At 39.5% G+C, this 121896-nt stretch overlaps 2 protein-coding genes and 1 long non-coding RNA gene across 5 annotated transcripts; 2 read left to right on the top strand and 1 right to left on the bottom strand.

Moving 5' to 3' along the window:
• Positions 1–421: 421 nt before the first annotated feature.
• LOC140476344 (uncharacterized) lies at positions 422–4234 on the top strand. The gene is made up of 3 exons (XR_011960450.1): positions 422–605; positions 3444–3565; positions 4026–4234. It is a non-coding gene; the product is annotated as an uncharacterized lncRNA (long non-coding RNA).
• Positions 2946–20453, bottom strand: ap5m1 (adaptor related protein complex 5 subunit mu 1). 2 transcript variants are annotated; one of them, XM_072568798.1, is made up of 8 exons: positions 20278–20453; positions 17021–17684; positions 15438–15665; positions 13600–13739; positions 10320–10405; positions 8763–8890; positions 5948–6044; positions 2946–3228 (listed from the first exon to the last, which is right to left on the bottom strand). In XM_072568798.1, the coding sequence occupies exons 1-8, from the start codon at positions 20340–20342 to the stop codon at positions 3131–3133; spliced, it is 1506 nt and encodes a 501-aa protein (XP_072424899.1). In that variant the 5' UTR covers positions 20343–20453; the 3' UTR covers positions 2946–3130. The 2 variants fall into 2 exon arrangements, with proteins under 2 accessions (XP_072424899.1, XP_072424900.1); XM_072568799.1 differs by having other exon boundaries at positions 17021–17706; positions 20278–20331.
• An 81-nt stretch (positions 20454–20534) lies between these two features.
• exoc5 (exocyst complex component 5) lies at positions 20535–107075 on the top strand. Of its 2 annotated transcripts, none has more exons than XM_072568796.1 (18): positions 20535–20760; positions 36999–37093; positions 41510–41657; positions 55553–55747; positions 58914–58978; positions 59450–59478; positions 60443–60552; positions 70082–70126; positions 70297–70437; positions 73861–73943; positions 81946–82155; positions 87090–87237; positions 87456–87564; positions 98335–98455; positions 98790–98876; positions 101862–101970; positions 103666–103881; positions 105693–107075. In XM_072568796.1, the coding sequence occupies exons 1-18, from the start codon at positions 20734–20736 to the stop codon at positions 105879–105881; spliced, it is 2127 nt and encodes a 708-aa protein (XP_072424897.1). In that variant the 5' UTR covers positions 20535–20733; the 3' UTR covers positions 105882–107075. The 2 variants fall into 2 exon arrangements, with proteins under 2 accessions (XP_072424897.1, XP_072424898.1); XM_072568797.1 differs by having other exon boundaries at positions 20541–20656.
• The last annotated feature ends 14821 nt before the right edge of the window (positions 107076–121896 follow it).

Below are 121896 nucleotides of genomic sequence, written 5' to 3'. Positions count from 1 at the left end.
GACAGAAGACCGTCTGCAGGATTTGCACAATGTTTTATAACCGTGTTGTGAAGCTAAATGGATTTTAGCTTCCTCCCCATCAACAATATAGGTCTGGCACCAATCTTGGGATGAATGCAATTCATATATACTGCAAATACTAAGCATCTTTCAACTTTGTAAAATTGTATAGCAGAATAGTTATAAAAGGAATAGAATGAAATCCAAATGAGAATTTTTGAAAATGATTGAAGTTTCAGCAGAAGAAAGGACTCCCAGAGTTTTCTTATTGCCTAGAATAAGAAGGCCTTGTCAATCACGATTAAGCTTCTAGAATCGGAATCCCTTTGAAATGCAGCTGTTTCTTCTTTAATTGTGGCAACGGATACTGAAAAAGAGAGAAGACCAGCCTTAAAGATGGGTAAGGAATACAAAACAGCTCAGGATTAGCTTCAGAGTTCAAAGGTCACTAATTACACTAAGGAGTTCCCAGACACACTGAAAACACAAAACAGGTCACCTACCAAACTGGAAACAGACTCAGCCTTCAAAAAAAAACCTTTCTGAAGTAGAAGATTTCCAGACATGACCAAAAGCAACTCAGTGGGATCAGCTGACCACAAAAGGTAAAAAGTATGGGCTTCGCTCCTGCCTTCTTTGTTTCCTTAGAGGCCTGATGGAGGGTAAGCCGAACCTGCAGATGGCATCGGCCTTCTCATTTGTTCACTTTTTTTTCTGGAGGCGTGACTATTATGGAGGAAATATTTCAAAATAAATTAACACAGAACTCATCTGGCTTTCAAATCTCACTCCTTAATCCATCTCTTTACAAAAGACTGGAGTGTGTTAATAAAATACCTATATTGCCATGTTATTGATAGTCTACCATTTCTAATCCACACAAAAAGACTAAACACAGCAAATTTAAAGCAATATTCAATTTAATTTATATTAGGCCTATGATACAAAATGTAATTGTACTGAAATGCAGATTCAGGAAAAGGAATTCCCTTTCACATGCTGCTCAGAATTAAGGGTATTTGTGTATAATTAAAAAGAACTTTAAAATGTGTTTTGATGACATAGGGGATGATATTAGAATAGTGGGGAATGACATGTTAATTGTGTTTAGGTAAGTATATTCATTTGCAACAACAGTAACTATTTGGTGAAAGTGGGTAGCATGGGCTATTTAAAATGTGTTCATTTTGTCTCATATATGACCTTTTAAAAAGACTTGAGGCTATTATGAAATCAGTACAAATGATTGGAAGACAAACATTGACGTAGTGCACTGCAGTTCTCTTTTCATCACAAGATGATGGTCAAGTCATCTGACAACTGGTGGAGAGGAAACATTGCTTGGAGTGGCAGTAATTGCGTGACTCGTGAATGTTCACTTATCTATGACAGTCTGCAGCCTTTGCAGTACAATGGGCGAAAGTAACATCTGTTAAGATGCCAACTCAATATCAAACTGTGCAATGATCACTTAGCTATGGTGAAGGGTTAAATTCATTCGTTAATATATCACGAATGAGGAACAGCTTAACTCTGCAAGTAGTTTTTTTCACTGAAAGCTCCTCTTCTTTCAACTGTTCTGGAAGAAAGGAAGTCAAAACATACTTGTTGGATATATTTTTTAATGTCACTAAATATTGACAATGGGAAAATGTTTGATAGCAGCTTATTTGGATAGAAGGACTGGGAGAGCAGATGCATAGAAATATCACTACCTGCAAGTTCCTTTCCAAGCTACTTACCATTTAGACGTAGAAATACATCACTGTTTCTTCAGTGTTGCTGGGTCAAAAGCCTGGCAAACCCTGCCTAAAGCATTGTGGGTCTACCTGTGACAAATCAAAAAGGCAGCTCACCAACTCAGAATTGGCAATAAATGCTGGCCCAGCCAGTGAAGCCTAAATTCCACAAATAAATAAAATTGTTTCTGGTATCGTCTGTGCTATCAAGTAATGAGCGAGTAGAGCTTTGCCACGGGGAAGAAGAAACAGCAGAGGCAGCTATTTGTGACACCTTTTAGCACAACATTTGAAAGTAAGCTAAGGAACAACACTTGTAGAGTTCAGAAATAAACTTGTGCTTGTAATGAGTATACTGGGGGAAGTCAGTTCAGAATAAAAAAACCGGAGAGAAAAGAAAACAGGTGACTTTTTAAAAATTTCTTTGATGCAGAGCAAACAATTTCCTTTGTTTGGATTGGTCAAACACTATACAAGTATTGATCTAATGTGTGGTCTGTGAACTGCAGTTTGAGCAATCTATTGCTTCTCGGTGAAAAAGTTTGTTGCATACTACTTTTGTACAATGCAGAACTGAAATATCAAACTTTAACAGTACATGAAAGGAATACCTTTTTCTTTACTGTTTATTTAGACAGTGAATTATATATGAACCATTTTAAAAATTGACCAGAAAAACTCACTTTACTAATTGATTAGTTGAAATATAATTACCTGTAAAGCTCCAGGTTCACTCCATGTTCTAAAATAGCTAATCTCTGCTGAGACGGTAACTGTCACACTACAACTGGGGTAGAGTGAGAAGAAGAATATAAAATTCAAAGTTTCAGGTCCTGGCTTATTTAACTACAGTCGTCCCCCTGTACCTGCAGGGGATACGTTCCAAGACCTACTGCGGAAGCATCAAACTGCAGACAGGTGCAAACCCATTCAAACCTTTCCAGCAGCCCCCTGGTCCTTGCTACCAGGGTATATGTTTGGACCACAGTACACTGCGGAATCAGGGTCGACCTGTAAATTGTTGGCAGTAAGGCAGTATGATGTTGAGACTGGAGCTCCCAACACTGACAATAATGGTTGCTTGAATTAGCTGTGGAATTAGCACAGTATCCTTTATTCAATGTATTCAAGATAGCAGGTCAAGAAAGAACTCTCCAAAATGTTACAGATCATCATATTTGTAATAAGTACTGTGGCTCACTCAGGCAAATTTTTCATGTTTTATTAATATATTTACAATACTTATCATTGGTACATCACTTGATCAAAATTTACCATTATAATTAGAATATATTTTTGTTTCATACAATTTAAAATAGATAACTGAATAGTTAACTATTGTATCTTGTTTTGAAAAAAGCTTTTTGTTCTGAAACATTTCGCTCAAATGTTCACTCCCAATTTCGTAAGGATACTAATGGCCTGCTGGCCACGGGTGCATCACCTTTGGAGTTCCAGATGTAGTACTCAGAAGAAAGTAGTTCCCTGGCTGGGAAAACAAAAGAAAATACTCAAGTCAACAGCTAAATGTTTTAATAGTGTTGCGCTCAGAGTTAACACACACAAGATCTCACACTGATTATAACTTTTTTTTTGATAAAAGTAATTGGTACTCTATAGAAATACAGCAGTATAAAAAGATGGAATTTATGAAGTTACAATGAATTGGTAGGTTACTTATGTGTCAGTCTGTATTCCATCTAGGTATGGCGGTGTTATCTCAGTGACTAACTCAAAAGACCAAGCAACAGATCACTGAAGCAAGCTGTCTCATTGGAACTGGTACATGATACTAAAGATACGGTTAGACAGCTCAAACAGCACAGGTATGTCAATGCTGCTTTTGAGGTGTATTGAGTGAGAAACCTGAAATAGATGGCTTTGAATTCAGCCTTGGGTCAACAATGTTGTGTGATAGTCATACTATTTCCAATCTACCTGACAGTGCTATTCAACTCAAAGATCAAAGGTTTCTGGTCTAAGTAATAAATATAATCTTGATTGAAAACTCTTTCACCTCAGTTGCTTCCATGCCAAAGCCAAACTGAACAGCACAGACAAACATGTCCTACAATTTGCAAAGGTCCATTTGCAAGTCTGCTGCAAATCAATCTCTTCAATTCTGCATAAAAGAAACTTGACTTATTTTTTAAACTTGCAGAAACAAAACTTATATCAACTTACACCTGATCAGTTAAATATTCCACCATCGCCCATCTATGTGAAGGGGAGACTCTGAAATACATTAAGCACTTAATTTACTTTGGAAACTACTTTTCTCAAAAGGCGACCATTGAAGAGGAGCTCCAACATTGCAAAAAGCTAAGCTGGTGCAGTTGATCCAAAGTATGGCAGAGAGTGTCGGTAAGAAAGACATCCTCATGTTAACTGAATTTAAGAGTGTACTGATTAGTTGTCATAATCACTCATCTATAGTGCAGTGAGACCTGGAATGTGAATCAGTGACATCTTTGTGTGCCAGAGAAATTTCATCAATTTATCAATGACCCATCATTCAGGTTCAGTGAGAGGAATGTTAAACAAATGCTAGTATCCTTCTTGAAGTATCCCTCTGTAAGTGTTCAGCCAAAACTCCTGCTTTCCCAATTTCCATGGACTGGACACTTTGAATAGAATCAGAGTCATAGAGTCATACAACGTGGAAACAAACCTTTCGGTTCAACTGGTCCATGCTGACCTAAACTGAACTATTACCTGCGTTTGGCCGATATCCCTCTATACCTTCCCTATGCATGTATCTGCCCTTTTAAATGCTGTAATTATAACTACTTCCACCACCAGCTTATTTCATATGGCACCACCCTCTGTATGAAAAAATTGCTTATCAGTCCCTTTTAGATCTTTCCCCGCTCCCCTTAAACCTATGCCCTCTAGTTTTAGACCCCCCCCCCCACCCCCACTCTGGTGAAAAGACCTAGGCTATTCACCTTATCTAAAGGCCTCATGATTTTATAAGCCTCTATAAGCCTCAGCCTTCCACACTTCAGCGTCAAAAATCAGAGCCTAACCAGCCTCTCCTTATAACTCAAACCTTCCAGTCTCAGTAATAGATTGTGACATATTACAGTTTAAGATATTGATAAAGTACTCAGAAAGCAATATGTAGGGATGTTGACTTGAAGAGTTGATGTTAAATTTCAGCTGTAATCAACAAAAGAAGGGGCTCTACTGACTCTCTGGACGCCTGCTGTATTATTATGTTCTTCGTTTCAGGCCACTTTTGATCATTTCCATTTTTTATGTCTTGACCCAATAACCGAAAGCCCCACTGACAGCTATCTTCATCACATGGTTCCCATCTTGTACACACAATACTCCATGCCAGTGTACCCACAGTATTCACTACAAACTTGTATGAATGGTTGAATAGAATCTTCCCAGACAGATGCTCTTTTCTCAACTCTCAAATAAGCAAATAAAATATTTGAAAACACTTTGAAGATCTTCTACTATCTGCTTACTATTTTTGCTATCAACTGTTCAGAGATATTATTACACATCTCTGGAGCAGCTGGCACTTCAATCTGGGCCTCCCAGTCCAGACGCAGGGAAACTACCATTGTACTACAAGAGGGCCCTCACTTATGGTGCTTACTACTAATTGTTCAATATTAACAACCTGACCATTAAGTTGTATCACTCTGAGTCACAACAACAATGCAGAGCTTTGGCAGAGAAGGAAAGAAAAGGAAGCGAATCTTGCTCTCCAGATCTCACTATGTAGGACGTCTTGTCCCATGTGCACAAAGATCTGTGGGTTGAGAATAGGCTTGTCCAGACACAAAAACCTTGGCAGACACTTTCAATTCTGTGTAAACATCATTCTCAATTCAATGGACAGCCAATAATGATGTGCATGATAATACAAGGACAGTAACAAAGCTAAAAGGTTTACAAATTGGAGAAGTGGAGAAGTAAAGATCAAAAAGCTGCCTACCTTAATAATTAAATCATGATTAAATCTAGTAACATTTTTTGAGTTGAATCAGGCAATTGCATATCACATACCAGAATAACAACATCATGAGGGAAATGCACGTGCAAATCTTCACCTCACTGTACTAGAGTCCACTGCTTTCAGCTACATAACAAGCAAGACTGACCCCTGCAGGAAACAATCTGTTCTGGCTAGCAGACAATTAAAAACATTTTTAAATCAAACAATATAAGAAAATGTAGAACCTTACATGTGATGATTCTGGGTTTTGCTGATGAATACACTTGTATAGAATGTTGATCCACATAACAACCTGTCAGTGTATAATCTGGTATTCGAAAGTAAAGCTGGAGATATAAAATAAAATTAAGAAAATGAAAAATTAACAAATAGCTTTAGAGCAAAATGACTTAATTGTCATTGAAAACTTCTGAAAAATTTCCATTCATTTTCTAACTACAGGTCGTTCTGCTATAATGCATGTTTTGTTAACTCAAATTCACTGTAATGCGATTGATGAATTTGGGACACTGTTTCTAAAGCAAAAACGTTTAAGACATGTGTTGGTTGTAACGCCATTACATCACCAACATTTTAAGTGCTGTTTCTAACATGCGATTTTTCTATAATGCGGGGTTTTACAAAAACCCAACTATCGTCTTACAGAATAAGTTTCTTTTTGGGTGAACTGAAGTTGAAGCACCTTTGAAATTTAGACATCAACAAATCAGCTGGACAGTACATCCAGTACACCAAGCTAACTTCAGGATAAGACAATTATCTCTTGCTCAAGTAACATAGCTTTCCATATTAGTATTACAAAATATGAAGGATTTAAATAAAAAAAGCAAGAATTACATTTTGGTAACCTATTCCAAAATGAGTTTTTTTAAACCATCATTAGATTTCCATTAATAAATTATACTTTGTTTCCTTATCCTAAGACAACCTTAAAGTACACCGCCACAACCATTGTGCCATACCAGGTTTCCAAGGAGGAATGGAATGGAATGGCACTTTTATCCAGCCCTTTCTCATGAAGCTATATCTTGTCCTCTACACTGAACAAATGTAAAAAATATGCACAAAACTCATAAGTATAACTATTATTATGCAGAAATAAATCTGTATTTCCTGGAATAAAACAATATGTGTTAGCTCATTGCACTGTTCAAAGAGTTATTTTTCTGTCAAAGTAAGCATAGTTGTGCTTACTATTTTGCTATTTGATATTGTCCAATTATTTCCTTTTAAGGTTTTTGAAAGTTAAGCAATCTCTATTAAATATTTGAAATAATCTTATAACATCCTTAATTCTTACTGTAAATTAAGTCACTTTGATATCCTTTGACATCTTATGAGAGACTAAGTTATGTTGTCCAACATTTGCAAAACATGGGAGGAAAACAATAGTAAACTAAATTGTTAAAACCAGAGATAACAGAACGATTGACCCCAAGTATTCATCTCTGTTACAGACATACCCCATTCAAATGGTTACCTAACACATGAATGTATGAAGCTGCAGTCCACAAAATGTAGTTTGTTACATTTTATGTACTTTGGAAAATAGCTATAACTAGTCAGAGCTTATAACAATCAACATTTAGATGGAAATTAAATTACATTAACTGGTTGGCATTAAGACCATAAAACATAGGAACAGAATTAGGCCATTCTCCTGCTTTCTCCCCATAACCCTCGATCCCCTTAATAAACAAGAATCTGTCTCTGCCTTAAAGGCCCTCAATGACTTGGCCTCCATAGCCTTCTGCAGCAGTGAATTCCACACATTCAGCACGCTGGTGGAAAAAAAAATCCTCCTCATCTCAAGGGTGGTTCCTGCATTCTGAGGCTTGCCCTTGGGTCCTACTATCTACTAGTGGAAATATCTTTTCCATGTGTACTCTATCCAGGCCTTTCAGTGTTCCATAAGTTTCAATCAGATTGTCTCTTATCCTTAATCACTCCTCATTCCCGGGACCACTCTTGTAAATATCTTCTGCACCCCCCTCCAATGCCAGCACATCCTTCCTTTGGTACAGGGTCCAAATCTACTCACAATATTCCAAATGTGGTCTGACCAGAGCCTTAAAAAGCCTCAGCAATATATCCATTCCCTTGTATTCTAGACCTCGTGAAATGAATGCTAACTTTGCATTTGCCTTCCTGACTACCAAATGAACCTGTGTAATAATCTTAAGAGAATCCTAAACTAGGACTCCAAAGTCCCTTTCTGCTTTAGATTATCAAAGCCTTTATCCATTTAGAAAATAGTTTATGCCTCTATTCTTCCTACCAAAGTACATTACCTCACAATTTCAAACTTTGTACTACATCTGCCACTTCTTTGTCCACTCCTCTAGCCTGTCAAAGCCCTTCTAGAGCCTCCCTACTTCCTTAATATTACCTGCCCCTCCACCTATCTTTGTGTCATCTGCAAACTTAGGAACAATGCTCTCATTTCTTGTCCGGATGGTTAATTTATAAAATTAATAGTTGTTGTCCCAACATTGACCCTCACTAGTCACTGCCATTCTGAAATTCTGATTATTATTTTAAAAAATAGTTTTGATAATCCAGCTACTAGCAGTATTTAATGTGTTTATGACTCAAAGTTTAACCTGAACATTATTTTACTTCTAAATTCAGGAGGCTGGACTACCTGAAGTTGGCAGAGTATCAATATTTAAAAGGTTACATACTTCTAATTACTTGATGTAGGAGTAGATTTGAGTATTTACAGCACAGAATTATTTAAAATGGAATTGCGGTCACCAGCTACATGAATAGACTGTAATTGATAGTCAATCTGTCTAATAGTTATGGCAATTTTTCCGACATGGATCTTTTTATTCTCACTATTTAAAGAGGAGTTGTGGCAATTACAAATTTATCAATAAGACATGTTGTTAATTGAGAAGGGCACCCTGCAAACAGTGTCCCATTTAAAGATATTTTTCCACAGTCTAAAATAGTTTGACTGCATATACATTTTAAGATTTCATTTCTTCAAATGACAGGCTGAGATAATTATCTGTCAAAGTAAATCCCAATCTACGTACCTTAACATATGCAGTAAGGCCAGTGCAGAATGGATCAGTTAGCTGTGCTGAATGGTTTGATATGCCAAATTCAGGGAACATTACAATACCAGTTAAAGATACTTCCAAAGATTTAGGGAATTTCTGACCTAAAAATGGAATAAAGCAAACAGTATTTGAAACATACTCATAATAATAAATGCATTGAATATTTTGTAATATTTGATATTACAGAACATATTCTTACTAATTCACCAAAATAATTGATCCGCAAAATTAACGTTCATTGTAACATGATCTATTTGCCTTCAAAAGTGAAGGCAAATACTTCAAAGCTTTGTAGTAACTTTACAGCTCAATAAAGAGCAAAACAGCTTCAACTTCCCAAAGCATGCTGTTTCATGCTGAATTTTAAAGCAGTTAGCCAATGTGAAATCTCTGGTTGGTGAATACATAGATTTACCTGTGTATTATTAGTAACCTTTATGAATCAAACATTAGGAATATGTAAGAAACCAGTCAAATTATAAATCTTTGCAATGAGATAAATCATTATGAACTTTTTTGATGGAAAATGAAACAAACTGGTTCATTAACACTGATTTAGTATTAATGCATTCAATTACTTGACAAAGTAATATATTCCAACATTACAATATAATTAATACAATTGTTGAAGCAGTTGGAATCAATACACTTTTAGGTGTGTTATGAAGACATTTGCCACTTGTATAATTTAACAGGAGGATCCAGAGGTACAATTCTCTTCCCTGACTAGAAAAAATTAAAGTATTGCCAAAATCCTGCTCAGCTATCCAGAGCATACAACTCCATTTATGTTTGAACAATTTATCTACTTCTTTCCTCACTGATAATCTCCCTCTTCATGTTAACACGCAGGCATTTTGTGAATAATAAATGTGTAATTTAATAGTGACATTGATGTCATTGCTATATAATACAGACCAATTCAAAGTCATTGGACTGCTGCAAATGAAAAGTAAGGTATCCCTAACATTTTAGCAATTTTCTTCCACTATTACATATTAAGCTAGATTTTCTGATAAATGTGGCAATCTCACGTAGATTGGCACACTAACCTTCTTCTTTGCAAAAGGGAGCATTTCTGACAGGAAATTCTCCTTGGAATTCCCTCAGAAATGTGGAGCCTTACTTCCATCCTGACAGTTCTCTTCCTGGTGTTAGGGTTGATGGTTTGAGGGTTAGGGGAAGGTTGCTGTTGGGTGAGGACAGGACATTTCCTGGGCAATTTTTTCAGAGACTACTATGAAAGGATTCCGCAGGATCCCCACACCCAAATTCCATATGCTGGAACTAAGACTGTCTGGCCATAGGAAAAGCTGGTTACTGAATGAATAACACACAATTAAATGCATCTTAGTTTCAGCCATGAATGTATGTCGTATATTACACAATTAGAGAAAGGACTTTTTATTTATTAATAAAGTTGAAATTGCAGTAATTACATTGGGAAAATCATTACAATCTGTTACTACACAAAAGATATTTTGCTTCATGAATCAAATTTAAGTGAAATGGAACAGTCAATAAACTAACCGAGGACCCAGACCAGCAAGCTTTTCTCCCGTGACACCTCCAGTTGCCCATGGTTCACCTTACACTCAGCATGTACTATTGGACCCCTGTAATGAAATAGAGAGAATTGAATAACTAGGTACCTTTGAAAGACTTCTAATTCATACATGCTTCTTGATTTCAAACGATTTAATATTTATCTTCCTTCAGGAATAATATGTTTAAACTTAGGAACAAATGTGCCATTAATTAAATCACAGAGAAATAGGCCAACACACAAACTTCATGTAACGAAGCAAAATAAATCAAAGTATATTAATCCTCAATAATCGACTGTTTTGAATTGATCTCTGTTGATCTTCCAATGATTTTACACTAAAGCTGATTAGGGCCAGTGGCACATTATGCTGCTTTCTGCAATCCAAGAATGATAAATAATATTCTATCTTTTGATAACAGCTGTAATAGATTGTTTATGAAAAGGTGATGATATAGCATGCTACCTTTGAATCCCAAAACTTAAATCTCAATTTTTTTTATGAAGTGGAATTTTGCAATGTTGTCTTTAAAAAAGTATTTAAAGCAATATTGACCTAAATAAGAGTAGTCACCTTCAAGTGGAACTACATTTTCGGACGTTTTCACTTCTGCAACTATTCCATTGCAAGTACCAGAACATTAGGTTATTTTTCATGTGAAAAAAAATTCAATTGATTAATTTTGATATTAATGAAAATCATAATGTAATCTACCTTGAAGATGAAAAATGTTCTACAGGCTGTCAAGAAAGATAATTGAGTTCAAAGCATAGGATCAATACCCAGGACTAGAAGGAGCCTTTGTGGCCAAAAACATTACTATGATTAACCTAAACGCTGAAAACAGCAGGAAAGAAATTTGATTAATACTGGAAGGTATGGAACAGCTAAAGAGAAAATAAACTTTTAATAGTTGTGTTTGCAGATTTGTAAGCATTTATTTTCCATACAGACAATGGTAAAACGCAGTATTGGGCCACGTAACCAAGTTTCAAGTAGTAAGAACAGAATGAAAGACTATTAGGATCATACTTTGCAAAATGAAAAGCTAATATTCTGTGTGTAGAGGACAATAGATACTAATCGAATTCAAAAAGAATCACCATGCTTGAAGAGTGGCTGCAAATAATCTTGTACTGATTGAATGACTATTTGTTTCAAGTGTAAAAATAATTTTAAAAACTATTTAACAGTTTGGGTCTGAGTCAATATTGCTAATGTAACAGTTATCTCTAAACGTTATTCTTGTTTGCAATGGTTCTAACTACACACTTAACTTATCAAAGTAAATACCTTAAACAAACAGTTGAAAGAACAGTCTGTATAGCCTGTCTTTTTACATATGGAAAGGAAAATGCACAAGTTAAAAGGCATTCATCCAGAAAACAAATTCACATGACTACATTGTGCAACAGATGAAACTCTTCCTATGAGATTTATATTTCAGTTACATTTTCAGAATGTGACTGCACAGCAAGTAAAATCTCTTCACTTGCAACTGAATATGCTAATACAGTAATACTTTAGTGCAAATGTCTTACTGGTAGTTTATGTTTTTACATCTGTGCTAGTCTTGCTTTTCCAAAACAATACTAATCTGAGCTTCTAAATTCACTTTTCACAAAATCCAGTTCATTCAGTAATCGACTGCCCCATTTTTTCATATAAAGATCACTCAGCAGTTTTCCATTTTACTAGAAATCAAATGTGCCACAAAGTAAATGATCAAACTTGTGGACACCACATTCCTCTGGACGATTTACCATACTGCATACAATTTTCCACCATCCATTAGTCTTACCGTCCATTATCTTTTCTTCTTTAGTGAAAACTGCTACTGTGGAATTTGCCATCTCAATTTCCATGCACCCCTCTCCCATTTTAACCTATCTCCTTCTGAAATTGTAGCACTCTATTCTCTATTAGTTAAACTAACTTTGATATCAAATCTGCTGACAAGACTGTAGTTGTTGTTAGTTTGTCAACCTAGCAGAAGTCCAACATTGACTCTGAGAATAGAACTTAGAATTCATACAGTGTGGAATCAGGCCCTTCGACCCAACAAGTCCACAACGACCTTCCGAAGATCAACCCACCCAGACCCTTTTTCCTACCCTATTATCCTTGACTAATGCACCTAACCTACACATCCCTGAACACTATGGGCAATTTAGCTTGGCCGGTTCGCGTAACCTGCACATCTCTGGATTGTGGGAGGAAATCAGAGCATCTGGACGAAACACGAGGAGAATGTGCAAACTCCTCACAAACAGTCACCCGAGATTGGAATTGAAATCGGGTCCCTGGCGCTGAGAGGCAGCAGTGCTAACAACTGCGCCACTGTGCCAACTTTCTGGCACCTCCTCTGGCCTCCCCTAGGACTATGGTCCAATCACTGAAAATTAAGCTAATATTATTACTGATCTCATTTTCATGAAAAAGTACTCATTGCAACATCGGAATGGAACAGGTCTGTTTTGCCCCTCAAGCTTATTTCACCATTGAATGAGATCATGGATAATCTACAAGTAACTTCATATATTTTCTACTTGCCTGAATGAATGTGGCTTTAATAACACATAAAAAGTTTGACATCATCCAGGACAAAGCTTGCTCGGTACCCGTCCACCATGTTAAACACTTGCTCCCTCCACCAATAGCCCCTACTGGCAGCAGTATATATTATAAATGAGAGACTCTGCAGCAACACACCATATCTCCTCCAACAGCATGTTTACAACAGACACACGGGAACAACAACTTCTGCAAGCTCCTTTGCCAATCACACACCAGCTTGATTGGAAACTGCATTACTACTTCTTCTCTGCATCCAAGTCTGGAACTCCCTTCCTGGTAGCACTGTGGGAGCACCTACAGCAGGTGGGGCTGCAATGGTTCAAGGCAGTGACTCACCTCTATCTTCTGAAGGACAATGAGTAATGGGCAATGTGTTAGTGATTGCCATATCCATAAAGAATAACTTTTAAAGAAAACTTGAATCTATGTTTGAATAATGGAAATGTAATCAATGAATGTAGCATAAATTGCAGTTTGCCTAAGTAAGCTCAAAATTTATACATCTTTTGTGTTGTTGCTTAATTTCATTTCTGAAAGGTTTGATTTCCAATTTTTAGACAATGTTTCCTAGTCCTATAATCCTCAACTAGTGAAAATAGTGCTTTCTCTATTTACCTCATCTGTTCTCCCCAATATTTTGAAAATATTAGCACACAAATTCTTTCTGATGCTGTCACCTATATTACCTGTTGAAAAAGGGAATATGTGCTTCACAATATTCAAATCCATTTTTGACACTTTCATGTAGTTTCAGATTAACTGTAATCTTTAAATTTTGCTCCTCTTCTTTCATTTGATAGGAACCAAGAATTGGAGGGATCGGTACCTGCAAACAAACTGGTAGGTCAATAATACTTAACTAATCTCCAACTCCTAAATTGAAATTAACTATATTGATTCAGATGACCATTTGATTTGAGAAGGAATAACAATCTAGTCTTTCTATTCAAATCAAATTGGAATTTTTTTTTGTTAAATTGAAAGATTCTGAAAACTTCAAACAAGTCAATGGATGCAGTAAAATGAAGTAAAAATATAATGACAATAAAAATCTTATAAAATGTGTAACTCCTCTCAATCAAATTTCTTTTGTACTGTGCAATATATAGTGATAGTCTCAATGACATCAAAAATTTGCTTTTTTGATCTTCACATTGAAAAAACATTGGTTTATTTGGTTTATTATTGACTGTTTTGTGGTGAAGGCGACATCATTGAAGGCTAACAAATTACACAATGAACAAATAATGATTAAGAACATTTGTTACAAGAGTTGTATAGTTATTAATCTTTGAATTAATGGTTATATTTACAAATATTGATAGGGAAAGTTGCTTTATATAGACAAGAATATTTCACTGGTAACAAAGGTCCTAGAATTTCATATACCACAAAATGCAGCATATTATTTGCATGGCACTGAATCAAAAACCATATCATGTAGCCTATGAGTCACTAAAATATACTGCAGAGGCTCCAATTTACAGATCGCTTTCAAAAAGTATTTTCTTCCAGCGGTAACATTTTATGTAGGGCTGTAAGAGTTCCAATTCGGAATGTATTTAAGAAATTATCATATACAGATTGAGAAGGTAATTGTATTTCAATCACAATCTGATTCCAACAATAATGAAAAATCAAACATTAAGATTTGGATAAGTCAGAATTGTCTCTGACATAGTAGGTGTGAAGCAACTCCCATTTTAATGAGTCAATTAAGCTAGAAACCAAATGAAAAACCAGATATGTACAACCTTCTCTTCCTCCAGATAAATTAATAGCATAACATTTAGATTTTGACGATGTAGCGAGTAGCATAGATAGTAGGGTGCAAGAAAATGGACCACAAAAATTGTCCGGTTTTGATGGCCAGTCTTTAGCTGTATCAAGATCTGCCCATGACATCTAACAGCTTCTGAGAACAATGTACATATGTTTTGATCCAAAGCTATAAATCTGCGTGTATTTTTTCTTAAACAAACCTTGTTACAAAATGTCAGAATAATATACACCAAAATAAAATCAAAGACAAGTAACTAACACCAAAACATAACCTATACTGAGGGCGTCCGCACTTTTGCAATTAATTAGTTGAGGAAGAAAGTTAAAAGAGAATTAAAAAATAAACTTATTTAGTGTCCTCGGGATGGCACGAAAACACTTCATAGTTAATGAAATACTTTTGAAGTATATTCGCTGTTATAATATAACTAACCACAGCCAAATTATTCACAGTAGGAACCAGAAACAGCAAAGTGATAAATAGCTCAGTATTTCCCCATTAGCATTACCTTGAACCCATGGCAATCTGATTTTGAAGGGCTAACATGGAGCCAGTGTTGACACCTGAGGACAGGAATCAAAGCTGAAACTGATAATCTAAGACAAACTAAATACAGTTCAACTTCAATGAAAATTATTTAAACAAATCTTCTACAAAAAAACATAGCTGTACAAAAAAGATGTGATCAAAATTCACTACATTCTTTTTGTTTGAATTTCAATAAAAACAATATATTCTGACCTGGGACGTGTAGTAGCAGAGTTTGAATACATCTAATGGTGGTGTGAAAGGGAATTTATATGGTCCATTAAACAATGAATCGTCCACATCATCAACACTGTTAAATGTGAGGATAGTGGAATCAACGGCACTGACACACGGATGCACAAGAATATCCTGTAGAGGAGAGCCATTGATTGGTAGATTCAGGCTTACTGTAACAGTGGGCAGTATTCCTTCTAGATCGCACTAAGTTGGAACAAATACAGCAAGTTAGAAAAAAAAAACATATGATCAAAACCAAGCTTTTTTTTTAAATAAAAGAAAAGAATCATCATGCAACACAAACTTCCAAGATCTAGTAAAGACCATAGATAGAAAAAAATACTAAGTTTAATGCTTACAGCCTATGACTTATTTTTCAAATGTAGCTATTGTTATAAACATGGCGGGAAACAAAAATAACAAACATTTGGCTCATTTGCTGTTTTGGTCGAGGGACAAGACAAAAGATTTGCCTTTTCACTGCTGGATTCGCCCCAAGCAGAAAGTTAGACCAGTGGGCTTTAGGACTCAGAAATCAGCAGCTGTGTGATTCACCCAGAAATCCACCCTAGCTCTGCCTGTTAGCTCCCAATGAACTGATTAACCGAGCAGTTGGATGAGGTTTCTTGGAGGAGGGAATGGTGTTGTGCTAGTCATCATATTACATGCTCACATCACACTTTGATGATTTATCGGAGGGGGGGGGGGGGGGGGGCACGTGTGGTACAGTAGTCGTGCCCCATCTTTGATCAAGAAGTTGTGGTTAAAGTCCCACATGATTCAGAAGTGAACCAATATCTCTGAACTGGTTGATTAGGAAATATCTATGATATATATTAGAAAATTGTGTCCATTGTGTTCTCACTTGAAAGCAAGACTGCCACTGCTGCCTCACAGCGCCAGAGACCCGGGTTCAATTCCCGCCTCAGGCGACTGACTGTGTGGAGTTTGCACGTTCTCCCCGTGTCTGCGTGGGTTTCCTCCGGGTGCTCCGGTTTCCTCCCACACTCCAAAGATGTGCAGGCCAGGTGAATTGGCCATGCTAAATTGCCCGTAGTGTTAGGTAAGGGGTAGATGTAGATGTAGATGTAGGGGTATGGGTGGGTTACGCTTCGGCGGGGCGGTGTGGACTTGTTGGGCCGAAGGGCCTGTTTCCACACTGTAAGAAATCTAATCTAATCTAAATCTAATCTAAAACAGCATTCTCTTATGAAACAGGCACGTGTTGGGTGAAAGTGATGCTGTCAGACAAAATTAACCAAAGAATTTAGAAATACAATAAAATAAAAATGCTATCAATAATAATGGAAATTTAATTAATGAAACTAAACATGTAGATGTAACTTAACACATATTCTTTCAGTTATTAAATGGCTGCTAGAATTCAGCAGAAACATTTTGAAGTTTAAATTTTCAGCAAAAGTGATTTCTCCAAAAATTCAAAACATAAATGTAAAAGGCATCAATATCTATAAAGTCCCATATTAAAAATGCACAATGATTTTAAAATACAACATAGCGTCCCTTATTTTAGGTGGAAATGTGTTAATGAATCTCACCTTACATGTTACAGTTCCATACTCCTGCCATACGTCAATGACGTCATTCTTGTCATATTGCATAGATCTAATCTGTTCAGTGACACAGACATTAACTTGTGGCTTTCCTTTGTATATACCAGGCTTCCAAGCTGGTTGTTTTTGTGCCTGCACTGAAGACATCGGATTCTGAGGTACAAAGCTGCCAGACAGTGTCTGCATCAATCCAAAGTCAGTATCTGTTGGAGTCCCTAACGGACAAGCGTGCATTAACATTGCAGAGATCTGCGTCATTTTATTAGTAATTTCTGGTTCACTTCTTTGTGTCATGTTTAAAAAGGTCATTAACCCTGATAGTAGAGCAAATGCAGGGGATATTCCACGTAGAGAAATTAATGGCGGACGGGGAGTCAAAGACTGTTCGACTAAAGGTAGACAAGCATAGAGGATAGCATTTTGTGTCATTACAAGAACAGGCCAAAGAACACCATCTCCTATTGCAATTTCATAAACAGATGTCCTGTTTATTCTGCAACAACTATCTCTGTGCTCCACAAAGTTCTTATCCAGTTCAGTCATATCAAGCTCTGTTAACAGTGCATTGAGGAAGATCTTGTCTTCTGGTAGCTCTGTATAGCTTTTCCCATTGAAATTTCGGGCTCTTTTTTCAACAGTTGGATATCGTCTAGAAAAAAAGGCATGTTACTCTTTTTCTAAGTTAATCAATCCATTCTACGTGTTACAAGCAGTTTATTTAAAACAGTGCTTTAGGCGCCAGAAGAAATTATGCAAAATACAAATAATAGATGTAATATTAAAAATTTATTTTTTTTTTATAAAGGGACCTAAGGGGCAACTTTTTCATAGAGATGTTGGTGCATGTATGGAAAAAGCTGCTAGAGGAAACTCAGAAATGATGCTGTAATGTCAATTATTTGCTTCTTAACCAACTGAATCATAGATAGTATAGCATAACTGGCTGAGTGAAGCTCTTTCAGTTGGTACCATTCTTTTCCACATCTTTGCGATTCTTTCTCCTTCAAGTACTGATCCAGCTACTTTCGAATATTACCACTGAATCTGTATCTACTATTCTACCAAACAGTCCATTCCAAATCCTAACCACTAATTCCATGAAACAAAATTCTTCAACTTACCTTTGATTCTTTTGACAATTATTTTAAATCTATGCCCTTATGTCACCAACTCCTCAAAAGTTTTCATTTTATTTACTCCAATCTAAATCCTTCCATATTTTAACACCTGTATCAAGTGTCTTCTTAAGGTCTATGTACTTCCAGATGGCCCTCTTGTGGCACAGTGATAGTCCCCTATACCTAGACCACGAGGCCCAGGTTCAATTCCTAACTGCTCCAAAAGTGTGCAATAACATCTCTGAACAGCTTGTTTAGAAAAATAGGTTTAATAAAAAGACACAATATGGGCTCTCAGAAGAATTAAACCAATCTCTACACACTTTCCATATAATGTGATCTCAATTTCCTGAAACTATTCTACATTTCTTCTGTACCATCTACAAAGTCTTTATGTCTTGTTTAGTACCCTTACTGGCTCACATGACTCGAGCTTGGGATCTGCTACTTTTTAGTTTAGCATAACATCCTAGGTTTTAAATTCTAAGCCTCTATTTAAGCTCAGGATCACACTTGCTTTATCAAAGTGCTCACCATTCAGCATTTTGTTTAACCATTCTACCACCTTCAAATATTTGTGCGTATAAACACCAAAGGGTCTTTCCTTTGAAATGCACTTATAATTCAGCCAGTTGGCATGCATGTTTCCCATATTATTCCAAACACAAATCTCAACATCTGACTTCTCTACATTGAACTTCATTTGTCATATGTTCACTCGTTCCACCAACCATTCAATAATTTCTTGAAATCTGTTACTTTCACCCTTAGTTTTTACAATGTTTCTACATTTTGTGCTATTTAAAAATTTCTGAATAGTGTCCTTTATTCCCAAGTCCAAACCACTAATGCATATCAAAAATAGGAGTGGTCATGGTACTAATTTGGGGAACTTCTCTCTATATTGAAAATAGCCATTAACCACCATTTTATGCTCTTCAGTCAACACTGAATTTATGATACTACTTCCCCTTTTATCACATGGGCTTCAAAACAGCTAGTGAACACATTTTTTAAAGTCATGTACTAAAGCTCTACTGTACTGTTCAGTATTATAAACAATCTATGCTTACATTTTAAGCAAGCTAAACAAATAGTACAGCATACAATGCAAAAGCTTTACTTTAATTTAAACTAATGAAAAATATTTTTTTCAGGAACAGCTTCATAATAAAAAGTATGCATTAGGTCAAAGTCTATTCCAGAACATTTCTAATTTGCTACTAATGATATCATCCCCAACTTCTTTACTCAAGTGCAAGTATGTTGAATTGTACAATGAAAACAAATATCTGTTATTAATAATTACAGCATATGTATATAGTGAGAAAAGACTCCCAATCATTATCCAAACTGATCTGTAATATGAAATGTGATTTTTCAATACTTGCATTGTTCATGAACTTATAGACATTTGTAAGTGAATCAATATCAATGTACACCCATTTTCACTTTCTTCCAATGACTATGTTCCTCCAATTCTGCCCTCTTCTTTGTTCCCTTCACTAGTGGTAACCGTCTAGAATTCCCTTCCTTTGCCCCTCTCACTTTCTTTAAGATTCTGTTTTAACCTTCCTCTTTCACAACGTTTAGGATTTCATCCTAATATCTCCTTGTTTGGCTCAGTGTCAATTTTTGTCTGGAGTACGCCCCCTTGAATCAAGTTGGGCTATTTCTCTATGTTTAAAGCATTATATATAATACAAGTAAGATATTGACCTTCATAACTGCTGGCAGAAACCTTCGATTAATATTCTCCGCCCAATTATGGTGAAATTGAGCATTTTAGGTCAGGAAACTGCCAAAGAGGCAGCTCTCTTGTTATTGCTTGTGAAGAAAAATCAGTGATTAAAAACAATTAACTAAAATAAAGCTATTTCCTGACTGAGATGCAGAATGCAACTTTCCCAGTTCCGCTTCCCCCGAGAAAATTAACAAGTAGCCAGTACTCCTTACTATTTTGTCGATGCTTTGCACGATATATTGCTTATTTGAGCAAGATAGCATGCTAAAGCACTTTATTATGTAACAATTATAAAATAATATTCGTGTCCTTTACTGTGGGGACTGGGTATTAGATAGAAGGGCATATCCTAACGATGATTTGCAGTTTCAGATCGTTACCTCGACAATTTCACAGATGTTGTTCCCTTTTCGAGCCCCAGCAGCCAAATCGCACGAACACTCATTTTTTTTTAACCCAAGGCTGCTGTTAAAGGAGAAGGAACTATACCGTGACTGTCCTGACAATTCCCACAGGGAACACGGTCCCAAGCAACCTCGCACCGGACTGAGCAAACAGCGCCTGCGCCCTGCCAGCCCGCGGGGTCAGAGGGCAGCACCCGGCTGCGCAGAAGCTGCAGGTTCAGGGCCTCACTGCGCAGTTTCCGGTGGTAGGAAGATGGCGCAGGTATCGGGTGTGTAGATCAGGGAGCGGTTGACAGCGCCAGCGGAGTCTAACGCCCCTAGCTTCTCATCCCAACTCAGCAGCATCCTCCTCTGGGTTGGTATTGCATTCCTACTCAGTATGTAGGCAGCTGGGCTAGGCGATAGTGAGCGGTTCCTGATATTGGACGGAATATGGCTGCTACAGCGGAACTTTTCGAGGTGGGTTGCCGGTGCTGATTGCTGCGGTAGGGCCGTGTTCGCTGCCGCCCCCCCCCGCTCCTTTGTCGATGCTCGCTCCGAGTCTGCTTTATCTCGGGTGCCTCCGTGTTTTCGATATTTTAGGAAAATGGCTGACTGTCAGAAATGTTAGGCACGAAGACGGGTTTAATTGATTGCTGTCACTGTAAGAATGTAACGTTCTAGTTGTTGGTTGTAGTGTGCAGCAGTTAATGAGATGACAAAGGACCATGCTATTTATTATACTGAGGTTGTTTCAACCAAGTCAGTTGTCACTATTGAGTCGCAGAAGATGCAATTCGACCCATTAAGCCTAAACGAGCTGTTACGATTCCCTTACCTGCATTTATCCAATTTGTTTAAAATGTTATGCTTTCTGTACAGATGTTAATAGTTTGACTGCTATTTCTAGTATTAGGCATTGAAAGTGCACCCTCTTAACTTTTCATGATCCTGAATCTTGGCCCTGTTTTACTGATTCACCACAATAATGGAAAATGTTATTGTGCTCTAGTTAATCATTCTGGTTGCTCCATTATAGTCCTTTTTACTCCAATGAAAGACATAATTTTAAATCGTTTCTTTATAGTTGTAACATCTGATTTCCAGAACTGTTGTCAGTACTTTTCCCCTTTGAGTAGTATTGTAGGAGGTTGAACAGTTTAGGCCTTTACACTCTGGAGATTAGAAGGATAAGAGGTGGTCTAGTTGAGGTGTGAAGGTTACTGAAGGAAATTGACAAAGTAGACAAAGACAGGATCTTTCCCCATGTGAGGCAATCTAGAGTAGAGGTCACAATGTTGGGAAAAGGGATAGCAGATTTAAAACCAAGACAGGAAAATTCTTCTTGCAAAGGGTCATGAATCTGTGGAATTCACTACCCCAGAATGCATTGGATGCTGAAACACAGTGCATTTAAGGAAGAGATAAACAGATTTTAAATTAGTACGATAGGGAGTTGGCAAGAAAGTGGAGTTGAGGCTGAATTGAGATTAGTCTTGACTGTCTTGAATGGCTAAGCTGGCTCGAGGGGCTGAATTGCCTACTAATGCTCCTAGTTCTTGTGGTCTTCTTACCTGCACCACATGGACTGCAATGGTTGAAGAAGATGGCTCATCACCACCTTCTCACTGTCGGTTAGCGATGGGTAACAAACGCTGACTTAGCTAACAAAGCCCAGATCCTGAAATTTTTAACCAATACAGTCCTGTTGGTTTTTTCAAAAAAAACTTAACTTGTGCTACCCTTTTGTTCCCCTGTTCTTTGCAAGTTTTGGTAAATTCTAGAAAAATCTTTTCTTCATGTGTAAGCCCTTGTGGCCTCATATCACCAGCTCTTCTGTCTGGATTGCTGTGTATAGTTCTGGTCGCCTTGCTATTGTAAACATATTATTAAATTGGAGAGGGTTCAGAAAAGATTTACCAGGATGTTGCTGGGACTGGAGGGTTTGAGTTATAAGGAAAGGCTGGATAAGCTGGAACTTTTCTCCCTGGAGTGTGGGGGTTTGAGGGGTGGCCTTAGATTTATAAACTCTCAAGTGGCATAGATAAGGTGAATAGAAAAGGTCTTTTCCCTAGAGTAGGGGTGTTTCAAAATTAGCGAGTATATTTTTTAAGGTGAGAAGGGAAAAATTTAAAAGGGACCTGATGGTACTTTTTTGCACAAGATGGTGCGTTTATGGAATAAAGCCAGCGGAAGTGGTAGATGCAGGTATAGTTGTAACATTTGGTAGACATTTTGTTATAGATACATGAATAGGAAAGGTTTAGAGGGATATGTGCCAATCATGGGCAAGCGGGGCTAGTTTAGTTTGAGAAACCTGGTTGGCATGGACGAGTTTCTATCCTCTGATTCTGTTCTTCCACACTTTGTTCTTTTCGACCCTATCACAAATCTTCCTTTTTTTCTTTTCCCAATGCTCCCCTTTCCTAACAGGTGCCCAATTAACAGGTTTGTTAAAACTTTTATATTGCAAGTCTTTTCCTGTTCTGATGAATGTGAACAGACCAAACTGTTAAAACTGTTTCTTTCTGATGCTGCCTGACCTCATTATTTGTAGCATTTTTAATTGCGCCATGACTGTCTAAATCCAGTTTATACTTCAGGCCCATGTTTGAATCTTGTGATATTCTGTAGGATTCTCCTTCCCTTCTCCTGTCATGCTTTCGATACAACTTCAGTTATGCTAAACCATGTTAGACTGTTTTCCTCAGGGCTACATTTTGTGCATCATGTTGTTAACTTTAAGACTACATTTTGTTGTCTTTGCAGCTACTAGTTGGAAACAAATATTTTACAGTTTAAAACATTCCTAAATATGTAGCTGACATAATGTAATACTAGACTTTCTGCTCAAGTATTTTAAAAATAATTTATTGTAATTTTTTTACAAATCCATCTGTATCATTGTTACTATGTTGTTTAGGAATTAGTCTTTATTTAAAGGTGAGTTGTCTATTAGAATGTATGTTTGCAGCTGTATTTTAATATAAGATCTCAGAAATCTGAATTATGTCAGTCTGCATGAAACAAATGGTTTGTATATGATGCTTTCATTGAATCAGATATTAATTATGAAGGAGGAGAATTTTACACTTAAATGTTCAACGTGATCACAATTACATTTAACATTAAGGAGGTTATTGATGAGTTAGATTAGCATGTGCAGCAATGACGCAATTTATGTGGTGAAGTGTCAGAGCACCAAACAAAAGCCAGCAGTCTTAGATTGTTTTTCAATGTACTTGCCGATCTAATTGAGAAGAACGGAAAACAATTTATTACTCGATACTTGCTTGGGAAATGCTAATTTAAAATTTCCACCTGTTTAATTTCTGCGTAGAACCCTATCTTTCAACTAGAAGTATTTGCCTGGCAAAATTAAGAGCTGGTAGAAAATTAACTAGTTGTGTTTCTGAAATCTAAGCTTTGGTACACACGATCAGATGAATGTGTGGCTGGAGAAATGTTTGGGGGTCGGTGGGGAGCTGTTTTCAGATTGCTGGGGCATTGGGATCGGTTCTGGAGGGGTTGGAACAGTACAAGCTGGATAGGTTGCACCTGGGCAAGACTGTAACTGATCTAGGAGAGTGTTTGCTCATGTGGTTGACGAAGTTTAAACAAAAGTGGCAGGGGTGTGTGAACCTATACGGAAGATAGTAGAGAGAGAAAAATGAGAGCCTAAAATTCACTCTTTTCTCTCTAGCTCTTTTTTTTTCTTTTTAAAGAAAAATAATGGTGTTACAGTAACTACCCTCCAATCCGTAAGAACTGTTCCGAAGTCCTAGAATCTTGAAAAGATGATCACCACCTATTTCTAGGGCCTTGAGTACTCTGCAGTATAAATAGTTGGGCACTGGGGATTTTTTGGCCTTTAACTCCATCAGTTCACCTAACACAATTTCCATACTGATATTTATTTCCTTCAGTTCTTGCTCTCGTGCTCGTTTTTGCTCTCTCTTTAGATCCTGTGTTCCCCAGATGAATGGGATAGTATTTCTGTCCTTTGTGAAGGTAGAGCCAAAATATGTATTTGATTGTTATGAAGGAGGGATAAGGGACTTAAAATGTTAACTATGCTTTCTCTTAACAAATGGTGTCAGACCTGCTGAGTTGCTTCAACAATTTTTGTTTTTGTATTTAATTGGTCTGTCTTTTCTTTGTTCCCCATTATAACTACCTCTGTTTCTGATTGTAAGGGTTCTGCAATTGTCTTCACATCTTTTTCTCTTCACATCGAAGCTTTCACAATCACTTTGGTGTGTTCACCACAAGCTGACTCTTGGACTGTATTTTTCTTCTCTTAATCAATGCTTTGTCTTCCTTTGGTAAAATCTAAACTGCTGCCAATCCTCAGGTCTGCTGCTGTTCTGGCCAATTTGTATGCCCCTTCCTTTGATCTAATACTATCCATAATTTTCCTTGTTAGTCATGGCCAGCCACCTTTCCATTTTATTTTTGTATCAAACAGGAATGAATGATTGTTACAATTCCTCCATACATACTTAAATGTTTGCCATTGCCTATCCACCATTATTGCTTTAAGTAATGCTCCCAAATTGATCAGAGCCAGCTCATGCATCCTATCATCACATTTCCTTCTATTTACCTTTAAGGCCATAGTGTCAATATTAACTATGTCACTCTCTTTCTTAATGAAGAATTTTATCATATTATGGTCACTTTTCCCCCGAGAGGCGCCACACAGCTAGTTTGCCAATTATTTCTTTCTCATTACACAATACCAAGTCTAGATGACCTGTCTTCCAGTTGGTTTTTCAATGTATTAATTCAGAAAACAATCTTGTACAGATTCCAGTCACAGGCTGCTTCACTAGTACACCTATCAGTAATAAGCATAAAACATAGAAGAAAGTGAGGACTGCCAATGCTGGGAATCAGAGTTAAAAAGTGTGGCGCTGGAAAAGCACAGCAGGTCAGGCAGCATCCGAGGAGCAGGATAGTCAATGTTTTCGGCATAAGCCCTTCATCAGGAATGTGGAGGGGAGTGGCGGGGGAAGGGGTCCGAGACATAAATAGAGTAGGGGTGGGGGGAAGGTAGCTGAGATGGCAATAAGTAGTTGCGGGGTTGGGGGGGGGGGGGGGTGGCTGTGATCGGTGGGAATGAAGACGGGCAAGCAGAACAGTTCATGAGGGCGGTGCTGAGTTGGAGGGTTGGACCTGGGATGAGGTGGGGAGGGGAGATAAGGAAAGTTGTGAAGTTGACATTGATGCTGTGTGGTTGAAGGGTCCCAAGGCTGAAGATGAGGCGTTCTTCCTCTAGTCATCAGGTGAATATTGAACTGTACTGCGTGGGAAGGGGCCCTTCAGCCTACGATGTTGTGATGCCCTGGGGTAGTGGAATTCAGAACTAGAGGGCATCGGTTTAGGGTGAGAGGGGCAAAATTTAAAAGGGACCTAGGGGGCAACGTTTTCATGCAGAGGGTGGTATGTGTATGGAATGAGCTGCCAGAGGAAGTGATAGAGGCTGATACAATTGCAACATTTAAAAGACATCTGGATGGCTACATGAATAGGATATGGGCCAAGTGCTGGCAAATGGGACTCGGTTAGGTAAGGATATCTGGTCGGCATGGGTGAGTTGGAACGAGGGGTATGTTTCTCTGCTGTACATCTCGATGATGGCAAATTAAAGTAATCCCTTCTGCCTGTCCTTGGTCAATATCCCTCCATTCCTTACATATTCATGTGTTTATCTAAAAGTCCCTTAAATGCTGCTATTGTGTCTGCTTCCATCACTATCCTTGGCACCATATTCCAGATTCCTACCACACTCATTGTAAAAATAAACTTACCCCGCTCATCTCCTTTGAACGTCTCCCATCTCACCTTAAATGCATGCTCCCTTGTTTTAGACATTTCATCTCTGAGGAAAAAGATCCTGACCATCAACCCTATCTATGCATCTCAATTTTATAGACTTCTTTCAAATTTCCCCTCAGTCTTTGCTGCTCCAGAGAAAACATCCCTTGTTTTTGTAGCCTGTCCTTACAGGTGATACCCTCTAATCCAGGCAACATCCTAGTAAACCTCTTCTGCACCCTCTCCAAAGCCTCCATATCTTTCCTGTAATGTGAACAGAATTGAATGGAATATTCTTATGTGTGGCCTATTCAGAGTGTTATAAAGCTGCAACATAACATCCTGACTCTTGTACTGAATTCCTCAACCAATAAAGGCAAGCATTCCTTTACCACCCTATCTACTTGAGTGGCACTTTCAGGGAGCAGTGGACTTGAACCCCAAGATCCTTGTACATCAGTGCTGTTCAGGGTCCTGTCACTAACTGTACACTGTTCCTTAACATTTGATCTCAAAGTTCAGTACCTCACACTTGACTGGATTAAACTCCATCTGCCATTTCTCCACCCATATTTGCAAGTGATCTATATCCCACTGTATCCTTTGACAACTTTCTACAATTCCATGATCTGTGTATCATCTGTAAACTTACTAACCTACCCATATACATTTTCATCCAAGTCACTTACATATATCACAAACAACAGAGGTCCCAGTACAGATCCCTGGAAAAGAAACCCAGCAGAAAAATAATCTGTGATTGGATGAAGATGGCTGAGTGGACCAAATGTACTTTTTTTTTGGAGGAAATGGGGACAACAAGAGCAGACTCAAGTGAACAACTGGAAGTGAAGTGGAGCTTGTGAAAGAGCCAGGGGCCACTTGAAGCTTTCGAAGGGATTCGGGTGCTTGAAGGGAGGCTGTGAGGGGACTGGAGATGTTTTTAAATTGTCTACAGAAACATTCAATTACCACACCATAAAGGTCCTGCATTTTTGACCTTGCTCTTCACGTCAGGAGCAGTGACCCTCAGGTTAAAAATCACCACTAGTCGTATCTCTCTTTAATGAGAGAGCAGCCCAATGGTCTGGCAATAATATGGCAACTTTATCTTTACTTAAAATGAATGGGAAATCTCTAACTTGTAGCTGCACGTTCAGGAACTAATATCTACGTAAAAGTGAGTAGGTGTATATACACTGTACAAAGTATAACATGGTCAATTTAAATCTGAGATTTGTGAAGCTGTGAATGGGGAAGTAATTACTTGATTAAAATATTCCAGCTTTGTGACAAATAGGCATTTGACGTGACTCCTCTCGTCTGTGGTGAGTGTGTTCAATGTGATGGCTTTTTATCAGTAGAAGAGTCAGGTTTTTATTGCTTATATCTGCATTCTTGTGCCAATTTAAATATTGTGGTGTTGAGAAAATTGATGTTTTCCATCCATGGTGTGATTTTCAATTTTAAAGGAGGGTTGATGGTTATCAAGGGTATTGAATTTTTTCAGTCCAAAAATCATTACAGCCCTACAGGACATTGGGGCCACATTTGGAGTACTGTGTACAGTTCAGGTCACCCTGCCAAAGAAATTATATTATTAAATTGAAAAGGGTGGAGAAAACATTTACAAGGATGTTACCGGAACTAGAGGTTTTGAGTTATAAGGAGAGACTGAATGGACTGGGACTTCTCTTCCTGGAGTTGAGGGGTGATCTTACAGAGGCTTAAAATCATGAGGGGCAGAGAGCAGGGGAACAGTACAGAATTTGCCTAGTGTAGGCGAATTCAAAACTATAGGGCATATATTTAAGGTGAGAAGGGAAAGATTTAAAAGGGTCCTGGGGGCCAACCTTTTCCCACAGAGGGTGGTGTGTCTATGAAAAGAACTGCCAGAGGAAGTAGTAGATGTAGGTACAGTTACAACATTTAGAAGACATTTGGATAGGTTTGTAAATAGGAAAGGTTTAGAGAGAGCTGGGCCGAACACTGGCAACTGGGACTAGTTTAGTTTGAGAAACCTGGTTGGCATGGATGAGTTGGATCGAAGGGTCTGTTGTCATGCTGTCTGGTCTTTGACAGACACAAAAAGTGTGGCACTGGAAAAGCACAGCAGGCCAGGCAGATCCAAGGAGTGGGAGAGTCGACGTTTCAGGCATAAGCCCTTCATCAGGATGCTGGTGAAGGGCTTATGCTACCTGACCTGCTATGCTTTTCTAGCGCCACACTTTTTGACTTTGATCTCCAGCATCTGCAGTCCTCACTTTTTCTATGACAAATACTCAAGGTATTGTTACTATGTGATTGCATTGCTCAATCATTAAATTAGTGAGAATGAAAATTAAACATATCCCTCAAGAAAAGCTCTCAGAAAATTGTACCCTGATCCAGACCTACTCAACTATATTTTGTTCAAATTTGACTTATTTTCTTTGTAACGTTCAATCTCTGAAGCCATTTAGTGTCAGCCCCTCATGCTTAAGTACATATACCAGATCCATGGCATCACTTTTTGATTGGTATGCTCAGTCTAACTGATCAGGTCCATGATAATATTTTTGAAGAAAAATGTTCAAAACTCTGTGAATCTCCTTGTTAAACTGGAGATTGGTTTAAGGCCTTCCAATATGCCAGGCAGCAAACAGCCAGCTTAACGACACCCCCAACTGCTTTGCCAAAGAATTGAGGTGCTAAATAAAAACCAAAAGAACTGTGGATGCTGGAAACAGAAATTGCTGGAAAAAACTCAGCAGATTTGGCTGCAGATGTAGTGAGAAATCAGTTACTATCTTGGATCAGGTGACTCTTCTTCAGAACTGGGTTTCAGAACTACTTCAGTTCTGAAGAAGGGTCACCTGATCAGAAACGTTAATTGAGGTGCTGCTCCATTGTTGTTTTGCCTAGTCACTTACCCTCTTTGCTTCTGTAATAGTTCACTCCATCTGCATGTACTTTACTTCAATTGATTCATTTAAAGCACATCACCTGCCCTTTTATGTTCTCCCTTTCTGTTGCAAGACCTTTACATCCTTCCAAATGAAACAGTGATTTGCTTGTCCTTTTTCCAATTAAATGTGCTGTATTCACTGTTTATGATGTGGTCTTCTCCACAATGAGAAGACTAAATGCAGATTGGGTATTGACTTTATGGAGCAACATTCAGTTGACAAGCTTGAGCTCAAGCGTCTTGTTGCCTATCATTCAAAGGGAATTTGGTAGTGTTTCCATGTATCTGCTATCCTTGGCATTGAATGTAGTTGTGGCCAAGGATTTGAAAGGTGCTGTTTCCGGAGGCTTGGTAATTTGCTGAAGTGCATCTTAGATGTGGTGTATATTGCTGCCACTATGCATTGATGGTGAAATGAGTGAATGATTAATTTAATGGATGGAGTGCTAATCGAGCAAGCCATTTTGACCTGGATGTTGTTGAGCTTTTGGGTGTTATTGGAGCTGCACTCATCCAGGCCTGTGGAATGTAGTCTGTATCTTGGGCTGCATCTTTATGAAAAAGTCATAGATGCCAGAATTCTTCATCTTCCCCAGTGTTCCAGTTGAGTTTTCAGATAAGTGAGAAAAAGACTGCTTACAGATAATGTCTGTAAGCGATGTTTTGCTGGGCAACAGTAATGCCTGCACTTCATCAGAGATTTGGGCAACCTGCAGCACATTTCTCAAAGCAATGAAAAAGTACTGTCATTGTTCCCTCAGCAAGATCCCATCAAACCTGAAGGAAGGTGGTCCACTAACCGTGTCCTGTCCAAACCATTCTGTCCAATATTGAGACACTAATCGCCCAAAAAGAGCTCCACTGGATAGGGCATAACATTTATGTGCCTGATACTACATTTTGAAGTAACTGTTCAATTTGGAACAAAAACAGAAATTGCTGGAAAAGCTAAACAGGTCTGGCAGCATCTGTGGAGAGAAATCAGAGTTAATATTTCTGGTTGATTGACCCTTCCTCAGAATTCTAAGGGTCACTTGACCCAAATTTTAACTCTGATTTCTCTTCTTAAGTGCTGCCAGACCTGCTGAATGTTTCCAGCAATTTCTATTTTTGTTTTTAATTTACAGCATCTGTAGTTATTTGGTTTTCATTCTATTCAATTTGGAACTTGGTCATAGCTAGAGACTCCCAGAAGTACAGTGGAAACAAGCCCCCTGTAGAGATCAAACATGCCCTTGACTCATTGAGGGTCTTAGATTGTGAATGTCTAAAATGGAGAAGGTTCTCATGGGATTTTTGTCAGGAGCATGTAGAAGCATTATTGAGGCATCACAGAGAGCGGGGAGATTTCCAACATCCCTCTGCCTGAGCCATCGAGCATCACCTACCTTGCATGAGGCATAGTTAGTAGAACCTATAACATTGAAGTGAAACAAATTGTCCCTGATCTTGAAAGATTGCCTCATGTTAACTCATCCAGATAAGTTGAGAGCACTCCTGATTTGTGCCTTGTAGATGCTACACAAGTTTTGGACATCAAGTTGAGAGTTACTTCTTGCAGGATTCCCAACCTAATACCTGCTCTTTTAGTCACAGAATTCATATGGCTGGTCGAGTAAAGATTCCCAGAATGTTAATAGTGGGTGATTCAGCAGTAGCAATGCAATTGACTGTCAAGCCAAATGGTTAGCTTCTGTCTTATGATGATACATTAGAATATTCAACAAGTGGTGTCATGGCAAACAAAAATTTAGGCTTGTGCCTTCTGTTCCCATCTTGTTTTTTAAATTCTGTTACTGGGGATCCTGAGGAGAGATTATTTCTTTCTTCGTTGGCAGGATAAATCTGAATAAATTAATTCAAGGCCTCTGCTATTGACTGGTTCAGTAGCCGAAATGGAGAAGGGTACTGGTTTTCTGTATGCAATCTTAGATGGAATATATTGAGTGATATGGTTGGAAGAAACAATATTAAAATTAAAATTGAGCAGATGTTCTCTGCCATTTCCCAAACAAAATCTCATCTTGAAAGAATGTGCTGGGTTATGGTCTAATAGGTTAGTACTTTTTTGAAGAACTTTTATAATGATGGGCTGAGCTGCGTAGCATCATTGTATGAACCAAGGAAATGCCTAGATCACAAAGAGGCCATTTGGCCTATTCTTAACTTTGCCAGCATAAAAAAGAGTAATCCAGTCTTAATTCTATTGTTCCACTCCATCCATAACCCAGTAAGTTGCAGCTTGAGCACATTTCTAAGTATTTTTAGTTATGAATAGGGTTTCTTCTTTTACCACCCTTTTCAGACAGGGGGGTTTCAGATGCTCACTATTTTTTTGAAATATTACTTTGATCCCCTCTAATCCTTCAACAGTTTCTTTAATTTTAAAGACCCTGTTACTGATCTCTCTACTAACAGGCATATTTTTACTATTCTATCCAGGTCCCTCTGCAGTTTTGTGTGTGTCTGTTAAATCTTTCCTTAGCCTCCAAAGAAAACCACCTTAGTCTATTCAATCTTTGGTAGAACTGGACAATTTTAATTTGAGTAATCTTCTCAAACATCTTTTTAGTACAATTACATCCTTCCAGTAATATGACCAGAATTGTACCTAGCGCCATAAAGATTTAACTAGTTTCTTTACAGTTCTAACATAACTTCCCTGTTCTTATACTGAGTGACTTTGTCACAAGGAAGGTATCTCATGCCTTTTTGAACAAACTCATCTACCTGCCTCCATATCTTCAGTACTCGTGAATGTGATCTCCAAGGTCCCTGTGGTGTTTCTATATATTCTTCACATTAATCTTATACTTGTCATTTACTTCCTTGCCTTATTTGCTACTGTAAGTGCATCGTTCCACTTCTGAAGTCACCTTTTTACACAGAGGACCAATCTATTAGCTTTCTGCAGTCTAACTTTCTTGGTATGAATGACAAGGTCAATTTTTGTACTATCCGCCAACTTCTTAATCACATCCACTACATACAAGTCTAAAGAATTGATCTTTGGCATAAACAGCAGAGGACTAATACTGTACCACTCTGAAAGAAGCCTTCTAGTTACAAAACTCCCTGTCAAAATTATACTTTCTTTTTCCTGCACTGAGTCAATTTTGGATACAACCTGCCATTTTCACTCATTCCATGAAGTTTCAGTTTTCCATTCAATCTGTCAATGCGGAACCTTTTGGAAGTCCTTTCTGAAATCCATGGAGATGGCATCACGCGCATAATCTTCATTGACCTACTTTCAAAAATTGATCAAGTTAGTCAACAGTGACCATCTGTGACATACAACTAAACAAATTGGGACAAGAAATAGGCCATTTGTGCTTTGGACTCGACTCTGCAATTCATTAAGTTATGGCTGTTTTATGTGTTTGAATTCCACATTTCCATCTATCCCCAATAATCTTTGGTTCCCTTGCCAACAAGAATCTATCTCTCTGCACCTTTTTCAAAAGTATTCAGTGACATTACCTCTACTGCATTCTGTGGTGGTGTTCCAAAGTGTCTCAAAGCTCTGAAAGAAAATAAATTCCCTTTTCTGTCTGTTTGACTCTCAATTTTAATTCTGGGTTTGTCTGCACGATTAAACATACATTCTATGTCCACTTTGTCAAGACCATTCACTTGAAGAATCCATACTGACTATACTTGATTATTTCATGCCTTTCTAATTTCTTTCCAATAACTTGCCCTCCATTCAGTTAGGTTGACTGACCTGTCGATATTTTGGCTGTTTTTTCCTCCCTCTTTAAACAGTGCAGTTCTTTGGTTTTCTGACATTAAGGCTGTCACCAGTGGATTAGAAAGTGATAGTCAGACTGTTGCTACTTCATCTCTCTTTGTGGCCTGTGATGTGCATCATCTGGGCCTGTGGTTATCCACCTTCCAGGAGACTGAATTGCTTAATTGTTCCTTCTCATTATGTTTGTTCCATTTCAATGCTTCTTAACTATAAATGTTACTCTCTTTTGTGAAAATAGTTCCAGAATATCCGTTGAGAACGGGTCCATGTTTTGGGCCTCCATAGTCAAGGTAGTTTTTGCGTCTCAAATTATGTTTGTTCTTCTTGCACAGATGAAGAATCTTTGGTTTCCCTTGATTTTGCTTACTTTTCTTTTCATACCCTCTCGCTACATCCGCATTTCTTTTTTAATTTCATCTGTGTATACTCCTTTCTGCAGTATTGAGCTCTTGATATCTACAAGCTTTATTTTGCTTTGTCCTCTGATAGAATGGAGGAGTGGGCAGTAGTATTATGATCAAGATTTCTCCTTTCATTCTTAATGACCACGTTTGTTCTGCGCCATCCTTATTTCTTCCCTGAATACCTTTCACTGATCTGACTTATTTATTAGGCTGTTTTCAATCTGTGTCAAATACACTGCCTGATTGGGTAAAAGTCAATTTTACAAATCTTACCTCTGTTCTCTTGTTAGTTTTTCATAACCATTTTAAAGCTCAAAATCATGATTGCTGTCACTGAAATGCTCTGCCTATGATGGCACTCCACCTTCTATATTTCATCCCCTAAACCCAAGTTGTGAATTTGGTATTGCTGTGTAATACTGCCCTTAGTATTTGGTTTTGCTGAGTACTGAGTAATAAGTTTTGCCTAAATATATTTAACAAATTAATTGTATCCTCTATACTTTCCATATTGCATTTACTCCCAGGATAGTTGAAACATCTATTATTTTTGCCAAGTACTTTTGCAGTTTTCTGTAATTTGCCATTACCTTTTGCGAATTTGTCCCCCTTTGAATGGGAGTTTATTGTATAAATTTCCAGAAATATGATTGCTGTGGTTTCATGTTGAGGTCTACTGTGATAGTTTATCACTATATAATTTATAGGTTAAGTACCACATGAAAATGACTGACAACTCCTCTGCCACAGACTGAGGCATTTATAGTGATGCCTCACATCCAACTCTTATCTTGACACTATTTTGAATTGAAGTGTGAATGACTTGTTTAGTGAAAGCACTTCAATCCCAGCTATCTCCTGAAAAGAATTGTCAAGGTAATACAAATTAATTTTTAATATCATCCATAGAAGATAAAGAGAACTTATGTTCTCCTATTTACAGTCTTATCTAAAAGCTGCCACTTTAACTCCTTAGCCTTGATTTACACCCTAATATCATTCTATGTGCTCAGGTTTTAGCCAGCAGTGTAAATGATATCTTAGTGGAGCATGCTAAGTTGGCAACTACAAGTAGGCTGACTAATTTCTAACAACTTTGAAACCTTTTCAATTTTCTTTCTACATAGAATTTAATTGCACCTTTGAAGGAAGGAACTTTTGCTGTTTTTATTTTGGGTTTGTGTTTCAATAATTCTGTTGAATAAAGATAAAATTATTAATTCACTGCAACTGCCAAACGCACAAATTGGTTTTAGTTCTCACCTGCATAGGCAAACAGACAAATGGGAAAATGCTGGGGAAAAAAATCAAAGCTCAAGCTGCATCTTTTGTGAGAGACTCATCTGCATCATCAAAAGGGGCAAGTTAGTGATGACGTGACCAGTGCTTTGACACAGGCAAAGAATTGGGCAATGGATGTCAGAGTTGGAGATCTGTGAGAGGCAGGCGAGACTAAATGCTGAAAGGAGTGGTTGTACAAGGTTAAAAGAGATGGTAATCGAAAAAAAAATGATGACTGGACATAGTTGTGCTGGAACAGAAAGTATACCACAGCATCAGTTAAAAAGACAGCTATGCCTGGGACCCATGCAGGTTCTCCAACAATGGAGGAAGTACTTGGAGTTAGAGTTTATTCAAAGTGAGGACAAGTTCACCGAGGCAGAGTTGGTTGGTGGTGACTGGATGGACCTGAATACTTGAAAGAAGCAAAGGACTGTCAGACTATCTTATTGGGCAATGATAGTGTCAATGATTTTGATATCATGATGAGAAAGTGGCAGTTAGAGCCGGAAAACTGTTCAAGTAGCAGAGGGCGTCAGTAGAACCATTTTAAAATAAGAAACTAGGCAAAAGCTAGATGGAGAAGAATGAAAAGACGGTCAAAATAGGGGCAAGAATAGCAGAAGCAATAGGTCTGTGTAGTGCAGTCCTGTTAGTGGTGCTTGGGGAGATGATGAGGTCTGGGCTTGGAAACTAGATTGGAGGCTGTGGCACAAAGACCCAAAGGTCAAAAAATTTTTAAAATGATTACTCCATCACTAAACAGCAAGTCATAGTCCCGAGTGGGGAAGTAGGAGGTGGTGTTAGAGGGCTGGCATTCAGCCTCTGCTGGGTAAGTGTTGGGTCAGCAAACTACACAACCCATCTTGTCAACAGTTTTCATGACAATTCTAGGTTGTTATGTACCCAAAGGAATGGGATGTAGGTTCCATTGAGTGCCTTGAGAAACTGAGATAGCTATGCCACTTGAGCACTTCTCTGTGAAAGGTTTCAGTGGGCAAGATTTGAAGTGGATAGAAATTGCAGTAAAATTTTGTAATTTCCATGTCCAGAGTTATAAATGGTCAATTTAAAGTAAATTATATTTATTTTGTGCTTGTAATGTTCAGATGTTGCAGCAATAGCATGAAAATTTTTGTGCAAAATTGTATTTGGTGTTGCTGTTAGTTATTCCTTTGTTTTTATGTTAAACTGAAATGAAAGTGTGAAGTAACCTTGATGTACAAAATATATACCATGACTTGGAGGTGCCAGTGTTGGACTGGGATGGACAAAGTTGAAAATCACAACAGGTTATAGTCCAACAGGTTTATTTGGAAGCACTAGCTTTTGGAGTGCAGTTCCTTCATCTGGTGATTGTGGAGGTAAAGATCATGCTCACAATTTCTAGCCAAAGCAGTCCGCCTTTGTGGAGATGTGATACAGTAAGCAATCTTAGATTAAAACTTTCATCTTTTATAATGGGCTATGCTGGTCTCTGTTATTTGATATGTAAATCCCAGCACTACTTTTAAATTACATTCTCAAGAAAGCTCAGATTTTTAAACAAAGGGTGTTAGTGAAGTCTGTGTCCCAATGCTACGTCAGACTGACAAAACTCTCTATCGGTTTAGAGTTTTGCATAGATTCATGCAGCTTTTGAGCAAAATTAAATGTAATTCTGCAAAAACAAATTCACCCCTTAAGCTTATATGTGTGCATATGCAGGAGCGACAGATTGCATGTCCGTGTGCACGTGATATGGGGTATGTGTGAGAAGGTGCGTGTGTCAGTGAGTGTGCAGAGGTGTATATGTGTGCATATGAAAACAAGCTTGTGTCTGTGTTGTGCAGTGGGGTCACCCATAGTGTGACATGAACCCTAGGTCCTATTCAGGAGAAATGATGAATGTGAAGCATTAATCACCATGCTGATTTCATGCTATGCCTATGTCAGAAGAACATAAATTATTTATCTAAAATCATGAAAGCAGACATTTTCACCTGCACAGCTATTGAATACAAGTCACTTACATTTACCTATATAAAATTGAGTTAACTGAGATGTGTATGTTTTAACTTGGAATAACAGGCCTAAACCCTTTGTGTCTCTGCCCTTTTCCCCCCATATCCCCTCTTTTTAAAATGCTTCTTAGTACCTAGCTTTGGTCAGGCTTTTGGTCACCTGTCCTTGTTTTATGCAGTTTATGGTCAAATTTTGTTTTATAGCACTCCTGTGAAGCACCTTAGGATATATTACTCCAACAAATGACACAATAAGAAATTAAAGTTATTTTTGTATAAGAAGGATGTTATTTGTTGACCTCTGTAGAAGTAACCTCTCTTGTTGGTTTGATAATATTGCGTTAATAGAAAACAAACATCAAAATATCAATATTTGCTGATGCACTGGAAGTTCTCTGAATAATTTGTGTCCAATTTTTCCTAATTAGCTGTGCAGTTATTTTATTCACGTATAATGCACTTGACAATTCAAAATTGTTTTGTTGGAGAGTTGTTTATTTTGTTTCCAGGAACCTTTTGATGTTGATGAGTATATTGAACGTCTGGCATGGAGGACACCAGGTGGAGGTTCCAAAGGTGGTGCAGAAGCTTTTGATCCAAAAAGGTACTATCTATTAATTGGAAGTTGTCCATTCAACTCTTAAACTGTTTCAAGGATGGTGTAATTCCTTTGTGTGCTATAGTTTTAAGTATAATAGAGAAATCTGTGTTATGAATACCATTCTAATCTGATGGTTGTTTTTGATTCTGGTTCATTATGTAGCTAGGTTTAGATCACGCAATGACAAACTGGAAGACATCAGAGTATTTGACTAGGGAAGTCAGGGATGCCATAAAATCAAAAGGAGCAAGCATATAATGTGGTGAAGGACAGTGGAAAACTAGAGGATTGGGAAACTTACAAAAATGAACAGAGGATAAGACAAAGTGAGGGAGAAGATTTAAACATGAGGGTAAGCTAGCCAGTATTATATAAAGGAAGACTGTAAGAGTTTCTTCAGATATATAAAGGGCAAAAGTGGACATTTGGCTGCTGGAAAATGACACTGGAGAGACAGTAATGGGGAACAAGGAAATGGCTGTGAAACTTAATAATTATTTCCCGTCAGTCTTCACAGTGGATGACATGAGTAATCCCAAAAGTTAGTGACAGAGGGGTCAGAGCTAAGTAGGGTGGCCATCACCAAGGAGAAGGTGCTAGAAAAACTGAATGGCGTGAAGTTGGATAAATCACCTGGACCAGATGGACTAAACTCCAGAGTTCTAAGGGAGATACTGGAGAGATTGTGGAGGCATTAGTGGTGATCTTTCAGGATTCACTAGACTCGGGGAGGGTCTGGAAAATCACTAACGTGACACTCCTGTTTAAAATAGGAGTAAGACAAAAGATTACAGGCCAATTGGCCTAACCTCGATCATATGTAAGATCCTGGAATCCATTGTGATAGATGAGATTTCTGAATACTTGGAAGTGTTTGGTAAAATAAGGCAAAGTTAGTGTGGTTTCATCAAGGGGAGGTCATGTCTGATAAATCAGCTAGAATTCTTTGAGGAAGTAACGAGCAGGTTAGACCAAGGAGAACTAGTAAATGTTGTCTACCTGGACTTCAAGAAGGCCTTTGACAAGGTGCCACACGGGAGGATACTGCGTGAGATAAAGGCCCATGGTGTCAGAGGCAACGTACTAGCATGGTAGAAGCTTGGCTGTCTGGCACAAAACAGTGGGGATGCAAGGATCCTTCTCAGGATGGCAACCGGTGACAAGTGGTGTTCTTTAAGGTTCAGTGTTTTGACACGCACACTTTATACATTAACAATCTAGATGAAGGAACTGAGGGGATTATGGTTAAGTTTGTGGATGATACAAAGATAGGTGGAGAGACAGATAGGATAATGAAGGTAGGGAGGCTGCCAAAGGATTTAGATAGGTTAGGATAGTCAGCAAAGTAGCAGCAAACTGGGAAGTGTGAGGTCATGCACTTTGGTAGGAAGAATAGAGGGATGGACTGTTTTCTAAATGGGGAGAAAATTCAGAAGTCTGAAGTGCAAAGAGACTTGGAAGTTCTAGTCCAGGATGTTCTTAAGTTAAACTTGCAGGTTGAGAGTCAGTTGTAATGATGGCATTTGCTTTGAGAAGATTTGAATATAAAAGCAGTGCTGTACTTCTGAGGCTCTATCAGGCTCTCGTCAGACCACCTTTGCATATTGTGTGCAGTTTTGTGCCCTACATCTTAGGAAGGATCAGTTGACCTTGGAGCATTTTCAGAGAAGGTTCGTGAGAATGGTCCCAGGAATGAAAGGTTTAACATATGAGCAACGTTTGAGGACTCTGGGTTTATATTCTGAGTTTAGAAGGATTGGGGGGACATCTAATTGAAACATACAGAATACTGAAAGGCCTGGACTGAGTAGATGTTGGGAAGATGCTTCCGTTGGTAGCAGACACTAGGACCTGAGGGCATAGCCTGAGAGTAAAGGGAAAACCCTTTTAGAATGGAGATAAAGGAGAAGCTTCAGCCAGAGTGTGGTGACTCTATCGAAATCATTACCACAGAAAGCTGTGGGGGACAGGCCATTGAGTATATTTAAGACTGAGATAGATAACCCTTGATTCCCAAGGATCTACGGGGAGAAAGCGGGTGAACAGGGATGAGAAACTTATCAGCCATGATTCAATAGCGGAGCAGACTCGATGGGCTGAATGGCCTAATTTCTGTTCCTATGTCTTATGGTTTTGATAAGCTAGTGGTTTTGATACCATAGTGTGCCATCTGGTGTTCAAAGATGTGTATATGTAAATGCAGACTGGAGGGTAGTTTTATTTTAACTTATTGTTTTTCTGAATGGAATTTTGCTTGTTGTGAAAGGAATGGAATATAAAACTAAGGGTATTTTGCTTGCAGTTATATAGAACATTGGTAAGACTGCGTCTGGAATATTGTGTAGATTTTGGGTCTCCTTATTTAAGAAAGGATGCAAATGCCTTAGAAGACGTTCCTGCCATCAAGGCAGCATTCAGCTGATTTTGACGTGAAGAGGTGCTGCCAATATTGACATCAGTGGGCATTGGAGGGAAGAACATTGTTAGTTGGAGCCATACCTAGCACAGCGAAAAATGATTGCTATTTTTGGAGACTAATCGTTATAGTGTCCGCATACTACCCTGAACTAACTGCTACCACAGCCATGTCTCACCAGCTTCAGCTGCTTCAATGACATTGCCTCCATGAAAATGTCAGCAGTGTGGATATTTGCTAACGATTGTACAGTGTTCACTATTCAGAACTCATTTAGATAGTTAAGCAGCAAGACTTGAATAGCATTCAGGCTTGGACTGGTAAGTGGCAAGTAAAATGCATGTCACTAAAACAAGACAGTGGCCATCTTCAAAAAGAGAGAATCCAACAAAAACCCCCAAGATTTCTGGTGATAGCAGCTTGAAAAAATGTGGTATTGATGGTCACGGTTGGGAGGGGTGAGGGTGAATGAGGAGGAGGGTGGGGAAGCAGAATTGGAAGAGGTGGTGGTAGTGATCAAATGGGTGCTGATGAAGCCCAGAGTGAGAGAGATATGAAAGGGATAGGCTGATGAGATTATTGATGGTAAGCCAGGACAGAAGGGAAGCTGAATAAGTGATAACCAAAAATGGCTCTTTGGGAATAATGCAGTTGGAAAAAGAGTTCATGATGGAGTTTTATTAAAGTATAGGGACTAGTAGGCTGAGACAAAGCCATTATTGAGAGAGAAAGGGAGGGAAATGATGCAGAATAGTCAGTGTCTGAAAGACAGATTTCTGAAGAGCTTGTAGAGCAAAAGGAAGTTAGATAGAGGGGGATGAGGGATAAAAAGAAAACAGCACAGCGTAAGAAGTTTAAATTGATGGTAAGGAAGTATAGTTCAGCAAGGCTGGAAGTGATGGGTAAACAGGATTTGAAGTGTATGATGCAGTGAGAAGATTTTTAGATTACCGAAAGTGTGTGCAGCATGGAGAAGGTACGAGGCTAGTCATGAGATAATCTAAAATAGTCGAGTCTAGCAGGGTGGATGAACTACAGTGAGGCGGAGGTGCAGGGGATGCTTTTGTAAAGAAGTCCTGGAGACAGGAACACAGTTTGGAAACTAATAAATGTCAAGTTTGGAAACAATTCCAGCTGTGAGATACTGGCAAAAGACAAGGATGAAATCACTGACAAAAAGTGTGGAGATTTTAGCAAGTTGTGGTAATAATGACTGATTTTGCGAGAGTTTAACTGAAACAAATTGTAGCTCCCATGAAGCCATCTTTTGGATACGCAGTTTAACAGTGCAGGCAGTGTAGTCCTATAGAGGTTGTGCTTGGGTGTCATCAGAATAGATTTAAAAGCTGACTGAATAGCCTTGGATATCCTTGCTAAGAATTGATATTTTAATGAGAGGAGTGGATTAAGGATAGAAACTTGAGGAATTCCAGAGGCAACTGTGTGGATAGGGCAATGAGTTGGTAAATAGTATTGATTAAAGAGTGGAAAACCCCACTGAGCAAGATATAAGATTGATGTTAGCGAGAATGGTCGAGATGACGACAAACACTGACACAAAGCTTAAGGAGGGAAGATGTTTCATTTCATAATTGTAGAAGAGACCACTTTTGATTTTAGTAATCTGAATTCTGATGGAGGAATTATGACACAGACGATCAAGGAGAAAATAGGAGAGTTATCTAGCAGATAGGGAGATTTGGCTGCAGTTTGGTGAATTGTAAAGTTTGAGTTGCACTGATGGGGAGACAGGTGTATGGTGTAGTTATAGTGGCTAACTGCCACTGTTGTCATTTAGTTGAGGTAGATTGTGGCTAATTTAGCCAGACGCATTGTTGAGGGATGCAGCACTGTTTTGCCACTCATGAGCCAAGCTGCAGTCAGGGCCATGATGTTTCATTTATCCACAACCAGACTGAGAAAATGTGGAAGAAGCAGTGATTCTTAATGTGGTGGTATAACCCTGGTATTTAACATTAGGTGAATGTACTTTTATGCAATAGGCTTTTGGAAGAATTTGTGAATCACATTGAGGAGCTGAAGATGTTGGATGAACGCATTCAAAGGAGAGTGGAAAAATTGGAGCAACAATGCCAAAAGGAAGCCAAGGAGTTTGCCAGGAAGGTTCAAGAATTACAGAAAAGCAACCAGGTTAGTGGAGTATCATGGGGATTTTCAGATTGAAAATGCTGTATTTTAAAGTACGGTGCGTTTACACCAACCAGATTGAAAGTGATTTAATTTTAAAATTTATACTTTTCATTAAAAAAATCACTGCATGTGTACCTGAAGTAGAATAAATAAAGCTGATTATTTGTTGAATATAGCAAGCATTGGCACGAACTGTGCAATTGCAATTCTTTGTTTTCAGTTTTAAATTATTTTTGCTTATTGAACTCCTGTAGCACCGTAATTGTAAGCAGTAAGGTCTTTAATGTAACACCTTCATTTGTTATATTCATGATTTCTAAGACTTAAATCTAGTGGTCTGTCATAGAGAAAGTGATTGCCATAATGCATTTCTGCCTACAGTTTCAACATCACACCTGTCAATCCAAACAGTATCCTAGTTTCTGATTTAAAGTTAAAAATCACACAATGCCAGATTATAGCCCAGCAGGTTTATTTGGAAGTACTAGCTTTCAGATCACTGCTCCTATCACCTGAAATAGTCCTTCCAAATAAACCTGTTAGACTATAACCTGGTGTTGTGATTTTTTAACTTTGTCCACCCCAGTCCAACACTGACACTCTATATCATGACTAATATCTGATGCCACTGCTGTCAAAGTGATGGTAATAAAAATGTAGGATGCAATAATCAGCAAACTATTTAATAGCTACTGGATGCTGGCATTACTAGCCAGGCTAGTATTTATGTCCTGAGGAAGGTGATAGAGAGCTGCCTATTTGAACTACTACAGTCCACGTGGTCAAACGACATCCATTGTGCTGTTAGAAAGGGTGCTCCAGGACTTTGACCCAACGACAATGAAGAAATGGCACAAGAGAGTTCCAATTCAAGATGATGTGCGGTTTGGAAGGGAGCTTGCAGTTGGTTGTGTTCCCATGTCCTGGGTAGAGGTCATGGGTTTGGAAAGTGCTTTTGAAGGAGCCTTGGTGTATCTTGTAGATAGTACTGTTATGAACTAGGCCAGACCACTCAAAACATTCTCAAGCAGGCTGCCCAGACCATAACTTTGCAATTTGTTTTGATAAGTGTACAGTGAAAATTACCTGGAGTAAATTAGCTAGCTTGACTACCAGGTTTTAAAACAGACAAAAATTTATTCACAAAATTATACAATGAAACACAAATAACCCCTACAGAACTCAGTCTATCCAAACTGAATATGCACCACAGTCCCAATAAGCAACCCCCCTTAAAAAGTAAAAATGGAACAAATGCTTACAGGTTGAAGTTAGAAGGGCTGAAGGAGAGAGAGAAAGAGTCTGTTTCCATACAGCTGAACACCTAAGTAGTTCTGGACTGAACTGCTCAGCTGGAGAGCTGACCACTTCCCTTTCATTAAATAGGTCTCTTCTAAAACATGACCACTTTGGCCTGAAGTCTCATCTGTTTATATATAAACAGAAAGGCCCCTCAATACTCTTTAGTCTCTGTACCAAGCTAGTCACCTTGGAGCCGGGAGAGTTTTTTTACCTCTGAAAAAATAATCAAGGACACAGTATCCTTGAGAAAAGGAACAGCTTTTAGAAAAAAGGGACCAGCTTTGTGACAGTACAAACTGTTGTCAGTATCTGTTGGTGTTAGAGGGTGTGAATTTTGAAGAGGTGTGAATGGTGTGCTAATTGAGTAAATGGCTTTGGCTTGGATGGTTTTGAGGTTTTAGAATATTGTTGGAACTGCACACATCCAGGCAGGTGGAGGGTGTTTCACCACACTTGATTTTGACAGACATTAGGGAATCAAGCTGAGTTATTTGCCCATTAATTCCCAGTCACCGTATTTATAAGGCTTTTCCAGTTCTGTCAGTGTAACCCCCAGGTTATTCAGTGTGGGGATTCAGTGATAGTAATGTCATTGATTGTCACAGGGAGATGGTTATATATTAACTGCCGAGGAAAAGCTATTAAGGTACAGTGCCAGCGATAAGCAGTAATCAGTTAGAAGTGGAAGATAAGTTTATATTTTCATTACTGGGGTTAAACTAACAATATTAAAATCTAGATGGTAAGTGACTCCCCTCTAACTTATTGTTCAAATAATGTCATTTGACGTGACAGGAAGATGTTGGGATTGTAACCTCATTTGAGATCAAATAATGTCATCTGCACTATTTTTGATGGTTGAACAAGTCAATTCTACGAAGTTGAATTCTGCCACAGGTACCACAGAGAAATTGTTCCTTGCCAGTAATATGTGATGATCTCTGACAGATTTTTTGCTGAACTTTCATCTACTTTAAAACTTCTGAATACACATGTTAAACTGCTGGTGAATTGCTGCTTGTAACTTACATCAACATATTAGGAATTGTCTGGTGAGGACATGCTGTGCCTTTGTCTTGGTTTTCACTCTTGATAAGCTGAGGCGTTTCCCATCCGATCATGTCTGGAAGTACATTCCTTTCATGTTGGCAGGGAAAATATAGTTTAGAAGAACAGAGGAAGCTAGAGAAGTGATTGCTGGGATATTTAGTTTAGTTTAGATTAGATTAGATTACAGTGTGGAAACAGGCCCTTCGGCCCAACAAATCCACACCGACCCGCCGAAGCGCAACCCACCCATACCCCTACCCCTGCATTCACATTTACCCCATTACCTAACACTACAGGCAATTTAGTATGGCCAATTCACCTGACCTGCACATCTTTGGACTGTGGGAGGAAACCGGAGCACCCAGAGGAAACCCACGCAGACACGGGGAGAACGTGCAAACTCCACACAGTCAGTCGCCTGAGGCGGGAATTGAACCTGGGTCTCTGGCGCTGTGAGGCAGCAGTGCTAACCACTGTACCACCATGCCGCAGTCACAGGTGAGGTGCAGACAGACTGGAGGTTGGCAAATGTGGTGCCACTGTTTAAAAAGGGTGGTAAGAACAAGCCAGGGAACTATAGACCGGTGAGTCTGACCTCGGTGGTGGGCAAGTTGTTGGAGGGAAACCTGAGAGGGAGGATGTACATGTATTTGGGAAGGCAAGGACTGATTCGGGATAGTCAACATGGCTTTATGCGTGGGAAATCATGTCTCACAAACTTGATTGAGTTATTTGAGGAAGTAACAAAGAGGATTGATAAGGGCAGAGCAGTAGATGTGATCTATTTGGACTTCAGTAAGGCGTTCGACAAGGTTCCCTATTGGAGACTGATTAGCAAGGTTAGATCTCATGGCATACAGGGAGAACTAGCCATTTGGATACAGTACTGGCTCAAAGGTAGAAGACAGAGGGTGGTGGTGGAGGGTTGTTTTTCAGATTGGCGGCCTGTGACCAGTGGAGTGCCACAAGGATCGGTGCTGGGTCCTCTACTTTTTTGTCATTTACATAAATGATTTGGATGCGAGCATAAGAGGTACAGTTAGTAAGTTTGCAGATGACACCAAAATTGGCGGTATAGTGGACAGCAAAGGAGGTTATCTCAGATCACAGCAGGATCTTGATCAGATGGGTCAATAGGCTGAGAAGTGGCAGATGGCGTTTAATTCAGATAAATGCAAGGTGCTGCATTTTGGGAAAGCAAATCTTAGCAGGACTTATAAACTTAATGGTAAGATCCTAGGGAGAGTTGCTGAACAAAGAGACATTGGAGTGCAGGTTCATAGCTCCTTGGAGTTGCAGGTAGTTAGGATAGTGAAGAAGGCATTTGGTATGCTTTCCTTTATTGGTCAGAGTATTGAGTACAGGAGTTGGGAAGTCATGTTGTGGCTGTACAGGACATTGTTTAGGCCACTATATGGAATATTGCATGCAATTCTGGTCTCCTTCCTATCGGAAAGATGTTGTGAAACTTGAAAGGGTTCAGAAAAGATTTACAAGGATGTTGCCAGGGTTGGAGGATTTGAGCTATAGGGAGAGGCTGAACAGGCTGGGGCTGCTTTCTCTGGAGCGTTGGAGGCTGAGGGGTGACCTTATAGAGGTTTACAAAATTATGAGGCGCATGGATAGGGTAAATGGGGTTGGGGAGTCCAGAACTAGAGGGTATAGATTTCGGGTGAGAGGAGAAAGATATAAAAGAGACCTAAGGGACAACTTTTTCAGAGGGTGATACATCTTTGGAATGAGCTGCCGGAGGAAATGGTGGAGTTTGGTACAGTTGCAACATTTAAGAGACATTTGGATGGATACATGAATAGGAAGGGTTTGGAGGGATATGGGCCGGGTGCTGACAGGTGGGACTAGATTGGGTTAGGATATCTGGTCGGCATGGACGGGTTGGACTGAAGGGTCTGTTTCCATGCTGTACATCTCTATGACTCTATAAGCTTCTAAGATCGACAAAAGTAACCTAGAGTAGTAATTTGGTGTTCTTCACAATCTTGAGGCTGACTTAAAGGTGAGATGTCTATTGTTGATCTCCCTACTCTGAAGCCACATTGTGGTGGTGTGTTCTGGATCACTCAGTGAGTGATTGTGTCAATAATATGTACTTGGTTACATGCATGTCTTAACCTGAAGCTTTAGATAATGTTGCTGGAGACTAACTATCTGCCATCATATGGCTGACCAGGAATATCACTACCTCCTTATTTCCTCCGTGTGCTGGAAGGATTTGCGACTAATCATTCTGTGTGACAGCATTATGAGCCTATCTCTCACCAAATAGATTAATTGTGGAGATAGAAAACATGGAGTGTTAGAGGTGTGGTCTTTGCTTCTCAGTTTTAATGTTGGGATGGTTGTTATGCATTTGGCCAGACTGCTTGTTTCAGATCTTTCTCTCTGCTACCATTTTGTAAGAAGTAACCGATTCACTTGGGGGAAAAAGTATCTGATTTATCATTTCAAAGTCACAGTTTAAAGGAAATGTCACTGGAAAGGTAATGGTTTTCTTTCCTGTTTTAATTTGAGTTTTGAATACAGACACCAGGTAGCTTCTGGGTTGGGGGAAGATCTGCACACTTCTTTCTCTCACCCTCTCTCTCACTGTCTGTTTCCATCTCAAAGTAGCCCAGCCACCTGGGAAACAATCTCAAAATTTTTGAAAAGCAAAGGTCTCTAGGTCAATCTTGTTGCCTACAAGAGCTGCATCAGTACATATCCTTGGAGTGATCGTCTGCAGTCTGAATTTCAATTCTTGCTTGTTCAAACACTTGTTTACATTGTCTGCCGTGGCTGTTTGGTTTTGTGCTTTCAAAAGTGCAGCTATTCTTTCAAAGACTGATTGATTTTTTTTTTTGTTTTGAAAGTGTTTTCTCTTTCAGTCCACAGTTTTTAAAAACACAAAAATAAAAAAAACAGTCCTTAGAGTATTATATGGATATCCCAATTATTATCGTAGCTCACTGCAGAATTTTTTTTGTTTTAGAATGATGTAAAAACAAGAGATTTTTGAAAATGAGCATATTAGTTGAAGTTCAACATGCTTTGCAAGGTTCGTATTGACAGAGTTGTGACATTGGCTTTTATACAGGTGAAAGATCGACAATTTGAGTTTGGTGTTCATAGTTTATTCAGTCTCCATCTTTGTAGCAGGGAGTTTGAACCTATCATGTCTGTGCAGGCACTTTGTTGAGCTATCCAAATTATATGCCTGTTCTCTCTATCTTTCCCTTTAATGAATTGAATAGTCTCTGCTTCAACTACTCCCTCCTGCAGAGCAACTCATGCTCCAGTAACTCTATGCTCATAAATTTGTGGTAATCTCTCCTCAATATTTTAATGACATTTTTAATTGATTCCTTCCTACTGACTCATCAACCAGAGGAAATCATCTTTGCCTGAGGACTTTATGAAAAAGTTTTAAGAAAAGCTGCTTTAAACTTCTAAACTTCTTTACACAAGTGGAATTGTTCTTGTATCTTCTCTTCTCACGGCAAATTTCCTGAAACCATTCTGGTGAACCTGTACTCTTAATTGTGTGGCCTGTCCTGAGAGAAGGTGATGGCCTTGTGGTATTATTGCTTGACTATTAATCCAGGAACTCAGCTAAAGTTCTGGGGACCCTGGGTTTGAATCCCACCATGGCAGGTAGTGGAATTTGAATTCATTAAGAACATCTGGAATTAAGAATCTACTGATGAACATTAAACCATTGTTTATTGTAGGAAAACTCAATCTGGCTCATTAATGTCCTTCAGGGAAGGAAGCCTGCCATCCTTGTCCGGCCTGGCCTACATGTAACTCCAAACCCACAGCCATGTGGTTGACTCTCAGCTGCCCTCTGAAATGGCCTAGCAAGCCACTCAGTTTTATCAGTCGCTACAAAGTCTCAACAAAGAAATAAAATTGGATGTATTACCTGGCACCAGAAAAGGCAATAGTAACAACAGACCTATCAACTATGCACAGTTTTCCTTACTAACATATAGGGATTAGTGCTAAAATTGGGAGAGCTGTCTCACAGACTAGTCAAGCAACAGCCTGATATACCTTATAACGATATCCCAAGATTTGTCCTGTCCTGCTGGCAGAACAACCTAGCAGGGTGGCGATACAGTATACTGTTGGGAGGGAGTTGCCCTGGGAATCCTCAACATTGACTCTGGGTCCTATGAAGTCTCATGGCTTTAGATTAAACATAGGCAAGAAAACTTCTTGCTGATTACCACATACCATCCCCCCTCAGCTAATGAACCAGTTTTGCTCCTTCTTGAACAACACTTGGAGGAAATACTGAGAGTGACAAGAGTGCAAAATATACTCTCGGCGGGGGATTTCACTGTCCACCACCAAGATAGCGTCAGCATCAGTGCTACTTATTGAGTTGGTTGGGTGCTAACTGCTAGACAGGTTGTGAGGGAGGTGGTGAGGGAACCAACAAGAGCAGAAAAACATACTTGACTTCATCATTACCAATCTGCCAGCTGCAGGTGCATCTGTCCATGACAATATTGGTAAGACTAACCACCACACAGCCCTTTATGGAGACAAAGTCTTGATTTCACATTGAGAATGCCCTCCAACATGTTGTGTGGCACTATCACTATGCTAAATGGGACAGACTTCAAACAACTCTAAACATCCTGAGACAGTCTGGGCCATCAGCAGCAGTGGAATTATGCTCCAGTACAATCTGAAATCTCATGGCCTGGAGTATCCCATACTGAACCATTACCATCAAGCCAGGGGATCATCCATGGTTCAACGGAGAGTGCAGGAGGGTATGCCAGATGCAGTACCCACATACTAAAAATGAGGTGTCAACCTGGTGCAGCCTCAAAACATGTCAAACATAATAAGCAGCAAGTGATAGATCTAAGCTCTGCAGTCCTACCACATCCAGTCATGAATGGTGGTGGACAGTTGAACAACTCATCGGGATATGAGGCAATGTAAGTATCCTCATTTTCAAAGATGGAGCAGCATGCAAAAGGTAAGGCTGAAGTGTTTGCAGCAACAGTCAGCTAGAGGGGGCAAGTGGATGATCCATTCAGATTCCTCCAGTCATCCCCAGCATTACAGAAACCAGTTGTCTTCAATTTACCTCACTCCACTTGATATCAAGAAACAGTTAAAAGCAGTGAGACTGCAAAGGCTATGGGCCCTGACAACATTCTGGCATTTGGAACGCTGCAGAACATGCCACTCACTTAAAATATTTGCATCTGTCTGACAATGTGCAAAATTGCCCCAAGTATGTCCTGTAAACACCAAAGCAGAACAAATCTAACCAGGCCAATCACTGCTCCATCAGTCTACTCTGAGACATCAGTAAAGTGATGGAAGATGCTGTAAAGTAGCACCTGATTAATAATAACTCACTCTGTAATGCCCAGTTTGAGTTCTGCCAGGACCATTCTGCTCCTGACCTCATTATAGCCTTATTTCCACGTGGACAAAACAGCAGAATTCCAGAGATGAGCTGAGTGTGTTAGACCTTGACATGAAGGCTGCATTCAACAGGGTGCGGCATCAAGGAGCCCCATCAAAATTGGAATCAATGGGAATCAGGGAAAACTCTCCAATGTTTGAAGTCATACCTGGCACATGGGAAGATGGCAGGTGTTGGAGGCCAGTAATCTCTGCTGCCAGATATCTTTGCAGGAGTTCTTCAGGGTAGTGTCCTAGGCCCAACTGTCTTTAGCTGCTTCATCAATGACCTTCCCTCCATCCTAAGGTCAGAAGTAGAGATATGTGCCAATGATTGTATAAATTTCAGCACTGTTCACAGCTCTAGAGACACTGGAGCAGAGCATGTTCAAGTGCAGCAAGTTCTGGACAATATCCAGGCTTGGGCTGATAAGTGGCAAGTCACATTCACGACACACAAACACCAAATAATAACTGATTCCAAGAAGAGGCAATCTAATGGATGACCTTTTGACCTTCAGTGGTAATAATCACTAATTCCCTGACTATCAGCATCATTGGGGTTACCATTGACTAGAAACTCAACTGGACTTGCCACATACGAGAGTGTCTACAAGATCATGTCAGAGGCTAGGAATACTGGAGTGAGAACCTCACTTTGTGACTGCTCAAAACCTGTTCATCGTATGCAAGGGGTGTGATAGAATGCTCCCCCTTGCCTGGACATGTGCAGCTTCAACAACAGTCGAATTTTGACATGATCCAGAACACAGTAGTCTATTTGATTGACATTACATCCACAAGCATCCATTCTCTCCACCATCAACGTTCAGTGGCAGCAGATTGTATTATGTACCAGATGTGCTGCAGAAATTCACTAAAGATCCTCTGAAAGAACCTTCCAAACCCATGACTATCTAGAAGGACAAGGGCAGAAGATGTATGGGCGCACCACCACCTGTAAGTTCCCTTCCAAGTGACTCACCATCCTGACTTGGAGATATCACGCTGTTCCTTCACTGTTGCTAGGTGAAATTCTGGAATTCCCTCCCTAAGGGCACTGTGGATAGGCCTACAGCACATGGACTGCAACAGTGCATGAAGACTGCCAGAAGGGCAGCTAGGGTGGACAATACATGCTGGTCAGCTGGCAGTGCTCATATCCTACTGGGGAATAGAAGACACTGTCCAAATTGTACATAAAATGCTAACTGTGACCTTGTACAAATTCTTGCCTTTTAGCTCAGTTCCCCAATGAACAAAATATTACTTTTTGATAACGTTTTCTCCGTGGTTTCACATAATTATATATTTGAATTCCTAATTACCTCTGGTATCCACACGCTTCAATGAATTTCTGTTGTGCACAAACTCAAAAGTAATTTTATAAAGGTTATGATCTTTAAAGATTTTTCATTTGAGTTGTTTAAGCACCAATCATAAAAGAATCAATATTGTCGAGAATGGACAGGCCTGCTTTCGAGATTAGCTGCAGCTACAGGATTAAATCTAGTGGTGTACTTGTAATTGTAATTTAGTAACTTATTCAGTTCAATTGACTAAACCAACCAGAATCAGTTAACCAGTAAGCATGTTCTCTAGTGTGAAAAAATATTCATGGAAAGGGCAGACCATACAGAAATCTAAGCAGATTGAACATTCAATTTTATGGTCTCATTTCCTTACACTTTTAAAAATGTAAACCATAATGCATAACATTATAATCTTTGCCATATCTGAAGAGTTCTGCAATAGAACATAAGTTTAATTTAAAAATAGAAAGCATGGATTTTTGATAGTTCAAACCAAAGATTTCAGATGCCTGCTGTTTAACATGCAATGAATATCAAATGCTTTCTGCATCACATTCAAGATCCTTTTTCTGTACAGATTTACAGAAAGCTGTTAAATTAGATTGATATCGAGGTTTCCAAAATGCAGGTGACGGTAAAAACAATGTATGTGTCTTGACACTTATTTTTCCTTTTTGTGCATTTGCGCTTTCTTACATTTGGATATACTTTTCATGTTGTGTTTTATAATTGAAATGTGTAATTTTTGGAAGGAAAGACGTGAAACATATTGTTGAGAGAATTAGATGAAGAAGTGTGAGAAAAGGCTTGTACGAAGAGCAGCATAGGACTCTAACAGGTCCTTCAGCCTACCAAACATGCACTGACACATGAGGTGTTTCCAAACTAAAAAGATCTTTTGCCTCCATGTGGTCCAAATCCCTCTATTCTCTGCTTATTCATGTATCTGTCAAGATGCCTCTTAAACATGGCTATTATAATAATGCCATCACAGTGAGGTTTGGCCAAATGACTTGTTTTAGTGCTGCATCTCCATCCAACTTTGTACTGAAGCAGATAAGAAGTCATATTTATCAGAGTTCTCCAACTATTTCACTACAGTTAACAATGTTAGATATAGGAGCAGGAGTAAGTCATGTGGTTGTCAAGCGTACTACTCCATTCATTGTAATTGTGACTGATCTGCCTCGCTTCCACTTCCTTGTTTGCTCCCCATGTCCTTTGATTCTTAGAGATCAAAAATTTTCTCTTGCCAATTTTTTGTTTTCAGTAGAGAGCGACATGTAAAGTGCCAGTTTTAGTGAATAGTCCACAACTGAAACATAACCTCACTGATGCTTCCTGATCTGCTGAGTGTTTCTAATATTTGAATATTCAGTGTTTTTGTGAGCAGTGATGGAAAACAATACAAGGAGAGAAAAGGGTTGGAAAGTTGAATATTTGTTATCAGGGAAATAATTGGGATTTTTATACACCTGAATATGAATTGCAATGCAACTAAAGTATCAGAAATTTAAACTGGGAAGCAGGTTGATGTTTATTGAGGAGATAATGGCATTGGAAATTCCTGCTGAGCAATGAAGAAATTTACTGTTTTCACCCCAGTAAATTTGAAACCAAATTGCCTATCAAGTGAAAAAAAGGTTGATATTTTAACATGGTTTCCTATTTACATATTTGCAAAAGTTTAATATTTCAGCTCATTGTAATTATGAAACAGATACATATTTATCAAATTTAACAAGAATATTGACGCATTTTACTTTCTGGTTTGCTGTCTGAGAAATCTCAGTATGATTTTATTTTAGGGGCTAGTCTCCATTGAGCATGATTTGAAGCCCATGGAATCTTCTGTGAGAACTCTCTACTTCGTGTTTTGTATATCTCTTTTCTTCACATTAAGTGACAGTTGTCCTGCCTTCCAGCTTTCTCTGCTTAATCATCTGATTCACAGATGGCAGTTGTATTTAATTTCCTGTTCATCAATAACTTTGAAGGTGATAACTCATCCTTATTAATGAGGATTGGTAACTTGGAGCATGATTTCAAACCTTTGATTCCTTTGGTGATGCTTGTATTGTTTCCACTCCTTGCTCAGCCGCAGGGAATGACATCACCACAGGAAATGTCAGCACCAAACATATAAATAGAAAGCAGGAATCATCAACAGTGCTTCGTCCGGAGGCTCACTGAAGATGTTACCTGGTATGATGACGAAATGTCTGAAAATGAACCTTCCAGCTCAGCGAGCAAACCTACATCCAGAACCTCAACCTGAGCTACAAATCTTCCCAAAACTTGCCTAGTAATGAAGATATTCCCTTTGAATTCATGTAAAATTCAAAGGTGGCACAGTGGTTAGCACTGCTGCCTCACAGCGCCAGAGACCCGGGTTCAATTCCCGACTCAGGCGACTGACTGTGTGGAGTTTGCACGTTCTCCCCGTGTCTGCGTGGGTTTCCTCCGGGTGCTCCGGTTTCCTCCCACACTCCAAAGATGTGCAGGTCAGGTGAATTGGCCATGCTAAATTGCCCGTAGTGTTAGGTAAGGGGTAGATGTAGATGTAGGGGTATGGGTGGGTTACGCTTCGGCGGGGCGGTGTGGACTTGTTGGGCCGAAGGGCCTGTTTCCACACTGTAAGTAATCTAATCTAATCTAATCTAATCTAAAATGTTTCTTAGGTCCTTCTGTACCTTGAATGGAAAAGGTGAAGGTAATGTTTCTTTTTTTCCTTTTGGCTGTTAGCAGCACATGGAATCCAATTATCAGTTACTTCCTGTATATAGTGAGTGATGTCTGGCTGCCAGACTGGCTGTTGCATACTCATGTGACACTTTGTGATTCCCTAATGTGATGACAACGTTTTTGAAGAATTTCAAGTCAAAGAACCCTGGGTGTTACTAATCTTTTGTTAAAGACTAGCAAATCATTAATGGCAGATGTCTGAGTTGTTCACAGTAATGACTTAGTATTGGATTGTTAGATACGCAGCCTAGCCATCTGTCCAAACAGTGTTTTTCTTGTTTTTAAAAATTAATTTATGGGATATAGATATTGCTGGCTGCACCAGCACTTTTTGCCCTTTAGAAGATGATGAGCTGCAGTATTGAATTGCTGTAGTCATGTGCTGTAGGCAGAGCCACATTTCTGAAACTCCCTTCCCAGCAGCATTTTGACATAACACTGTGATATATTTCCAATTCAGGACGGTGAGCGTTGTGAATCTGTAGCAAATTTCTTTCAGTGGCTAGTAAGTGTTTAGTTATTTCTCAGTGAAGTCTATATCATCATGTTGTGTTCCACTCAATGGTAACCTTGAAAGTGATTCTGCTGTTGTTTTGATACTTTCCACATACACATCTTTGTAGTCATTTGAACTACTGATTGCTGGGCTGCATCTTGCCAATTGCTATTGACTCAGTGACCAAGTTTCTAGTCAGTTTCAATGTTGAACTGTGAGCCCATCCCATTACCTGAAACATTCATGCCCATGGTACTGCTAAACCTTCTTTCTCAATTGTAACCTAACCCTGTTCTGCCTGTTAGAAATTTTGAGCATAGTAAACTGATTCGCATTTTACTCCTTCCATTACTTGAAATACTATTGCTCTCAATCTTGTTGAAGATGTATAGTCACTAGGCATGGATCGCAATGTGCTAAGGTTTCTAAAAAGGTTGCTAATTGTTTGATTTTGTCAAAAGCTATTTTTCTTGACATTCCAGCAACATTTGTTGAAAAAAACTATCTCAGTTTCTGTAATCTCTGCCAAATTTGGGCAAAACTTTTGCACTTGAGTTCATGTCCTAAGGAATCTTTGAAGTTCTGTGATTTTACTAAGTTTCTCCTCTTCAGTAGATCGAGTAGTTTCAGTAGCTTGAACAACATACCAAAGAAATGTTATCTTCAGTTTTATAAACTTGCATTTCTCATTCAGTGTTAACTTGCATTTTGTGTAGTTAAAGGACAGAAGGTTTAGAGGAGATGTGATTCAGTGAATCACTTTAAAGTGTTATTGCATGAAAAAGGAATCCAACCACTTTTCTCACATTTCACAAACCACCAGTTAAATTTACTGATCTATTTTTGGTGATGATGATGATGCAGGTAAGGGGGGAATCTCTATTCTCTTTAAGTAACAGGGCAGGGTCATGAAACTCACCTGATCAGAAAAATTAGAACTTGATTATGCCTCCCATATGTACTTCTCATAATGTAGCACTCTGAAAGATAACCACAGTCTAGGTTAACCACAGTGAAGAACAAAGATTCATAGCTTGGGTGAGAGTGTGATCAACTGAACCAAAATCAGGCTTAGCAACTACTGAGGATTGTTTTAGTGGATGTATGGGATGGGATAGAGTGAGAGATACTACAGATAGAGTGGATGGTGCAAATTGTGAAGCATGCAGCATTTAGGGATAAGTAGTGTTGTGCTATGTTGGGCTTTGCAGGCATATATGAGCAATTTGAAATTAAGTTTGAGCTCGACCTTTGGGCATCAGTATGGTGGTAAAAATTAGAATGGAGACTGATTTTTATCCTTTTGAAGCTTTGACCAATTGAGCACCAGCTAAATTCTAGTAAAATCTGTAGCCCAAAACCACAAGTCAGAGGATAATATGCTTCCTGGATTTACTTTTGGAAAGATGAAAAACTGAGTAAAGTTAGTGTGCTATTTAATTCTTTAGGACCACTGTATCCTAAATATTAATTATTAGTGTCTTTCAAAATGAAATATTTGGATAATGCCCTAATGCATGAGTAACCCTAATTTTGATGCTTCATTTTCATGCCCATAGATTGCTTTCCAGCATTTCCAAGAGTTGGATGAACATATCAGCTATGTAGCAACAAAAGTTTGTCACCTTGGAGACCAACTGGAAGGCGTAAATACACCAAGGCAACGGGCTGTAGAGGCACAGAAACTGATGAAATACTTTAATGAGTTTCTGGATGGAGAACTGAAGTCAGATGTTTTCACAAATCCAGAAAAGGTAAGCACTGTCAGCAGGATAAAAATGGTTCAAAGCAGTAAGCAGTGTTTCTATCTAATTACAAACTGCTACTATGACTTACCCGGTAAGACTTCAAACCACAGAGCCTTAACTTTTCAAAGAGTCTAACTGTTTCATTATTCAGAAATGTGAATTAAAAATGGTAACCTGCAGAGTGCTGATAAAGCATTTGTTAGTGTTTTTTATAAATTTTATTTTCCAATTTTACTAATTAGGCTAAGACCTTTGGCTCATGGCTTATTCATATTCACATGGATAAAGAAGCAAGGTTCCCCCCATTGTTTCATTATTCTTTAATTGAATTCTATTGTGTGGCTAAAGAATTTTAATAAAAATGAATCAGCTGCATAAGTGAGGAATAAATTGGCTCCAAGAAAAGTTTTTTTTTTAAATTTTAGAAAGCAAAATCTAGAATTCAGTTCAATAGTTGAATTTTAAAGCTCTTTAGTCAGTTACAGCTGCAAGCAATAAAGTAATTCTATGTATGTCTGGACATATAAATACTGTGGTTAAATTAGTATGATAGGAAAAACGCCTAACGTCCATTCCCTTGTTGCTATTAGCATAAAGTTTAAGAATGCATATCTTGGAGTTTGAAGTATGCCTCCTCATTCACTGTAATCCCTCCAATGGCTGTTTAAAATAAACCATACAACTTATTTTAACAATTGACATCGTTAACTGAAATGACAAGAACCATTCTCTGGCATTCATTAAGGAAGCACTTAGCAGTAGAATGGAAGTAACTGCTGGAAGATTAATAATTAGAAATCACTAAAGCACTGACTCTGCTTCATAACAAAGAAGAACATGCCATTTTAAAAAATAATCAGGAGAAATGGCAAGCAGAGTTGTACCTAAATACCATTTGCCTAACAGCATAAAGTTCAACTTAATGCACACTGTTTTAAGATCTGCCCCCTCCCTGCCACAGTAATCCATGCATTCATTCCTCATTCCACTCTCTAAGTTCAGTTGTTCACTTTCCAATTTCTTCAAATGTGAAAGCTCCATCCCTGCCTGAAACAGCTAAAGCTCAATAAGAGTAGACCATTCCTGCCTATACTCACAATACAGGGAAAAATTTCCCCATTTCCGAACTAAGATGGAGTGAAACCCTTGTCACTACAGATCTAAGAGTGCTAACCATTTCTCCCCCACCTATAAACATTAAAGAGCAGAAATAATTGTCCACCCTCTTTCAATGAAGAATGTTCACCCACCCATTTGAACTGCATCCACTTTCTTCCCATTGTCTTCTCCATTCTCTGACTCTTGCTCCCATAAACACTCACCTTCCTAATGTCCAGGCATTTTGCTGGGGCTGTTAAGGCATACGGTGTGTTAGCTTTTATTATGAGAGGGATCAAGTTTCGGAAGCATGAGGTCATGCTGCAGCTGTACAAAACTCTCATGTGGCTGTACTTGGAGTATTATGTGCAGTTCTGGTCACCACATTATGGGAAGGATCTGGAAGCTTTGGAAAGGGTTCAGAGGAGAATTACTAGGATGTTGCATGGTATGGAGGGAAGGTCTTATGAGGAAAGGCTGAGGGACTTAAGACGTTTTTTGTTAGAGAGGAGAAGGTTGAGAGATGACATAATTGAGACATATAAGATAATCAGAGGGTTAGATTGGGTGGATAGTGAGAGCCTTTTTCCTGGGATGGTGATCAATAGCACGTGAGGGCGTAGCTTTAAATTGAGGGATTTTATATATATATATAATATAGGACAGATGTTAGAGGTAGTTTCTTTACTCAGAGCGGTCAGGGTGTGGAACACATTACCTGCAACAGTTGTAGATTCACCAGTTGTAGAAATCCAGCATTTCTCCCATTGACAAGGAAATAGGCTCTGATCTAATACCACGTGACACATTTTTCTCCTTTTCCTCCAAACATTTCCACGCTCACTACTTTTGATTTTCCTGCTATTCCCCTCACCACTACAGGAAAGGACTATGATTCAATGTCCCACTTCTGCCATTCTTGGGTTGCATCATTTTGTGACTCTGTCTGTCTTGTATCCCTACCTCATACCATTTTCCTTAACCTCATGCTCCTTCTGTCCCTGCAGTATGATGATCAAGTTAACTACCTACCTTCTACCTACCTACCTTGAGCTGAATACTGCACTTGTCTTTTCTCTCAGTACAATGTCATGGGTGATTAATTAGTATCTGAGTACAATTCTAGTATTGTTTAGTGGTAATATGAACTAGAATAAAAATGTGGTACATTTTTCACAGATCTTAGCACCCTGCAGTCTAAATGGCAGCAAATAATATTGAGAATAAAGTGTAATGAGATTATGTAGTTGTTGCAACTTTAAATAGTTCTATCTTTCCATAAAACTTGCTCTAGCATAGTCCTATTAGGAGTTCTGCACTCGTCTTATTATAGAATGAAAGACTTGCATTTCTATTGTGCCTTTCTCATGATTTTCATTAGCCAAAAAAGTACTCGGGGAAAGTGTAGTCAGTGCTATAATATGGTGATTAATTTATTCCCCTGTCAACATCACTAACTGGATTATATTTTGTTTAATCCTTCTCTGCAATATTCATTGTTTTCATTTATTCAAAGTTTATGATTACAAGGAAGCGGATTTATAAAAACGTGTAGTGTTTTGAAGGAAGCTAATTGCAACCAGTATTGCACATTACTCTTAATTCTCACATTGAAAAATCAGTACTTTGAGGCAAAATTACAAGTTAAAATGCTGATGTGCTTTTTATTCTTGTTCAAAAATTAAGAGTAATAATATAGCATCACTGGCCAACTCAGTGCCTTTATGTAGCCAGCACAATTTCTATAAATTATTATATATTGATGATGCTCAACTTGTGAATGATATGCTGGCCAGTTAGTTTGGTAAAACAAGAGCATGAATAACTAGCATAGTCTCTGTGCCGTTTATTTGTTTGTTTTTAGTTTCCAAGCTTTCGTTTTATTTTTAATGTCTCAATTATACTTCAGTTTGACCAATCAAAATTATATTCTTTGCTAACTTTGGAAGTGCAAACTAGAAAATCATTAAATTCTACATGCTAGTTTAATAATTTAATCTTTTTCTTCTCTCTCTCCTTCAAAAAATCAAAAGTATCTTCAACTTCATGGTTGAATGTCACATTTTTCCTTCAGATTAAAGAAGCAGCCGATATCATTCAGAAGTTGCACCTTATTGCTCAAGAACTGCCCTTTGACAGGTGAGCCAATAATTCATGGTAGAAGCTTGTTTGAAAACTTGAAAGTGGCAGTTTGAAATTTATAAGTGATTTACTTATGAAAATATTTTGACCCTAATTGAAGAGGATTTAAGAAGTAAGCCATGTTAACAAAGTAACTATACACCACAATGAAGTGCTCTTTTTTTTCTTTCCCTTTTCATATAAAACGCTTCTGGGTTCAGTGCAATGATACATTGAAAATCAAATGCTTCACTCGTGAGATCATGACTTTGTTTTAAATGTGTGAATTAAAGATAAGGAGATCAGTTATGGATCCAAATTTTAATTTTTGAGTATGTAGATCTTATTGTCATTTATAGATTATACATGCATGTATCATAAATAGCTCTTCAGTGTTCTGCAGACATCCAGATATTGAATAAAGAGTAAAGGATATGACTCTCGCTTTTGCGATGTATCTTAAATTAATGTTTTTTTTTTCACTCCTAGGTTTGCAGAAGTGAAGTCAAAAATTGCAAGTGAGTTATTTTGACTCTTTTTGTTGCTATTACAGAAAACCTCAATTTGACATGTTCTAAAATATGGTTCAGTCACCATTGTTCTGCCAGCATGTCTTAAGAAATGGTAAAATACAATAATAGATTGATGACAAATTGAGGAGATGTCCAACTGTTTTAAAACAAATTGGTTTGCAAATCTCTGTGGTAAAAACAATGACTGCAGAGGCTGGAAACCAGATTCTGGATTAGTGGTGCTGGAAGAGCACAGCAGTTCAGGCAGCATCCAAGGAGCAGTAAAATCGATGTTTTGGGCAAAAGCCCTTCATCAGGAATAAAGGCAGAGAGTCTGAAGCGTGGAGAGATAAGCTGGTGGGGGTGGGGGAGAAAGTAGCATAGAGTATAATAGGGGAGTGGGGGAGGGGATGAAGGTGATATGTCAGGGGTGGGGGAGGGTGGAGTGGATAGGTGGAAAAGAAGATAGGCAGGTAGGACAAGTCATGGGAACAGTGCTGAGCTGGAAGTTTGGAACTAGGGTGAGGTGGGGGAAGGGGAAATGAGGAAACTGTTGAAGTCCACATTGATGCCCTGGGTTGAAGTGTTCCAAGGCAGAAGATGAGGGGTTCTTCCTCCAGGCGTCTGGTGGTGAGGGAGCAGCGGTGAAGGAGGCGCAGGATCTCCGTGTCCTCGGCAGAGTGGGAGGGGGGAGTTGAAATGTTGGGCCATGGGGTGGTGTGGTTGATTGGTGCGGGTATCCCGGAGATGTTCCCTAAAGTGCATTGCTAGGAGGCATCCAGTCTCCCTAATGTAGAGGAGACCGCATCGGGAGCAACCAATACGATATCAAGTTACGATTGATGGAACTTGCATGTTTTGGCCATTTTTTATCTGTCTAAAATCTGAATTTGCTACTCCTTTTAATGATTTTATAATTATTAGATCTTGAGTACCAAGTAAAGTAAAATGTGGTTTGTGATCTCTGTAGGTAAATATCATGACTTGGAATGCCAGTTGATTCAGGAATTTACAAATGCACAGAGAAGAGGTGAAATTTCCAGGATGCATGAGGTTGCAGCAGTTTTACTTCATTTTAAGGTATTCATTTTATCCGTGTCCACTAAGCCCTCATTCTGTGGAGCAGAAAGTTGAAACTGAAAAATCTATGCAGTGTTGGAATTCAACAGATCCTTTTTACTTTATCAACATGTCTACTTAATATTTGTTGAAATATCTTAAGTGAAATAAGCAGCATTTGTGACGGTAATTAGCATTCATCAGGCTTTGCATATTACACATCCGTGACATGTCGGTGTCTCATTCTCTTTTTTCTTTCTCCTCCTTTCTCTTTCCTTCATTTCATTGCTTGGAATCTCGTCAACTGTGACTGCTCAAATTGCACCAGTTTATTCTTTAATGCAGCTTGGAGTGTCAGAACTGGCAAAAGTAATGACCTCAAGCATAAATGTTTGAGACCGAATTAAACTTGGTAAAAGCATTAAAAGACGCTCATGGGTAAAGTTAATTGAGATGATTTGATGTGTGTAACTTTATTTTCTCTTCATACTTTGAACTTGGAGAAGCAAAAAAATTCAATGGGAAAAAGCAATTAGGAAATCTTTGAGTGCCTTGTAACGAAGTTAGCTATTTCATTTTGTTGCCTCCTTTTGCCTTTTTGCTGCAATTCTGTATTCCACTGAATTCACATCCAGAATCCTCAGCTGCTCCTCATATGATAAACCCTTCATTTCTGTGATCATTCTGTAAACTTCCTATGTAATACTTCCAAAGCCAGCACATCCATCCTTGAATATGGGGCCCAAAACTCCTCACTGTATTCCAAATGTGGTCTGTCCAGAGCCTCACTAGTATATCCGTGCTCTGTGGAAATCAGTGCGAACATTGTTTGCCTTTCTTACTGCCAATTAAACCTGCACGTTAATCTTAAGACAATCCTGAACTTGAGCTACCAAGTCACTTTGTGCTTCAGATTTCTGAAGTGTCTCCCAGTTTAATCTACGCCTTTATTTTTCCCATTAAAGTGCTGAATCTTGGACTTAATCCATCTGCCACTTCTTTGCCCACATTTCCAGCCTTCTGCAGCCTCCCACTTCCTGACACTACCTGTCTGTCCAGCAGTCTTTGTGTCATCAGCAAACTCAGCAACAATGCCCTCCATTCCTTTGTCCAGTGGGTTAATATAGAGATGTACAGCATGGAAACAGACCCTTCGGTCCAAACCGCCCATGTCAACCAGAAATCCCAACCCATTCTACATTGGCCCATCTGGTCCAGATCCTGTTGTAATCTGAGGTAACCCTCTTTGCTGTGCACTACACCTCCAATTTTGGTGTCATCTGCAAACTTACTAACTGTACCTCTTATGCTCACATCCAAATCATTTATGTAAATGAAAAAACGTAGAGGACCCAGCACCAATCCTTGTGGCACTCCACTGGTCACAGGCCTTAAGTCTGAAAAACAACCCTTCACCACCACCCTCTGTCTTCTACCTTTGAGCCAGTTCTGTATCTAAATGGCTAGTTCTCCCTGTATTCCATGAGATCTAACCTTGCTAATCAGTCTCCCATGGGGAACCTTGTCAAATGCCTTACTATCTCAAAGCTTCTGGCGGAGCTTAGCAACTGAAACAGAAACTTCCTAACTTGCACATTCAGAAGTTGCTGTTTGATTTACTCCTGCATAATAGATGCTGATACCCATTTGTAACCTAGAACTAGGGGTCACTGTTTAAAAATAAGGAATTGACCATTTAAGGCAAAAACAAAGATTCTTTTCATACAAAGGGTCATGTCTTTGGTGCTCTCCTCAGAAGCAGAATCCTTGAATATCTTTAAGGCTGAAGGTGAAAGATATTTTAATAAGCAAGGAGGTGCAAGGGGGCAGGCAGTAATATGAAATAAACAGATCAGCCATTATCTTACTGAATGGTAGAACAGGCTCAGAGTTGAGTTCCTTATTTCTGCTCTTAATTTGTATGTTATCCCTACTACAAAAAGCAATTATTGTTGAAAATTAAGTTCTTTTAAATACTTCTGAAAAGTCACTTCATCTGATAACGAAATAAAATTCTGTTCTGCTTTTGGTTCATTTAAAAATATACCTTGAATGCTTATTTCGAAAAACCTGAATAGAATCAAGTGCAAAGAATAATAGCCAACTTTAGTAAAAGGTGGAAGGGAAAGTTATCTCTAGAAGATTACAAATGAGTTGTCTGATTCTAAGCTTACTGCTGTGCTGTTGAGAATTGAGTATAATAGCTTCTTATAACAACACAAAACCAGCAGTAACTAGTTACAATGCTAATTCAGCACTGTTCTCTAATAGCATGAACCACAATTCTATGTATACACTTGCATGAATGTGCTCACCACCATCTATATATAATGCTAAATGAGCCAAATCTTAACAGTAAGAAGTTTAAAAGCAAAGTTTAAAATGTCCATAGTGAATTCATTGCTAGAATAACAATGAATTTAAGCTCCGAACACTTTTGCATTGATATAAAGTCAAAAATATCTTGTGATGAAAAAGTTGTCAACCTATTAATTAATAGCTTAAATCAAAACACCATAAGTAAATTTAGAACAAATACAACAAAAATAAAATTTAATCATCAAATTGTTTAAAATGTTGTGTCTCAACAAAGTAAGATATTATTCACTAGCACGCTTTAATATTCGTTTTCCTACATTCTTTAAGCATTTTCATGCACCTTCATGATTTATGCACATGTATTTCCAGATCTTTCTACTCTTGCACCCACTTTTGAATCATAACATGTGGGTTTTTTAAAATCTTGACTCTCCTCATTCTTCCCACCTTGCAACATCCTGTTGCCAAGCATGAACTGTGGTTTTCAGGAGGTAAAGAGAGAAATAAACAAAATTGCAAGTAAATCTAACGTACCAGCTTGGTTCAGTGATAACTCTTAGCACTAAGCAAATTGGTCATTGGCTCAAGATCTGTACCTGTACTTCAGTACACAACCTAGCCTGGTATTTCAGACCTATACTGAGCATGAAATGCCAAAGTTCCAGTCTTTCACACGTCTTAAGTTAAGCACTTCAATGAAAGGTTTTTGATTATAAAGTTTGGATTTTAAAATAGTGGCACGTGGAGTTGGTGACTTTTTGAGTGGTTTAATTAAAAAAAAAGGTCAGACAGTCTTTTCAGAACAGTGACCTAATCTGGTGATAATGAAAGATTACTATTACTGTGGTGGTTTATGACAGGTGAGAGAGAATGTGAATAGTTGTGTTCCCAACACTGAACAATCCGAAACTCCACCAGTGACCAGTTGTCATCCCGAAGAGGGCATCTTTATTCCCATTCTGCCAGTCAGGAAATTCTCTTTCCATGCCAGTACCTTGCCCCTAATGGAATGGGCTCTTATCTTCTCTATGGCACCTTGCCCTTTGGCAATCCAAATAGATTGTTTGTCTAATTTGTTACCTCCTTCAAAGAATCTTAATAGATTGATGAAGCTGCGCTGACCTAACCCTATTTTACCAAGCATTTAGAGTCATAGAGTCACAGACGTACAGCACGGAAACAGACTTTTCTGTCCAACGCCATGCCGACCAGATATCCCAACCCAATCTAGTCCCACCTGCCAGTACCTGGCCCTTGTCCCTCCAAATCCTTCCTATTCATATACCAATCTAGATGCCTTTTAAATGTTGCAATTGTACTAGCCTCCACCACTTCCTCTGGCAGCTCATTACATATATGTACCATCCTCTATGTGAAAAAACTGCCCCTTAGGTCTCTTCTGTATCTTTCCCCTCTCATGCTAAACCCAAGCCCTCTCATTCTGGACTCCCCTCATAATTTTGTAAACCTCTATAAGGTCACCCTTCAGTCTCCAGGGAAAACAGCCCCAGCCTATTCAACCTGTCTCTATAGCTCAAATCCACCAACCCTGGCAACATCCTTGTAAATCTTTTCTGAACCCTTTCAAGTTTCACAACATCTTTCCAATAGGAAGGAGACCAGAATTGCACACAATATTCCAACAGTGGCCTAACCAATGTCCTGTACAGCTGCAACATGACCTCCTAACTCCTGTTCTCAATACTCTGACCAATAAAAGAAAGCTTACCAAATGCTTTCTTCACTATCCTATTTACCTGCAACTCCACTTTCAAGGAGCTATGAACCTGCACTCCAAGATCTCTCTGTTAAGCAACACTCCCGAGGATCTTACTGTTACGTGTATAAGTCCTGCTAAGATTTGCTTTCCCAAAATGCTGCACCTTGCATTTATCTAAATTAAACTCCGTTTGCCAGTTCCAACTCATTGACCCATCTGATCAAGATCCTCTTGTAATCTGAGGTAACCTCCTTCGCTGTCCACTACACCTCCAATTTTGGTGTCATTTGCAAACTTACTAACTACTACTTATCCTCCCATCCAAATCATTTATATAAATGATGAAACATAGTGGACCCAGCACCGATCCTTATGGCACTCCACTGGTCACAGGCCTCCAGTCTGGAAAACAACCCTCCACCACCACCCTCTGTCTACTACCTTTGAGCCAGTTCTGTATCCAAATGGCTAGTTCTCCCTGTATTCCATGAGATCTAACCTTGCTAACCAGTCTCCCATGGGGAATCTTGTCGAATGCCTCACTGAAGTCCATATAGGTCACATCTACTGCTCTGCCCTCATCAATCCTCTTTGTTACTTCCTCAAAAAAAAACTCATGAAGTTTGTGAGACATGATTTCCCTTGCACAAAGCCATGTTGACTATCCATAATCAGTCCTTGCCTTTCCAAATACATGTGCATCCTATCCGTCAGGATTCCCTCCACTAACTTGCCCACCACTGACGTCAGGCTCAGTGGTCGATAGTTCCCTGGCTTGTCCTTGCCACCTTATACAGTGGCACCATGTTAGCCAACCTACAATCTTTCCACACCTCACCTGTGATTATCGATGATACAAATACTTCAGCAAGAGGCACAGCAATCACTTCCCTAGCTTCCCACAGTTCTAGGGTACACCTGTTCAGGTCCTGTGGATTTATCCACTTTTTTGCATTTCAAGACTTCCAGCACTTCCTTCTCTGTAATATGGACATTTTTCAAGATCTATTTCCCTACAGTCTATATCTTCCATCCTTTTCCACAGTAAGTACTGATGCAAAATACTCGTTTAGTATCTCCCCCCATCTGCAGCTCCACGCAAAGGCTGACTTGCTGATCTTTGAGGGGCCCTATTCTCTCCCTACTTACCCTTTCATCCTTAAATGTATTTCTAAAAACACTTTGGATTCTCCTTAACTCTATTTGCCAAAGCTATTTCATGTCCCCTTTTGCCCTCCTGATTTCTGTCAAGTATACTCCTACTGCCTTATACTCTTCTAAGCATTCACTTGATCTATTCTGTCAATACCTGACATATGCTTCCTTCTTTTTCTTAACCAAACCCTCAATTTCTTTACTCATCCAGTATTCTCTATACCTACCAGCATTTCCTTTTACCCTAACAGGAATATACTTTCTCTGGACTCTCATTATCTAATTTCTGAAGGTTTCCCATTTTCCAGCCGTCCCTTTATCTGTTGTTGTGGTTCTGTTCGCCGAGCTGGGAATTTGTCTTGCAAACGTTTCGTCCCCTGTCTAGGTGACATCCTCAGTGCTTGGGAGCCTCCTGTGAAGCGCTTCTGTGCTGTTTCTTCCGCCATTTATAGTGGCCTGTCTCTACCGGCCACTACAGCGGACAGCTCGAACTGACAACCGGAAGCGGCAGAGACAGGCCACTATAAATGCCGGAAGAAACAGCACAGAAGCGCCTCACAGGAGGCTCCCAAGCACTGAGGATGTCACCTAGACAGGGGACGAAACGTTTGCAAGACAAATTCCCAGCTCGGCGAACAGAACCACAACAACGAGCACCCGAGGTACAAATCTTCTCCCAAACTTTGAGTCCCTTTATCTGCGAACATCTGCCCCCAATCAGCTTTTGAAAGTTCTTGCCTAATACTGTCAAAATTGGCCTTTCTCCAATTTAGAACTTCAACTTTTAGATCTGGACTATCCTTTTCCATCAGTATTTTAAAACTAAGAGAATTAAGGTTGCTGGCCCCAAAGTGCTTCCCCACTGACCCCTCAGTCACCTGCCCTGCTTATTTCCCAAGAGTAGGTCAAGTTTTGCATCTTCTCTAGTAGGTACATCCTCATACTGAATCAGAAAATTTTCTTGAATGCATTTAACAAATTCCTCTCCATCTAAACCCTTAACACTATGGCAGTCCCAGTCTATGTTTGGAAAGTTAAAATCCCCTACCATAACTACCTTATTATTCTTACAGATAACGGAGATCTCCTTACAAATTTGTTTGACTATTCCGGGGTCTAAAATACAATCCCAATAAGGTGATCATCCCTTTCTTATTTCTCAGTTCAACCCAAATAGCTTCCCTGGATGTATTTCTGGGAATATCCTCCCTCAGTACAGCTGTAATGCTATCCCTTATCATAAATGCCACTGCCCTTCCTCTCTCGCCTCCCTTTCTGTCCTTCCTGTAGCATTTCTATTGTAGAACATTAAGCTGCCAGTCCTGTCTGTCCCTGAGCCATGTTTCTGTAATTGCTATGATATCCCAGTCCCGTGTTCCTTACAATGCCCTGAGTTCATCTGTCTTCCCGGTTAGGCCCCTTGCATTGAAATAAATGCAGTTTAATTTATCAGTCTTACCTTGTTCTCTGCTTTGTTCCTGCCTGCCGTGACTGTTTAACTTGCTTCTGTTCTCAATTGTCTCAGATTGATCTATTTCTTTGCTATTCCCCGGGTCCCACCCCCACCTTACTAGTTTAAATTCTCCCAAGCAGAAAATTTTCCTAGCAAGTCTCCCTGCCAGTATATTAGTCCCCTTCCAATTTAGGTGCAATCAGTCCTTCTTGTACAGGTCACTTCTACCCCAAAAGAGCTTTCAATGATCCAAAAATGTGAACCCTTCTCCCATACACCATGCATTCATCTGCTCTATCCTCCTCACTGGCTCATAACACCGGGAGTAATCCAGATATTACTACTCTCGAGGACCTCCTTTTTAAATTCCTCCCTAACTCTCTGTACTCTCCCTTCAGAATATCAACCTTTTCCTTTCCTATGTCGTTGGTTCCAATGTGTACAATGATGTCCTGCTGGCCCCTCTTCGCCCTTTGGATCATTCTGCACTCTCTCTCTGAGATATCCTTGATTGTGGCACCAGGGAAACAACACACCTTTGAGTTTTTGCTGCTGGCCACAGAAATGTCTGTCTGTACCTTGGACCAGAGAGTCCCCTAACACAATCGATCTCTTGGAACCCGACATATCCCTCGTTGCATTAGAGCCAGTCTCAATACCAGAAACTTGGTTGTTCGTGCTACGTTCCCCTGAGAATCCATCACCCCCTACATTTTCCAAAACAGCATACTTGTTTAAAATGGAGATAGCCACAGAAGACTCCTGTACCACCTGCCTACCTTTCTTTCCTGGAGTTAACCCATCGATGTGACTAAATCTGCGACTTTACCTCCTCCTTATAACTGCCATCCATCATGTCCCCTTGCTGTTGTAAATTCCCCATTGTCTGTAGCTGTGTCTCCATCCAATCCATTCGATCTGATAGAATTCGCAACCAATGGCATTTATTACAGCTATAATCCTCAGTAACACTTAAAATCCCGCTAAGCTCCCACATCCTACCAGAAGAGCATATCACTCTACTGAAGGCCATTTTTGCTTCTTTCAATCTACAGACCCAGAAAATAGCACTGTCTTATTCCTCTACAAAACACTACTCCAGGTTAAATTAATTATTATGGCTGATATTTTTAAATTTAATCAAGAGACATATCTCAATATAGCATGCAATCAAGAAAGAACTCACTCTACTCACTACTGCAGACTCACTGCAAGGCCACGCTTAAAATATTCACTTATCTGTTTCTGTGTTGTGACCTCTCCCAAATAGGTTCCTCCAAGATTAGTTGTAAAATTTCCCAAATGCACTCCGATGTCCAGTGATACATGAATTCAAACAGCAAAGGCAGTAACTGCAGGTTCGCTACTGTTAGAAGTACTCTGCAATCTCACCCTTAGTCATGGACTCTACAATCTTAGCAGTCACCAAGATCAGGTAACCGGCCTGTAGTTTCCTATTTTCTGCCTCTCTCCCCTTAAACTGTGGTGTTACATTAACCATTTTCCAGGCCCCTTGGAACTTCCCTGACTCAGTGATTCCTGAAACAACATCAACAATGCCTCGACAATCTCATTCAAAAATCTGGCGTGTAGTCCACCTTCAAGCCTTTGAACTTCCCAGCCCCTTGTCCTTAGTGATAACCACTACCTTCACCTCTGCCCTCTAACTCTCTTGAAGTTCTGGTATGTTGCTGGTGTCTTCAACTGTGGAAAAACTGATGCAAAATCCCTCTGTTTCCTATGCCATTCCTTTGTCCCCATTTAATACTTATCCAGCCTTATTTTCTGGCAGTCCAATGTCTACTTTTGCCTTTCTTATTTTCTGACAAAACTCTTTATCTTCTATTATTTTACAAGCTAGCTTACCTCATATTTCATCTTCTACCCCTTATTGCTTTTTTTAGTTGTCCTGTGCTGGTTTTTGAAGGCTTGCCACTAATGTTCACCATATTGCATGCCTTTTCTTTTGCTTTTATGTTGTCCCTGACTACTTTTGTCAGCCATCGTTGCCTCATCCTCCCTTTAACTATGTTTCTTTTTCTATAAATATCTGTTCTTTGAGATTTGATTTCATATCTATATGTATCTCAACTGTTTCAGTCACAAGTTTTCATGTTTCTCTTCTTAATTTGTCTCAATTTCATTTACTTGCCACTCTCTCTTCAGACTCTTACTGACTTAATTTACTCCATTTGCTTAAATATCATGACTGCTACACTTCCCTAACCATTTCAGTGTCTATCATATTAATTTCAGTCTCCTCTGTCTCTTATCTGATTCAACCTTACCTGTGTTTCAAACTTTTCATTCCCTCTCACTTACCTGTTTGTGTCAGACTTTGATATCTGCTTAAAAGCAACAGACTGTGGATGCTGGAACTGTTGGCATCTGTGGAGAGAGAAACAGAGTCAATGCTTCAAGTCTAAAATGACCTTTCTTTGGGAAGAAGAATTGTACTGGACTTGAAATGTTAACTCGGTTTCTCTCTCCACAGATGTTGCCACACCTGGCGGGTTTCTCCAGCATTTTGTTTTTATTTGAGGTTTACTTCAAATTTATAAAAGCTAAAGTTCCTGCAGCTGAAATTGTGAAATAGGGAATGAAAGAAGCGCTCAGTGGATCAGGCAGCATTAGCGGAAGAGAAAAAACTGTGTATGTGTGTAATGAGGGGGAGCGAGGTGGGAAGTGTGAGAGATACATATTAGTAGGTGCTGCTAAAATATGGATATAGTGTTCACAATGCATTTTTTAAAAATAAAAAATGAAAAGTTATTTGTTCTTCATTGGAAGCTATGACAATCAAACACTAAGAATCTGATTCTTTAAATAGAATATTTGCTTTACAATTTAATCTCCTCTTCATTTACACTTATTAAAATATACAATTTATCTTCTTTTTCCAGGGGTATGCTCACTGTGTGGATGTGTATATAAAACAGTGCCAGGAGGTAATCTGTTTTAAGTCCTCTTTGTGTGTAATTGTTTCTGTTTCGTTGTATTAAATGTCCAACAGTTTTATTTATATACATACAAAATGTGTTCTTGAAGTTCTGACTATGTTTGCTGTAATACCGTAATCTTTTGATTTTGTAGTGTAGTTAAAATCTTGTCTGTGCAGGTTTCATATTTCAGGAATGATTTATTTGAAGATACAGCCACGTTATGCCAACGAGTAAATAAAGAAGTTCGTGAAGTCTTCAGTAGCCCAGAGAATGTGATGGCCAAACTGATACAAAACATTTTTGAAATTAAACTTCAGGTAAAAGGATTACTATTGCAGATAAAATTTCGTGTTCTTTAACGAGGGAAAATCCAAGCAGTTTGACTTTCTACTCGTGGTTCTGTGAATGCATAGAAAGATTAAAGCATAGAAAGGGGACGATTACTCTGGCTGTCTGCATAGTCAACTCCTCTAGTTTCATTCACCTGCCTTTTCCTCATCTGACGTTTTCTCACTCCACATTTATTCATTCTCTTTTTGAAATTTCAATTAATTTTACCTCCATTTCCTTCTCTGGTAGTGATTTCTGGATCTTAACAACTTAATTTTTAGAGTTTTTCCTCATGCCAGATGAAGGGCTTTTGACTTAAATGTCGATTTTCCTGCTGCTCAGATGCTGTCTGACCTGCTGTGCTTTTCCAGCACCACTCTGGTCTTGACTCTAATCTCCAGCATCTGCAGTACCCACCTCCGCTCTGTATGCATGTTTTGTCAACCACCTTGAATCTGTCTCTTTTATTTTTCGATTCCTCTGGCAGTGAAAACTGCTTTTCTCTACTGTAACCAGAGCCCCTTCAGTTTCGCGCATTTCTTAGTCTTCTGTTCTCTAAAGGAAACCACCTTCAATCTATCTTCAAACTGCGCATCCTTCATAAAATGCGGAGCCCCAAACTGGATGCAGCATATTAGTCGATGTTGAACCAGTATTTTAAGCAAGTTTATCATAACATCCTTGTTGCACTTTTATTTGTAAAGCCTGAAATCCTGCACGTTTTTTTTCACTGCTTCCTCTCATGTTCTGTCATCTTCAAAGATTTTGCATATTAAGCCAACTTCTCTTCACCCTTTTAGCATTGAAACCTTTCTCTTGTGTTGCTCCTCCTTTTTCCTATCAAATTAGTCACAATGCACTTCATTGTGTTAAATCCCATTTACAATTTTGACTGTCATTTCAACTCTTGAAGTTTAGGTCTATCACCTGAACAGTTCATCTTAACTTTAATGATCTGCAAATGTGTGCTTTCTACACTAAAATTTAGTTTATTACTGTACATGAAGAGGAGCAGTATCCTAAAATCAGCCCTTGGGGATTCCTTTCTATACTTTCCTGCAGTCTGAATAAAAAGTTGACTGTTTATCTTTCCAGTTGCTTAGCCAGTTTTATTTCCGTACTGCTATTGTACTACTTACTCTCGGAACTTTAACATTACTGATGGATCTGTTTTGTGATGCTTTCTGAAATACTTTTGAAAGTCCATGCATACTACATCAATTTCATTAGCTTGTCAACCATGCCATTTGTTTGTTTATTTTTTGTCAGATATGAGCCCTCTATTGCCTTGAGTGCTGTTATACCAGGAAAAATAATTTAAGGCACCAACCCAATGACAACAATAAATCATTACTTAACTTAGGTTTTGTAAGATGATCTTTTGACTGCATGTCTGTACCATATCAAGAATATACAATTCCTCTTTAATAACATCTCTCAGTTCTTTCCTTGCTTGAGTACATTGCTACAAAAACCCTCATGCGTGGCTTTGCTATCTCTAGGCTTGAGTCTTCCAATGTTGCTCTGGCTGACCTCCATCCTCCCACCCTACGTAAGTTTTGAGGTCATGCTAATCTGTTCAGCCCATTTGTAACTCACAGCAAATCCCATTCACTGATCAAACTCACTAACCTATACTGGCTTCCTTTCTAGCAGTGTGTCTGTTTTAAATCTCATTGCTGATCTCAAATCCCTTTAAGGCTTCACTCTTCCATGTAAGTTTTTGCATACAACTACAGTCAGTTCTGCTTTAACACGTTTCTTCAACGCAATTTGGCTTTAACACAATTGTAAACTTTAGACTGTTATTTGTAGAATGTGAACTTTTATTATCTGTATAGGTTCCTGAAGAAGGGCTTATGCCCGAAATGTCGATTCTCCTGCTCCTCGGATGCTGCCTGGCCTGCTGTTTTTCCAGCACCACATTTTTCAACTCTGGTCTCCAGCATCTGCAGTCCTCACTTTCTCCTAGATTATAATGTGATTCAGGCCTGATTAGTTTAAATGGGGTGGCTATTGTGAATTTTCTTAACGCGCGATCACATGAGAATGGAACTATCACGTTATCAGAACTGACTGTATTGAAAGTTTCTGTTCCCCAGTCCGGTCCTATAAATCCTTGGTTTTATCATTGCACCACTGGAGGTGGTCATATCTTAAGTTGTCTAGGCCCGAAGCTTCTGAATTCACTGTTTAATCCTTCTTGCATCTCATATTTTCCACTTTTGTCTTCTTTTAAAATGCTGTTAGAAGCAATCCCTACGATGAAACTCTTGGTCAACAGTCCTTATGGGCCATGGTATCGTATTTTGTTTAAAAGTGCACTTCTGAAGTGGCTTGGTATGTTTTATTGTGTGAAAACAGCAATTTATATGAACGTTGGTTATTGTTTTGCTTAATTTGAAAAGAATATTCATTTAATTTTTTTGATAGGAACTCTGAAAGAACTTTAGTCTTAATTTTGTCACTCCAAATTACTTTAACTTCTCTGTCATATTAAATTAAATGCCATAATAACAACCTTTTTACAAATCTTTAATGTAGCAACATATCCCAATGGTTTACAGGAGTGATTTTCAGTATTAGAAAAGTTGACAATGAAGTATGGACAAGTGACCAACAGTTCGGCTAAGAATAGGTTTTAAGGAGTGTCTATAAACAGTGGACTGACTTAGGATGTAAGCTACAAAAGTTTGGATGACCTCCAGTTTGCAAGGATATAATATGGAGGCTGGGCAGGAGTGTGTTGGAATAGTGAAGACTGAAGGTAACAGAAGTTTGGGTGAGGGTTTCGGCTAAGGCAGTAGTGAAAATCAGCTAGCAATTGGTGATCTTGCTGAGTGAGAAGATATGGGGTCAGAACCTGAGTGCAAGGTCAAGTAAAATGCCAAGGTTGTGAATTGTCAGAGACCATGGAATGGTGTTTGTGTTGAGGACCAAACACTGGCTCCTACTTCATCACAATGTCTTATACTTGCTGTGCTTAATGCATGCCATTTAACTATGTTTTCTCACAAATCCTGTTTTTTTTTAAAAAAAAAGGATGTGCTACAGTTTAAAAACAGTAAATATCAAACAACTTATAAATTCAGTCTTGGAATCTTGATCTTTGAGCCAATTCTCTTGTGACTCATAGCCAGCCCTTGCTTGTTCTGACTTCCTGATTTATCATGATTATCATTAAGGGGTTTAACTTGTTTTAATTTGTTTTTAAAATGTAAATTCACCATAATGAACATTTTGCTAGTGTTTGTGATTGCATTTTAATATTTCTACTGCAGAGGTTATTATTCGCTGGGCACTTTCACCAGCGATGCGATTGCTGCAGTCAGATTATTGTCACTAACTGTTAGCAGATTCAATATTCAACTTGAGTGCTAGAAACTATTGTCCATTCTATGCCTGTTTAGAGTTTTATCCGAGATCGCTTAGAAGAATGTAAAAAATCTGATGCAGAAGAATACCTAAAGAATCTGTACGATCTGTATACAAGGTAAGATGTTACCAATAATGCCATCTTTTAACTGTAAGAAACTCCTGCTTCTGTTTCAGGCCCTGTAACCAGCATTGATAGATCATTTTAAAAAAAGTTTGAAGTCTCAGTCATTGACTTCAAGAAATTAAAATATGAATTCCAATGTGTATAATGGGGAGCGATATGAGGGTTAGGGAGGCGCTGAGTTATTAATCACTGTGTATTAATCTACATTTAGTTTTTATAGAGTAACAACTTACAAAATATTTAATCTCATTTTGATTTGAATTACAATTTGCCAGTGACAAGATTGATATACTGTATCTGTTGAGGTGAACAGAATTTTCCTTTGTTTTTCTCGTCTTGTAATTTGTGAGCAGTTGTTTCAACTACAGTGAGAATGTTCACTTTCTAAACACTCATTTGACCTGTATAATGAATATTTCTCAATGTGCAATACTTGTGTCATATTATTATTTTCAAGGTGATTATGTGGGAAGTAAGCTCAAAATTTGTCAATGGCAGTTTCTCTATTACACATTTAATCAAACCAATACATAAACTTTCAATGTGCAAGGAAATAAATAACTTATTTTTTGTCTGTTGTAGAAAGTTCTCTTAAAACTATTTCCCTTTTGCCCTTTTTTTTTTAAGAAAATAACCGGTAACCATTTTTCTGCATACAATGATTTGATTAAGACATTTTTGTTCCTGGAACAACCTAAGTTCTTAAGCATTCAGAGTGAAAAATCCCAGAATTTTAAAAGCAAATGTCTTTTGCAGTCAGTGATTTCCATCAATGGATGGAGTTACACTGTAGCTAGGAGTCAAGGTCTGACTATATAAAAAGAGCACAACATGATGAAGACTGGTTTAAGAAAACTATTTGAAAGGTGAAAGGAAATATACTGATAATTGATTTTCAGCAACATAAATACCTCCTCTTACGTGTGGTTGAAATAAGGCTCTACCATTGAAAACGTTAAAACAGTGTAGCCAGGGAACTGAGAGGATGGCATGGTGGCTTAGAGGAGAATTTATTGTAAAGCTTAAAAGAATAGGCAAGAGGGATAAAGTGGTAAATATGAACTACATCCTGCGCTCTCCTCAGCCGAGCGAGTTGTGTTTGAGACCTCAATTCCCTTGTAATGGCCAGTACGTTGCACATTGGTTCTTTCCTGGCATGGGTGACTTAACGTTTGTATTGTATTTCTTATACACCAACTCTGAAATTCGATCCCTCTTAGGTGGCAAGTAATTAGGTATCAAGTCCAGTTCCTCATATATAGTAAAAAAAACACTGAAGAATTGCAATACTGAAATGAAGAAACTGACCTGATTAAAGTAAACATTAAGCAAATTTTGAGTTTGAATGATGCATTTGCATTGAGAATTGACACTGTCCTATTCCTAGCATCACTTATAAATTTACACACAGCTTGAAATTTATTATAATCCTAAGCTGCTAATGTGGATTCTGAAATCAGATTTTGCAGATAATGGAACTGAAAAATAAAAACAAGCCTTGAATTTGGTACAACTTGATAATAGTGTTGACTTGACACGTCAAAAGCTGAATAGTATATATTCCAGCGTTTTAAGAGTCAGGAGGAAATTTGGGAAGCTCTAATCTGTTACAATTGACAATTAAAAAATACTGTCATTGAGCAAGCTGTTAGTTTCTAATTTCAAAAGTGACAAAAATGTCTCAGGCATCAATGAAATAGACAGTGTTGCTGTGGTCTTTTGTAATATAATGGAATTGCTTACCAGGCATACATTTAATGCTTAACTGTGTAATGCACTCGACATAACTCAACGTGAAATATTGCTCGACCAGTCACTTGGACCATTTAATGAGCAAGTGACATCTCAAGTAAATTGTATAAAATGCTGCAGCATGGTGTACTGAAATGATGAAAAGACACTTTATAAATATTAAGAGATTTCTTATATTCTGCGAATGCATGGGAAATTTTGAGAATAGGTAAGGTATTGAATGAAGGATGGAAAATAATACATAAACATTCGGGGACAAATGTCAGTTTGGATGGAAATGGTTGGGTAGAAGTGAGGATTTCATAGTCCTATTTCCTATCTACATAATTTGTCTTGACCTCAAACTAGAAATACATTTGTAAAATTTTCAGATTGTATCAAACTGGAAGAGCAAAGCATAAACAGAAAGCGACTATTATATACAGGTGGGCAGAATAATGCCAAAATAAAGTTTCTGGCGGCACGGTGGCACAGTGGTTAACACTGCTGCCTCACAGTGCCAGGGACCCGGATTCAATTCCCGCCTCAGGCGACTGTGTAGAGTTTGCACATTCTTCCTGAGTCTGCATGGGTTTCCTCCGGGTGCTTCGGTTTCCTCCCACAGTCCAAAAATATGCAGGTTAGGTGAATTGGTCATGCTAAATTGCCCGTAGTGTTAGGTGTAGGGGAATAGGTCTGGGTGGGTTGCTTTTCAGCGGGTTGGTGTGGACTTGTTGGGCCGAGGGGCCTGTTTCCACACTAAGTAATCTAATCTAATGTTAGTATGGATAAGTGTACTGTACTGTAATTTGCAAAGAAAAATGGGCAACATTTGTACTCTGCATACATTGAATTTTACTGAAATTAGCAAAACATGGAGTGGAAAGAGACTGGTAAACTTGACACTCAATATATCTCTACAATGCAGAGCATCAATAAACACAGCAATTGGAATGTCTCAGAAATAATTTTAATTCCAGGTGCAGCAATATCCTGCTCAAGTTGAATTATTTCTAGATGTCACCACTTTCAGTACTGCGGTCAGTTTTGGTTATTGAGGTAGAAGAGACTTTTGGCTATCGGAAACTATACCGAGGTCCATGAGTCTGATTCCTAAAGTTCAAAATTGAGGCAAGAATGGAAGTATTTAAGCTTTTCAGTTTTGTAAAGAGTCACCTGAAAGTTGATATAAAGAAATATAGGAAGAAAACTATTATATATGCTTCTACATATTATTTTATAAAAGTAGGCATTTACTGTTCATCCCCATTTAGTCATAGTCATAGAGATGTACAGCATGGAAACAGACCTGTCTGTCCAACCCATCCATGCCGACCAAATATCCCAACCCAATCTAATCCCACTTGCCAGCACCCGGTCCATTTCCCTCCAAACCCTTCCTATTCATATACCCATTCAAATGCCTTTTAAATATTGCAATTGTACCAGCCTCCACCACTTCCTCTGGCAGCTCATTCCATACACATACCACCCTCTGCATGAAAAGTTGCCCCTTTGGTCTCTTTTATATCTTTCCCCTCTCACCCTAACCTATGCCCTCTAGTTCTGGATTTCACCCACGTCAGGGAAAAGACTTTGTCTATTTATCCTATCCATGCCACTCATGATTTTGTAAACTTCTATAAGGTCACCCCTCAGCCTCCGACGCTCCAGGGAAAACAGCCCTAGCCTGTTCAGCCTCTCCCTATAGCTCAAATCCTCCAACCCTGGCAACATCCTTGTAAATCTTTTCTGAACCCTTTCAAGTTTCCAGCTCCTCCAAGACCGTGTTAGGGAACTGGAGCTGGAGTTGGAGGAACTTAGGATCATTCGGGAGGCAGAGGGGGGTCATAGATCGGAGCTTTAGGGAAGTAGTAACTCCAAAGATGGCAGATAGATGGGTGACAGTGAGGGGGACTGGGAGGAAGCAGCCAGTGCAGGGACCCCCTGCGGCCATTCCCCTCAAGAGCAAGTATACCGTTTTGGATACTTGTGGGGGGGGGGGGGGGAACTTAACTGGGGTAAGCAATGGAGTTCAGGCCTCTGGCACGGAGCCTGTCCCCGTTGCTCAGAAGGGAAGGGTGGAGAAGAGCAGAGCAATAGTTATTGGGGACTCGATAGTTCGGGGCACAGATAGGCGGTTTTGTGGGGGCGAGAGAGACTCACGTTTGGTATGTTGCCTCCCAGGTGCAAGGGTACGTGACATCTCTGATCGTGTTTTCTGGGTCCTTGAGGGGGAGCAGCCCGAAGTAATGGTCCACATTGGCACCAACGACATAGGTAGGAGGAGGGTTGAGGATGTTAGGCAGGCTTTCAGGGAGCTAGGTTGGAAGCTCAGTTAGAACAAACAGAGTTGTTGTCTCTGGTTTGTTACCCGTGCCACGTGATAGAGAGTCGAGGAATAGGGAGAGAGAACAGTTAAGTGCGTGGCTACAGGGATGGTGCAGGAGGGAGGGATTCTGGTATCTGGATAACTGGGGTTCTTTCTGGGGAAGGTGGGACCTCTATAAACAGGATGGTCTACACCTGAACCTGAGGGGCACCAGTATCCTTGGGGGGAGATTTGCTAGTGCTCTTTGGGGGGGTTTAAACTAACTCTGCAGGGGCATAGGAACCTAGACTGTAGCTTTAGGGTGCAGGACCTGGAGTGTAGGGAGGTTAGGAACACGGCATCAATCTCAAAGGAGGGTGCCTGTAAACAGGAAAGTGGCTTGAAGTGTGTATACTTCAATGCAAGAAGTATACGAAATCAGGTAGGTGAACTTGCAGTGTGGGTTGGTACCTGGGAATTCAATGTTGTGGCTATTATGGAGACATGGATAGAACAGGGACAGGATTGGCTGTTGCAGGTTCCAGGGTTTAAATGTTTTAGTAGGGTCAGAGGTGGGGGTAAAAGAGGGGGAGGGTGTGGCATTGCTTGTCAAAGATAGTATTACAGCGGTGGAAAGGACGATGGATGAAGACTCGCCATCTGAGGTAGTTTGGGCTGAGGTTAGGAATCGGAAAGGTGAGGTCACCCTGTTAGGAGTTTTCTACAGGCCTCCTAATAGTCCTAGAGACGTAGAAGAAAGGATTGCGAGGATGATTCAGGAGAAGAGTGAAAGTAATAGGCTGGTTGTTATGGGGGCCTTTAACTTTCCTGATATTGACTGGGAAAGCTATAGCTCAAGTTCATTAGATGGGTCGGTGTTTGTCCAATGTGTGCAGGAGGGTTTGCTGACGCAATATGTAGACAGGCCACAAGAGGTGAGGCCATGCTGGATTTGGTTCTAGGTAACGAACCAGGCCAGGTGTTAGAATTGGAGGTAGGTGAGCACTTTGGGGACAGTGACCACAATTCGGTGACTTTTACTCTGGTGATGGAGAGGGATAAGTGTGCACTGCAGGGCAAGAGTTATAGCTGGGGGGCAGGGAAATTATGATGCGGTGAGGCATGACTTAGGATGCGTGGCTTGGAAAAGTAGGCTTCAAAGTAAGGGTGCAATTGATATGTGGAGCTTGTTCAAGGTGCAACTATTGAGTGTCCTTGATAAGTATGTACCTGTCAGGCAGGGAAGAAAGGGTCGTGTGAGGGAGTTGTGGTTTAATAAGGAATTGGAATCCCTTGTTAAAGGGAAGAGGGCGGCCTATGTAAAGATGAGGCGTGAAGGTTCAATTGGGGCGATTGAGAGTTATAAGGTAGCCAGGAAGGATCTGAAGAGAGAGTTAAGAGCAGCAAGGAGGGGAACATGAAAAGTCCTTAGTTGGTAGGATTAGGGAAAACCCAAAGGCTTTCTATAGGTATGTCAGGAATAAAAGAATGACTAGGGTAGGAATAGGTCCAGTCAAGGATAGTAGTGGGACGTTGCGTGTGGAGGCTGAAGAGATTGGGGAGGCGCTGAATGAATACTTTTCGTCAGTATTCACTCAGGAACAGGACATTGTTGCCGATATGAATACTGAGTCACAATTAATTAGAATGGACGGCTTTAAGGTATGTAGGGAAGAGGTGTTGGAAATTCTGGAAAGGGTGAAAATAGATAAGTCCCCTGAGCCTGATGGCATTTATCCTAGGATTCTCTGGGAAGCAAGGGAGGAGATTGCAGAGCCATTGGCCTTGATTTTTATGTCCTCGTTGTGTACAGGAATAGTGCCAGAAGACTGGAGGATAGCAAATGTGGTTCCCTTGTTCAAGAAGGGGAGTAGGGATAACCCTAGTAACTATAGGCCAGTGAGCCTCACTTCTGTTGTGGGCAAAATCTTAGAGAATTGTAAGGGATAGGATTTATGAACATCTGGATAGGAATAATGTGATCAAGGATAGTCAGCATGGTTTTGTGAAGGGCAGATCGTGCCTCACAAACCTTATTGAATTCTTTGAGAAGGTGACTAAGGAGGTGGACGAGGGTAAAACGGTAGATGTGGTGTATATGGATTGTAGTGAGGCGTTTGATAAGGTTCCCCATGGTAGGCTACTGCAAAAAATATGGAGGTATGGCATTGAGGGTGAGTTGGAGGTTTGGATTAGGAATTGGCTGGCTGGAAGAAGACAGAGGATGGTAAAGGTTCATCTTGGAGTGCAGTTACTAGCGGTGTTCTGCAAGGATCTGTTTTGGGACCATTGCTGTTTGTCATTTTTATAAATGACCTGGAGGAGGGGCTAGAAGTTTGGGTGAGCAAGTTTGCGGATGATACGAAAGTCAGTGGGGTTGTTGACAGTGAGGAAGGATGTGTCAGGTTACAGCGGGATATAGATAAGCTGCAGAGCTGGGCAGAAAGGTGGCAAATGGAGTTCAATGTGGGTAAGTGTGAGGTGATTCATTTTGGTATGAGTAACAAAAAGCTGGGGTACTGGGCTAATGGTTAGATACTTGGTAGTGTGGATGAGCAGAGGGATCTTGGTGTCCATGTACACAGATCTCTGAAAGTTGCCACCCAGGTAAATAGTGCGGTAAAGAAGGCATATGGCGTACTGGCTTTTATTGGTAGAGGAATTGAGTTCTGGAGTCTTGAAGTCATGTTGCAGTTGTATAAGACTCTGGTGCGGCCGCATCTGGAGTATTGTGTGCAGGTTTGGTCGCCATACTATAGGAAGGATGTGGAGGCACTGGAACGGGTGCAGAGGAGGCTTACCAGGATGTTGCCTGGTATGGTAGCAAGATCATATGAGGAAAGGCTGAGGCATTGGGGTTGTTTTCATTGGAGAAAAGAAGGTTTAGGGGTGACTTGATAGAGGTGTACAAGATGATTAGGGGTTTAGATAGGGTTGACCATGAGAACCTTTTTCCACATATGGAGTCAGCTATTACGAGGGGGCATAGCTTTAAATTAAGGGGTGGTAGATATAGGACAGATGTTAGGGGTAGGTTCTTCACTCAGCGAGTCGTGAGTTCATGGAATGCCCTGCCAGTAGCAGTGGTGGACTCTCCCTCTTTATGGGCATTTAAACGGGCATTGGATAGGCATATAGAGGATAGTGGGCTAGTGTAGGTTAGGTGGGCTTGGATCGGCGCAACATCGAGGGCCAAAGGGCCTGTACTGCGCTGTATTTTTCTTTGTTCTATGTTCTATGTAACATCTTTCTGATAGGAAGGAGACCAGAATTGCGCACAATATTCCAACAGTGGCCTAACCAATGTCCTGTACAGCCGCAACATGATCTCCCAACTCCTCTTGTACTCCATACTCTGACCAGTAAAGGAAAACATATCAAACGCTGCCTTCACTATCCTATCTACCTGCGACTCCACTGAAAAGGAACTGTGAACCTGCACTCCTAGGTCTCTTTGTTCCATGACAGATTACACTTCCATGACAGCTATACATCCAGCTGTTGTTTCCTAGCATATAAATCAGTAAACTGTTTTTGAATTTGCACATTTTAACAGGATTTCTTCTTCAATTTTTCTTGATGCGTATTACATATGATTGGAGAAGAAAAACCAAGCACCAGATTCTTGCAAGGCATATTTTTTTTATAGGTTATTTATTGCACCACATCAAGACAGTACACTAATATGCTGTGCCTCAAATGGTGAGGTACAGGTTTACATTAAAACAAGCATGGCAGTATTCACAGATCGTGGACTTAAACTTCAACTGTTGTCTCTGACTAATGTGGCAAGCTCAGGTCGTTTTTTTTCATAAATGTAAAGGAAGCATGAAAGTCAACTCAACGTGACATTTTTAAAAAATGCGACTAAGGATTTTAGTTGTACATTATTAGCAGGGGGTTGGGAGCTGGTAATAAATAATTATTTCTTGTGATGTCTCTGCTTTACAGGACTACAAGTTTAGCAAGCAAGTTAGCAGAGTTTGACCTTGGTACTGATAAACAGACATTTCTGGCAAAGATGATCAAAGGCATTTTCCTTTCATACCTGGAAAATTATATCGAAATTGAGACAGGATACTTGAAAGCTAGGAGTAGCATGGTGTTACAACGCTACTACGATTCCAAAAATCATCAAAAACGGTCTTATGGATCTGGAGGGTAAGTGCAGTTATATAAAGTTTTGATAAAATACCATGATTAATATTTTCTGATATTTTAATTGTTTTTTATGTTCAGAAGCTCTTGATTTTTCTCAATTTTCAGATTGAATGTTGTTTGTGTATGAAGATACCAGTTGTGTTGTGTGAGACTATTAGCATTGAGAATTTAGCCCTGACTTAATCACTGACTTAAATTGACACATGCAAAATTCTTCAGTTCAAGGAATCTGAAATAAAACCTGAGGTACTTGAAATATTTAACAGGGATGGTAACCCTTAGTTAGGACTAAGAGTACTTTGCAGTCTATTTCCAGGTCATGTTTGGGGATGGAGGGGAAGCAAACAGGTTTGTGATAAGATAGTAGAAAGGGGAAGTTAAATGATAAAAGGGGCAATGGTGAAAGCCGAAGCTATACGCTAATGAGGCAATTAAGGAAACAATAGTTGCATCTCAAGCATGTGTAAATGAGAGTGCAGAGTCACCCCAATGGCTACAAAACTTAAGGGACAGAGGTTACAATTAAATATTGCATTTCAAAAACGAGAGAAAGCAGGAAATACTTATTAAAGTCTTGACATGACTAATTTGATTCTCCCTGCAATGTTTTGTTCAAAGTGGCCAGTTCAGTGTGAGCTACTAATAAATTTTAGGCAACCATTCTTGTGGATTGTTTTAAATGGGATAATTTGTAAATTCTTGACTTTAGCAGGTTTCATATCTAACCTTCCTTTCCGCTCCAAAAAACTCCTATTAAACTCAACATTTATATCCTAAATGACTTGACAAACATAAACTTTCCTTCCTCAATCTTTTTGAACTGTCTGCAACCTTTGACATGGTTAACCAATTCCAGCATCACTGTTATGTAGCTGAGTGGACTGCTGCCACACAGTTTTATGAATTTAATTGAATTGAAACTATTACTTGCAATAACTTGCTCTTACGCAGTTGCCTCTGGAGTCCCCAGAAGCATGTTCCTTTGTCCTTTCCTTTTCTTGTATATCTGCTATCCCTGTGACAGAATCTGGAAGAAAGTTAGTAATTCTGACAGGTTCACTAATGACATCTAGCCCCACCTCACCATTACCCCTCATGCCACCTCCACAGTTGCATTTTCAGGTAACTTGACAACATCTAGCAGAGCAAAAATTTACTTCCATTTAGTATTAATAAGGCTGAAAGCAGTCTGAACTCCAAATTCTATTCCAACTCCCTGTCTATTCCTGGCAACTGCCTTAGATTAAACAACCTTAGCGTCACATTTAACTTCAATGTGCGCTTCATGTTAACATAATCACTAAGATTGACAATTTCCATTTCTCTAACCCTGCCCGATTAGACCCATACCTCAGCTCATTTACTGCTGAAGTCCTCATTCATGCCTTTGTTCATCGACTGAACTCTCAAGCACTAGAGCCCATGTCTTGCATCAAATCCCAACAGCCCCATGCTTGCTGACCTCCTTTCAAAACCTTCCTTGGCTTTGGCCCCTTCTTGTCTCTATCTCCTTCAACATCACAATTTGGAAATATATGCACTTCTCAAATTTTGGCTTATTTTGTATACCTGATATTAATTGATTTACCATTAGTGCCTGTACTTTCAACTGCCTCAGCACATGTACACACCTTCTCTGTCTCTCCATCTCCTACTCTGCCTTTTAAAAGTTGTCTTAAATTTGTGTCTTCCATCAAATTTTTTGTCATCTATGACTCTGTTATATGTTTATAGTGCTTCTGTGAAATGCCATGCTCCATTTTATTGCATTAAAGGAGCTATATAAATGTAAGATGTTTTGTTGTTGCATGTTACACCCATGCACAGCATCCAGGAAGGTATCATAGAGGAATCATTGGATATGACTAGTTTCTCCTGAAGACATAACCAATCATTGATTACAGAAACAAAGGTTACTTTGTTCAAACTACTTATTTATTTTCACTCCTGAAAGAATTTTAATGTTTGGGATTTCAAAACTGTAAATGCTGAAAATATTTTTTTCTAAAGTTTATAGTGCGCAATAGATATTCTTTCTATCCTTATCAACATAATTGAATTCAAAGTAATCTAGTTTTTTGAAGCAAGCTGTAATAGTACATATCTTATCAAATTGCCTCATTGACAAATCAAGCATAAATCAGTTTATGAAGCCTGTAGCAAAACTGTGTGTGAAATTCAATTTCCGATGATTATTAAACTGGGTCCTATTCATAGATTGAAAGCAATTGGTAGTGGGTCACTCAAAAAGAATAGTTGGTGATTGCATTTCCCTACTCATGCCATGTTCCTCAAATGACCTATTGTGGAAATTATTTATTGTCACATCAATGATTAATTTCCTTATTCTTATCAAATGTAATTTCCTTTACAGGTCCCACCATGAATTCAAAAAAAAATTTGAACGTAAAGTTTTTAATGATGACCCATTGCTGTGGGTCTGGCCTACGTTTGACTCCAGAACCACAGCAATGTGATTGGCTCTTAATTACCCTCTGGGCAAGTAAGGATGGGCAATAAATGCCAGCAATGCCCTCATTTGATGAATGAATTTTTGTAAAAAATTGAGTAGCTTCATATATTACATTTATGGAACAAATCTATAAAGATCTACATATCCCTTCCTTTGCTCTTTGTTAATATGCTTATTACTCAATTAATTTATACCATAATCAAACAATTTGTCAGATTCATACAATAAAGGTTTCTTATCTTTGATGGGCAGCCATTTACAGTGCCAATTTAATGATTACTTTGGTGACTGAGTTTGCTTCAGGCCTGACATCCAATTTGGATTTCACAGAAGAGTCTAGAAACCAGCTTAGCTTGTCTGTACATGAGAGCATTTATGAATTTATCTAATTAAATACCATGACCTGAATACACAGCAGGTGCACTTCATCATTATGCCCCCTTTTGTAATATTTGGTATATCTATATGATTACATAATTAAATTTAAGGTACAGTGCTTTGAAGAAGCATTTGGAAATGCAGTACAGTGAAGTGTGAAGAAAGTAATTTGTAATTTACTGTAGCTGATTTTTAAAAAGTTGTCTAGTTGCTCAAGTGTGTATATTAACTGCATACATTGAAGTTTGTTTCCCTGCATTAACCTCTGTGTGCTATTTGTTGAATGGAAGAATTCCTTTTAGATGAAAGTTAAATGTATTTGATTCAGCAAGGGCAAAATACTTCCCTCCCTCTTTTGTTTTTATGATTCCCTAATATTTGCAGCACTTCAAAACCATGCTGAAAATGAGTCTGCATTTGGAGCCACTGATGCACTTTGGCAAAACGATCCTCTTTACACCTTGGTTCATGCACACTTTTACCAACCTGTCACCTCTGTTTCAGAATGCTTCACTTGATTTTGGGTAGAATTGTCTGTACGTTATCATTCTGTAAATGTTATAGTGATGCCTCTTAAATTACTTATGTCAGAATCACATGCATATAAACTAGCTTGAAACTGTCTAATCTGTTTTCTGAATCGTTAACACTATTAAAGATGTTATCATGGATAATTTTATTTTAAATTTACTTTCAAGTCTGTTGAATGTTATACTCTATTGGACAGAAAAAATTGGGAGAAATTGCTTGACATCTCATTAAAGTCAGTTCCAAGATGTTTTGAAAGAATTTACAATTTGAAGAATATTTTAAGTTGAATGTTTTAATTTTACTAGAATTATTTTGAAGGGTTTTTGTTTATTTTATAAAATTCAATTGGAAACATCACCCAAAAATATTAAAATAAACTGAAGTAAAGTTAGTTACTAGATAAATTCTGAATTTAATATTTAATGTCTGAGCATCTTGACATGTGGGCTAGGATCATTAATTTTTCAGAATACTGTCTACCTCACTAATTTTAATTATTTAATTCTTGTTCTGGTCAGCCCAAAGCTTTGTAGGTTTTGAACAAATTCATTGATTTTGATGATGATCAGAATTACTGACATTACTTCTACTTACAAATGTCTCTTTTAAATGCTCTGCAGCTCAGAGTTTAGATTAGATTAGAGTAGATTCCCAACAGTGTTGAAACAGGTCCTTCGGCCCAACTAGTCCACACAGACCCTCCGAAGAGTAATCCACCCATTTCCCTCTGACTAATGCACCTAGCACTATGTGTAATTTAGCATGGTCAATTTACCTGACCTGCACATCTTTGGACTGAGAGGAAACCCATGCAGACACGGAGAATGTGCAAACTCCACACAGACAGTTGTCCGAGGCTGGAATCGAACCTGGGACCCTGGTGCTATGAGGCAGCAGTGCTAGCCACTGAGCCACCATGCCACTTTTGTGCAGAAGAAATCAAAGTTGGCTCAAATTTCTCCTATTTCTTGACCCATTTCACTTGGTTAGGATAAACCTGATTCCTTGTGCAATTTTGGGCTTTTTCCCAACAAAAATTGGAATTTTGGAATTCTGGCAAAATTTCATAGCATCCTGCTTTGAAACATTTACTGAGTCCTGTCTCAATCTTCTGCTGTTTACAGAAACAGCTCTTTCATGTTTTCTGAAATATTCACATCTGTTCTTTTAAAAAGCAGAATCAAAACTTGTAGATTTCCTGATTGCCTGAGTGATAACATTATTGCAAAATATCAGATGCTATGGCTGGCAAAATACCATGCTGTTACATCCTCTCCTAGATGGCTTCCATTTTCTTGTAAAGAGGTAAAATAATTATGAGCAAAACTGTTTAAGTAATTTTATGATTGTGAAAATTCGTATATGCAATGAAAACTTTGGAACCTTACACTGTGCGTGTGTGTGTAAGTAAAAGAGTTTGAGGCACTGACAGCCAGAGGGCCTTTTGCTTATGGTATACTTTTATACATGTTTGTCCTCTTCAAATTAGTACAGTTGTTAATCTTTGTAAATTTTAGATGTTTCTGTGAAATAATGGGTGTGTATCTTGTAGGATTCAGGATCTAAAAGAGAGAATTCGCCAACGTACCAACTTACCACTGGGGCCAAGTATTGACACGCATGGTGAAACATTTCTGTCACAGGAGGTAGTTGTCAATCTTTTGCAGGAGACCAGACAGGCCTTTGAGAGGTGTCACAGGGTAAGAATGTTCTTCAAAAAAGAATAATGTTCCTTGTACTGTATTGTTGAGATTTGGGCTATATGATGGTTTTTTTCAAATATTGATGCCTTGCAGTCCTTCAATTTTAAAATTTCTACAGGTGATTATTCTGGGGATGATTTTCACTGGAGCAGTTCAGTATAATTGTTATGTTAAGCAGTGTCTATTTTTGCTAATTCTTAACTTTTTATTTATAGCTGTCTGATTCTTCTGATTTACCAAAGAATGCTTTTCGAATATTTACTATTCTCGTGGAATACTTGTGTGTTGAGCATATTGACTATGCTCTAGAAATTGGACTTGCAGGTAATTTTCATTATTTGATAATTCAATGTATGGAAGTTTCTCAGTGGAATAGTAAAGGCTTTTAAAAAAATTAATTAAATTAATGATCATCCAGCATTCTTTCCAAGCCCCTATTTTGGCTGAACTTGATTTGATTGCCTCTAGCTTTAATTTTGGTGCCAATGTTCAGTACAAAAAGAAAGACAGTATAATATGCATAGAGTCATAGAGATGTACAGCATGGAAACCGACCCTTTGGTCCAACCCGTCCATGCCGACCAGATATCCCAACCCAATCTAGTCCCACCTGCCAGCACCCGGCCCATATCCCTCCAAATCCTTCCTATTCATATACCCATCCAAATGCCTCTTAAAGGTTGCACTTGTACCAGCCTCCACCACATCCTCTGGCAGCTCATTCCATACACTTACTACCCTCTGCGTGAAGAAGTTGCCCCTTAGGTCTCTCTTATATCTTTCCCCTCTCACCCTAAACCTATGCCCTCTAGTTCTCCCTGAACCCAGGGAAAAGACTTTGTCTATTTACCCTATCCATGCCCCTCATAATTTTGTAAACCTCTATAAGGTCACCCCTCAGCCTCCGACGCCTCAGCCCCAGCCTGTTCAGCCTCTCCCTGTAGCTCAGATCCTCCACCCCTGGCAACATCCTTGTAAATCTTTTCTGAACCCTTTCAAGTTTCACAACATCTTTCCGATAGGAAGGAGACCAGAATTGCACGCAATATTCCAACAGTGGCCTAACCAATGTCCTGTACAACCTCAACATGACCTCGCAACCCCCGTACTCAATACTCTGACCAATAAAGGAAAGCATACCAAACGCCGCCTTCACTATCCTATCTACCTGTGACTCCACTTTCAAGGAGCTATGAACCTGCACTCCAAGATCTTTGTTCAGCAACACTCTCTCGGGCCTTATCGTTAAGTGTATGAAGATTTGCTTTCCCAAAATGCAGCACCTTGCATTTATCGGAATTAAATTCCATCTGCCACTTCTCAGCACATTGGCCCATCTGGTCCAGATCCTGTTGTAATCTGAGGTAACCCTCTGCGCTGTCCACTATACCTCCAATTTTGGTGTCATCTGCAAACTTACTAACTGTACCTCTTATGCTCGCATCCAAATCATTTATGTAAATGACAAAAAGTAGAGGACCCAGCACCAATCCTTGTGGCACTACACTGGTCACAGGCCTCCAGTCTGAAAAAACAACCCTCCACCACCATTCTACCATTCTTCTACCTTTGAGCCAGTTCTGTATCCAAATGGCTAGTTCTCCCTGTATTCCATGAGATCTAACCTTGCTAATCAGTCTCCCATGGGGAACCTTGTCGAATGCCTTACTGAAGTCCATATAGATCACATCTATTGCTCTGCCCTCATCAATCTTCTTTGTTACTTCTTCAACAAACTCAATCAAGTTTGTGAGACATGATTTCCCACCACAAAGCCATGTTGACTATCCCAAATCAGTCCTTGCCTTTCCAAATACATGTACATCCTGTCCCTCAGGATTCCCTCCAACAACTTGCCCACCACCGAGGTCAGGCCCACTGGTCTATAGTTCCCTGGCTTGTCTTTACCACCCTTCTTAAACAGTGACCCCACATTTGCCAACTTCCAGTCTTCTGGCACCTCACCTGTCTCTATCGATGATACAAATATCTTAGCAAGAAGCCCAGCAATCACTTCTCTCGCTTCCCACGGAGTTCTCGGGTACACCTGATCAGGTCTTGGGGATTTATCCACCTTTAACCGTTTCAAAAGATCCAGCACTTCCTCCTCTGTAATCTGGACATTTTGCAAGATGTCGCTACCTATTTCCCTACAGTCTATATCTTCTATATCCTTTTCCACAGTAAATACTGATGCAAAATATTCATTTAGTATCTCCCCCATTTTCTGTGGCTCCACACAAAAGCTGCCTTGCTGATCTTTGAGGGGTCCTATTCTCTCCCTAGTTACCCTTTTGTCCTTAACATATTTGTAAAAACCCTTTGGATTCTCCTTAATTCTATTTGCCAAAGCTATCTCATGTCCCAGTTTTGCCCTCCTGATTTCCCTGTTAAGTATACTCCTACTTTCTTTATACTCTTCTAAGGATTCACTCGATCTCTCCTGTCTACATATGCTTCCTTCTTTTTCTTAACCAAACCCTCAATTTCTTTAGTCATCCAGCATTCCCTATACCTACCAGCCTTCCCTTTCACCCTAACAGGAATATACTTTCTCTGGATTCTTGTTATCTCATTTCTGAAGGCTTCCCATTTTCCAGCCGTCCCTTTACCTGCGAACATCTGCCTCCAATCAGCTTTCGAAAGTTCTTGCCTAATACCGTCAAAATTGGCCTTTCTCCAATTCAGAACTTCAACTTTTAGATCTGGTCTGTCATTTTCCATCACTATTTTAAAACGAATAGAATTATGGTCGCTGGCCCCAAAGTGATCCCTCATTGACACCTGCCCTGCCTTATTTCCCAAGAGTAGGTCTAGTTTTGCACCTTCTCTAGTAGTTACATCCACATACTGAATCAGAAAATTGTCTTGTACGCACTTAAGAAATTCCTCTCCATCTAAACCTTTAATGCTATGGCAGTCCCAGTGGATGTTTGGAAAGTTGCAATCCCCTACCATAACCACCCTATTATTCTTACGAATAGCTGAGATCTCCTTACAAGTTTGTTTCTCAATTTCCCTCTGACTATTTGGGGGGGGGGTCTATAATACAATCCCAATAAGGTGATCATCCCTTTCTTATTTCTCAATTCCACCCAAATAGCTTCCCTGGATGTATTTCCAGTTTAGTATCTTTTGGGTGTCTTTGCAGGATAAGCTTTTGAAAATGAGATTGGTGTTTAGTATAGACATGGTAGTTCAAAACACCTGTTTCTATGCTGTATGAATCTGTGACCTGAAGCCATTTTCATCTGGAAGGTTCATTTCCAGATGTTTCGTCACCCTACTAGGGTCTTTGGTGGGCCTCTGGGAGAAACACTGCTGATAGTGTATTTTGTAAATGACTTTTTTGGGGGGGATTAATGTCATTTACAAGATATTGTGCAAGAACAGTAGCAAACACTACATTGAACAAACAGGCAGAAAACTAACCACCAGGATATGTGAACATCAGCTAGCCACAAAATAACATGACCCTCTCACTAGTATCCTTACATACAGATAAGGAAGGACAACACATCCATCCTAGGACAAACCGAACTGAGACACGTCCGAGACTCCCTAGAAGCATGGCATTTCAACCGGAACTCTATCAACAAGCACATAGTGTTTGACCCCATATACCACCCCCTGAGAAAAAGAACAGGAAATGACATCACCATCCCAAAGAAACCCAAACATATAAATAGGAAGCAGGAATTATCAGCAGTGCTTCGCCCGGAGGCCCACCGAAGACGTTAACTAGTAGAGTGACGAAACATCTGGAAATGAACCTTCCAGCTCAGCGAGCAAACCTACATGCAGTTCTGATGTTTCAATCTGCGTTATCAGTGGGTGCTTTGTCTCCAGGTTAGACAGTACATGAGTTCCCAGCCTGTGTTCAGTGCTGCATTTTAAGTTACACCCCCTCTCACTACTCAAGCGATTTCCTGTAATAGAAGCTTCTAACATGTCAGAGTTCTAACATGTCTTCAAACTTAATTGCAATGATTCTTTCTTGAGCATGCGAGTAACAGTGTAACTGGTCATTGAGGTTCTTGTCACATCTCCGTAATGCCGACATGACTGGCTTCTTTGCCTTTGAATGAAATATTAATTTCAGTTTTGGCTGTTTTTGTTTATTAACACTGCTGCCGCACAGCGCCAGGGGCCCAGGTTCAATTCCTGCCTTAGGCGACTGTCTGTGTGGAGTTTGCACATTCTCCCCGTGTCTGGGTTTCCTCCAGGTGCTCCAGTTTCTTCCCACAGTCCAAAGATGTGCAGATTAGGTGAATTGGCCATGCTAAATTGCCCATCGTGTTCAGGGATGTGTAGATTAGATGCATTAGTCAAGGGTAAATGTGGAGTAATAGGGTGGGGGAGTGGGTTTGGGTGGGATACTCTTCGGAGGGTCGATGTGGCCATGTTAGGCGAAGGGCTTGTTTCCACCCTGTAGGGATTCTATGAACACTTGTTTCATGAAACGTGACCAGCCTGACTAGTAACATGGTTGTTGTGGCTATTTCAAGTCCATGGCTTGGTCTGTCTTTTTAAATCCTATTTCAGCCCATGAAAATCTAAGGCAATAAAATTCAGAACTTAACTGTACTTTTTTTTTATTCACCGTGAAAGTCGCTTCAAGATTTGTTTATTTAAATGTTCTAGTGACAAACTCCATGTTGTATGCATCCAAAATCGCAACTCATCTGAAATTCTGCATTCTGTATGCTCTAATTACAATTATCTTTACCTCATATCTCCACTAACAACTGGTATCTACCAGTTTGATTTTAAATTTAATAAGTTCTCAGCCTTGTGTTTAAATCCTTATGTGGTCTCACCTCTTGATGTCTAAAATCAACAGCAACAGTTTGTTTTTCTCTAGTACCTTTAACATAGGAAAACATCTCAACATATTAAAATACATCATAAAAGTGTTAACAAATAAAATTGAAACTGAATTCCATATGCACATATTAGACCAATGATCAGAACCTTGATCAGAAGTCTATTTTAAGGAACATCTTCAAGGAGAGTGCAGATTTAGCAAGGGTTCCAGAGCTTAGAGCCTTGGCAACTGAATTCACAGCAACAACCATGTGGTGAGGAAAACTGAAGGTACAGATAGGAGATGGTTTTTGGAAGCTATAGAAATAGGTACCCCAGACCTGTACTTGAGACTTGTTCTCCTATTTCTTATCTATGTATTGCTCTGAGGCAAAATTATTTGGCAGGGCATTGGGTGAGTCAAAGGCACAGATGCGAGATGAACTAGGGTGGGGAGGAGTGGAGTCAGATGATTTGTAAGTCGGTGTCTTATAGGTCGTGCAGATATAGGGTTGGGAGCTCATCTCATATTGCGTGTAACATAAAGATTCAGGTTCAGGCAGGTACTAGGGTAAGACATGAAGTCATTGGTGAGGGAATAGAGCTCATTTTGGGCCTAAAGACAATGACTTTTTGTATATATTTCTGTTCAGACAGTACTGAATGTTTGACAAGCAACTTGAGAACAGTGAAGTGGGGATTGAGGTGCTGGTGAGACAGTGTCACCATATGTGTAAAAGCTGACGCTGTGCTTTCATATGATACTGTTGAAGGGCAACGTGTCATTGAGAAGTAGGAGACTGCCAAAAATAGGTCCTTGGTGAACAATACCATAACCAGTACAAGAGTAAGCCGGGCGGGGAGTCTTTGCAGGTGATTCAGCATTGAATTCCGGTTTGAAATGCTCTGCCTTAAAATGCCTTTGAGATTGATCTCAGTTGAATCATTCAAGATGCCTCTGGATGATTGAATGTAAAGATAATTATTTAAGTAAAACATTCATGGGATGAATTGCCCTGAGGGCAGTTAAGAGTCAACCACATTGTGTTTGTGGGTATGTAGTCATGTGTAGGCCGGATTAGGTGAGGAAGGGCGTTGGTGAACCTGATGGGTTTTCCTGATTGATTTTTAATTCCAGATTTTTTGATGAATGTAAATTCCTCGAACTGCCTTTGGTGGGATTTGAACCGGCTTCCCAGATGTTATGAGTCTCTAGATTAATGATTTTGCAATAATAGCACTGAGCCATAACCTCTCCTAATGTGCAAGGTTAGGGAGAAAAGGCAGGGGTTTAGCATTTGTCAGAATGCTTAGAACTGATGCTGACACAATGGGCTGAATGGCCGCCTTCTGCACTGTAACAACACTTCTTGATTCTTTGCCGATGGGGGGAGAGATAAGGATAGAAAATGAACTGCAATCCTATGCAGCAATTAGGTAACCCTCATTGTTGCATCATCCTTATCATTATAGAGTCATAGAGATGTACAGCATGGAAACAGACCCTTCAGTCCAACCTGTCCATGCTGACCAGATATCCCAACCCAATCTAGTCCCACCTGCCAGCACACAGCCCATAACCTTCCAAACCCTTCCTATTCATATACCCATTCAAATGCCTCTTAAATGTTGCAATAGTACCAGTCTCCACCACATCCTCTGGCAGTTCATTCCATACACATACCACCCTCTGCGTGAAAAAGTTGCCCCTTAGGTCTCTTTTATATCTTTCCCCTCTCGCCCTAAACCTATGCCCTCTAGTTCTGGACTCCCCGACCCCAGGGAAAAGACTTTGTCTATTTATCTTATCCATGCCCCTCATAATTTTGTAAACCTCTACAAGGTCACCCCTCAGCCTCCGATGCTCCAGGGAAAACAGCCCCAACCTGTTCAACCTCTCCCTGTAGCTCAAATCCTCCAGCCCTGGCAATATCCTTGTAAATCTTTTCTGAACCCTTTCAAGTTAACTGATAATTCAAAAATATTTTTCTCACAAAAAACTTCTTGGCAAAACCCAAAAAGAAGTTGGAGATAAAACAAATGCTAAGGGAATATTCAGTTCACAAAACTTCGCCTACCAATAGAATCAAATCACTGGAACATATTTACGGGTTATTCTGCTATAACTCGTGTTTTGCTATGACATGGTTAACAAATTGGGGGTGCTGTTTCTAAAGCATGAACTTTTTAAATGTGTTGGCTGTAACATGATTACATCACCAACACTTTAAGCACTGTTTCTAAAGTGCAATTTTTCAATAATGCGCACTTGCACGTGAACGCAATCATTATGTTATAGAAGAACTGGTTCTATTTGTTTACTATTGTGCTTACCAAAACTAATGTACGATGCTCTGGAATCAACCACGTTAGGACCAGAGATTTTTTTTTTCTATAGAAAAGTAAGTATCTTAATTTTTGAAGAAGTAAAGAGGATTAATGAGGGTAGAATAGTGGACGTGATCTATATGGACTACAGCAAGGCATTCGACAGAGTTCCCCATGGGAGACTGGTTAGCGAGGTTAGATCTCATGGAATACAGGGAGAACTAGCCATTTGGATACAGAACTGCCTCAAAAGTAGAAGACAGGGTGGTGGAGGATTGTTTTTCAGACTGGAGGCCTGTGACCAGTGGAGTGCCACAAGGATCGGTGTTGGGTCCACTTCTCCTCTTCATTTATATAAATGATTTGGATGTGAGCATAAGAGGTATAGTTAGTAAGTTTGCAGATGACGCCAAAATTGAAGGTGTATTGGATAGTGAAGAAGGTTATCTCAGACTACAACGGGATGTTGATCAGATGAATCAATGGGCTGAAAAGTGGCAGATGGAGTTTAATTTAGATAAATGTGAGGTGCTGCATTTTGGGAAAGCAAATCTTAGCAGGACTTATCCACCTAATGGTAAGGTCCTTGGGAGTGTTGCTGAACAAAGAGACCTTGGAGTGCAGGTTTACAGCTCCTTGAAAGTGGAGTCGCAGGTAGGTAGGATAGTGAAGGCGGCGTTTGGTATGCTTTCCTTTATTGGTCAGAGTATTGAGTACAGGAGTTGGGAGGTCATGTTGCGGCTGTACAGGACATTGGTTAGGCCACTGTTGGAATATTGCATGCAATTCTGGTCTCCTTCCTATCGGAAAGATGTAGAGGTTTACAAAGTCATGAGCGTGGACAGGATAAATAGACAAAGTCTTTTCCCTTGGGTAAGGAAGTCCAGAACTAGAGGGCATAGATTTAAAGGTGAGAGGAGAAAGATATAAAAGAGACGTAAGGGGCAACTTTTTCATGCAGAGTTTGGGATATGTATGGAATGAGCTGCCAGAGGAAGTGGTGGAGACTAGTACAATTGTAACATTTAAAAGGCATTTGGGTGGGTAAATGAATAGGAAGGGTTTGGAGGGATATGGGCCACGTGCTGGCAGGTGGGGCTAGATTAGTTTAGGTTATCTGGTTGGCATGGATGACTTGGACCAAATGATCTGTTCCCGTGCTCTACATCTCTGACTCTAACACATTGTAAATGAAAATATATCCAGCATTTATTTTCTAAACTCCAAAATCTCCATTCATTTGGATAAATGCCTATTTGTTTTTGATATCATCTTCACTCTTCTTAATCATATGACATAAATGTTCTTTCTTTAGTTTTAAAAAGCCCAAATTACTACTGGTCAGCCACTTTTAGCTGTTCCAAGTATCTCACTGCATTCCAACAGTTTTGAGAATAACAAATTCCATTTTGATTTATTCCAGTCACGGTACCTAAATACAGTGAAAATGTTTGTTTTGCAAGCAGTGCAGGCAGCTCATAGCAAACAGGGACATTCAAATCATTGGGTGCTTAGAGCGAGGCACAGGAGGTGCGCAAAGCAAGATCAGTATTTGAAGTTCGATCCATTCAGCAGTCAGATAACAGCAAGGAAGAAGCTGTTCTTGAACCAGTTGGCATGTGTTTTCAGTATTTTCTGCCTGATGGAAGAGGTTGGGAGAGAGCATTGCCAGGGTGAGAGGGATCTTGGACAATTTTGGCCACCTTTCCATGGCAATGAGAAGTGTAAATGGTGTCCATGGATGGGAGGTTGGCTTCCATAATGATCTGGGCTGTGCGCAGAACATTTTGTAGTTCCTTACAATTCTGTGCAGAATAGTTGCCGTCCCAGACCGTTACGCACCCGGATAGAATGCTTTCTGTGGTGCACTTGTAAAAGTTGATGAGGATCCTTATGAACATGCTGAATTTCCTAAGCTGCCTGAAGAAGAAGCGGCATTGTTATGCTTTCTTGACTATTGCATCTATGTGGAAGGACCAAGTCAGATTTGCTGGTTATCATCACTCCTTGGAACTTGACATTCTTGACTGTCTCCACCTCAGCTCCGTTGATGTAGACAGGGGCATGTCCACTGCCTTCCTTCCTGAAATCAACGATCAGTTCTTTTGTTTGCTGACATTGAGAAAGAGCTTGTTATCATTGCACCACAGCACCAAGCACTCTGTCTCCTTCCTGTATTCTGACTCATCATTGTTTGATATCCGTCCTACTGTGGTGGTGTCATCAGCAAACTTTTATAGATGGTATTTGTTCGGAATTTGGCTGCACAGTCGCAGGTGTGCAGGGATTACAGTAGGGGGCTGAGAACACCTCCTTGCAGGACAACAGTGGTGAGGGTGCAGGGCACCACTGTTAAGGTTACAATTTAGCAAAAGCCTTTTGCAGGGGAGGTGGGGTGGTTAACATAGGAGCGTGGGAAGTGGGAGTACGCAATTCAGCTCTTCAGGCCCACTCTGCTATTTAATATGATCATGGCTGATCTTGTCCTGATCTCAACTGCAATTTCCTGCCTGCTCCCCAACTCCCTTTATCCCACTTTTCATCAGAAATGTATCTGTTTCTTTCTTGAATCTATTGATTGATTCTGTCTCCACTGAATTCCTACGGTGAATTCTACAGATTCACCATCCTCTGAGAAGTAGTTTCTCCACGTCTCAGTTTTGCACCTACCTCCTCTCACATTATATCTATGTCCTCTTGTTCAAGACCGTCCCATAAGGTGGATGTTGACCAGATGATTCCCCCTTATCAATTGCATTCAGCATTTGTAGACCTCAATCAGATTCCACCCCCCCCCCCCCCCCAACCCCGCCTCCATTCCCCATTCTTCTGATTTCCAGAGAGTACGAGTCTAAGCTATTCAACCACTCCTTGTACAACAGCCCTTTTATCCCTGGAATCAACCTTGTGAACCTCCTCTGAACTGCCTCCAGTGCCACCACATCCTTCCTCAAGAAGACCAAAACTGAACATGATATTCCAGAAGTGGTCTCACTAATGTCTTCTATAATTGTAACAACACTTCTTTGCTCTATGGTCCACTTTTCTTGCAATAAATGCCAGGATTCCATTTGTCATTCTTATTATAAGCTGCACCTGCATACCTACTTTCTGCAATTCATGCACAAAGATGTCCAGATCCCTCTGCATTGACGCACTTTGAGTCTGCTTGTCATTTAAATAATAATTTGCCCTTTTTATTTTTGCGGCTAGAATGGACAATCTCATACTTACCTACGTTAAACTCCATCTGCTAGATTCTGGCCCATTCTCCTAGCCTAACACTATCCATCTAAACCCTTTTCTCCTCATCACTACCTGTTTTCCCACCTATTTTATTATCATCTGTGAACTTTGCATTTACATGCTTGCAGATAATTTATACAGATTGTCAATAGTTAATGTCTAAGAACTGAACCTTGCGGCAACCCACTAGTTACAGTTCACCTTCCAGAGAAGAATCCATTTTTCCTGACCCTCTGCTTTGTCAGTCAGCTGATCTTCTACCCTAAGCCCTCTTCTGGATCAGTGTTTTATGTGACACCTTGTCAAATGCCTTCTGGAAGTGTAGATATACAACATCCCCAGGATCCTCCTTATCTTCCTTGCTGGTTACAGGCTCAAAGTACGCCAGCAAGTTTGTCAAGCATGACTTGCTGGTGTGGTAAGCCATATCATTGGGCTTTACCATTTCACTTGAATTATCTCTCCTGAAAAATTTAAGCATGAGTAGAAACTTTCATTTCTGAAGCCATGTTAACATGTGCGTATTGGTTCTTATCATTGTAGTGATTTAAAATTAGCCTCATGAGTCTGTAGTTGCCTGTATTTTTTGAATTTGGTTACAATGCCAGTTTATTTCTGTTAACCAGAAGATTAATAAAGTAATTAATGATTGATGATGATTTATCCTATGTCAGGATTTAAAAACTGAGAGCAAGTTATCTATCTTTCCTTCAGCAATCCCATCAACAGATTCCAAAACCGGAGCTCTTTACTTCTTAGATGTTGTACAACAGGCAAATACGATTTTTCATTTGTTTGACAAACAGTTTAACGACCACCTCATGCCACTCTTAAGGTGAGAGAGTTTTGTTAATTGGCACAAATACTTCGGTCTATCTCTGATTATGCTAATAATCATTTGGACTACATTCGCATTGCATGAAAACCTTTGGTTGGATCTTAATTGAATTGATATGGAGTAAATTGTCAAATAACATCCTTAATGCTCCATTGTGAAAAATCATTAGGCTTCAAAATCCGAAATGTATTTTATCATAAAGTTGCAAGAACAAAAAGCTTTTCAGTAGCTTTTTTTTGAAAACTTGTGTATTTATCTATTTAATTATCTATCTTTTTCATTTTTCCTCATTCAAACTAAGTTGATGTTTGGTTAATAATTGTATCTACAGCTCTTCTCCTAAACTGACTGAGTGTCTACAGAAAAAGAAAGAAGTGATTGAACAGATGGAAGTTAAACTGGATACAGGAATTGACAGGTAAATATAAATTCATTGCAAGATGCCATATCAGGGATGTCATTAAATCCCACAGTTTTTCATCTGTCTATACGGCATCTCATTATTGGTTGGTTAATCATCCATCAGGCATCTGTTAGATACAGCTTTTCAATAAACAGTGTCATCATTGAGCTGCTTAATCCCTAAGTAAACACTTTTCTCCTGCAAAAAAAATCTTTGTCTACTGTAGAAAACCTTTTATCCAATTAAATGGGAGATTCTAAAGTTTTGGAAAATACATGTTGAGTATATTTTCATTAGGATGTTAACAAGGATTTTTGTATGTGTGTTGCAGTGATGTAACTTCATTTCGTAATTTAAGGTTGTAGATGTCATTTAGCCCAATATGCCTGTGCTGGCTTTTGGAAGCAGTGGTCCCAGTTAGTCTTACTCCGTGCTTTCTGTCCAATGGCCTACAATTTCTTTATCAACTGTTTACTCAGTTCACCTTTTAGGAATTAATGTTGAATCTGCTTTCACCCCCTCCTTGGGCAGAGTAATCCAGATTATAATAGTGGCCTATATATCATCTTTTCAAAAGACAGCACCTTATTTTCTGCAAGTTATTTCCCCAATGGTTTTTAATTATTATCCTTTGGTTACTGACTTACCTGCTAATGTAAACAATTTTTCTTCATTGACTCGATTGTTCAAGAAAGGATCAAGACAAAAGATGGAAAATTATAGGCCAATTAGCCTAACCTCGGTTGTTGGTAAAATTCTAGAATCCATCATTAAGGATGAGGTTTCTAAATTCTTGGAAGAGCGGGGTCGGATTAGAACAAGTCAACATGGATTTAGTAAGGGGAGGTCATGCCTGACAAACCTGTTGGAATTCTTTGAAGAGGTGACAAGTAGGTTAGACCAGGGAAAAACCCAGTGGATGTGGTCTATCTAGACTTTCAAAAGGCCTTTGAAAGATGCCACACTGGAGGCTGCTGAGTAAGGTGAGGGCCCATAGTGTTCGAGGTGAGCTACTGGTATGGATTGAGGATTGGCTGTCTGTCAGAAGGCAGAGAGTTGGGATAAAAAGTTCTTTTTCGTTAGGGCAGCCGTTGACAAGCAGTGTCCCGCAGGGTTCAGTGTTGGGGCCGCAGTTGTTCATGTTATATATTAACGATCTGGATGAAGGGACTGGGGGCATTCTAGCGAAGTTTGCCGATGATACGAATTTAGGTGGACAGGCAGGTAGTACTGAGGAAGTGGGGAGGCTGCAGAAGGATCGAGACAGTTTGGGAGAGTGGTCCAGGAAATGGCTGATGGAATTCAATGTGAGCAAATGCGAGGTCTTGCACTTTGGTAAAAAGAATACAAGCATGGACTACTTTCTCAATGGTGACAAAATTCATAAAGCCAAAAGTACAAAGGGATCTGGGAGTGCTAGTCGAGAATTGTCGAAAGGTAAACATGCAGGTTGAGTCCGTGATTAAGAAAGCGAATGCAATGTAGTCATTTATCTCAAGAGGGTTGGAATATAAAAGCAGTAATGTGCTACTGAGCCTTTATAAAGCTCTGGTTAGGCCCCATTGGAGTACTGTGTCCAGTTTTGGTCCCCACACCTCAGGAAGGACGTACTGGCACTGAACCGTGTCCAGCGGAGATTCACACGGATGATCCCTGGAATGGTAGGTCTAACATACGAGGAACGGCTGAGGATCCTGGGATTGTATTCATTGGAGTTTAGAAGATTAACGGGAGATCTAATAGAAACTTACAAGATAATACATGGCTTGGAGAGGGTGGTCGCTAGGAAATTGTTTCTGTTCGGCGAGGAGACTAGGACCCGTGGACACAGCCTTAGCATTTGAGGGGGTAAATTCAGAACAGAAATGTGGCCACGTTTTTTCGGCCAGAGAGTGGTGGGCCCGTGGAATTCATTGCCGCGGAGTGTAGTGGAGGCCGGTACGCTAAATGTCTTTAAGGCAGAGATTGATAAATTCTTGATGTCACAAGGAATTAAGGGCTATGGGGAGAATGTGGGTAAGTGGAGTTGAAATGCCCATCAGCCGTGATTGAATGGCGGAGTGGACTCAATGGGCCAAATGGCCTTACTTCCACTCCTATGTCCTATGGTCCTATCAAAACCCTTGACTGAAGTTGGACATTCTTATTAAATCTTAACTTTCTCTAGGCTATGAACAAACCCAACTTCTCTGTCTTTCCATTATAGTTGATGTTCTCTTACATGCTTGATAGGAAAATATCTCTTGTTCATCCAACCTAACACTCCATTCAGCTTTTAGAGATTTGCAGTATGTGCACTGTTTCACCCCACCGGAAACTATGAGATCTGGGTGATTTGAAAACTAGATTTAAGAATCCAGCTCAATTTGGAAGCAAACCTGTATGAGCATTTTGGCAATCGGAACCAGTCCAGATCACTCTAGCACCGATAACTTTATGCGGTGTTATACAAAGTGATCTTTGCTCCGGTGTGAAACTGGTCCATTTCTTAAAGGAATTCAGCAAGTCAATATCTGCCAGCTCTAATGATTTCCCCTGATTATGTATATAACGTATATATGTATATGATATTGCAGTTTGCCATTTAAACTCAACTTGCCTGTGAGCAGTCCAATCCCTTGATATCCATATTTGAGCATAATTTATAGCCCTGGATTCATTATCTTTGTTAGCAAGATTGCAGATGAAACCTTTCCTTGTCATGTACAACTAGATCATGAATGAAAGTAGTCAGGAGCAGTGGTCTTGACATAGATTCACTTTAATCTCTGGTGTAATTCTGATTGTACAATAATAAATTATATAATCCAATGCAATAGTCAGCCTTTCAAAAACTGTAGATATTCATATTTCAAAGGTTACCCTGAAGCAATTTACACTATACCTCTGTGATGTCTATATGTTGTTTCTTTGCATTTTTTAAGAAAATTGCCTAGTTCTGTACCAGCATAAAATGAAATAACTGGAATATGCCACATTAAAAAATTTTGTTTTGTGAAGGACATTGAATTGTATGATTGGACATATGAAGCATATCCTGAGCGTTGAACAAAAAAAGACAGACTTCAAGCCAGAAGATGAAAACAACGTACTAATTCAATATACTAATGTATGTATCCAAAACTTTTTCGCAAATATGTAAAATATAATCACGCTATACTATCAGAGTTTTATTCTACATAAAATGCTACATTTAATTCTCCCAAATGTGCCAAATGATTGCTTTGAAAATTTTTACTGATTACAAATCAGTAATTCTTATCTTCATGCATAGCTTTCAGTCTGAATCTATATTATTATCTTTAGCCTCTTTTTCTAACATCACTTTCTAAATTTCTGATAAATTATCATTTGATAATGCATTGTTACATCATTAGGACATTCCAAAGGACTTCATTAAATAAATTTTTTTGAAGTGCGGGTCACTGCTGTGCAAAAAAATGGCAATCTATTTGTATGTAGAACGGTTCCACAAACAATGAATCTGCTTTTAAGTGATTGAGGCAGAATGCTGGCTTGGAAAAAATATCTACATATTGAAGTGAACCACACGATCCCTTTTAACAGTTAGCTCAACATACTTCATTTTAATATCTCATCTAGAAGGTGGCATCTCTATCAATATAATTCTCCCATGAATTGGATTAGATCTATATTATGTGCTTAATTCCTGGAATACAACTTGAAACGTAATCATCCGACTAAGACAAATGTGTATCCAAACAAGTTATGCAGTGTTCATACAACCCCAAATTGCATAGAACTGCATTTAAGGAGCTGATTTTAGTTTTACACACTTTACAAAATCCAGAAAGATAATTGATCATTTGTATCAAGGCATGAGGAGTGAGATATCCCTAAAGTTTGCAGAATATCTGCTGTTCGTGCCTTTAGGCTGTGGACTTGCAAGGAAAAACTCGGTAATTCTGCTATATAACTTTCAAAAGCCTGCTGCCAGTTAAAGTATAGGATGGTCAGAAGTGTTCAGTGTGGCAAACAGTCATTGACTCATAAGAGGTACAAGATGATTTTCAATTCTGGGATTGCAGTCACAATGCAACCAAAAAGTGGCTTGTGAAAATCAAAAAGTAGTCTTTGAGAAGATCTCAAGAGGAGCTGTCACAAAAGAAAGATATTTGAGCCCAGTACTACATAACATAGTTTTTACGGTTGAGACCCCTGAGATGGCCGCACATTATACAGAAAACAAAGTGATTGAAAAATGTAGAAAGCTGGTATAATCGATTGACTTGTCAAGGTTTGGTCCATGTACAATAATAATATCATAGATACACCAAAGGTTTGTATATTCGGCAGTGATCCCAACAGTGATGGTGTTTTGCTTGTATTGCAATCATTTTGTATCTTCCATAGGAGCAGCTGTTTTAGAAATACATCAAATGACCAATCTCAGCAGGAGTTTGATTGTAAAGAGGCTTCCGAAGTCTTTATTAATCTGGGATGAATGTTTTGTATACTAATGTTGATGTACCTATCCCATGAAGATATAACATTTAAAACTAAATTATGGATAATATTTTTGTTTAAAATATAAATCTCATTTTGGCTCATGAGTAATTTTGTAGAGGTTATATGTAGGGTGTGTAGAGGTTGAAGAAAATTGTTACAAGTTGAAAGTTCATCTGTTTGTACTATAAACTTTGCAACTGTCAGGTGACACAATGTTTAGTTGCCTTGCAGTTTTGAAGCAATTGCATTTAGCCTAAAATGCAATATCGCATTTTCACTGCTTAGTATAATACTACAGCGCACAGTAATGATGTCGCATTTCATTTTTGGCTAGGCTTGTGTCAAAGTCTGTGGCTATGTCAGAAAGCAAGTAGAAAAAAATCGAAATTCGATGGATGGAAAGAATGTGGATACTGTTCTAACAGAATTCGGAGTTCGCTTCCATCGTCTAATTCATGAGCACCTTCAGCAGTATACTTACAGTTCAATGGGTGGTATGCTGGCTATCTGTGATGTAGCTGAATATCGGAAGTGTGCCAAAGAATTTAAGGTGTTGTATATGCTCTGAATATTAACATTATTGCAACACTGCTTTGTACTGTTGTTGCTTTACACTGTCTTTCTGCTGATTATGTAATATTTTCTTGCCTTTTTGGTAGCAAATTGAAACAATTGTGACTTAAAAGTATTAAATGGGTCCATTATTTTTCTGATTTGCTTTTGATGTATCATCTCTCCCTCAACAAAATATTAATTTAATAGAAAATCAGCCTTGAATAGTAAATAATACTTTAGCGAACTGAATGTTTAGATTTAGAATGTCTTAAATTTTCCATATTAATAAATATAAATATACATTGATTTGATTGGAATTTTTGTTGCTAAACAGTTTGGTAGTCAGGGCTGTATCTCACCGAATAATGCTAAATTGCAAGGTTCCTTTTTAATTTGTCAGGACTAATAGAATAGAATATCCATTATGTAGTAATATAGTGTTGTTAAAAGTATACATGTTATCACCTAAAATTTTGGTTAACCTTAAGTCTTTAATCCAAACATCTGTTTGTTTGCATCTTAGAAATCATTAATGTAAAGTAGTTAAATATAACCATGCAGCTATTCAGCAAATCCACATTCAGAATTGAGGATCAGGCTGACTTGCCCTATTTTCAGCAAGTTAATTGAACCATTTCTGTATTTCTATGACCAGATGGTCTATGATGTCAGACTGATGCAGGAGGCTTGCTAACGATAGTAAATAATTATGCATGGATACTTACATTATTGTATTGAAGTAACATAAATGCTAAATTTTCTTCTATTTATAGTATATTTTTGTCATTGTAAGTACACTAAAGGAATTTGAAGCCCTGTGTAATTGGAAATATGCTTTGTTGAAAATCTAATGATTTTCTTTTCTAAGGTTACAAACTTGCCCTGTATATAACTTCTACAAATCTCCTGTAAGCTGCTCCTAACAGGAGATTGGTACTGGTATGCCATGCTCATCTGTTTTTTGTACTATCCTCTGTCATTCACTGTAACTCGTACATAGCCTATCTGTGACCTTCAGCAATAGTGAGGTCAAACTCCTGTCTCTGCTACTGTCCACTTTGTCTTTGGTCTATAGCTTTTCAACTCTGACCACATGACAGAAATTGTTTTCACTTTGTTTTTTTGATGTCATTCTTTAGAGTACTTCTTGCTCTTGCAATTTTCAAGCAACTCTTCTGAAATATTCTCATTTTGTAAACATTTTTTCCATTTGTATCTCCTTAAGTCAGCTTTCAAAAATGGTACATCAATTCTTCAGGCATCACATTTTTTATAGATGAAAATCTGAAATTAACCAAAGCTTTTTTCTTGTTTTCTGACCAAACAACCTAACTTTAATGCAATTTACATCATAAGAATGAAGCTTGAGAGAAAAATACATCCCACTTTGACTTGCATTGTGCCCTTGCACCTTGAACACAGTACAGTTATTAGTTAAGTAGCAGAATTATACTGTATTACAAGTGCAATTTGCCCTTTTTTAGAAAAGAGGTCCTCCAAATCATCATGAGAGTTCCGTGTTTTCCATTGCATTCTCTCTTTTATGCATTTCTGTCTTACTTAGTCATCAACTAATCAAGATAAGTTTATACTTCCAGCCAGTGATTCTACTGTGCGTTTATTTTTGGGAATTGGCAGGGGAAGGATGTGGGGAATGGGATAAGAAAACGTCTACCCAAACTATTAGTCTTCCTATTTGGTGCATATCTTTTGCAGTCTTCAGATTAAAGCTGCTTTTACTAAATATGCAATTTCTCTTGAATTACAACAGCTAATTGCACTTTTCTCTTTGTTTTTTATATATAGATTCCCTTGGTGTTGCAACTTTTTGACACGCTGCATGCACTCTGTAATCTCCTGGTTGTAGCACCTGACAACCTAAAGCAGGTCTGTTCTGGAGAGCATCTAACTAATCTTGACAAGAACATCCTTCATGCCTTCGTGCAGTTACGGTCTGACTACAGATCAGCACGCCTTGGTCGCCACTTCAGCTGAAATCCTTGGTTTTTTGAAATCTGAGTACAGTTTCGAAGCTTGATACGCTGGACTTTTTGGGCTTAGGTTGTTTCAAACTTCAGAAGCTTTAAATACAGGGCATTCCAACCCCTGTTACATAGCCATTTACAAATATATTTGGGATATTTGTGACTTCACTAAAAAGCAGCCATTATTGAACTGTTTCATTGAAAAACAGGCTGAGTTAATCCAAGTTAAACACAATAATATTTTTGCACAACTTATGCTCTAATGATTATCTGGAGCTGAACCTATCAGAAGCTACTAACATAACTCAGTGTCCATATGTAACAAAATTGCTGTTCATAATTAAATACAATCAGGGAGGTTGTTGAAGCACTGAATAATAAATTTAAAGCTCAGTTCTATAAACACTTGTTTGAAGAAAATGTACAGTGTTTTATCCAGGTATAATGGATTCACTTGCTCTTACTGTACACAAATGTAACACTATATTAATAGTATATTTGTTTATACAGGTCTTTGATTAAACAGCTACAGCAGGTGCCTCAGCATATTGAACATATTATTGCTTCATAGGTTATTTTGTTTGTCAGGGAATGGGGTGAGGGTTGAGGCGATTGTCATGTGTCTCTGTTATGCCATTCCTATGTAAGTTAACTTAGCTTTAGTATTAATGAGCTACTGCAAGTCGTGCTCAATTAAATACATAATGCCTTTGACATCTCTGGTGTTATTACTGTTCTCTGTTACGCTAATAACAACATTGCTAGAGGAGATAGAAGAATTGAGCATTCTGAAAGTCATTGCTCTTAACATATGGGGAATTTTTTTTCTTAAAGTTAGTGAGTTTTAATTATTTTTGCTATAAATATCAGTCATTTCAACAGACCTCAAATTTATTTTGTCAATCATTTGAATGTTCTCTGAATAAATCTTGCCTATCAGTGTGACCAGAAGTACTACAAACAATAGGTCAGTAATTTTTACATTTTGTACTGATCCTTTTTCACACTCTAGAATATGATTTTACATCATTCCCAAGCAGTTGTAATTGTTGTAATTATCTCCTGTGTGTGCATGCTGTGCAATATTTCTTCTGGAATATGAAGAGTGAAAGATTGGAAATGATCAGTGGAAAGCTGCAGAATTCCTCCACTCGTAAAATTGTAAACCTTACTTCCTCATGATTAAACTGCAAATGCCCCAGTATACAGAGTAGTTGAAGTATTTCTCTTTATTTCTGTATTATTGTCAATAATCCTTGATACTATTATCTGTATGTGGGGAAAGATGAGATGTTAAATTTTAATTATCCTTGAATGCTAAGGACGAAAGATATTTAAATCTGAAACGACCTTAGTCATATGATTGGGCAAACAGGTATGACCTTTCATTATATAAGTCAAACCACCTCTTAGAGGCTGCAGGTCTAATTGTTCAAAGTCAGGAAAACTCAAAATAGGAAAGAAAGGTAAACCCACTGAGGTACTTTTTGAGTATTCTGATAAATCAATAGTTTTGAAATTATTTTGTTCAATAATGTGTTTGATTTCCCATATATTACACTTCCTTTTCCAGACATTTAGCAACAAGTATGTTTAGCTAGTGGAGTAATGCAGTGGAGGCTTGTAACATATGCCCATTTGCCATTCATGACCCAGTAGACCATGCAGTAATTCTAGCAGTAAAGTTTATTCATTATTCAAAACTGTTGAATCTGAAGCTAAGCTATTACTTTTGTTGGAAGTTTAATTTGAACTTAATTTTATTCCAGCCTAAAGGACTTCGAATGAATGGGAATATGGTATAAAACTGTTACCTCCCATTTGGGGTTTGAATATTTATTAAGCTGATCCCCAGGAACCCTTAGCTTGAAACTATGTGCAGGTACCAAAAGTTGAATAACTTTAAGTAATGAGGTCTGACATCAGTTAAACCTTGATAACATGATTTTCAATGTGTGGAAAAAATTGCAAACACCATGATGCTTTCAAGCATGGATTTAATAATAAGGATATAAGACAGCACTTGCAATAGTATCTGTGTCTTTTCTGTGTGTGTGTGTGTCAGTATCTGTCTCTATCTCTCTCAGAATAGCATGCATGCTGTTAAGTACCAGAAAACTTAAGGAGAAAATACTTATGCCTTAAAATCTGTTCTTGCCACCTGTCTCTTCCTTCACCAGCTTCCATATACAGTATTCCAGCATTGACAACACCCACCAGCTGCCTACTATCCACTTGGAAAAAACACTGGCAAGACAAAAGGCATTGTCTTTGGCCCAGATCACATCACCTGCCCTGTAATGTTGCATACCAAGTGTTGTATCCTGTTTAACTCCTGTGCTATGGTCTCTGTCACAAAGATCCCTTGCTCCCATCTCAAATAATATTATGCACTATAAACATGACAAAAACCTAACAAAACACATCTCATACTGAAATCCCCCACCACCAATTTTATGAGATTGGACTATTCTAATACTCCCTTGCCCAGCATTATCTTTGTAAACCTTAGTTCTCCAAGCTTTGCTACTTTTATTCTTTCAAACATGAAGTTCTATACCACCACCACCCACCTTCTTGGCTTCCTCATTGCTTTCCCCATCCCTAAAATTACTCCTCTGCTCCAAATGTACTTTATTTAATTCTGAACTCTTGTGCCCTGTCACCACACCATTCCTCCATCATTCTTGCCTGTCTTAAGCTTTTCTGAGACCCCATACTCTTGGATTCTGTCTCTAGACTTCTTTTTCTGCTTTGAGACCATATACACACCCTCCTGTTCTGTAAATGCCTCCTTTGAATCAGTAGCTAATTTTTTCGTACCTATGTGAATAATTTTACTGTGTTTTTCTCTCAAGTTGGATATCCAAATGCAAGTTCATTTTATTGAGAAGAGCAAGAGAGCTTTGGTCAATTTTCTTCATTCTACAAATTGCAAAAAATAAGTTCAAGATTCAGCTCCAAAAATGACCTCTGGCTGTGAACCTTGGATGTAAGATATAAGGTAGTCTAAATTTAAAGTTGGTATTAAAAATAAGATGACAAATTGTTTTTGTAATTCGCAGGGCTGTTAGGGTATAGAATTTGCTGAGAGTTAGTCATGGAACCAAGATCCATAATCACTTTGTAAGTGAAGTGGACAATCAACTCTGAACGTTTGGAAGAGAAAAGGGAGAGTAAGGGGGCTAATGGGATAATTTATTCTATTCTGCAAAATTCCATATATTTGACTTAAGGCACACAGTGTTTGCAGTTCTAAATAATTGTTCAAAATATGAAGTGCTACACTTTAACTTCTCCAGCGTGTTTGGTCTTCAACAATATTTATTGTGGAAATGTGTCAAAGGGTTACACGTACATCCCTTCATTAGCCAATCTGTGCTTCAGAGAATTGAAGTGCAGTTGCCAAGCTTACACGGCTTTGTCCAGTTGGATCTCCCTAATCTGGAGAATTCACAATGGATTCTGCAGCTGATAGGTTCCTGTAATGGACTGGAAGGGATTTGCTCTGTGATGCCTCAGTTAGAATACAAGTTAATTCAGAAATTGTGTGTTGCAAAGCCTGCTTGATGGGAGAAAGAAGTTGGTCTCCATTGCAGTATGGTGCTATTTGTACTCTTTACTTCCCTCCAGATAAAGGATAACTATGGCAGTTACTGTCTGATCTTTTAAGTTAACATAGCACCTCAGAGCTGCTGCTGTTTTTGACATGAGACCTAAACCTGACACTCCATAAGCTCTTGTATCCTTTTTGAGTCCATGTTTCCTTTTGATCTAAAACTGGCACTCTAGACGATTTTCTTGGTGCTGGCTTTGTCTCAGCCAAGTAAATCTGTGTTCCACGATTTTGTGGTTGAACAACTCTTCCTCCTAAGATGTGAAAATAACAGTTCTATTTTTATCCAAAGTTTCTTGTTCAAATTGTGGTGGAATTTCATTTGACTTGGGGATTACAGTCACTTATTTAAATGCAGCACCTCACCGTATGAGAAGATTGTCTTTTTACTTTGGATAACCTGACTTCCAAGTTATGTCCGATATACTTGTTGGTCAAATATATTTAAACTCCTAACTTTTTAAGGACGTAGAATTTTTTTTCACTCAACCTTATTGGAGTATTTTGGGGCCAGACAAAATACGTATGTAAGGCTTATTATCCTATGTAATGCACACTTTTATGAAATGGTAATCATTTGATATTGCTGGTAAAGATTTGGCAGAACCTTGCATCTGTTGTCCCTGTCCATTATATCATCTATTTTCCTTGTCCTCATGGTGTTCAAATAAAAATATTATTTCTACACTTTACTCCACTGTATTGTTAAGTAGTTCCATCCTACCTTTTAATTTCAATACAAATCTTTAGCCAAAATGGTAAACTACAAAACATGAATTTCCACGTACTAAAATTGAACCATTTAACACTATCAGCTATGTGTCTCTTATCTGATTTGTCTCATAAGTCACTAACAAAAAAAACATGAAAAAGTTGAGTGGTTTGCAGTCCTTTACAATTTGTTATTGACTCGTGAGTCAAACACTCAATTCTTCAAATAACATTCACCCCTATTTTATTATAGCTATCAAATTTAATAAGACCTTTCATGGCTATTAAAATATTGTATCATATTTTTCATATTATTGAGGGAGTCTCAATGGCCCTGATCTTTAGCAGTTCAATCAGTGATTGTTCTTTTAATGTTTAGAAGAAGCTAGAGATTGTGATGAACAGGATAATACTATTTTATTGAATTTTCTCTTTTTGCACCCATCAAGCCTTATTCAATTTGACTTTGGTGAGGTATTATGTCAGATGCCTGTTGGGACTCTGGCTTGATTCAGCTTAATATTGAAAATATCTGAATTGCCAACTTTTCTTATTTATGAAGAATTAAAGCAACAATAATCAGATTTTTTTTCTTCTGTCCTTTTTGAGTATAATCAGATGGTGATCAGCAATTTTGCACAGTATTCCATTTATATTTTACTAAAGGAATAATTTATTGTGGTTATAAATAATCCATAATTTATTAAGACAGCTTGCTTAAAATCCATTTTGGAATTTACACAATGTGTACTCTACACAAAGATCAAACTGGTTACTTTGGAAACATGCATTTTGATGCCACCAAAACCTGAAACTATAAATAAATTGAGTATAAGTGTTAATTAATAGTAATGTTTAACATGTATACATGATTTACCTAGGGGTCTGAAATGGTCACAAAGAAGTTAGGGAAAAGAAATTAAGCTTATGCAATTTTCCAAACATCCTCCACTGATAGCACTGTAATTTCACATCCTTCCTTTAGATGGCATGTTTTGATAACGACAGTCAGTTTAACTGCACTTCTTTTGAGGAAAGTATGTTTTTAATTGAAATTTCTCTTTGAAATACCTGCTTTAATTTATTCCAAAAATTACCACAATGGGTAAAAAAAACTTGTAGCTTCGCGTTAACTAGTATAGCAGGTGTATAAGGTTAAAAGCTATTCCAGTTTTTAAAGCACATCAAAAACAGGAGCATGAATTGTATGGGAAACTTAATACCGTGAAATCAAATAGTTGAAAAATAACTAATTAAAAAGCTGTCATTTTATATTTTTAAAATCACAAAAATGAAAATACTCAAGCCAAGCAACATCTGTGAAGGGAGAAACCGGGTTAATGCTTCTGCAGGTGATCTTCTGTTGGAGTTGCCAATTGGAGCTGACTTTTGAGCATTTAAATTGTAAACTTAACTGTTCGGTTATTTTAGTTTTAACTGAAATCTTTTTTATTTGAAGCCTGTGTAAAAGGAAATTGATCTTCTAAAATTTGCAATGTTTAAATCTCTTGAAGTTAAAATTTCAGTGATATGTAAATTTTTGCTGAGTTGTTAAAGAAGGTCCCTAACATTTTCTAAAGCATTTTCTAAAGTTGTATGCATGTATCTGAATTGATGTTTTAAATAAAATTGTTTTAATGAAAAGAATTTTAGGTTGCATGAATATAGTTAGGTGTCACTGCAATCTTACAGAAAATGCATGAAGTATGTATCGCATTTAGACATATCAAAATCATTCACATCATTTTTGGTAGCTGGTGTGATGCACATAAAGAAGAGGCATTGTGGCATTGTTGAACTAGTAATCCAGAGACCATGACTAATGTATCGGTAATAGTGATTTGAATCCTATTGTGGCAGATGTTGAAATTTGAATTTAGTTAATAAATCTAGCATAATGGTGGCCATGAAATCATTACCAATTTGTTGGAAAAGCCTACCTGGTTCACAAATCTATGTAGGGAAGTACTGAAGCACAATTTGGACTACTTGTGTGATTCCAGATGCATAGCGGTGTGGTTGACTCTTAAAATATCCTCTGGAAAAAGCCTAGCAGGCCACTCAATTGAGTCTAACTATTGGATCTGATAAAAGGAATGAAAATGGATAGACTATCTGGCATTGACTAAGGCAATGTAAATGCCAACAGCAAAGACAACGATCCTGCAAAGACCTCGTGACTAACCAGTGGAGGCTTGGGCCAAAATTGGGAGAGGTGTCTCACAGTCTAGTTTAACAATGACAAGTGATTTCTTCGAAACCTGCAAAATATTTAAAAAGAAGTGAGCTTCAGGTAAAGCACAGGTGTTATGTTCTGTTTTCTATTTGTGCTTAAGTTTCCTTGGGTTGGTGATGTCATTTTATGTATTGCTGATAAGAACAGGAAGTTTTGTTAAAACTCGACACGGTACTAGTCAGACCACAGTTGGATTACTGAAAACAGTTTGGTTCCTTTATCTAAGCAAAGATATGCTGGCAATGGAGGAAATCCAGAGAAGGTTCACGAAGTTGTTTTTGGATGTAGGTTTGCTTGCTGAGCTGGAAGGTTCATTTTCAAACATTTTGTCAACATCTTCAGTGACCCTCTGGATGAAGCACTGGTGGTGTAGCTCGCTTTTAGTTTATATGTTTTGGTATAATTTTGGGTATGAAGGGATTTTCTTCTCCGGAGAGGTTGAATAGGTTGTGTCTGTACTCATTGGGCCATAGAAGAATGAGAGGAGACCTTATTGAAGCACACATGATGCTTATGGGACTTGACAGGATAGATACAAAGCGGTTGTTTGTCCTTGTGCTAGACTCGAGGGCTGAACGACCTAATCGGAGTACAGGCGATAGACTATTTTTTTTAAATCTGAGAATGGAATCATCGGAATTCTTGACTGAGGAGGGTGTCAAGACTAGGTTGTTAAGTCTCTTCAAGGCTGAGATAGATTTTTTATGTAAGGGAATTGAGGGAATTTGAGATAAGGCAGGAGTTGAGGATTATCAAATTTGTCTACATCTGCTTTGGTGTTTTATGGTCTTGTGAAGCAGAAGTGATGCCTCCCCCAAAGTAGACCACATTCACTATAGAGCCAAAATCTCTCAACTCTGGAAATAACTAGCCATCATTGAAAACAATAGCTGTAATCTCCCCTAGTGAAACATGTGTCCTTAATACATCGTGGGACAGAAATTGCGAGGGCTATGTCATGGGTGATTTCAGACTTTGTTATGGAAGTGTTATTGAAAGTAAGTCCCTGCCTCCCCTGTGCACTGATGCAATGTGGTTCGTGTGGTTACCTGAGCCATAGTAAAAACTGAGGCTGTGAAGATTAAAGAGGAGGTCACCACCACACAGAGCCCCCTTTGGCCAGCTGAGGTGTAGGGGCCTGAGGGAAGAGCTGGACCTGACATTATCCTTGTGACAGACTGAGAAATGATTTCACACGAGTGAACCAGAGTGGTGATTTTTAACATTCTCCAAGCTATACGCTCCCTCAATGTAAAAGAAGCAAGCTGTGACACAATGTCCAAAGGCCCGCTCAAGAAGTTGCAGGATGACATTAGAAGGATACTGGGCGAAGAGGAGATTGATTTCCACCAGCTTTAGTATCAAACAGTCTTCCACTGAAATCCTCAGTGCATTTGCAGAGATGTCATGTTTGTTGCCACAAGATCTGCTTAGAGGAGGGAGAGAAACCAAATGGGGGGTTTGGGGGTGTAGACTGAGGGTCCCCAAGTTCTTTCTGAAAAGGTTCTGATCATCAATCTGCACCACGTGGGTGTTCCCATGAATAAAAAAAGGCTTGGAATGAATTGATCTGTTAAGCTAGAGGTGGCTACCTATGGCCCTTGGACCACACATGACAGAATTTCACATGGCCCAATGTCTACTGGTAGATGAATTACGAGCTCATTTGTTGGGTTTCCATAATTAATAATTACATACCTTTTAAACAAGAAGGATCACAGACCAGGAAGAAAAGGAGCTGCTGCTCCTAATAGAGGCCCTTTCTCTCCGATGTGTGTTGCTGCAGGTTTACTGGTGAGCCTACCAGCAGCTAATAGAGATCCAGTCTGTGATTGGAGTAACGGCACGTGGTCTGAGACGAGACAGCTCTGCTTCCTAGCCAAAAAGGCAAAACTTGGCTTGATGATTAAACCTTTCTGTTTGGCACTTTTTAATAGTATTTAATCAGAAAGACACATTTAAGGGATCAAGTTTATTCTTGTGGTGAGTGGACAACTCTTTCTGAAATTTGCTCACTGGCCCACTGGAGAATTGAAATGTATTGCCCTGTTCCATGTGAAAAAGTAGGACAACCTTGTGTGTTGCTAATACAGACTGGGGACAAGTTTGCATTAATACTGTCTTTTTTTATGTGGTGTGTGGATCTCTTAGGTCTGTATTTAGCAGCGACTTCCAAAACCATAACAGTTCGGCACTCACAGTGAACACAGTGTGTTGATCTATAATAGCCTTCCTTGAATGTCTACATCGCCTAAGATAGCAAGGATATAGAGGACCTTGCTAAGCCCTAAATCTGCGTCACTTCAATCCTTGCGAATAAAGGTTACCCAACATTGCTGGGTCACTACACTGATGGTTGCTGTAGAAAGGAAGAGGCTGACAAGGAGAACAGTCCCACTTCCCAGCTCCTCCTCTTACCCTAGCCCAGTTGACAAGTGCGGAGGGTGTGATAGAGGCCATGAGGATCAGAGAGGGCATTCTGGAGCTAACTGCAGCGGTAACCTAAAATCCCTGGCTAACATCCATTATCTGTTCTGAATCCCATTGGCCTCCCAAGGAGGGACAGGGTCCCTTATCCAATATGATGAGTATAAGATTCTAAAGTCCATAATATTAATAGTCATCTTTGTCACAATCCATGATAGTGGACTCTGGCTCATCTGCCACCATTATTCATAACTTCTTCCCAGACTCCAAGAATGGCTGGTTACAAATCCTAACAGGATTCAATCCATCCATCCCTTCCCATCGACTTATTATAAATAGGATCCAAGTCAATAATTGGAACAAACAGCAGGCAGTCAGGAGAAGTCCACAAAAGCGAAGTCAGGTGCCTTTAGCCTTTTGTAGTGAGGATGAAAACCGTTTTTCCGATGATTCCAGCTGGTGCTGCAGCATAACTAAAATTGCATATAGCTCTGCTTCGCCTCCCGCATGGAGTGAGGCAAAGCTGGCATGCAATGCTACCCTCGACCGGGCAAGGACAGAGGCAGAACTGGCAGGCAAAAGACTAGCACAGAGGTAAAAACAATGACTGCAGATGCTGGAAACCAGATTCTGGATTAGTGGTGCTGGAAGAGCACAGCAGTTCAGGCAGCATCCAAGTAGCTTCGAAATCGACGTTTCGGGCAAAAGCCCTTCATCAGAAATAAAGGTAGTGAGTCTGAAGCGTGGAGAGATGAGCTAGAGGAGGGTGGGAGTGGGGAGAAAGTAGCATAGAGTACAATAGGTGAGTGGGGGGGGGGCATGAAAGTGATAGGTCAAGGAGGAGAGGATGGAGTGGATTGGTGGAAAAGGAGATAGGCAGGTAGGACAAGTCATGGGGACAGTTACTGAGCTGGAAGTTTAGAACTAGGGTGAGGTGGGGGAAGGGGAAATGAGGAAACTGTTGAAGTCCAAATTGATGGCCTGGGGTTGAAGTGTTCCGAGGCGAAAGATGAGGCGTTCTTCCTCCAGGTGTCTGGTGGTGAGGGAGCGGCAGTGAAGGAGGCCCAGGACCTCCATGTCCTCGGCAGAGTGGGAGGGGGAGTTGAAATGTTGGGCCACGGGGCGGTGTCGTTGATTGGTGCGGGTGTCCCGGAGATGTTCCCTAAAGTGCTCTGCTATGAGGCGCCCAGTCTCCCCAATGTAGAGGAAACCGCATCAGGAGCAACGGATACAATAAATGATATTAGTGAATGTGCAAGTAAAACTTTGATGGATGTGGAAGGCTCCTTTAGGGCCTTGGATAGAGGTGAGGGAGGTGGTGTGGACAGGTTTTACAGTTCCTGCGGTGGCAGGGGAAAGTGCCAGGATTGGAGGGTGGGTTGTTTGGGGGCGTGGACCTGACCAGGTAGTCGCAGAGGGAACGGTCTTTGCGGAAGGCGGAAAGGGGTGGTGAGGGAAATATATCCCTGGTAGTGGGGTCTGTTTGGAGGAAGCGGAAATGTCGGAGGATGATTTGGTTTATGCGAAGGTTGGTAGGGTGGAAGGTTCTGTCCTTGTTACGGTTGGAGGAGTGGGGTCTGAGGGCGGAGGTGCGGGATGTTGACGAGATGCATTGGAGGTCATCTTTAACCATGTGGGAAGGGAAATTGTGGTCTCTAAAGAAGGAGGCCATCTGGTGTGTTCTGTGGTGGAACTGTTCCTCCTGGGAGCAGATCCGGCGGAGGCGGAGGAATTGGGAATACGGGATGGCATTTTTGCAAGAGGTAGGGTGGGAAGAGGTGTAATCCAGGTAGCTGTGGGAGTCGGTGGGTTTGTAAAAAATGTCAGTGTCAAGTCAGTTGTCATTAATGGAGATGGAGAAGTCCAGGAAGGGGAGGGAGGTATCAGAGATGGTCCAGGTAAATTTAAGGTCAGGGTGGAATGTGTTGGTGAAGTTGATGAATTGCTCAACCTCCTCGCGGGAGCACGAGGTGGCGCCAATGCAGTCATCAATGTAGCGGAGGAAGAGGTGGGGAGTGGTGCCGGTGTAATTACGGAAGATCAACTGCTCTACGTAGCCAACAAAAGAGACAGGCATAGCTGGGGCCCATACATGTGCCCATGGCTACCCCTTTGGTTTGGAGGAAGTAGGAGGATTCGAAGGAGAAATTGTTAAAGGTGAGGACCAGTTCGGCCAAACGAATGAGAGTGTCGGTGGAAGGGTACTGTTGGGAACGTCTGGAGAGGAAAAAACTGAGGGCTTGGAGGCCCTTGTCATGGCGAATGGAGGTGTAGAGGGATTGGATATCCATGGTGAAGATGAGGCTTTGGGGGCTGGGGAAACAGAAGTCTTGGAGGAGGTGGAGGGTGTGGGTGGTGTCTCGAACGTATGTGGGGAGTTCCTGGACTAGGGGGGATAGGACAGTGTCGAGGTAGGTAGAGATGAGTTCAGTGGGGCAGGAGCATGCTGAGACAATGGGTCGGCCAGAGTGGTCAGGCTTGTGGATCTTGGGAAGGAGGTAGAACCGGGCAGTGCGGGGTTCCCGGACTATGAGGTTGGAAGCTGTGGGTGGAGATCTCCTGAGGTGATGAGGTTCTGTATGGTCTGGGAGATGATGGTTTGGTGATGGGGGGTGGGGTCATGGTCGAGGGGGCAGTAGGAAGAGGTGTCCTCGAGTTGACGTTTGGCTTCAGCGATGTAGAGGTCAGTGCGCCAGACTACCACTGCGCCCCCTTTATCCGCTGGCTTGATGGTGAGGTTGGGATTGGAGCAGAGGGATTGGAGGGCTGCACGTTGTGAGGGTGAGAGGTTGGAGTGGGGGAGGGAGGTAAACAGGTTGAGGCGGTTAATGTCCCGGCAGCAGTTGGAAATGAAGAGGTCGAGGGCAGGTAATAGGCCAGCGCGGGGTGTCCAGGTGGATGCAGTGTGTTGGAGGTGGGCGAAGGGGTCCTTGGAAGGTGGACGGGAGTCCTGATTGTGAAAGTAAGCTCGGAGGCGGATGCAACAGAAGAATTGTTCGACGTCACGGTGTGTATTAAATTCATTGATGCATGGACGGAGGGGGATGAAGATGAGTCCTTTGCTGAGGACTGATCGTTCGTCCTCAGTGAGGGGGAGGTCTGGGGGGGATGGTGAAAACTCAGCAGGACTGGGGACTGGGATCTGGTGTGGGTGTGGAGCTGGGAGTGGGGGCGGAACCTGTAACTGGAATGGGTGTGATGGTGGGGGGAATGGGGGTGGAGTCATGAGCAGGGGTAGTGTTCCTCTTGGGGTTATGGGGGGTGGGGATAGTGACAGTGGGGTCTGTGGAGTGCACGTCAGCAGAATGCAGGTGAGTGGCGCTGGTGGGGGCGGAAGTGGTGGTGACCACGGCAGTAGGGGTGGCGGGAGTCACTGAGCATGTGGCATCAGCGATGATGTGAAGGGCAGAAGTGATGTCAGGTGTGATGCATGAGGAATTGTGAGGGGTGGAAGTGGTTGTGGGAGTGGTCATGATGGGGGCGGAAGTGACATCATCGATCAGTGTGGGGGTGGTAGCTGCATCAGCCGCATGGCTAATGGTGGAATAGGTTCCGAGGCCAGGGGAATCTTTTGGAATGTTTGAGGAGCGCTGGTTATGGAGGTGGGTGGATAAAAGTTTGTTGTACTTGCAGTTTTTGATGTTTGTGATGGAATTGAAATACTGTTTGTTGAGAGTATGAATTCTCCTGAGGATGTAGTACAGAGTGGGTTCTTTGCAATTCTGAGAGAGTGTGGCCCTCAGCTGAGGCAGGGATGACTGTAGAGAGGTTAGGTGCTGGCGCATTGCTGCAAGCGTGGAGCGGAGGATCTTGAAGGAGAACTGTTGCTGGTGTTTTTGAATCTGTAGTCTGTACTGTTTGTCCTGTTCGGGTCCGAACTCTGCTGGTTTAAAGGTGGTCTGGAGTCCGTGTGGGATGAGTTGGCTACGGAGGCAGGCACTGAAGGAAGCGAATGTGGCTGTGGTAGCGAGTTTGTTTCACGACATGGTTGAAGAGCTTCAGGGCAGAGGAAATGACCTGGGAGTTGCAGTGGGAGAGGGAGTCCCTGAGATTCTTGTAGAGAGAGGAGGAAAACTTCTTCAAGGCAGGCATCCTTGCAAGAGGATTCGCAGTAGGGTTAAAAGGGGAGACTGGGCACCACCTATCCACTCCACCCTCTCCTCCTTGACCTATCACCTTCATCCCCCCCCCCCCCCCCCACTCACCCATTGTACTCTATGCTACTTTCTCCCCACCCCCACCCTCCTCTAGCTTATCTCTCCACGCTTCAGGCTCACTGCCTTTATTCCTGATGAAGGGCTTTTGCCTGAAATGTTGATTTCGAAGGTATTTGGATGCTGCCTGAACTGCTGTGCTCTTCCAGCACCACTAATCCAGAAAAAGACTTAGCACAGTTACAGAGGACATCAGAATCCTTCACAAATCCATTTCCCCCAGTGAAGATAAAAAGGGCCCTGGTGAAAATCGGTGTATTTGCCAGGAGATTCCATGACAGTTACAATGCGAGTCATAGCGATGTGCAGCACAGAAACACCCTTCAGTCCAACTTGTCCATGCTGACCAGATATCCTAACAATATCTAGTCCCATTTTGCTGCATTTGGCCCATATCCCTCCAATCCTTTTGCCTTTTAAATGTTGCAATTGTACCAGCCTCCATCACTTCCTTTGGCAGTTCATTCCATACATGCACCACCCTCTGCGTGAAAAGTTGCCCCCGAGGTCCCTTTTAAATCTTTTTCTTCTCACTCTAAACCTATGCCTTCTAGTTCTGCTCTACCCCCCACCCCCTCCTCCCCCCCCCCCCCCCCCCTCACCACCCCCAGGGAAAAGACTTTGTCTATTTATCCTATCCATGCCCCTCATGATTTTATAAACCTCCATAAGGTTGTGATGCTCCAGGGAAAACAGCCCCAGCCTTTTCAGCCTCTTCCTGTAGCTCAACCTACTTTACATTCAAGTCAAGTCATTGCTAAAACAGGGTGTTGTTCAAAAACATCAAAATTTTTTGAAAGAAGTCAAGACAGTTTAAACAAATTTGACAATGATCTGAAATGCTGCTCAGTTTCTGTGCTGTGCTAGTACAGGCTGTGGAAGCAGCAGTTTTTCCCCCCAAATATAACAATGAGACTGATGTCTTGGCAGGATTCCCATTTGAATTTAGAATTGGAAAAACTGAGAGAATCCCTTCCACTAGTGGGTTTAGACATCATGCTGCATTCTAACCCTTCTGCCTTGAATAGAGTTTTGTTCTTTTTGTTTGTAAGTAGTTGCGAGTGTAGCAAGATTTGTGGCAACTTCACGAATTTGAACACACCTTGAAAAACAACAAGAAATTAAAGCTCACTGCTGAACAGAATTTTTAAAAAGAAAAGACACAACTTAATAGCATGAGATGTGTGGTTTTGGAAATTAAAAAAACTTTAAATTTCTAAATTTATAGATATGATTGGACATTATTAAATCATTGGGGTCCTAATCAGAGTCACAAACGCTTTTATAATTGTGTTTGTAAATAGGTTTTTAGTGTCATATGAATACTGATACCACAAAAAGACACCCGGGAGTCTCACCTGCAGGCGTCAAATTCAGACTAAAGACTTTGCCTTTCACAGACTAGCCTTGACCAGTCAGACCATTTGTTATTTTCTGAGATAAAGTTTTGAGAATGGGAGAACCCTACACTGACTGTGATCAATTGTGTCTCCAATGTAAAAGCACCATTTCAAATCAGCAAGCCTAGACATAATTGTTTCTGAAATTGGGATTGATAAAATAACTTGAGATAAGTTGCTTTTTCATGTACTCAATAGAAAGTTTATATGAAGTTTAAGAGGACAAACAAATTTAAAATTTGAATGTAAATCAAATGTCAATGCAAAACAGCCAAGGTGGTTTTAATTTGTGTCAGAAACTGGAAGTGTATGTTTTGGGATGAAATAAATTAACCATTTGTCAGTCTAACAACACTGCTGAGCTGTACATCATCATAAAATAAAAATCCCAAGGTGGTGTGGCCATATTTAAATTTTGGGTCATTTCAAAATAAGGAATGGTTGAGCATAACCTAGCAAAATACATTTGAAAATTTCTTTTGAGAAAGAATATCAAGCAGAATAATGTTTGATTTATTTTTTAACGATATTAATAACGTATTTGAAGTTTCTCCAGAGGTTCTGAATTTGATTAAATTGGAATTATTGGATATCCCACTTTGAATAAAAGATATAAACAGGAAATTGATCTAAAGTTTGGATGGGAATACCTCATCTTGGGTACAGTTAAATGGAATGTATCAAGCAAAAGGAAAGTTTAGATGAAACTTATTAATTGAAAGCTTTGTCTTGAGATATGTGTATCCTTGCCCATGAACCGCTTTATAAAGTGAAGAGAAATGGATGGTTTGGTTACCATCCTGAAATAGTCAGAAACTTTATACAGCGCCTCCCTTCCCTTCTGATCTTTCAATTAGTTCACCTGGAAGTCAAGAACGTGTGGCATGATGCTAGGATAGTGGCCAAAACATATGGAAGTGACTTGTAACATCTGAAATAACGAACATAAGGGTTAAAATTCACTGAAGAACCTAATTATTCATATACACTTGACTCAGAGGAAGTGAAGACTGCAGATGCTGGAGATCAGAGTCGAAAAGTGTGGCACTGGAAAAGCGCAGCTGGTCAGCCAGCATCCAAGGAGTAGGAGAATCGACATTTCAGGTTTAAGTACTTATTCAGGAATGTGGAGGGAGGGGCTGAGAGGTAAACAGGAGGGTGGGGGTGGGCGCAAGGTAGCTGGGAAGGCAATAGGTTGATGAAGGTGGGGGTTGATGGTGATAGTTTGGAGGTGAGGGTTGAGCGGATAGGTGGGAAAGAAGATGGACAGGTAGGACAGTCCAAGAGGGCGGTGCAAATTTGGAGGGTTGGAACTAGGATGAGGTAGGGGAAGGACGATAAGGATGTCAACTCGCGGAAGGTTTCAGGGAACATCTCTGGGGCACATGCACCAAACAACCCCACTGTGCTGTGGCTGACCA

This window comes from Chiloscyllium punctatum, chromosome 4, assembly GCF_047496795.1.
Source record: "Chiloscyllium punctatum isolate Juve2018m chromosome 4, sChiPun1.3, whole genome shotgun sequence".
NCBI lineage: Eukaryota > Metazoa > Chordata > Chondrichthyes > Orectolobiformes > Hemiscylliidae > Chiloscyllium > Chiloscyllium punctatum.
The sequence above is the reverse complement of the archived record's forward strand: the minus strand, read 5'-3'. Positions and strand labels throughout refer to the sequence as shown.

Coding starts and splice junctions, on each gene's coding strand:
- ap5m1 (XM_072568798.1), bottom strand. CDS start 20,342: ATGAGTGTTCGTGCGATTTGGCTGCTGGGGCTCGAAAAGGGAACAACA. Junction 8,891..10,319: donor CTTGCTGGTCTGGGTCCTCG/GTTAGTTTATTG, acceptor TTCCATTTTTAG/GTCAGAAATTCCCTAAATCT. Junction 3,229..5,947: donor AAAACCCAGAATCATCACAT/GTAAGGTTCTAC, acceptor TTGTTTTCCCAG/CCAGGGAACTACTTTCTTCT.
- exoc5 (XM_072568796.1), top strand. CDS start 20,734: ATGGCTGCTACAGCGGAACTTTTCGAG. Junction 58,979..59,449: donor CAAGAACTGCCCTTTGACAG/GTGAGCCAATAA, acceptor TTTCACTCCTAG/GTTTGCAGAAGTGAAGTCAA. Junction 103,882..105,692: donor AGTGTGCCAAAGAATTTAAG/GTGTTGTATATG, acceptor TTTTATATATAG/ATTCCCTTGGTGTTGCAACT.